This window comes from Quercus robur, chromosome 2 (assembly GCF_932294415.1).
Source record: "Quercus robur chromosome 2, dhQueRobu3.1, whole genome shotgun sequence".
Taxonomy (NCBI): Eukaryota; Viridiplantae; Streptophyta; class Magnoliopsida; order Fagales; family Fagaceae; genus Quercus; species Quercus robur.
This window is the reverse complement of record NC_065535.1, coordinates 15187308-15331486: the sequence shown is the minus strand read 5'-3', so window position 1 is coordinate 15331486 and position 144179 is coordinate 15187308. Positions and strand designations below refer to the sequence as shown.

At 33.6% G+C, this 144179-nt stretch overlaps 7 protein-coding genes and 2 long non-coding RNA genes across 15 annotated transcripts; 4 read left to right on the top strand and 5 right to left on the bottom strand.

Annotated features, from left to right (window-relative positions):
- Nucleotides 1-1630: 1630 nt before the first annotated feature.
- Nucleotides 1631-6925, top strand: LOC126712570 (pre-mRNA-splicing factor SLU7-A). The gene is made up of 10 exons (XM_050411946.1): nt 1631-1816; nt 2515-2678; nt 2815-2927; nt 3229-3660; nt 3827-3962; nt 4074-4373; nt 4964-5180; nt 5338-5441; nt 6183-6251; nt 6412-6925. Exons 1-10 carry the CDS (start codon nt 1801-1803, stop codon nt 6490-6492), a joined length of 1632 nt encoding a protein of 543 aa, XP_050267903.1. The 5' UTR covers nt 1631-1800; the 3' UTR covers nt 6493-6925.
- A 9630-nt stretch (nt 6926-16555) lies between these two features.
- LOC126712569 (probable serine/threonine-protein kinase PIX13) lies at nt 16556-20768 on the top strand. Of its 2 annotated transcripts, none has more exons than XM_050411944.1 (6): nt 16556-16848; nt 17229-17608; nt 18752-18887; nt 19091-19227; nt 19425-19548; nt 20058-20768. In XM_050411944.1, exons 1-6 carry the CDS (start codon nt 16779-16781, stop codon nt 20510-20512), a joined length of 1302 nt encoding a protein of 433 aa, XP_050267901.1. In that variant the 5' UTR covers nt 16556-16778; the 3' UTR covers nt 20513-20768. The 2 variants fall into 2 exon arrangements, with proteins under 2 accessions (XP_050267901.1, XP_050267902.1); XM_050411945.1 differs by having other exon boundaries at nt 16558-16848; nt 17232-17608.
- A 4623-nt stretch (nt 20769-25391) lies between these two features.
- Nucleotides 25392-34989, bottom strand: LOC126695345 (uncharacterized). The gene is made up of 5 exons (XM_050392055.1): nt 34796-34989; nt 29761-29842; nt 28782-29016; nt 28283-28379; nt 25392-27845 (listed from the first exon to the last, which is right to left on the bottom strand). Exons 1-5 carry the CDS (start codon nt 34987-34989, stop codon nt 25511-25513), a joined length of 2943 nt encoding a protein of 980 aa, XP_050248012.1. The 3' UTR covers nt 25392-25510.
- Nucleotides 34990-52969: 17980 nt separating this feature from the next.
- LOC126702009 (uncharacterized) lies at nt 52970-53234 on the top strand. Its single transcript, XR_007647607.1, has 2 exons — nt 52970-53063; nt 53204-53234. It is a non-coding gene; the product is annotated as an uncharacterized LOC126702009 (long non-coding RNA).
- A 989-nt stretch (nt 53235-54223) lies between these two features.
- On the top strand, nt 54224-79123 carry LOC126712568 (uncharacterized). 2 transcript variants are annotated; one of them, XM_050411942.1, is made up of 39 exons: nt 54224-54422; nt 54906-54982; nt 55405-55504; nt 55991-56098; nt 56681-56797; nt 57579-57729; nt 59349-59596; nt 59761-59949; nt 60782-60858; nt 60937-61054; nt 61922-62005; nt 62628-62723; nt 62986-63087; nt 63744-63812; nt 64881-64976; nt 65093-65200; nt 67740-67853; nt 68070-68153; nt 68322-68450; nt 68800-68998; nt 69119-69262; nt 69442-69485; nt 71700-71783; nt 71909-71977; nt 72067-72143; nt 72498-72567; nt 72793-72942; nt 73409-73474; nt 73623-73767; nt 73901-73965; nt 74056-74121; nt 74350-74443; nt 76497-76533; nt 76660-76717; nt 76846-76956; nt 77411-77478; nt 77778-77844; nt 77925-77993; nt 78717-79123. In XM_050411942.1, the coding sequence occupies exons 1-39, from the start codon at nt 54336-54338 to the stop codon at nt 78792-78794; spliced, it is 3915 nt and encodes a 1304-aa protein (XP_050267899.1). In that variant the 5' UTR covers nt 54224-54335; the 3' UTR covers nt 78795-79123. The 2 variants fall into 2 exon arrangements, with proteins under 2 accessions (XP_050267899.1, XP_050267900.1); XM_050411943.1 differs by lacking the exons at nt 54224-54422; nt 54906-54982; nt 55405-55504 and adding an exon at nt 55773-55900.
- A 13187-nt stretch (nt 79124-92310) lies between these two features.
- LOC126712567 (uncharacterized) lies at nt 92311-93847 on the bottom strand. Its single transcript, XR_007651130.1, has 2 exons — nt 93070-93847; nt 92311-92684 (listed from the first exon to the last, which is right to left on the bottom strand). It is a non-coding gene; the product is annotated as an uncharacterized LOC126712567 (long non-coding RNA).
- Nucleotides 93848-97962: 4115 nt separating this feature from the next.
- Nucleotides 97963-104392, bottom strand: LOC126712566 (protein NLP2-like). Of its 4 annotated transcripts, none has more exons than XM_050411940.1 (5): nt 104136-104392; nt 102000-102941; nt 100418-100465; nt 99502-100330; nt 97963-98984 (listed from the first exon to the last, which is right to left on the bottom strand). In XM_050411940.1, the coding sequence occupies exons 2-5, from the start codon at nt 102894-102896 to the stop codon at nt 98167-98169; spliced, it is 2592 nt and encodes an 863-aa protein (XP_050267897.1). In that variant the 5' UTR covers nt 102897-102941; nt 104136-104392; the 3' UTR covers nt 97963-98166. The 4 variants fall into 4 exon arrangements, with proteins under 4 accessions (XP_050267897.1, XP_050267898.1, XP_050267895.1 ...); XM_050411941.1 differs by having other exon boundaries at nt 102000-102877; nt 104136-104391; XM_050411938.1 differs by having other exon boundaries at nt 102000-102951; nt 104136-104285.
- Nucleotides 104393-113084: 8692 nt separating this feature from the next.
- LOC126712565 (catalase isozyme 1) lies at nt 113085-117935 on the bottom strand. Its single transcript, XM_050411937.1, has 8 exons — nt 117726-117935; nt 117364-117460; nt 115730-116007; nt 114403-115179; nt 114129-114218; nt 113671-113738; nt 113473-113566; nt 113085-113346 (listed from the first exon to the last, which is right to left on the bottom strand). The coding sequence occupies exons 1-8, from the start codon at nt 117738-117740 to the stop codon at nt 113287-113289; spliced, it is 1479 nt and encodes a 492-aa protein (XP_050267894.1). The 5' UTR covers nt 117741-117935; the 3' UTR covers nt 113085-113286.
- Nucleotides 117936-128362: 10427 nt separating this feature from the next.
- Nucleotides 128363-134527, bottom strand: LOC126712564 (catalase isozyme 3-like). 2 transcript variants are annotated; one of them, XM_050411936.1, is made up of 8 exons: nt 134364-134527; nt 134016-134112; nt 130441-130718; nt 129446-130222; nt 129177-129266; nt 128897-128964; nt 128694-128787; nt 128363-128600 (listed from the first exon to the last, which is right to left on the bottom strand). In XM_050411936.1, exons 1-8 carry the CDS (start codon nt 134376-134378, stop codon nt 128541-128543), a joined length of 1479 nt encoding a protein of 492 aa, XP_050267893.1. In that variant the 5' UTR covers nt 134379-134527; the 3' UTR covers nt 128363-128540. The 2 variants fall into 2 exon arrangements, with proteins under 2 accessions (XP_050267893.1, XP_050267892.1); XM_050411935.1 differs by lacking the exon at nt 134364-134527 and having other exon boundaries at nt 134016-134148.
- Nucleotides 134528-144179: the final 9652 nt, after the last annotated feature.

Genomic DNA, 144179 nt, shown 5'->3' with positions numbered 1-144179 from the left:
AAATTATGTTGATGAGAGTCCGAATCAAATACATTTTGGGCTAAGGCTCGCATTTTCTTGTAATTTATTTTATGGGAATAATTATTAGTTTCTTCCAATATTCAATAGTGGTTCTTGGTAAACATTTCTTTGCAAAGTCATCAATTTAATACTTATGTTTTTTAAACAAATTTAGCCTCAATTGAATTAATTTTTTTGTACTAATACTGTGATGATCATGCTAAAACCATGAAAGATCTTTCATGCAAAATATGACCACATTGCTATAAGGATTTTTCATATGCATAAAGTACTTTAAATATAAAATAAATTTTAAAAAACTTGTAAAATTTTTAAATGATGTTGTTTTGTCAAATACCTTAATTCAATTTCAAACATTGCACAAATTCATATTCCGCAATAATATGGTCCATTCTAGGACCAGCTCAATACATTTTGGAATTTAGTGCAAATTTCTCTTATTTTAAATATTAGTTGAATAATATTTATGTTATGATTTTTTTTTTCATTTAAAAATATATTTTTCTTGCTTTTTAAGATGCAAGATTACTATTAATTATGTTCTTATGTTCAACTTCCGCTAAGATTTCATTTTTAATTGGTAATATCACTAATTCTATCTTAAATAGAACTTTATCAAATTTAATTTTGGATAGCTTCTTTCTACACATGCAAATGGAATGTATTATTTGTTATTATTTTATAAGCAATACATGAATTAGAAAAGTAATCTAGCCTTTTTACATAACATAAAATTGTAATTGGACTATTTTCATCTATTTATATAACATATTTAAAAAATTTTAATTCTAAAAAAATAAATCTAAAAAATTAATATCATAATAAATATCATGCCTGAGATGATCATTATCTCCCTTGGCACTATTGGACTTTAGTTATTGAACAATGGAATAATGAATTTGTTTAGAAAACTATTAATTATAATTTTTATTTTAATAGAGAGATAAAGGAAGAGTAAATTTTTCAAAAGAGATTGAAAACTTTTACTCTCTTAAATTACCGTAAACATTATAAAACGTATTAATAGAATGCACAACATTTAAAATGAAAATAATATTTTAAAAAGGGTAAGTTTCATTCAAACCTCTGAGGTTTGGGTTAATACCAATCAGGTTCAAGACTTTTCAAAACTAATCAATTTGGTACCTACAACCAATTTAGTTCCTAAAACAGTTGAGAAAAAAATAACTAATTGATTAGAGATTAAATTGGATTTAGGGGCCAAATTGACTAGTTTTGTAAAGTTTTAGTCCTAGTTAGTAACCTAAACTCCAAGATATGTTAGTAGAATTTATCCTTTTAAAAAGCTAACATCAATTGATTACATTTTTTTTTTTGACCGGAATTGATTACATTTTTGAGCCTTAACTAAAAATTTTACATTATAAGACCAATAAATAAGACATTCAATTTGCCAATAAAAGAGGTCAAACTATTCTATTATCCATAGTGCCATACCATACTTATCCCTTGCAAACAATATTGTATAACACATTATCTGATCTGAGTTGGTGCATTTGAGACCGTTGATCTATTTGATAGAAATCAAATCCAAATCCCCCAAACCGACTTCACTAACTTTTTCCGTATAAATAGTAAAACTCAATCCCGGCCAATGGTTGAGCCACCTTGGCTATCGACGCATTAGATTTTTTACTCTTCCAATTCTGCAATACTCTCCTCTCTCTCTCTCTCTCTCTCTCTCTCCGAACCACCGCCGATCAGCCCATCCCGTATTCCTCCGCCGCAGCGCAGCCGCTCTCGCTCAACCGGCCAAACATGGCGACCGCTTCAGGTACTTGTTATTTTCAATTCCCCGCTTCTGTTTCTTTAGATTGTTCTGATTGATTCGTTTGATTCACCTTGTTGCCTGCTATTATTCCTTTGAATTTGATCGTTATGGGGCCCGAAATTACATCTTGTACGACTTTTTGGGGTTAGGGTTTGTTTTGGGGATTGGTTTTATTTCATTGAATTTGATCGTTTTGGAACCGAAATTACATCTTTTATGTCTTCCTTAGGGTTAGGGTTTTTTTTGGGATTGTTCCATTTTTATTTTAACAGTATTTGGGGGTAAAGCCAGCTTTTGTTTTGGCTTGCAAACGAGTGAGAAATTTTGCAGTATTGGTATGCCTATTGGTTGTGCATTGAAATAGATTGTGATAAATTGGATTTCTTTGCTACATTGTCAAATTTGTGGTATTTTGTTCAATTCATTGTTTTGTGAAAGTGTTGTATTTCGTTATTGGCAGCTGATGAGTGATGAACATTTTTAATCATTAAAAAAATGTTTGTATATATCCATAGCCGACCCTAAAACTTGGGACTAAGGTTTTCAATTCATTGTTTTGTGAAAGTGTTGTATTTCGTTATTGGCAGCTGATGAGTGATGAACATTTTTAATCATTGAAAAATATGTTTGTATATATCCATAGCCGACCCTAAAACTTGGGACTAAGGTTTTGTTGTTGTTGTTGTTTTATGGGGTTGCAGTTGCATTTAAATCGAGGGAGGACCATAGGAAGCAAATTGAATTAGAAGAAGCACGTAAAGCTGGGCTTGCACCAGCTGAGGTTGATGAGGATGGAAAGGAGATCAATCCTCATATTCCGCAGTATATGTCATCTGCACCTTGGTATCTCAATGCTGAGAGACCTGTAAGTACATCTATCGTTTTGATGACTGCCTTGCATAACTTCTTCGTCTTCCCTGATTTATTGTTTGGACTGGTGCATAACTTGTAAAAACAAAAACAAAAATTGTAATGCTCTGTATTTGTTATTTGAATTTCAGAGTTTAAAACATCAAAGGAAGTGGAAATCAGATCCTAATTATACAAAATCATGGTATGACAGAGGTGCCAAAATTTACCAGGCTGACAAATACAGGAAGGGTGCATGTGAAAAGTAAGTGAACTCTCTCTCTCTCTCTTTCCCACCCACCAGCCAATGTACTCCCACATTTAAGAATCAACATATTTCCTAAACTCAAGTCAGATAGCAATCAACAGCTAAAGGAGGAATAAGAAAAACTTAGACTAGCTATGCGTCCTGTAGAGGTCTATTGGTGGTGGTAATGCCACAAAATTGACTAGTTGGATCTTTTACCATCCCTTTTTTACCATAAAAAAGAAAGCCCATGTTATTCTTTTTTTTTTTTCTTTATTGCATATGTGGGGTAATAATATTTTTAATTGCTTCTCAACAGCTGTGGAGCTATGACTCACGATTCAAAGGCATGTATGGAAAGGCCCCGTAAAGTAGGGGCAAAGTGGACGAGCAAACACATTGCACCTGATGAAAAAATAGAGACCTTTGAGCTTGACTATGATGGCAAACGGGACCGATGGAATGGCTATGATGCATCTACCTATTCCCGTGTCATTGAGAGATACGAAGCAAGAGATGAAGCTCGAAGGAAATTCCTGAAGGACCAGCAGCTTAAGAAACTTGAGGAAAAAAACAATAACCAAAATGGTGAAGATGGTGAAGCTGGTGAAGCTGGAATCAGTGATGAGGATGATGATGAAGATGATCTAAGGGTAGATGAGGCCAAGGTTGATGAGAGCAAACAAATGGACTTTGCAAAGGTTGAAAAGCGTGTGCGTACAACAGGTGGTGGAAGCACAGGAACTGTCAGGTCAGAGCTCCCTTCTATTTCCACCAGTTTAATGCCATTCTAATGGAAGATGGAAATAAATGCTTTCTTTTTGTGCTTGCTGGTCTTGTATACTACTATGTAGAAATATATTCCCACCTGTGGGTTGGATGTTGTATGTTACTATTCTGAAGTATATATTTTTCAGGAACTTGCGTATTCGGGAGGACACCGCAAAATATCTGTTGAATCTTGATGTCAACTCTGCGCATTATGATCCCAAAACCCGGTCCATGCGTGAAGATCCTCTCCCAGATGCAGATCCAAATGAGAAGTTCTACGGGGTAGGTTTCTTTGAAGATTAGATATTGTATTATGAATTCTTTGGGTGCAGTTTTTGCAAGTTTGTAATATGTATTTATCTCACTTTGGTTTCTTTGACTCTTTTATTATAGGGAGATAATCAATATAGGAATAGTGGTGAAGCTTTGGAGTTTAAGCAGCTTAACATTCATTCATGGGAAGCATTTGATAAGGGACAAGACATGCACATGCAAGCAGCTCCATCCCAAGCTGAGTTGCTTTATAAAAATTATAAGGTCATTAAGGAGAAGCTGAAGTCCCAAACAAAAGATGACATCTTGGAGAAGTATGGAAACGCAGCTACTGAAGGAGAACTTCCAAGGGAGCTTCTACTAGGACAGACTGAAAGAGAAGTTGAATATGATCGTGCCGGCAGAATCATAAAGGGGCAGGTATGATGTGTATCAATGGTTTACTTAGTTTTATAACTTACTCTCTTAAGTTTTAAACTTGAACTTTTGATGAGCAAAAGATGATTGGAATGAAGAGCCATGGGTTTCTGAACAATGTTGATGTCTAGCATTTAGTTGTGAAATGCATGATTAAGGTCTGCAATATGTATAGCTTTTTTGGACATGAGTTTGTTCCACGCTTTTTGATCACCTTGTCAAGTCTCTGATAGGCGGCAATATGGAGTGTTTGCCTTGGGAATATTTTGCTCCAAATTGTTTTTGGGTTTAAATTCTTGGTAATTCAGTGGCTATGACATGGATCTAGATCTGGGATCATGATCTAATGTACAATGTTTTAGGATTTTTAGAATGAATTGCCTCTTTGAACTGTTCTATGGTTGTTTTCAGTGAGATTAATTATTTTATTTGGTGTTTGTATCTAAGGCAATGAATACTTTTCATTGGCATTGTTGGTCTTGAAATTCTGATTTTTTGTATTAGATAGTAAAATTCTCAATTACAAAAGAAAGTTGGTCTTTTATGTTATATTTTCTTGCATACTTACGTAGCATGCTTTATTGCTTTTGCAGGAGAAGGCACTTCCCAGAAGCAAGTATGAAGAAGATGTTTATATTAACAACCACACAAGTGTATGGGGTTCATGGTGGAAGGATCACCAATGGGGCTACAAGTGCTGCAAGCAGATAATCCGGAACAGCTATTGCACTGGTGCTGCTGGAATAGAGGCTGCTGAGGCTGCAACGGATCTTATGAAGGCTAATATTGCTCGGAAAGAAGCTACTGAAGGTGTGTATTAGATTTAGGCTTTTTCTGTGTCTTTTCCTTGTAATATTCTTTCTGAAATAGAAAGCAAATTTGTGTTGGTTTTCAATTTGTTCTATTGCTGCTTAAAAGGCCATGGTATATGATCTAACTTGACATTGTATCTTGAACCTGAAAACAGAGACGCCTACGCTACTGGAGGAGAAAAGGGTGGCTACTTGGGGAACAGAAATCCCAGATGACTTGGTTTTGGATGAGAAATTACTTGCAGAAGCACTTAAAAAGGTGACAGAGGGTCTAAGTTTTATTTTTGTTATCTTCCTCTTGTTCTTAATATTCTTTTGTACTTCTACTTCTTCTTTAATATAATTCTAATTAGGGATACCTGCCTGTTTGCGGGATGTTACCTCCCCAAGTCTTAGAGCTTGGGGTTCAGGGGGTGGGGGAATGTGTTTGAGTGGTAGTGTAGGATTTCTAACCATTATAAAACTCTTATTAGGGTCTTGGTATAGCTCAGGTGGTATGGAGGTAGGTGTTTGTAATTTCTCTATACCAAGACCCTAATAAGAGTTATATATATATATATATATACACACGCGCACACACACAATTGGCCCAGTTGGACTTCTGACTATAGCTGCAACCCATCTCATATTGGTGAGAAGGAATGGTCTTTTAGCTCTTGAATATTCAGGCAATCAAAATAAAGAGAAAAAAAAAAGTTGAAACGGTTATGAATTCCATTGAGTTTCCCTAATTTGATCGAACAGCCTATAACTCTTATTAGGGTCTTGGTATAGCTCAGGTGGTATGTAGGTAGGCGTTTGTAACAGATTAGGGGCAATCTATATCTAGTAAGGGCATGAATTGTTGGTATGAACAGCTTAAATTTTCTCTGCCATCCAATTTTTTGAGTTGAGCTTGGTAGACTTCAGAGTCGTACATTTAAATTTGTAGTTAGATTAGTTGATGAACATTGCTTCACTTGTACACTATTCAATTCTAAAATTTGTTTGGCTTTGACAGGAGGATCAAAGAAAGAGAGAAGAGAAAGATGAGAGAAAGCGCAAATATAATGTTACATGGAATGATGAGGTAAGATCTTTAAAATTCCATGGTTGAATGAAGTGCTAAATTTAGAATTATGAACAACTGCTAGATTATTTTTGAAAGGAAAGAAGAAGAAAAAAAGCAAGTGCTGGATTGTTTGTCTAGCTTCTTGTGGATTTTCTCACCATTGTATGATCAATTGCAGGTTACACCTGAGCAAATGGAGGCTTACAGGATGAAGAGATTCCAGCGTGATGATCCAATGAATAATTTCCCACAACACTAGGTTTAGATCTGCAATAAAATGGGTGATGGAGCTTCTATGTTACAAAGCCTTGAAGCTCTCTTTCTGCTGCAAGCAGAATTACATGCCAGCTGTGTTATAATGCAGTTTCACCAGCTGGCTTCCTGCACCTGTTGCACGGTTGTATTACATACTGAATAGAGCTATTCTCTCTGATTGGTCCGTCAAATCATGAGAGGTGTGGTGGAATGCTGACATGCATTTGTTTATTTGAATAGTGCTTATATGTTACTTCAATTCCATGTGGAGAATATTTGTAGCTAGAAAATGCCATCCTTTAGATGTGTTTACTATGCACCAGTGATGAATTTCTTTCCTTGTAATGTGCCAGTCTATAAAGTTTCCACCATCATAATGTGATTATCTTGTTGAAGTACCTCCACTAGAAACAAATAAATTTTTTGATTGTATAGTATGGATATTGGGTTCTAGATGCATGTCATTAGGTTGATCATGGGTTGGGTTGGTTTCGGTTTCCGTTTCATATGAATCTCACCTGAAATGAACAAGGATGCCTCCATTCAATGTTGGCCGAGGGGTACGGGTGATTGTACGCACACTGCTCTCAGGTGGGTGCGATATTTCTCAGGTTGGGGCACTTGGGATGGATTGCCCACTTTCTACTGGTTTTCAAGGGTGGCAATACATCTTTGCGTGTCGAGTTCGTATCGTGTTAACTCATGAATATTTGACTATATAGGTTTACTCTAACCTGACATGTTTATTAAACAAGTCAAAATTCTTTAACTTTAACACAACTTATTTATTAAACGAGTTAGTCGTGTCGACATGTTTATTTGATTTTATCAAAAAAAAAAAAAAAACTAATTTTATTGTCAACCAAATTAATATAAATTATGAAAAACAAAACAAATAAATATTTTCAATATAAAATTTAGAACTAACAAGTAACTGTATCCGAAATAATCATTCGAAACTAAAGTATATCTCAATATTACAAATAATCAATCATAATATGTCAAAGTAAATAAACCAAAACAATTAATAAGTTTATATATCTTGAGTTTGAAGGCTGTATTGGTAAAATGTTATTTTATTATACAGGTCAAACGAGTTCCATGTGATGGATATTAATTCAACCCGTTTATTAAACGGGTTAGTTGTGTCAACTCGAATATGACACGAACTCATTAAACCTCAACTCATAACTTACTAATTTCGTGTCGTGTCGGATTCGCCGGTCGTGTTCAATTTTGCCACCCCTATTGGTTTCCAGCTTTCCAAATTTCTTTTCCTATTTCTTAGCAACCGAATAATATAAACAAATTATTTTGAATGTTTATTCTACCTTTCTACGTACCAAAATTTTCACTTACAAATAAAAGAGGACAAAAAAGAAAAGGCCTCGAATTATTCATCTTCCACGAAGGAATGCAGCTTTCCATGGAGAGACTGTTTTGACAAAATATGCCTTATTCTACTTGCAAGAATTTCATGTGATTTTATACAGCATGTGTTACATAGTCTTATTGGCTGATATTGGTGGATTTTGTTGTCGCATTTGTGGAGTTGGCTTGGCATAAACACAATGATCATGTTATTTGATTTTTTTTAAGTAAGTACCATCCTCTTTCAAAGGATCCGTAGTCCACATTTCTTTCAAATTTAAATGGATTTGGTCTTCCACTATACATTGAAGAACGAGGGCATGATTTAAGCCAATGATTAGCCAGTGTTTGACTGTTGCTTTTGGAAATAATAGTATCCATTGTCAATTTACTATAGGCTCTACACAACCTCTCCCTATTGTTGGCACCACTTGAACTTTAATTAAGACCAGGTAAATGACGCATCCCTATTCCCTAATGAATAAATTTAAGTTGCTGCATTAAACCTCCAAACCCTCCATTAAGCATTAGCTGAGCTTTCAATTGGTTTCCCCAAACTTGACCACTTGATCAATAAAATGATTTTTCACCATTTTTTTAAGCTTATATTATTCCTCAAAAATACTAAAAATGCAACTCCAAACTTTTAAGAACCAATATTGGGTTTTCAATATTTAAACTAAAAGAGAGATTATACTTCTCATTTTTAACATAAGAAAAAGAAGAACCTGCAATATATATATATATATATATTTGTTGATGTTGTTAGATATATATCCATTAATATGTTGCTGATGTGCAACTCAAACCCCCTTTTCCTGAACTCCCAAACACTTCGTGCATGGGGAAGTACTATCTCACCTACAAAGGTGGGTGATTTATTGGTGTTACATGGTTGAGTGATCAAATCAACTATATCCTATTAAGCTATTAGAGCATTCTCATTGGGTTCAAAACCCACAACAATGCATTATAGATAATACTATTCACACAAAAAGCACAAAACTACACTACATCTAGGGCCAAAATGGGGATTTTCCCCTTTTGCCCAAAAGATGTAGCAAAATGCCCATGTTCTAAAACTATCTAGTAAAATGCCCCTGTTTTGAAACTCGATTTTTAGAAATTCGAGTTTCAATGTAAAACTCAATTTGATGAAAATCGAGTTATTTGGAAAAATTCACATGGAACTCGAGTTCCCTAATTTTATTTATTTATTTATTTTTAATTTTGATTGCCTATAACTCGATTTTCTAAAAATTGAGTTTCAAAATAGAGGTTTCTTTCTAGATAGTTTCAAAAAATATGGGTATTTTGCTACATCTTTTGCGTGAAAGGAGCAAAAGCTCATTTTTGCCCTACATTTAGTCATAAATTTTGCATCTAAATTTCTCTCTCTCTCTCTCTCTCTCTCTCTCTCTCTCTCTCTCTCTCTCTCTCATGTATAAAAAAGTACAAGCTGGTGGGTGTTAAAAAAACATTATTTTACTAAGATGTAATACAAAATAAAGAATATAATGTATGGTGTGTCGTAAAAGTTATGATATAAAATAAATAAATTTACTTTTTATAATGCAAAATGCATTTTTATATATTATATTTTAGTCTAAACATTTAATTAGGAAAAATAGTAGTTTATCATGTAATGAAAACATACTGTCGATGTTATTAAAATTTTACATGTTAGACCCACTAATATACACTAGAGGAAGTGGATTAAAATAATAAATACATTATCCCCCTCAAAAAAAAAAAAAAAATTATTAAATTAATCATTTTCTTTTAACTTACACTTTTGGAATAAATAATATTTTTTCCACAATTGTAATATGAAGCAGTCAAAAGACTGTAACTATTAATTCAAAAGTTGGTATGATTCTTGTGAGGATGAGGATTCAAGTCTGATTTAAACAGGCAACCAAGGTTATTTCTAAGGATACACCTCAGACCTCGGGGACGAGCACTAGTTGTGTGAGGCACATGAAGTTAAAACATCAAAAAAGAAAGAATGCAGACTTAGCATGGAACACGAGAAGGATGAATGAAGAAGGGTGTAGAAGCCATCCCCTTCGCATTAAATACAAGACAACCACTCCCCTAGCTGCATTAATGAGGAAATGACCGTGAATAGTGGTGGCACAGCTAAAATTGCAGAGTAAAAGCTTACTAGTATGTTTCGGATGAGACAGAAGTCCTAGGAATGTAATCTTAGCCCTTCAAGTGTAAGAATAAGATGATTTGTGTTTAGATATAAAAGGAAAAGGAAGATCCATATGTGGGAGATGACAAAGAAAAAAAAGAGGAAAAGAGAGAACTTTGTAACCAAGAACTGAAACATCTGTATAAGTGAGAAAGACATACATATATAAAAATAGACCTTCCTCGAGCTTGACCGAGGAGTATTTTTCCTTTTAAACTTGTTGCCCTAGTTATTTCATTTGCTTCCTATCTCATTGTGATTAACTTTTAATTAATTGAGCGTTCAATATATAACTCATTCTATAACAAATCTATTGTAGTGAGCTTATTGGGCCATTATCTGAGTCATTTTTGGGCCCTGGATCAAATTGTGCCCTTAGAGTTTTATTTCAAAATTTAGGGGTTAATTACTTAATAAATTTTCTTTCTTTTGTATTTTTGTTTTTGTTTTTGTTTGTTCGTTTGTTTTTTTTTTTTTTTTAAATTTGATCTCTGACCCAAATAATAATCTCCAAGTCCAAAGTCCAAACGTTTTGAGGCAAGGTGCCTGCGCCTGTCACTGTTGCAAGGGTAAACATTGCTCCATATTTGTTTTCTTTGATTTATACACATGGGAAATTAAGATTTGGCCGGCAGAGTAATATCTGGTTGGGAATTAGGATGTCATTTTATTTATTGTCTGAAACGTGAATTACAAGCTAAAGAAATTAATTAGGAACCATGAGCTGACTCTTTTCTGAGAATTTCTCTGCACTATTTGGTATATCTCACTATCACATATGCATGACAACTAATTAACAGTGCATAACAACCTTGGTCCATATAGATTATAGATATCTACATCGTTTACTGCTGTTTTGGTTGCTCTTAAACTTTTGTAGGTCAAATGAGATTATCCGATTCTTCTTATAGTGTGAACTTGAGTTCGAAACTTCCCTATCCTGCTTATTGTAAGAACAAATATATATGGGTCTAGTAAATGAGTGCTCTCAAAACATTTGTTTATGGATCATTTAAAAAAATATTTGATACCACTTTTATGAAAAATAGAAAAAAATGGTAAAAAAATCAGTTTTTTTCCCTTTTTTGCATAAAAATATTTCTAAGATGGTTCATCAACAGGTACTCTTAGAACATCCATTAACAAAATCCAATATATATTACAATGCAAATGACTCTATATAATTAGTTGCGCATGCATGTAGCTTGCCTTGCAATCTTACTCTAATTAATATTTAAGTATCCTGATAGACCAATAATGTATTGACCTCTTGTGATGAATTAATCAATTAATTTAGTCAAGTTAATTAATTAATCTAATTAATATACAATATGCGTGGTAGTATAAACAAATCACCAACTAAGTTAATATGCAGCGGAAAATAAAGTTGACACGATGATTTGTTTATGAATGGGGAAACCTTCAAGGCAAAAATCCCACTGGATGATTTTAAGGTCACCATTCTCGAGAATCCACTATTATCATAACAAGCGGTTATAAGTAAAAGAATCCTAGTACCTTATACCAACCTACAGTTGAACCTTTACCCCAATACCCAATTGGACTTGTTCTGTAGTGACAATCTCTCCTTTTAATGCACGGCTCCCAGTACGTGGCTAACCAATCGATGCACGGATCCAAGTATATGACTAGCCGCCAACTTGAGAAGGATGTTGATTGTAAAATTCTTCTGTTCATTAACACGATGAAAATCACGAAACTCCTTGGTTACAAAACCCTACGGTGTACAAACGCAACAACTTCTTGAAGAGGAAGATGAACTAGGGCATATGTCTCTGGTCACAATATCCTTCTGAAAAACTTTTGCATTCAGTTGCATTAGTTGTGACGGCCCTTAAAATAATCCTTATATATGTTTAGGATTGTGAGAAAAAAAGGCCTAAACAAATATACACGGATTGGAGTGAAATCAAAACTGAAAATTTGATTTTCGTAAATCTCGATAGATAGCTTATCTATCGAGCAGTTGTCGAGCATCGAGTTTACACGGCCTTTTAAACCTCGATAGATTCTAACGAGATTGACGAACTCCCCTTCCTGGACGACTTTACAAAATATACTCGTCCATCTTGGCACGACACGGACAAACACAAGCGAATCATTAATAAGTGCATTCAATGCCTTGGGCAGTTACCAATCAAGTGGCAAATCGTTGGAGCCTCATCAAAACTCGTATTCATGAGCCTTGAGGCGTTTCAAAAAAGGGCACTAAAGCTACAATTAAGGCCCCAACGGCTAGAAACCATAAAGCTGTATATATACATACTGACCAGAGACAAACCAGGTAGAGAGAGAGAGATTCATCCAAAAATACTCTTATAATCAGAACATTCTTATTATTCTCTAAAAACTCCCATATATACTAACTTTGGCATCGAAGACGTTGTGGCAAACACCACATCGGTGACCACCTTAAGAGAGCCATTGTTCTACATTTGTAGAGTTGGTGACACAGATTCAGCTCTGTCTGGACGAACCTACAAGACTGATAATTTGCACATCATCAGATTCTATCTGTCTAGCTAGCTGTTGAGCTTTAAAATCTAACACTTCTTCACTTGATTCTTGGACAGATTTGCATGGTTTTAATACTTGGACTTGAAACCTTGTTCCTTGAAGTATTAAATACATCATAGATCTACCCAATTACAAGTAAAGTGTGTTTTGTCAAAGGATCACCCAATTATAAATGACATATATTCCTAACATGATTCACATATGTTCTAACGTATCCCAAGCCCAACATGATGGGTCCGTTTGGATTGAACTTATTGTTGCTGAAACTGAAAACTGAAAACACTGTAGCAAAATAATTTTTAAAAGTGTGAAAAGTACCGCGGGACCCATTTTTAATATTTTTAATGCGTGAACAGTGCTACTACAGTACGTGAACAGTACTGCTACAGTATATGAACAGTAATTTTTGTCTCTACACAATAAATTTACTGTTCATGCGCTGAAAAAAAAAAAAAAAAAAAAAAAAAAAAAAGGACGGAAACGTGAACGTTGGTTTCAGCTAAAACCAAACGCTCACGATGGAGAGTTGGAGACCATTATTAATTGTAAGCAAACTAAAATTAGCAATCATCTTCTATACCTGTGAAGCTAAAAGAGAAGATTATCATTACCACACTGTATAACCTCATATAAGTGTCAATTAATTTTCGATTGAGGTCAATGGAGACATGATCATGTACTCATGTATATTACCTAGCTTTGCTACTTGCTAGCTTTAATCACGTTCAATGGCTCTTTTATCCAAGTAGTTTTTAAGGGAAACTAGATGAGACCCATTAAACATATCATAAACTATCTTATTTTTACAAGGTAACTTAGGTATTTAAGAACCTACATTTAATTGTCATAAAAAATAAGGAACTATCTTCCTTATTTATTAAGAGGAATGAGTGTTGATTAAGTCCTAGTTTTTGTTTTTTTAAGAAAGAAAAGAGTACTATATATGATTAAATGAGGATCTTACAGCTGTGAGCCTCAATATTCTTAAAGAGTTAAGAACATCAAGCAATGACTTTGAATTCCCTATTCCCTATTCCTTGGTTATAAGATTTCATTTTCATTTCTTTAATTTCTCGAGGCCACTTGAATCTCATTTTCTTGAACTTTAACACCGTTGCATTTCTGTGTATGAAAAGGTCACAAATGACATTGACTTCCTGTCCAATTAGGTATCTCTGTGTGTATGAATGTCACATGAAAAAGTCATGTTGACTTGCCTTTCAGACTTCGTCAATAACCTACAGATGCACAGAATGGGAGAGATGAAATGAAAGGGAAGTATTATCTCAAAATAAATAAAATAAATAAGTTCTGTCTGAGTATTTGGCCTAAGAGAAATTCAGAATGTTCTTGAATAGGGTTGCACTTATTCTATTTTATTTTTCTGATAATAGTCAAAACCCCATACTTCAATTTTATTGGTGAAGGTTTTTTTTTTTTTTTTCAAAGCTCTGTTAAGGTGAAGGTTCTTAAATACGAATGCACCTACTTCGCTTATATTTTATTGACCACAGTCAAAAGAATCAAAACCATATATTTAAAGGGTTATGCTAACGAGTACTCTAAGGGCACTCATTAATAATCTATTTTAGGAAAGTTTTGTTATCACTTTTATGGAAAATAAAAAAAGCTGTCAAAATATTAATTATTTTTTTTTCATTTCCTATAAAAACTTTTTTTAAATGGATTATTAATAAGTGCCCTAAGGGCATTTCTCATATTTAAATTATAGAAAGATCATTCATGTGCTTCAAATATTGATTAATTTTTGAATTTATGCTTCTTTTTCAGCTTAGATTTTTGAGAAACGTCGCTAACATTAGTAAAGATAATTTTTGTTGTTTCCTTTTCATTCTCACAAGCTACAATTACACGCTACGGATTAGAAATAATAATAATGATAATTACACAACGTATTAATTTGGTCAGTATATCCTATCAGAGGTTCTAAAATAGATTATTAATGAGTGTCTTATGGGTATTTCCCATATTTAAATTATAGAAAGATCATTAATGTGCTTCAAATATTGATTAATTTTTAAATTTATGCTTCTTTTTCAGCTTAGATTTTTGAGAAACGTCGCTAACATTAGGAAAGATAATTTTTGTTGTTTCCTTTTCATTCTGACAAGCCACAATTACACGCTACGGATTAGAAATAATAATAATGATACACACCGTATTAATCTGGTCAGTATAGGTAAAGTAATGCAACTAAAAAGGTTATTTCGTTTTCCACGCCCTGACATTGTACTAAATGCTGTTTCTTAGTCTTCTATCTAGTAAATACTAAGAAAGATTAGTTTCTTAGTCTTTGATTCACTTCCTTTAGCAAAAACATTTGACTGGAGTGCATCAAATATTGATTAATTTTTAAATTTATGCTTCTTTTTCAGCTTAGATTTTTGAGAAACGTCGCTAACATTAGGAAAGATAATTTTTGTTGTTTCCTTCTCATTCTCACTAGCCACAATTACACACTACGGATTAGAAATAATAATAATGATAATTACATCACGTATTAATCTGGTCAGTATATCCTATAGAGGTAAAGTAATGCAACTAACAAGGTTGTTTCGTTTTCCACGCCTTGACATTGTACTTTTTATTTTTATTTTTGAAAGGCCCTGACATTGTACTAATGTTGTTTCTTAGTCTTCTATCTAATAAATACTAAGAAAGAAAGATTTCTCTAAAAAAAAAAAAATACTTAGAAAGATTAGTTTCTTAGTCTTTGATTCACTTCATTTAGCAAAAACATTTGACTGGAGTGCATCAATTTCCAAGTCTAGGATAAGGTGTTTCATTTCATGTTTGCACAATTTAAAACCATTTTTCATCACTTTATAGATGTTTTCTTACATTGCCATAATTTTTTATTTTTTATTTTTATTTTTTAAGATCATTGTCATAAAAATAAGGCCCCATCTAGATGGACCCACACAGGCACAGCCAGTAGAAATTCGCTTAACTTTATTTCGTAAGAATTGACTCAAAGTTTTAAGATTCAATGATTCAAAGAGTACCTAAAAATAAAAAATAAAACTCCCAAAAAAGTAAAATTTTATTAAATCTATAAATGTGCACATTTTAAATATATTTTTTTAATCTTGCAAAGACTTTTTTTTTTTTTTTTTTTTTTTAATTTTTGATAAACGAGAGTCATAACTTTTTAAGTATTAGACTATTCTTTCAGATATATGCACTGTCCCACATACACCAAGTTATTACTTGGAGGAATTCTTTGTGAGTGGCCTCAAGAGGTTATATTGATACTTAACTTTAAATAAGGTGGAACTATATATTTTTATATTCTAAGAAATCTTTAACTTCTATCATAAAATAATTTTTTTTCATTTTTTAAAATAAAAATATATATAACGACAGAATTTTAAATTTATGATGTTCTTTCCATGAACATTGTTCTTTATTTGTATTAAGACACCAATAAGTGTCAGTTAAATTATAAAACTCATGATTGAGACTAAAATCCAGTATTCAATTATCAAAAATACTTGGTGGAGGCATAGTGAAGACCTTGACTTTCCTCCTCTTCCGTCATTCGTGGTTAGATGTGTTCACATCTGCTTCTCAAAAAAAAAAAAAAAATGTGTTCACATCTTGGCAAATGAGCAGAAAGGAAAATGCAGAACTGGATGTTTTTATTTTTGGGCCACAAAAAAAAAAAAAAAAATGCAGAACTGGATCAATAGTTATTTGAATGGGCCCAACAGCTCAGGAAATCTACGTGCGGTGATTGGTTTTCGTGACACGCCCTTGACTATTGGGAGTTTATTACATGGACCTCTCTCACCAAACCCGAGCTTTATTTCTACGTTTATGTTCTCTCTTCTCTCCCTTAATTACTTAGCACGTATTAGGGGCAAGAAAAAAAAAACAAAGTATTACAGTATTATAACTTTATCAGGATAATAATAGTAATTAGAGACAAATTCAAGAAAGAGAGAGAGAGAGAGAGTCCAAAAAAACTCCATAGTGAAAGTCTTTATACTTTTCTCCCTTGCTTAGCTATTTCTTGGTACTTTCTTTTCTCCTTCGTGGGACTTGGGTACTCTCGCGCATCATGGATAAGTACATAAATAACTAACAGCATCGAAGCTTTAGATGCCTTGAAACCCAGGAAAAAAAAATAGAGCGATTGATAGATTAAGATCATCATCATGGGAAATTGTTTCGGAGCTCGTGTAAACAACCATGGCAGCCCAAGTATCACCAAACATTCAAGCCCAGGTACCTACCTATTCCTATATATATATATATATATATCAAACCAATCAATTCCTTTTCTCCTCTTGGTTTTCTTGTTATTTCTAGTTGGTTAAATTTCCAAGAAAAATAAGATAAAATAAAGTTTATTTCAGTTATACGTTGTAGAACTATGTTTCTATGTCCCGAAATTTGTGGTCGATAATGATTATCTCAATCAACTACTAAAGTTGGGTTATTACATGTATTTCTTTTTTTGTCTGTCAGTCTGTTTTATTTTATCTGAAATCATATTCTTTGTTACTTTGGATAATATATAACTCTGATTCATATTATTGATAGTTATTTAGCTTTATTGTTTGAATGATTGACACGTAGTTTTGCTTTCATGTGTGAATAATAAGCAGAAACATCATCAGTCACTTATAGCAAACCAAGCTTGTGGTCTTCAAAAAACAGCAGCAGCAGCAATAATGCAACCACCCAAAACAGCAGCGCCGAGATCAACAACATCAACAGGGTGGAGGAAATGCCTCTTCCTCCTCCTCCTCTGATCACCGGCAAGGTCATAACACCGAACCTGAAAATGTTCACTTTGGCAGAGCTAAAGAGTGCCACAAGAAATTTCAGACCAGACACAGTGCTAGGTGAAGGTGGCTTTGGAAGAGTTTTCAAAGGCTGGATCGACGAGACCACCTATGCACCATCAAAAGTCGGTATCGGAATCGCTGTTGCAGTCAAGAAATCCAACCCTGATAGCCCTCAAGGTTTGCAAGAATGGCAGGTAATTAAAAATTATAATTGACTTTTTTGTTTTTTTTCTTTTGTTCATGTACAAGTTTAAATTGTTTAATACACAAACCGCACGTTGACTAGGAAATTGGAGGCACAATGCATAAAAGTACAATTGTGTTTCATTGATATTTTCTAGGAGTCTAGATTAATTAGTTAGGTACAATTCAATAGAACCGGCGCCGTTTCTCTCTTTGCTTATATGGTGAATTAACGTTTATATTACATGTGATAGGAGTTTTTACTTGTAGTTTATGGTGTTTTTAGTGGTGAGAAATGAGTTTTATTGATACCAGAAGTCCTTACAACTAATAATTGGGAAGACCCACTGCGACATGTTTTGCTGTTTATCCGTGCTACTTTTTGTAGAAATACTAGTGCTTTTTATTCAATTGAACAAGTTTTCTCTAATTGTACACAACCAAATGAGCATGGGAATCTTTCTAGGAGACATTGATAATCATCACTTTGAATTACAATTTCATTTATTTTTGAAGCTGTTTTTAAAACAGTTTTTGCGCCCTAAGTGCCTATTGGCAATGATTCTATAAATCTTAAAGATGTTGTATAAACACTTGTGGTTCTACTTTGAGAAATGAATATATAAATAACTATGCTATATCAGTACATTAATTGTACCAATTTCATTTTCACAAACATGTGACTGCTAAAAGAATAATCATAACAATATGCATATTACCTTTTAGGGAATGTTTGTTTTTGCTTTAAAATCCTTGCTTATTCTCGCCTCAAGTTTATGTATAGTTTTTTAAAGGACGCATTTTTTTTTTTAAAATATATATAATAGGTATACTATACTTTTATACAACTTGTCTTTAAAAATTTATAAAATAAAATAAAAAAATCACAAAACATACCTTTAAATATTCCTATAAAAAATTTCTATTTGTTACAATGAAATCACTTTAGACCTTGAAATTTTAGAAAGTACATATATATATTTTTTATTTTCCTCCCATGCAAATTTAATTATAAACAATACATTTATGAGACGAAGAGAGGACTTGTATATACCACAGAAACACAATGAAAACACAAGATTATTATAAGATAGAAGTGAATCAATTTATTGATAGTGTTGAAGTTGATTACATGTATTAATTTGTGGGTACAGTCGGAGGTAAAATTCTTGGGGAAATTCTCTCATCCCAACCTGGTTAGGCTCCTCGGCTATTGTTGGGAAGATAAAGAATACCTCCTTGTTTACGAATACATGCAAAAGGGAAGCCTGGAAAACCACCTCTTCAGAAGTAAGAAGCATATATATATATATATATATATATATATATCTACAACTACAAATATATATATATATATATATATAACTACGAATGATAGTAATAAAAACAAAGGATATATATGGATTTTTCTTTGCAATTTCATTTATACTAATAAAAATGGAGAAGATTATTTTATTTAGTTCATTTGATCTAATTCTATGATGAAATAATAGGAGGTGCAGAACCACTTGCATGGGATGTGAGGCTCAAAATAGCATTAGGAGCAGCTCGAGGCCTTAGTTTTTTGCACACATCAGAAAAATCGGTGATCTACCGTGATTTTAAGTCATCCAACATATTGCTGGATGGGGTAATTAAATTAAACTCTTTCTAACTTTTTATTTTTTTATTTTTTTTATATATAAATATTTTATAATAAAGTCTGGAACAAATTTTATAAATAAATTTATTTATTTATTTGAGAAGAGAACAGATTATATATCTTGTTGTGGGGTTTTGACTTTGATTGCTTGGTTTGGCTCTAAAATAAAATGTTTGTTATTCCAGAATTTCAACGCAAAGCTGTCAGACTTTGGACTCGCAAAATTGGGCCCAGTAAACGGGAACTCGCATGTGACAACCCGGGTCATGGGTACTTATGGCTACGCCGCTCCTGAATATGTTGCAACTGGTAATTACCCAATTTTCATTTACTTTATTTTTCAAGAAAATTTTAAATAATAAAAATATTAATCCTACTCAATAATATTGTTTTAATTTTTTTGATAATGATATTAGAAATTTAGAATCATAGTTATTAATTCTAGATCGGTTCAAATAGTTGGGCTGGTGATCTGGTGCCAAATTCAACCCGAATCTTTGAATAGAGATTGTTAAGCATATAACTTTAGTATTAAAAAAAAAAAATTGAAAAAGAAAAAGTCAAGCATATAACTCGGTCAGCTCCAATGTACTTTTGCATTATTAACAAAAATAAAATAAAAACAAGAGAAAATGACATTATTTTATTTTACAATTATTTTCATAACGTGTGAGACTAGTAGTCACTTTACTTTTCTTTTCTTTTTTTTTGGTTGAGAAACCTAGTAGTAGTCATTTCATTTTCCTCTTTTGGAGAGGATCGAAAGTAATCACTTTCACTATTCCACATCAAAAATGGCACTTTTGTTGAATCCACAGGTCACTTGTACGTAAGAAGTGACGTCTACGGATTCGGCGTCGTTTTGCTCGAAATGCTAACGGGCATACGGGCCCTCGACCCCAACCGGCCCAGCGGTGAACAAAACTTGGTGGAATGGGCCAAAACATCTCTTTCTGAAAAAAAGAAACTGAAGAAAATAATGGACCCAAGGCTATGTGAAAATTACCCAATTAAAGGTGCATTCTGTGCGGCCCAGCTAATACAGAAATGTCTAGAATCTGACCCAAAAAATCGTCCATCCATGAATGAAGTTTTGGAGGAATTGGAGAAGATCAATGCTATTAAGGAAAAAGTAGCTGAGCCGAAGCATAATCCTAAGCCCAATCCTAAGCCCAATAAACGCAAAGAAGATAGACACCAACATCACCATAACTATCATAAGTCTCCAATTCACCAAAAGCATGGTGTTAATCGAGCTGGAGCTAGAGCTTAAATAACTAGTTTGAAGCTAGATTTTGCTCTTACAAATGTCTCTGGTGAAGTGCATGTGACTACTATTTTATGTATAAGTTAGTATTTTTTATTAGTATGAAGCTTTAAGTTATAAGTTATAGCCGATAAGAGACCTGGTCTCATGCCAAAATCAGGGGCATAGGTATTTGTGTAAAAATAATAGAATTGTATCATGTTGGTTTAAGAACTGTGTAGGCTTTTATTTTTGGTAATTAAATTGGCCTTGTTGTTTTTCATTTGTATCAGTTCTTTTGCTTTTTTATTTTTTATTATTTGTCAACAAAAACTAACTAGACAGTAAAGTTGATACGGATTAATCTGTCACAATTTACTTTTATCTCAAAGGAATGCAACCTCAACTGCTAGCTAGCTGCTAGCCTAACTTCAAGTGTTTTAGCGTTGAAAGCAGACACTGCTTAGCCATTTTGGGCAGAAGTCTTCGAGCTTCTTCTACTATGGTTTATAGATAAAACCACCATGCTAGGCTGCTAGCTCTACCTTCTTTTCAAGTGGCATCCACATTAAGCTTTACCCAATCAATAGAATGACTTCCCCAGTTTCCGTCTCCATACTTTGTGGCACTTCCATTGCTAATATGATTTGCATCAACTCGTGCAAAAATTTATGTATATTTTTATATAAGAATCTACTTTTTCTATTATATCTAATCATTTTTCCAAAACATCAACATTAGATTATCTATTCCACATTTTATTTTATTTAAAATTTTACGTATTGAATATACAAAATTGTATACATTCTTCGAAAAATAGTGTATTTTAAATATACATAATTTTATTCATTCTTTGAAATTGTGTACATTTTTTGGAAATTTTCTACATTGAATATACTGAATTGTGTCAATTCTTTGTTTCATAAACATAAACAATTAAAATTATTGTATTAATCAATTGATTGAAAATGTCTCAACACCTAAAAATGCCAAATTTTCCTTGAACCTCAAAAGTACCTTTGGATTACCCAAAATGATTGAACTACCCCTAAGACCTCAAAAATACTACTGAAACCTCTAAAATGACCAAAAAAAAAAAAAAAAAAAACCATGCATCCTATAAAATGACCAAAATAATCCTGAAACATTTAAATTGATCTAAAATACCCTCAAAACTTCTAAAATGACCAAAAATATGTCAAAACCTTTGAAATGACTGGAATACTCCCAAAATTTCTTAAATGACCAATAATACCCTAAAATGGCTACAAGCACACTATAGCATAATGATTGAAAACCTTTGACAATTCTGCTTGAGATTGTGTTCAATAGAAATTACAATATGTTCATTTTGAACCATCTTTTTATTTTCTTTATAGAAGGAATAATCTAATTAATATATGGAAAAACTAAGCATTTTCATGTGCAGCCTATCATATGGTTTTGTGACCCCCAACCCTTTTTCTTGCTTTTTTTTTTTTTTTGGGTGAAAAAATGGTTATGTAACTTTTGTTTCTGTAAAGCGCGTCTTCCTCCACGTGAAACCTCAAATTCCCCCAAAAAATTATAATTAAGCCCAAACTTAATGATTAGCTCTAAGTGCCCATGCAAATATAATTAATTAAGTCCAATCTTAATAATTAAAATTTTGGTAAACGCAATTAGAAATATGATTCCACATGCTGCACGCCCCTCCTTCACTGCCCATGCTTTTAGTCGGAGTGCTGTTTCTCCATAATTATTAATTTCTACTAATTAAGTTTAAACCTTAAAAAAGGTCTCTGACATATATTCCACAATAGGCTGAGGCTTATGTGGACCCCTTTGTGCCTGAACAAATGGGCATGAATTTCAAGCGCCAGCCTTTGTTTAACTTTAATCATGATTATATAATGATTAGGTGATGGTCTTCATGAGGTTTTAGCATGGATATCCTTTTTTGGGTCTATGAAACTAGACTAGATGTATTCATGTATTGAATATAACTTAACTTCGGCTTGGTCAGTGGCTCAATCCTAAAGTGGGAAAATTGAAAATCTTATAAGAGATTCCCCCCACTGGGTCCAAACTTTTTGGGTGCGTGATCTAATTGTTCTCACTAGGTTTAGACTCTAGATAGTTTAATGAAAAAGAAAAAATGTTCTTGGTCTTGTTTGAACTTTTTTAGCATAGCTAGCTGGTTCTTCTTTTTAATTTTTAGATAAATTTCATTATCAAAAAACATTTGTACCACAAATAAATTCATAATTTTTGTCTCAATTCTTATATATGATTGACTATAAATGATAAATTCATGTAAAGTGACAAACAAATGATTACAATATATTATATAAAAGAGTTGTGACTAAATTTGTGGTACTATAAAACAGCCTTTTTATATAACAAATTGAATATTTTTCAGCCAATAATAATTCTCAATATCTATCCTAGTACTGGACTGTTCGAAGTTAGAACATTTTGTTGATTTTGTGATGATTGACATAGGCCTGTGACATTTCACTGACAGAGGGAGACTCTTCGAGGCTCAAGATATACATTTACACCCAAACCTATCTAAAATTTTTCAGAAGCACAGGATCCTAGTTCAGTGGTCCTTGGATCTCTAGCAACTGCATGGCTCAGAAATGCAGACTGCATATGCAAGGAACCACTGCCAATGCACCACCAAATAGAGAATATTAAATATAAATAAATATTTGGTCTGGACCATGCCATGCAATATACAAATATTATCAGATAAAAAAAAGGGTCATGATCTGGTCCTCTGGAATGGGGCCGACTCGAAATAGGATAATGCTAATATTGTTTTGATGAAAAAAAATTTCGCATCTTTTAGAGTTGGGTAGTATTAGAAAAAATGAGTTAAAAGAAAGAAAATTATTTTTTGAAAAATAAGTAATTTTATAGAAACATAAATTTTTAAGGAAAATTGATGTTCGATGGTCATTCCACACACTCATATCGCTTCTTTTTTTGTAATAATTTTTAGGATTTTAATTGAATTTGACTTTTATTGGTCTAATATTTTAAAGATCTTCTTGGAGGTCCTTAATGTCTTAAGCCTAGGCTGGCTTTGATCGCCCATATTTTTCCCCCCCTTCAAATAATTGAACTAAAACTACTTTTGCATTCTCGATACCTTGAATTGATTGATATCTATCTGTAAATTATTATTGAAAGCAATTAAGACAAAGTTAACTATTAAACATAGGGTACGGTTATACTTATTAATTGTTGTGCAGTTTTGCTTGGTTAACAATGCTCTGACGGTTAGTGAACAGTTATATCTTGGTGAGGCCTAGAATTCAACCACAATGGACCAAATCCTCTACCCAAAAAAAATAATGAAGCAGAACTGATTTGGGCCCAGGACAATAAACTAATAAAGTACCTAGGAAATAAAGGGGCAGTTGTCTTCATTTAGTTGATGTTAGTTGATAAGCCCGATGGAATCGTTCGTCTCGAAGCAACTAAGGATGAGGAACGAGCCATAAATGTCACCATTATTAGTAGAACCGTTACGGTTTGGACGAAACAAAGCTACAGTTTAGAGGCTCCTATATTCAAGTATTAGGTGTCAAGAGATTCCATCTCCCCTACATTGAATGCCAAGAACGTTACCTAAGAAGAGAATTAAACCACTATTAATGGTGGTTCCAACGGTTAGGAGAAGGAAAACCTATAAATACCACGCACCACCAAAGGTAAATGATACAAATACAGAGTTATTCTTACCGAGTCCAAATCTTCTGTACCACTCTCTCTGCTCCACTTTATGCTCCACAAATAAAAATTTGACACATGTCTACCTATTTAATTAGATGCTAATTTTTTGCCTTTTTTTTATTCCAAACTTTCAGTTCCCTAAAAAATTAGAACAAAAAACCAACACTTGTTCAACGGCCACCAGCATCGGTCCACCACCAACTTCGCCGGCTCCACTAAAAAGAGATCACCAACATTGTCATTGGCCATCCACTACTGCCGCCAGGTCCACACCTTAGCCGGCTAGCCAGTTACCCAAAAAAAAAAAAAAAAAACACCAACACATCTTCACCGGTCACCACCAACAAACAATCCATCAAAAATTTACCAGATACTTAACCCCAAATTGGTACAAGTCAGTGCGTAACCTTTTGTCCGTACTTTGATTACCACAATTAATCAATCAGCACACAGAAACTGAAAATTTTCAAGAATAGAAAACCACGAAGCACTGTGCCACACAACAAAATAAACACAACAAAACCATGTGTTGGTGTGGACCTGGCGGCTGAGATGTGGACCTAAGGTAGCCACTACGGTGGACCTAAGTTAGCCACTAAGGTAAATGCTCTAAGCAGCATACAAAACATGGCAGCCACTAAGGTAAGCTTGAAGCTTTTGATTGACAAAAAGAGACACCAAGTGCTCTTCGCTGAAGCAGGCAAGGAATTGATTGATTTCCTTATTACTATTCTCACTCTGCTGGTTGGACCGGTGATGGTGGTCGTTGAACATGTGTTGGTTTTTTGTTTTAAATTTTTTTTAGGAAACTGAAAATTTGGAATATAAAAAGGCAAAAAATTAGCATTTAATTAAATAGGTAGACATGTGTCAAATTTTTATTTGTGGAGTATAGAGTGGAATAGGGAGAGTGATACAGAAGATTTGAACTCATTCTTACCAGCTAAAAACATTCCAATTCTCTCTCTCATTCTAACTTTATCATCGGAGGCTTGCCGGCAGCACCACACTGGTGACCCATTTTGCTACCTTCTCTTGTGTTCTTGCAAGTTGCACCAGGGCTATCTGGACGACTTCAACGACTGACAATTTTAGTTTCATCATTAGTCATATTTGTCACACTAAATTGGTTTTGTTAGCAGGTATACTTAAGAAAATTTTTAATACCACCTTCCAGTGGCGACTCCAGGAAATATTTTCAGGGTGTTCCTCAATAAGCATAAATTACACAATCTAATAAAAAGAAAATTTTATATATTGACAACAACAACAATCAAAAAATACACAAATACATAGAATTTACAATTGCTTTCTACGAGTTTTCATATTTTGAAATCGTTGCATAATAGTCTCATTATCAATGCTACAAGCTACATCTTTTTCAATATACACAATCAAGCAATCATTCATCCATTGATCTCCCATTCGATTGCGCAGTTCATTCTTTACATATTTCATTGCTGAAAAACTTCTTTCTACTGTTGCAGTAGCAACTGGAAGGGTCAAAGCTAGCTTCACTAGCAAATAGACTAATGGATAAGTCTCGTGTTTTCTTGTGCTCACTAACTTTTCAGCAAGTTCACTAACTCCTTGAAGCTCTAAAAAGAAGTCATTGCTGCGCATATCAAAAATATAATTTTGCAGTTGAGAGTCAAGTGCCAAAATATCTGTCCCAAGAAAATCAGAGGGATAGAACTTAGCTAGACGTATCAACTTTTCCTTATCGAAAGCCACAAATGAATTACTTGGATTCAAGCAAGCCATACAAAGTAGCAAATCAGTATTCGCTTCAGAAAAACGGTTGTTAAGCTCTTGAAGTTGCATATCTATGACTGTGTAGAATAGCTCAACACGATAATGATGTAAATTTGTATTTTGTTGGGTGTTGCGTCGCGGCCTCCCACTAACTACAAATATCACTTCCATGTCCAAGATAGGAATATCATGTGAGGTACAAAATAAAGATACTTCAGCCAATAAAGATGCCCATCCATCATCTCTCATCACTTGCAACCGTTGCTTAGACACTTTAACAAGATCCATAGCATTTACTATATCTTGATTTTTTTTTTGTAATGCTATTGACAACTCATTTGTGATCCCTAAAATATTTTTCATCAAGTGTAGAGCAAAGACAAATTCAAAAGAAAGAATTGACCTCATAATAGATCGAGCTTCAACTTTTTGGTCGGAGAGGCCATCTTCTTCAATAATCTCTAGTACATCAACAACAGCAGAGAACATCAAAATCAAACTGAGAATGGTCCCATAATATGATCCCCAACGTGTATCACCAGGACGTTTAAGATTTGTCTCTTGATTCAAACCTTGCCCACTTCTACGTACACCATTCTCTAAATCTTCTTTAATCTTGGCAAATTGTGTATCTCGAAGAGCATCTCGTCTCTTACAAGAGCCTCCAACAACAGTTACTAAATTACTAACCACATAAAAAAATTCAGCAATGTTAATGTGATTTTTAGCAACAGCAACAAGTGTCAATTGAAGTTGATGAGCAAAACAATGGACATAAAATGCTGACTTGTTCTCTTTCAAAATTAAAGTTTTGAGACCATTGATATCACCTTGCATATTACTAGCCCCGTCATAACCTTGCCCACGTAGGTTCGATAAACTCAAATTATGTTCACAAAGTAAACATTCAATAGCATGCTTGAGTGACAAAGCGGTAGTACTTGCTACATGTACAATACCAAGGAATCGCTCTATAATAATTCCTTCTTTGTTCACATAACGAAGAACGAGGGCCATTTGTTCTTTCACTGAGATATCACGTGACTCATCAACTAATATTGAAAAGAACCCATTGTCGAGATCCTTGATGATGGCTTTGGATGTTTCACGTGCAATTGCATTCACAATATCTTTTTGAATGTCAGGGTGGGTAAGCTTGCAATTTTTCGAAGCTTTTTGCAACACTTCATTGATAGATTCATTGTGATCCCCCAAAAATTGTACAAGCTCAAGGAAATTTCCTTTATCACTTGAATCTTGAGATTCATCGTGACCACGAAAAGCTAATCCTCGGCATAAAAGGAATCTTATGCAATCAACTATTGCATTTAATTGAATCCGATAGTCAATTTTATCTTGATTTGATTGCTTAACAAAAACACTTTGAATGTGTTGCTTTTCATTCAACAAATCATTACCCTTTTTGACAGCTTGGTAATGAGCACTATTAACTCCCCCAACATGGGAATTTAACTTATCTTTCTGATTCCAAAGTTTGAATCCCTTCGTTACAAAAGTGTCACCTCCCCCTTGCTTACCAACGTCTTGTCCAAATAGGTAGCAATAAAAACAGAATACTGCATCTTTGTCTATACTATATTCCAACCAGCATCTATCTTTATACCATTTGGATAAAAATCGACGGGGCTTTCCAGAAAAAAAAGATATAGGGTAATCATCACTGTGTAAAACAGGTTGACAAGGGCCTTTTGTTAAATAATATCTTCTTATTTCATCATGATGATTAGGATGATAAGATGATATTTTTTCTCGTAGCCCAGGATCTGAAGGAAGATTCTCTAAGTTAAAGTCAACACGAACTCGCTTAGAAGATGAAGATGAATCTTGTGCAGGAGCTGAATCTTGGGTACGTGGTTTTCTTATCAAATATTTGTCCATAATTCTAGCAAAAGAATAAACAAAAAACTATAAGTTTATTTGAAATATTAATAAAATTATTAATTATTATTGTTTAGTTGTTTTATTAATTTATTTGTTTTTTATAAACTATAATTTGTTACATTATTGTTTCATTAATTATAAAATTATTAATTATTATTTAGCCTAACATAATTTAATTTATTTGTCTTTTATAATACATTGATTAATTATACTGTTTTAATTATTATTGTTTAGCGTAACAATAAACTATATTACTTTAATTTATTTGTTATTAATTATATTACTTTAATTTGTTATATTGTTTAGTTCTTTGTGCACATTACACTAAAAGAGCTAAACATTATACATATCATGTGCAGCATAATAAAAGCAGTGTAATGTGCAACACATTACACTGCTTTAATTATCATTTACTGTCCGGCCCCATGTGCCCACTGCCTATCAGCCCATTTATCCCTACCCCACTCAACCCCACTCAACAGACAAGCACAAATCATCCCCCAATCACAACCTGCCAATCAGAAAATTTCACAATCACAATACATATTACTAATCAGCAACACACTGAATCACTGCCCAACAGACAAAAGCAACGAATAAAGCTATAAGATAAAGCCAAAAAAACAGACAAAAAAACAAAATAAAGTTAAAAGTAAAGATTGGTTCCCAAAAAAAAAGAAAAAAAAAAAAAGAAAGAGTAAAGATTCGGCACACTGGCACAGCCAGCCAATCAGATTATTCCAGTTCAAATTTCAAAAGAGAGAGAGAGAGATAATGACTTAAAGACTAGAATAAATAGAGAGAGAGGCATCAGACTTTTGCATTTTATCATTTCACGGTTTGCATTTCAGTGTGAGAGAGAGAGAGAGAGAGAGAGAGAGCGAGAGTCAGAGAGAAAAAGGGGGAGAAATACCTTGAGGCCGACTGGCGACGGGCAAGCGACGACGGCGGAACAGCTGAGACGGTGAGACCGTTCTGATCTGCGACGACGGGCCAGCGACGAGCGACGACGGCGGGCGACGAGCGACGACGACTAGACGAGGAGCGGCGGAGGTCACGGAGCGAGCGAGCTGCGCCTGCGCCTGCGAGCTGCCACTAGGCGCCACCGTGGGTTTGGTTTGCTCTGGGTTTGGGGTTTCTTTTTTGCTCTGTATTTTGTTTCTCTTTTGCTCTGTATTTGGTTTCTTTTTTTTTTTGATAAACGCCTCTGTATGACTGTATTGCAGTGTTGGGTAATGGGGTTTGATTTGTTTTGGCTTTGTATAGAGTATAGGCTGTCTTGATCTCTGCCAACGACGTGACCGTGGTTTGATTTCTGATTTTCTCTGATTTTTTTTTTTTTTTTTTTTTTTTTTGGGTGAGAATCCATGGGTTTTGCTACCTCCGTATTATGTTGGGCTTTCCGGGTTTGCCGTGGGCTTGGCTTGCCGTGGGCAGTGGGCTTGGTTCTGTTAACAAATTTTTTTTTTTTTTTTTCAGATTTTAGTTCAAAATTTTTTTTTGGGTTTTTTTTTTTTTTTTTGGCTTGAAAGTAGGACAGATAAATTTTTTTTTTAATTATTTAATTTGAGGGTATTCCTAATTTTTTGATTCAGGGTGTTCCTAATTATGGGATGAGGGTGTTCCTAGCATAGATTAAATATAAATTTTTTTTTTTTTTTTTTAATTTTTTTCAGGTCAGGGTGTTCCTGGGAACACCCTGACCTGTACGTGGCGCCGCCACTGCCACCTTCATGAAAATTATAAAAAAGTCGTAAAAAAAATTTTATAACTTTTTTTTTTAATAAAATATTTTTATTTTTAAATAAATGTCTTTAAACTGTTTGTTAATTTTTCTCTATCACAAATAAAAGGAGAAATAATAGTGGACCTTTCGAAATTATTTGTCCTACATCATAGCCGTTAAGAATCCAGCAGTAGAATGGTGCCGCGGCCTTTGCTTTTGCGTGGTAACCATCAACAATCAATGTCTCCCTGTACAAAAATTAAATGCATTTCGTGAAAAACAATCCACCATGATTGCTATTTTTCAAGCTCTTCATCATATAAACACAGAATGCATGCCTATGCCTATGTCGCATTAGCACACACTCTTCCCCCCCCCTTCTTATCTAATAATTTTCAAAAGTACTTTAGTTATTTCTTTTATGGAAAATTACCATTTACCCTATTGTTGTTTGGCCTTCTCATAGTTTTTTTTATTTATTTTTAATAAAGAGAAATGTTATATTTACAACATTTTCACAACAAATTTTACGTGGTGGGTTGTTATTTGTTATTACTAACAAGGTAAGAAAATAATATTAGTTGTGGATTCAAATTATAAACCCGTAAAAACATGATAATTAAGATTTGTTGTAAAAATGTTGTAGATGTAGAACTTCTTTTATGAAAGACCTTGACATAGTTTTGTCTATTAACTTTTTCAATTGTTACATATGATCATTTAAGGGTTGGAGAACAATGCAAATTGTTAGGGTTCCATTCAAAACTAAATAGATTACATTTGAATCCAAACTTTAGGTTTAAGGTTAAAATTTAATAATTGAAAAAGTTTGTAAGACTAGATTGTTATTGGGTCAAACCACAATAGGTAAGTTGTATGTCCCATAAATATAAAATTTGTTAATTTGGAGTATTTTAATCCAAATAGGAAATCAAATATGACAATGGAAAAAATTTGTGAAGTAAATTGTGACTGGACCAAACAACAAGAGGATATATTGTAATTTACCCTTTTAGTTTTCGTTTAGCCTTTTCTTTTCTTGAGTTTCTTATTTGTTGTTTGAACTGATTGTTAAACATGTTAAAAGTTCCTTTCTTTAACAGGTTGATAATTTACCATTGTTATTTCAAGTTGCTTTCATAGTTGCATATATTAAAACACTACTCGAAAACATTCTAGATGTGAAGTACAAATTAATTTGGAAGAGAAATAACTGGGAATTTACAAAATTTACTGTAATTACAATTACAAAGTACAATAAAATTACAATAATTTTTAAAATGAAAAATATCTGGGATACAAGTACAAAGTACAAACTACTTTAATACGTGCCTACCAATAGTATTATTATTTTTAGTTACTAATCACAACTTGCTAGTTGAACATGTTGTGATAAGTGTAAGGGAAAATCTGTGTGCATAGTTTTACTGTCCATTTTCTTGAAGGAAAGGGAGTTTCGATAATAATCAAATAACTATAGATACCACTTAATTAATACAATTCGTTGAAGTGATAAGTCATAAGCGGTGGATAATGACTTTTAGGCTAAAATACCAGAACTATTTATGAGGTTTGGATTAATATTAGTTGCTACTAAAACCTTTTAGAATATTCAAATTACTCTCTCAATACAAACATCACTTAACATTATTTGAAAATTTGGAGTAAGGGAATTTCGATCTGTGCTAAGTGCCACTTGTACTTAAGGAGTAAATTATGTATTATCAAAAAAAAAAAATATATTGGTAGTACCTTTTTGGTATTAGCCCAAACTAAGGGTGATTTTTATATTTTACCTAAAATATTTACATGGATAGTTTATTTATTTATTATATTAATTATTACCCTTCACTCATATTGTGTTGTCTCAATATACGAATTGTTAAGAAAAAAAAAAAAAGAGGACTAAATTGCAATTCGTAACCTTAAGGGTAATTTTGATTTTGTCCTCTAGAGTTTTAAATTTGGATCCGTATCCATGACATTATATATCATTTGAAATTTAAGCCATGTTAGTTGCATATATTATTTTGACTAAACTACAATTTAGTTTGAGGTGATTTTGGTTGTCTCATAAAGTTTCAAATTTTAGATTCACAACATTATGTTGTTTTGAATCAAGATGATATTTTTCTACCAAAAAAAAATAAAAATCAAGGTAATATTTAACGTCATGATGCATGGACGAAAGAGATTAAATTCATACGATTTGTAATGTTAGGAGTACAGATCTAAAATTTGAAAATTTAAGAAGATAAAATCAATATTATCCCAAATTTGAAGGGTATAAATTATAATTTAATAAAAAATTGTTTAATTTCCTGTTGGCTTTTGTGTAAACTGTTTACATGTGGACTTTTTGAGTTCACATAATAGCTGTTCATGGCACATAGATCCGTCTTGAAGGGAAAAAGATAAATTAAGAGTACGTACAAAAAAAAAAAAAAAACCCATCTGGCATTTACATTTTTGACTTCACATTGTGAAACCTTTGTGAGAGAGAGAGAGAGAGAGAATCTGCTTTCTAAAGGGCCATGTGTGTAATTGGCGTGTGGCAAATTTTGCATGATCGAGGCGTGGCGCCGAGGGTGATGATAACATCAGATGAGTGATAATCATGACAATGAATGGGTCTCTTCTTTTAGTCTTACAAACTCAAACCCCCAAACCAAAGGAACCAAAAAGGCTTAACCCTGTGGCTGTGAAAATGTGTTGCTCTTCCATAACTGGTTCAGTACATATATATGAATGAGTGTCTTTTTGGTCTTCGGCCCCCACATCTAGAATCTCTTCCCCAATGACTCTTTCTAGCCCCCACTATCACACCTACCATCATTACTCCCACTTCCTTATCTTCCCAACTCCTATTTACCCTCATTTAATATGTCCCTTTAAATTCTCAATTTGCATCCAACTTTATCTATAAATATTATAATGCCCATCCTTTCAAATCATACTATAAGCTCCAAAATGATTGGTTTCTAGACTACTACTGTATTTGACCAAATTCTCCTTATTATTCAACCCCCAACTGGTTGATACTAGTACCTATCGATTTTAAAACATGGAGCGTGACTCAATAGTAGAGGTCCTTATTCCAGCACTCTCAAATGAGCGGTTCGAGTGATAATCTCAATAAGGTTCATGTGGTACACGTTGTATTCCTTGTTACTATCACGCAGCGTGGGGTTGATGAGACCACATTCAAAACACCCCCCCTTTTTTTTACTAAGAAAAAAAAAAAAAAAAAAGATACTTATCATTTTCGGCCTTTACTCAACTCATTTTTCAACTTCAAAAAAAAAGAAAAAAAAAAGGATAAGATCTTTCCATTTTTTTTTCTCTCTTTCATACCTTGAATATAAGGCAAAAGACACGTGAAAGAGGAATAAAATGCTAAAATCCAATAACTGATTGCACTAATACCTACTTATCTTTACCAAATAACTATAAGGAAGCTTTATTAATATGAAAGTTTTGACATCTAGTGCTTGTTTAGAGGAAAAATTGTTGTGTTGGACTTGGGGAAAAGTTGGTTGACCCTTTCTACACACTCCTTGGTAACTAATGATCTATTAGGGAAAGATAGCAATGAGATTGCTCTTTGGAAAAAAGACAACACAAACAATGATATATTTTCTCTTTGGAAAAAAGTGCAAACAAATAATAATCTGCCAGATATGGTCCATATGAAGTTAACTATGATGAATTTTTCGTTGCCGTGAGATAACTCTTATGATTTCAGTATCCAAGTTTGACTTTGCGTCATAAATATTTGAAATTGTGAAGAGTTTTTTTTTTTTTTTTCAACGTGTTTATCATGAACCCAATTCATGACCGTTTTGCTGATAAAAGCAAGGAGATATCTTTTTCTCATTGTATATCTCATTGTTTTCTGTTTTATTTTTCTTGTTTTGGTATAAGGGTGTGGAGTTATTAAATTAATACGTATTGTATACTACTACTTGCCAAAAGTCACCTGGCTCAATGGCATGTTAGGCTCCCTCTTACGTCCAAAGTCTTCCTCGAACAAAATCCATTTCTAAATCTGGCTCCATTAAATAAGAGGAAAAAAAGAGAGAGAGGTAAATGACAAGAAATAGAATAAGATGTGTCGTTTGTGAATGTGATAGCTAGGATGAGGTATATATGTATGGGCAAATAAGTTATGTGTGACAGAGTGTGTATAACAAAACTACACTACAAAAAAAAAATTTGCATAGAAGTTTATGTGGAAAAATTCTCATGCCTGAGTTATCTATTTTGCAGGATGGGCACCAGACCTGAATTATCTATTTTGTGTACCCAAGTCTCATATTTGACGATAAACATCGGTTGAGCTACTTAAAACAACTCATATTTTCATACACAAAAACTACTAACTGTTAATTTACTAGTTCTCCAAAAAAAACTTAAGACGTTGAGAAACAATAAATATAATTATTTAACCAATAATTCTAGCACTAGCATAGATGAACCAAAAATCGGTCCCACACAAGATGTGTCTCATGTATGATTACAATTACAAATGCCTTCATTCACACAGCCAAAATAAAGCGCCTTGATTTTATTTTATTTTAAGTAGCTAACAAATTTACATGACTTAAATAAATTGTGCCTGATAATTTACCTAGGTAAATTTGGAACTCAATTGTAACCCATACAGTATATATACACCCCTACGACGTGATGTGTTTAATCTATAATCTAATATATATAAAACTGAAGATGTTTAACTTTTTGTTGACATCTTAAATATTGCCACACAAACTTTTGCTGTCTTTTAATTTTACAAGTCATAATTCTCTTTTTATTTTAATTGAATTTAAATTTTATTCTATATTTAAACTTTTAATAAAGTCTTAGCATATCATATTTTCTATCAATGTTAAGAGATATAGTTCAACTTCAGACACTTTTCTCAAAAAAAAAAAAAAAAAAAAAAAAACTTCAGACACAATCCTAATATATGTCTAATATTTAAAAAAAAAAATATATATATATATATATATATGTCAATATACAAATATAGGCATAATAAATACTGTTATAATAATTATCAAATTTCATTTTAGATTATATATATATATATGTGTGTGTGTGTGTACGGACTCAATTTGATCCACAGCTCAAAAGATTCGGACAATGGCCCAATAGGCCCACAACTAGGATTGTCCAACCCAACCCGGAACCCGACTAACCCGAGCAACCCACACGAACCTAAACCGGAAATTGCCTGAACCGACCACTCCGACGGTCGATGGCGGGTCGCCGCCCACAGAACCCTACGTTTGCGGGTCAGTTGGCGGGTTTCCTCTCCTAAAACCCGAGCAACTTGACCCGAGCATATAACAAAAAACTTCCAGCGATATTTGGAGTTCTCCGGCGAAAACATACAAAAACTGGTGTTCTTCGGCGAAAATTTACTTAAAACCCATTAGATCGGATGAGATACGGTGAGATCTTGTCGAGATCTAGTCCAGATTCGACAAGATCTGGTGAGATCTCGTTGAGATTCGACGAGTTCTTGTCGTGATCTGGCCAGATCTCGACGAATCCGGCCAAAATGACGGCACCGACAATGAAACCCGAAACCGATCGGTACAACCCAAAGCCCGACGTGACCCGAACAGGCCGATTCGACTAGCATTCTGGGTCGGTTACGGGTTCCGTTTTCACCCACCCAATAGATTTGGGTCAAGTCCGAGTCAGGCACAAACCCGACCCGTGGACACCCCTACCCACAACAATAGATTTTTTAGAGAGTGGGTTTGTTACTAAACATTCAATGAGTTAGATATAAGCCACAATAGGTTAATTAGTGCTGGAAGGGCTAGAATGAACAAGTTGAAAAGAAAAAGACTCCTCGGTCATGCCCAAGGATGGTATGTTCTTATAGATATTTCTTAGACTTATACAAATATTCAAGTTCTTGGTTACACAGTGGTTTTTTTTTTTTTTTTTGGTTTCTAATGATCTCTTCTGTGATGGAATCTTTCCCCTGTTATACTCCTTTCCCTTCTTTCATCTTAGCCTTCCACATGTAGATCAGATTACTAATCTCCTTGATACTTGTCCCATCAACACCTTCCTAAAGTCTTTGTGAGTAGTTGTAAGGCTAGAAATCACTGTTTAGGTATCACTTCCACATTAATGTGGCCAGTTGATTAGGTGGTAGCAACTTTCTTTCTAGATATTTATCAATTTTCTATTAATTTACCTCTCTTTGAATCTTATCCTCCCAAGCACAGTTGCCCACTACCCAGTACTTGATGGGTGGTCGAACTTCAAGCTTCCACCCTGTTGGTTGAGGAAGGGTGGCTCCTCGGACAACTTCACCTGTTTATCATGTATGGCCTCTTCCTTGACTCAATAATCTACTTGCCTTCACTAGTACTTATCTGTCCTCGGGCTCTTTGACGTCCTCGGGTGCAGCCCACGACCCAATATCCTTACCTGGGCCTTTCATCCCTATAATAACCCCTTGAAATTATACTATTTCTTTCCTTAGGGAAAAGTAGAGTTTTGATTTTAGGTTACTGTACCTCCCACGCTTATGACATTTTCTTACATGTGGGCATCTTTTCACCTGCAATGAGCACGCTCCTGACGCTTGGCATCTGGGACGCTGCAGCATTTACTCTGCACGGCACCCTGTCTTCCACGTTCTACGATATGATGAAAATCTTACAGTGGAGATTTTCTATAGGGATTCAAGCGAGAACTTTCCCACTTATTTTCCCCTCCTATATAAATTGCTCGAAGAATCCATATGCCCCACTTTTTGAATCTTCAACTCTCAAGAACCAGTCCGAGGTGCTCTTTCCTATATTTCTGTAAGTAACCTTTAGCCCACCTACTTATTTTTAGGACCTTTTCTTCCTCGGCCTCCTAATTTTCACCTTATTCTTCTAACATCCTCCACTCACGTCTAAAATGGGTGGATTTGCTAGCTTGGTTGACACCCCAGAGGGCATAGAGAGCTTTAAGGCCTGCTATAACATACCAACTGGGGTTTCGATCCGGCATTGCCTTCAAGGAGAATGGCATGTCTTGAGATCAGAAGGAGAGTTGGTAATCCCTATGATTGCCTTTATAGAGGGAGGGATGAGGATCCCTATGGGGAGAGTGACTAGGGATTTTTTAATTGCTCATAAACTCTACCCGACCCAGTGTTCCCCAAATCTATTTAGGATACTAGGTAGTGTGGACGGCCTTAATGACAAGATGGGAGTAAATCTTACCCATCACGATGTCAATTGGGTGCATAATTGCCAACACCTAAAAGTCAGGCTTATCTCATGTCTCCCCGAATCTAATAAGGGCATGGACCAAGATTTTTTGATTATCTCGGGTGAGTGGCATGATGGTCTTCATTGTCTAACACGAAAGGGGAAGCCAGGTGGGATATTTTAGGCTTAGGCTCCCTATTTTAACACTGAACATTCTAATTTCATAGTTTCTTATTTGTTTTGTTTGTTTGTTTGTGTGTGCGTGTGTGTGTGTGTGTGTGTGTGTTTTTTTTTCTTAGGTTCAAAATTTTATTTCTTTTTGTTTATTGAACCCTTTCTCTAATTACACTTTTGTTTCTTGGATTTTTGCAGACAAAAATTTCACAACCCCTAATTTTAGCTTCATTAACGAGCTCGATTTTACCAGGATACTCCAATCCGAGATTTTCCTCCACTCGGATGGACAATTGCGAGCCGCCCACGTCATCCTCGGTACAAGCTAATATCAACAAACTTTCAGTCCCCGAAGTATGTAATTAAGGCGAAAGACCCCTGATTACAACAGATTAACATTGCAGTGCCTAGGTTCCTCGTTAGTCCTCCACCTAAAAGCACTCAAAAAATTGAGTTGCCCATTCAACGTGTAACTAGGGAAGAAGCAACTTCTTCACATCGCGCTTTGGAAGAAGAGACATTCAAACTAATTGAGGTCACAGAATCTGAAGAAGACTTCGAGGTTCTTGATCAATCGCCCCCTGCCAAGTCTCCACACGCTTCCTTTTCCCACCTACCCTCTGCTCAAGTAAGTAGCAACCAAGAGCCATTCAACGTTCCTGAAGCCATGGTGCTCCAAAGGAAGAAGAACACTAGCCTCCTCAAATTATTAGAGTCACATGCTAGAGGGTCTGCTCACGAGGTGGCTATCTAAACCCGTCCCCCCACCCCCCTTCCCACCCATGCCTTTCGTTCCCAGCCAGCAGACAAGAAGAGGAAGAGGGATAAACAAGGGAAGGATGTGTCCGAGGAAGGTGAGGTTGCTTATTCCAAAGAGATTGAACCTCAAAAAGGGGCAAAAATTGCCAAAGGGGCACAAAGGAAGACCTCGACTGAGGGTACAGACATGGAGAGAATGCTTGAGTGTCGCCTCAGGATTCCGACTTAGAACCCATCACTTGTACTGAACGGAACCCCACTCCCCTTGGACTCCTCCATTAGGGACTTCTAGAAGGGCAAGGCTGGTTATGTGGCCAAAGTACTGGAACAACCCCTACTTCTGCCTCAGGACATGGTTGACCTGAGAACTCTCAAGAAGCATGAGGTGTTCCTGACCTTAAAGACAGACTTAGCTATTGATTCCCTTCGTTTCACCTTTTATATTAAATATATACACCTTTCTTTCACCGTCATCGCTACATAAATAGATACTTTGTCTTATTTAAAGGATTCACTGTTTTGCTTTCTTCTAGGCCATCCAAGCAACAAACATCACTGAGGAATGGGTGGATGATGCCCACGCTCAGTTAAAGGATAAGAAGGCAAGGCGTATTGCTGCTATCCAAACTTTAGCTATAGTGGAGAAAAGAATAAAAGACCTTGTCACCAAGCTGACCGAGGCAGATAGGGAGAGGAAACGCACTGAAATTGTACGAGCTGGTGCTGAGAAGCAGGCTAAGGACCAATGCTTGCAATTGTGTAAAGCCGAGGAGCAGCTTACGATTGCTAAAGAGCAAATAAAAGCTCAGAAAAAAGAAATGGAGAAGGTAGAGGAAGCTACAGCTCTGGCCGAGCAAAATGGTTATGACATTGGGGTAAAAGAGACTGAAGACATCCTGAGGGCCCAGGTCATAAGAGTTTGCCGAGGTTACTGCCTTCAAGTATGGACCGAGGCATTGAACTTGGCCGAGGTGAGTGCTTCTTCAGAGTTAAGGAGAACATAGAATATCTTCTATCCCTCAGCCTTGTGTGTAGCAATTCAACCTAGCTCACAGGTGGTCATTGCTCCTAAAGCGCCTAAACCTGCCCAGCCTGCTTATGCTAGTACCCTTCCAACCACTTCAGAGACCTCTAAGGAGTCCAAAAGGGTAAGCTCAAAAGGCGAGGAGAAAGCAGCAGCCAAAGATACAGTGCCTGAAAAAACTAAGCCTCCACCAATGCCTAAAAAGGCTTCTCAGAAGAAAGAGGTAGCCCTAGGCAAAGCGCTTGAGCAAACTAAACCTCTATCAACAACCCAAAAGGCTTCCGAAGAGAAGGAGGCAACTCAAAGCAAAGCACTTGAACCCTCCTCCCAGTCAGGGGCTAAAGGAGACCCCCCCCCCCCCCAATCCACTGTTAACTAGGGCATTACCATTCTATCCTGTACCTGTTCAGTTGCTTTTTTTTTTTTTTTTTTTTAAATTTTTTTTAACATGTTGTTTCTAGAAAGGAAGTAATACCAAGTGTATTGTACCCTCTTTGTTTTTTCCTAAGGGAAGATTCTGTGATCCAATGAAAAGTCTCAGCTTTACTTAATGAAAAATTTTAATTACTTCAAGGCATATGCTACTATTCTAATCCCTTTTCTCTCTCTCTCTTTTTTTTTTTTTTTTTTTTTTCAAGTATAATACACATTGTTATCAACCTTATCTCAATCATGGCTACATCTAAATGTATAAAAATAACTTGTAAATTCCCAAAGATTATCAATTGGCCCCAAATTATTCCAGTACATTCATCAATACCCAAGCAACAAAGCAAAAGACATATTTAAGAGAGCACCTATGTACTTGAAATTGGATCAAGTGAGTGATGTCAATGCATTCAAAGTATGAAATTTGAGGAGCAATGCATAATGAAATTATGCTTATCACCAAAGAATATTTTATAGATATACTTTCAAATGTTTTAAGTGATGCTCATGGAGATTTCTTCAATTAGGGTGTTGCATTTAGAGTCTTTGTTATCCATTAATGGTAAAAAGCATTAATTCATCAAAGGTATGTGGTTCGAGGAATCAAGCATGACCAAGGTTTTGTTTAACACTTAGGAAAGTCAAAAACATTAATTTACCCAAGGTATGTGGTCCGAGGAACCAGGCATGATTGAGGTTCTGTTTAACACTTAGGAAAGTAAAAAACATTAATTTACCTAAGGTACGTGGTCCGAGGGACCAAACATAATTAAGGTTCTGTTTAACACTTAGATGAATAAGATTAAATCACATAATAGTCAAAACAAAAGATGGTGAGATTGCCTTTCATTAATAATAATACCTTCAAAGATTGTTTACATTCCACAGACGTGGTACAACATTTTCATCTAAATCTCCTAGAAAATAAGCTCCTATACCAGCCACTGAGGTGATGCGATATAGCCCATTCCAATCGGGACCTAGTTTTCCCCAAGATGGGTTCTTTGCAGTCCCCACTACTTTTCTTAACACCAAGTCACTCGGTGCCAATGGTCTAGCCCTCACACCTTTATCATATCCCTACTTAAGTTTTTGCTGATAATGTGCCAGTTGTACCATGGCTGCTTCTCTTCATTCATCGACCAAATCCAAAATCCTTTCTAGTAATTAATCATTATTGTCTGGGATGAACAAGCTTGTCCTTAGCGTCGGAAACCCAGTCTCTAAAGGGACCACAGCCTCGGACCCATATGTCATTGAAAAAGGTGTTTCCCCAGTTGATCGACAAGGAGTTGTCTGATATGTCTAAAGAACATGTGACAGTTCTTCAACCCATCTACCCTTTGCTTCATCCGACCTTTTCTTAAGTCCATTAACTATGACTTTATTGATTGCTTCAGCCTGTCTATTTCCTTGCAGATAGGCCGGGGTTGAATATCTGTTCCTAATGCCCAGCTCACAACGATATCGCCTGAAGGCTTTACTATTAAACTGAAGCCCGTTATCCGAGATGAGGGTATGAGGAATTCCAAATCGAGTTACAATATTCTTCCAAACAAACTTCTTTGCATCAATATCTCTAATGTTGGACAATGGCTTAGCTTCGACCCACTTTGTGAAGTAATTAGTTCCAACTAAAAGCCATCTTTGGTTTCCCACAGCCTTGGGGAATGGTCCCACAATATCCAGGCCCCATTGACCAAATGATCATGGGCTAGACAGAGGATTAAGTACTCCCCCAAGCTGGTGAATGTTTGGAGCAAATCTCTAGCATTGATCACACTTCTTAACATATTCTTACGCCTCTTTTTGCATGCTGGGCCACCAATACCCCTGGGTGAGAGCTCTGTGCGATAATGATCTGCCCCCTATATGACTTCCATATATCCCTTTATGTAACTCCTCAAAAAGTGGCTTCACTGCCTCGGGATGGACACAAAGCAAGTATGGCCCTAAGAAAGAGCGTTTGTATAACTTTTGCTCCTCAGACAACTAGAAACGAGAAGCCATTCTCCATATCTTTTTTGCTTCCCCACCCTTGAGAGGTAACACGCCCTCCTTCAAAAATAGAACTATGGGATCCATCCAACTAGATCCGACCTTGATCTGGTGTACCTAGACTTTCTCCATCTCCTCCTCGACAGGCCTATTTAAATCCTCAACAAGAATAACTTAAGGAAGATCTTGTCCATAAGAGGTTGCCAAAGTTGCCAAAGAATTGGCATGTGCATTTCTACTCCTTGGGATTTGTTGTGTGGAGAAAAACTCAAAACCTGATTGTAACCTCTGAGCCTGATTCAAATATTCCTACATTCTTAGATCCCTAGTTTCTAACTCTCCTTTTACTTGCCTGACAATGAGCCTTGAATCTGAAAAAACCTCTACATCTTTTCCTCCTAACTTCTTAACCATAGTTACCCCGACCAACAAAGTTTTGTATTTTGCCTCATTATTTGTAGCTGAGAAACCCAACCTCAAGGATTTCTCAATGGTGATTCCATCTGGAGACAATATCACCATTCCAACCCCAGACCCCTTTTTGATTTGCTGCACCATCAACATATAGCTTCCAAATTAAAGGCCTATGAAGAGAAACTATTGAAACTTGTTTGACCCCACACCTATGCTTTTTGGCCTCAACCTCTATTGGAGACTCAGTAAATTCTGCCACCAAATCTACAAGAACTTGCCCTTTAACTGCAGTACAAGGCATATACTTTACATCAAATGCTCCCAAGATTCTCCCCCATTTGGCAATCCTTCCCGTATAATCAGATTTTTGAAGCAACGACTGCAAAGGGAGTTGAGTTAGAATTACAACTGTATGTGCTAGGAAATAATGAGGGAGCTTCCGTGTAGCGTGCACTATGGCCAAAATAGCTTTCTCCAAGGGCAAGTAATGAACCTTAGCCTCTTGTAGTGACTTGCTCACATAATAGACTGGTTTTTGTACCCCATTTTCTACCATCAATAAAACCAAACTGACTGCATGAGAGGCCAAGGCAATGTAGGCGAAAAGGGCTTCTTCCTTTTTGGGTCTAGACAAGATGGGTGGCTGAGAAAAGTAATCCTTCAATTGCTGGAAGGTAAGGGCACACTCTTCATTCCATTAGAACCCTTTCCACTTATGCAAGAGCTGGAAAAATGGTCTACATTTGTCTGCTAATCGAGAGATAAACCTATTCAAGGTTGCAGTCATTCTAGTCAGTTTCTGCACCTCCTTGGGATTTCGAGGAGGTTGTAAATCATTGATCGCTTTAATCTGATTAGGATTAACTTCAATTCCACGATGGGTGACCATGTAGCCCAAAAACTTGCCTGAGTTAACACCAAAAGAGCACTTAAAAGCATTGAGACGTAACTTATGCCTCCTCAGCACCTCAAATACGCTTTTGAGGTCACTCAAATGCTCGGCCTCCACCTTGCTCTTTACGACCATATTATTAATATAGACTTCAATATTTTTGCCAAGTTAGGGTTTAAACATTCTAGCCATCATTCGCTGATAGGTAGACCCAACATTCTTCAACCCAAAAGGCATTACTCGATAATGATAATTCCCAGTGGGTGTCACAAAAGCTCATCCGAGGATGACCAACCGTCACGTCAACCAATTGATCTATTCGAGATACCGGGAAAGGATCCTTGGGGCAAGCTTTGTTTAAATCCGTGAAATCTACACACACTCGCCACTTCCCATTTTTCTTTTTAACCACAATTGTGTTGGCCAACCACTTGGGATAAAAAACTTCCTTAATCGCCCCTGTACGCTTAAGCTTCATCATCTCTTCCTTAACAGCCTCGACATGTTCCCTAGAAGAGCGTCGAGGTGGTTGTTTCTTCAGGATAATGGTGGGGTTGACATTCAAATAATGACAGATGAAATTCGAATCCACTCCAGGGGCTTCATAGGCACTCCAAGCAAAAACATCTATATTTTTTCGAAGGAAAGTTAACAATTCCTCTTTCTCCTGAGGTGGCAATTGGACCCCAATTTGGAAGTACTTTTCTTGATCAGTGTCTATTATGACCTTCTCTAACTCCTCGCATTTCACTCCTTCATTCTTGGTATCCTCCGAGGACATTTCCACTTCCATTAATTGCTACAAAGCCTCTTCAATGATTCCCAAGGATTTATCCTAGAACTGGTGTCTAATAGCAACAACCAAGCACTGCCTTCCCATGGCCTGGCTTTTGACCAGCTCTTTAACATAGTCCCTAGAGGGATACTTCACTTTTAAGTGTAAAGTTGAGGAAACAGCTTCCATAGTATAAAGCCATGGCCTTGCTAAGATGGCAGTATATGGTGAGTAAGCATCCACCACAATGAAGTTCACATCCACCACCTTTGACCCCGCTTGAATGGGTAGCTTGATCAATCCCTTTAGTATAACGGTCTTCCCATCAAACCCTACTAAAGGGGAGTCATAGCTAACTAAATCCTCAGGTTTCAAATTAAGTCCTTTGTACAAATCATGATACATAATCTCTGTGCGCCACTACCCTAATCCACCAAGATCCTCCTTGCATCATACCCTCATATACGAAGAGTAACCACAAAGGCATCATTATGTGGCTGAACTGTTCCCACATTATCGTCATTGGAAAAAATCAAGGCTGGTCGGGTTTCACTCTTCACATGCTTAAACTCAGGGACTGCCTCCTTAGCACATGGTTGGGCTATGGACATTACTCCATGTGAACATGCTCAGATCTGGCCCGGGACTGCTAGAATAACACTAATGGTTCCCAGTGGTTGTCTCGAGAAAGATTCCCTTCTGTATACTATCCCAGTCTGATTCCCCTGTCCTGGAGGTTGGTGCAAAAATTGTCCCAATTTCCCAACCTTAACCAGCTACTCAAGATAGTCACACAAAGTCCGTCAATCCTCTGTAATGTGTCCTCGGTCCTTGTGATATTGACAATAAAGACCTTGATTCCGCCTCATGGGGTCACCCCCCATTTTGTTTGGCCATTTGAAGTATGGCTCAACCTTTATCTTCTCAAGAATTTGGTGCACATGCTTTTTGAATATTGTGCTAACCACCTGAGCAGCAGGAAGGCCAACATGTCCAGAAAAGTCTCTCCGAGGTCGGTTGTTATTGTACCTCTCAAACCTAAAGTCTCTTCGATCAGGGGGGATCACTTTTGCCTTCCCCTTCCTCCGTTGTTGATCATCCTCAACCCGTTTGTGTTTATCAATCCAATCCATGAGTTGATGCATACTTTGCGTTGGTTTCTTTGTCAAGGACTTCCTTAATTCGTGCTCAGCAGGAAGGCCGACCTTAAAGGTCCTTATATCCACATCCTAAAAGTCTCCATCTATCTCATTAAATATTTCCCAATATTTATCAAAGTAAGTCTTTAAAGTCTTCCCCTCTCTCATTGTCATTGACAACAAGGAATCCAAAGGATGAGGAACTTTGCTGCATGTAACAAATCGAGCCCCAAAGGCCCTAGTAAGCTCTCAAAAGGAGTTGATGGAGCCCTCCTCCAGTCCATCAAACCATCTCATTGCCATAGGCCCCAAATTGGAAGGGAATACTTTGCAAATTAGGGCCTCATTCCTCGAATGAATAGCCATCCTCTGATTAAAATGGCTAACATGCTCTACTGGGTCTGACCTCCCATTGTATATGGTAAAAGCAGGTTGTGCGAATCGATGAGGAAGTTTGGCTTCTTCGATCTATTGTGTAAATGGTGACTTTGAAATTTGGCACAGAGTCTTGCTCATTGCATCATTTCTAAAGCCTCCATAGACTAGACTTCTACTCCTTTTTCTATGTCCTCCCTATAGGAAAAAGATTCACTAGGATGAGTTCTTGATTCTGGTCTATAACTATCATCATCACCAGACTCAAACCGTGAGCTTGAAGGAGACTTCTTTCTTTGCTCGCGACGTAACTTTCTACATAGATGATCAATCTCCAATTGCAAGTTTCTAGTCTCTTCCTTGTGCGAAACATGGCTCCTAGTTCTAGAGTGACTCCTACTAGTGTGAGTCATGTGCACTAACTTCACGATCCTTTCTTCATTCCAGATTAAGAAAATGGTCTTGGTGTTAAGACCCCACAGATTCTTCTCAATTTGGTCCTGAACCCACCATGACTGAACGAGCTCAAGAGTGTTCAACTTCCCACAGACGACGCTAATTGTACGGACTCAATTTGATCCACAGCCCAAAAGATTCGAACAATGGCCTAATAGGCCCACAATAATAGATTTGTTAGAGATTGGGTCTGTTACTGAACATTCAATGAGTTAGATATAAGCCACAGTAGGTTAATTAGTGCTGTAACGGCTAGAATGAACAAGTTGAAAAGAAAAAGACTCCTCGGTCATGCTCGAGGATGGTATGTTCTTATAGATTTTTCTCAGACTTATACAAATATTCAAGTTCTTGGTTATATAATTATTTTTCTTTTTGGTTTTTGATGATCTCTTTTGTAATGGAATCCTTCCCCTATTATACTCCTTTCCCTTCTTTCCTCTTAGCCTTCCACGTGTAGATCAGATTGCTAATCTCCTTGATGCTTGTCCCATCAGCACCTTTCTGAAGTCTTTGTGGGTAACTGTAAGGCTAGAAGTCATTGTTCAGGTATCACTTCCACATTAATGCAACCAGTTGATTAGGTGCAGAGCATTCAATGCGGTGGTAACAGCTTTCTTCCCAAATATGTATCAATTTCCTGTTGATTCACCTCTCTCTAAAGCTTATCCTCCCAAGCACAGTTGCCCACTACCTAGTACTTGATGGGTGGTCGGACTTCAGGCTTCCACCCTGTTGGCCGAGGAAGGGTGGCTCCTCGGACAACGTCACTTGTTTATCATGACCAGACCTTTTCCTTGGCTCAATAATCTACTTGCCTTCACTAGTACTTATCTGTTCTCGGGCTTTTTGACGTCCTTAGGTGTGGCCCACGGCCCAATATCCTTACTCGGGCCTTTCATCCCTACAATATATATATATATATATATATATATATCTTTTTCATGAATTGCACGATTTATTGACTAGTTTAAAAGAAAATATGAAGAAGAAGAAAGGAACAGGCTGATCTACATTGAACGGAGACGGCAGTGCTAACATGTTCTTCATGTTACATTCTGCTGGTTGAAGTATAAAAAGCTTTATATTTAAAAGTGATAATTGTTAGCTATCTTATCTATTGGTTGTTAGCTTAATTAGCTGGTGAAGAAAGTTGATAAGCTGGAGGAGCATCATCAAGGTCCATTTTTTTTCCTTGTTGGGTGAAATTATCTCGGGATACCTTGAGCTGGACATATATTATTGTTTATATTTTTTTTTAGAGAAAAGGACATATTATTCTTTCTTGCATGAAGTAAATGACTTTTTAGCTTATATGAATGGATCATATATGTCAAAATCTGATTGAGAAAATTGTAATGAGTAATGTTACATTCACAACAAATCTTAGTGGTAATCTTTTATTAGTTCTAATTTGGATCTATTATTAACAATCATTGTTTTACCTATAATAACAATTATCACCTAAGACTTGTTGTAAAATTGTTATGGACGTAGCATTACTCGAATGTCTGAATGGAATAAAAGATAATTATACTTTCCATTAAGTTTGTAAAATCAGTGGAATGGGTTAGGTGATTGATCCACATCTTAATTGGTGCCATGAAATCTCCTTGCAACAAGGGATCTCTATCTATACAGGTGTATGAATTGTGATCTATAATTCAATATTGTGGCCTTCTAGACTTGACAACTATCCTAGTCTTTTCTTGTGCACAATCATGACCATGTGAAGTGGCTTGCATATTGAAGCAACACCATTGTAGTGCTTCTTTTAAACGGCTAGAAAGGCCCCGCTTTGCCGAGTAATTATAATTTCCAAATACCTAAATCTTTTGCCCACCAAGTCACCAACGCTAGTCATTTTCAATATGATTTATTAGAGCTGATTTAAAAAGCACATTGCACATCTTATTTTCTTCTGAATTTTGGTTTTTGGAATTGAAGAGTAGAAGATAGAATCGCCTTTGGTGAACCTAAACATTGGACTGATGAGTCACCTTAAATGCGAAATTTTTATTATTTTTTCTAAACTAGAAAGTAGCATACGAACTACTAAAATAGTGAAACCCTTATAGGAGGAGCAAAGGTTTAGTTCTTAGTATTCATATTTTTGATCAACAGAACACGCCATCTTACAAAACTGCTAGCGGCAGTTGGAAGTACTTAATATTCATGAAGCAAGCAAAAAGGTCAAAAAAGTCAAAACCGTCACTGCCACAAACCCACCGTTTTGTTTTGTTTTGTTTTGTTTGTTTGTTTGTTTGTTTTGTTTTGTTTGTTTGTTTGTTTGTTTGTTTGTTTGTTTTATTTATTTATTTTTATGAACCAAACCCACTGTATTGTGTGAAGCTAGTCACTGCGTATTCACAATGTGTTGATTGTAGACTCATACATAAGCATGAATATACACTTTAAAGATACACAGTATAATAATCTTACATATATAATTTAAATATTATTGATAGTCATTCTTATATATATATTTTTTAATTCTTTAAAAAGTCTTGTAAGAATGTTATTAGGTAGAAAATATAAATTGTCCATTTTTTAAATATTTTTTTGTTCATTAATTTTAGACTTTTTAGTTTTTGTACACAATAACTCACTTGAATGGATATTTATGATATGGTCCCACATTTGATTCCAAAATTAAGAAATAAAACTCTCTCTAAAAATAAATAATTTAGGACACATGGTACAAAATTGAACTTCAATTGTAAAATCTAATTGGATTTTCTCTAAACTTTACCTATTCATATATATATATATATATATATGAGAGATGGATTCAAGTTACACTTAGTATAACTTTAAAGAGTTACACATTTTTTAAGCCATTGGATTTAAGGAGATTTAACGGTCAAAAAAAAATTATTAATACTAATATTCTAATTGATCTCATTTATTATCCTTTATTTAATACATTTCATACTTATTTTTGAACCCAAAAAAGGTTATACCTCTGACTTTTTCTCTCTCCACTGCACGTCTCTCTCTCTTTCTCTTTGCATGTTTCTCTCTCCATCTCCTCCATGGCTCTTCCACTTCCATGGCCAAGTTGTCGGCAGCCAAAAAAAAAACCCACAGCTGCCAAACTTTGTTGAATAACACAACTATTGTTTTTTGTTGAATAACACAACTATTGCTTTTATATATATTGATAATTATTCAACAACTAATTATCAATGTATAGTTCTCTATCTCCACGTTTCTAGAACAACTAAGAGTTACACCATGTGTAACTTAGACCCATCTCATATATATATATATATATATATATATATAATTTTTGTGCCAAATGAATTGTTTTTAGTTATAAAAAAAAAGGCTCATAAATATAAAATCATTCAAACTCTCTTTTCCTCTAATTTTATATATAGTGTTATATATATATGATTATGTTTTTTATGATTTATTTATATTTGACTTGTCATTTTCTACTCTAAATTAACTCATTTGGCACAAAAATTAAAAATTTACGATTAGATGGAACACGTGTCGTAAAATTAAACTCTAATTGAAATCCAATTTTTACACTGAACTAACTAACTTGTTTCAAAAATTTAAAAACTTTGATTAGATGAGACACGTGGCGCAAAATTAGACTCTAATTGAATTTCAATTTAAAATCTAATTAGATTTTCTCTTAGTTTTACTTATTGATATATATATATATATATATATAGATGACTTATAAACTTGAATTGTTTTTAGTTCTACAAAGAAAAAGGCTCATAAATATAAAATCATTCAAAATTTATGTTTTTTTATGGTTTACTTATATTGGACTCCTCGTTTTTTACACTAAATTAACTCATTTGGTACAAAAACTAAAAAACTTAGATTAGGTGGGACACATGCCGCAAAGTTAAACTCTAATTGAAATCCAATTTTTACATTGAATTAACTCACTTGATACAAAACTTTAAAAACTTAGATTAGATGGGACACATGATGCAAAATTAGACTCTAATTGAATTCCAATTTGAAATCTAATTGGATTTTCTCTCAGCTTTACCTATTATATATATATATATATATATATATAGATGGGACACATGTTGCAAAGTTTAACTCACTTGATACAAAAATTTAAAAACTTAGATTAGATGGGACACATGGAGCAAAATTAGACTCTAATTGAATTCCAATTTGAAATCTAATTGGATTTTCTCTCAGCTTTACCTATTATATATATATATATATATATATATAGATGGGACACATGTTGCAAAGTTTAACTCACTTGGTACAAAAATTTAAAAACTTAGATTAGATGGGACACATGGAGCAAAATTAGACTCTAATTAAATTCCAATTTGAAATTTAATTGGATTTTCTCTCAGTTTTACCTATTATTATATATATAGATTACAAGTTTGAACTTTGAACCCAATATTAAATGTTAAGAATTGTTTATATATTTTTCTATTAAAAAAAAAAAGGAATTGTTTGTATAATGTTATTTCGAGCAAGAGATGAATTCAATTTCATCTTAATTATATATTACATATTTAAGTTTGTAATTTCTTTAACAAACTCAAAATTATTTATGAATTGCTTTATTAACGTATTCCTTTTTCATATATATATCATGACTAAATGTGTGCTAATAACTAAATTATTATTTAAATCATAACATTTTAGTAAAACAGATAGAATAATTTTCATTTATGAACTTATTAAAAAAATAGATTTATCAATCTTGCATTGTTAAAAATAGATTACACTTAAGGTATTGTTTGATCGTGAGAGTGAACCGAAATTCTTTTGATAGATGATTTTAAATATTGAATACCACATTATTATTATTATTATTATTATTATTATTATTATTATTATTTTGATTTGAGGTAGAAATCATATTTTAACATAATTTAAATATATATGCGTGTGAAGCTCTTTTTAGAGAGTAGAGACTTGAATTCTAACCCCTGCTCCCCATCCCACAATAACTTGTACTTGTGGAGTGACCATCATACAAATGGTGCGCATTGAAATAAACTAATTGATGAACTCTTATATGTATATTACTAGTGTAGGGGGATGCTAATCCGAGCCCAACCCACTTAGAATGGGCTAAGACGGAAACCCAATACAATTAATTAGGAGAGATGGGAATGCAAACCGACACTTAGATTCCTTAAAAATGCGGCTTAATGATTAAAGAAGCAAGATAAATTTCAAGGATGGTTTAATACTGACAAAAATCGGACAAGTAAAAATGAAATCTTATTTATTTCTCTCATCGGGCTGGCCAAGGATCAAGTATACTTAAAGGGAATTACAATTTGTAGTACGGTTTTTCTTTCTTTCTCTCTCCTTCTCTCTCCCTCCTCTCAAGTAGGATCTTTCTTCCTTTTATAGCCATTCAAATCGCATCCCAACCTTCCACTTGGAGAGCTGCTAATCTTTCTTTGGATACTTGTCCCATCACTGCCTTGTTGGTGGTGGTAGAGTAAGATACAGGCTGTGAAAACACTGTTCAGGGGTCATTCTGTCATTAATGCAGTATGCTGAGTTGTTGCATAGCATTTAATGGGGAGGTGATGGATGTTTTATTTGGAAGTGTCCTCCCTCTTTTATCCGTACGACACCATGGTCCTCCTCGGCTTCCAACCTCATAGCTCTTGCAACCAACTTCTTGTCTCCCGAGGGGTGATTGTTCCTTGGCTTCCTCAGGTGGGTCGCAACCCTTGGTCTTTCTAATCCACCAAGTATGTAGATTGTCTTAATTGGGTTGGGCCTACTTACAATAATTTTTTTTTTAGAATACTAAATATTTTAAGACACACTCGGGGAGAGGGGAGAAAGTCTTAAAGAAACTTATAGTGGTGTATATCTAAAAGGGCCTAACTCTTGAATATACAGCACATGTTTTAAACCTCTTTAACTCACACTCATTTTCCAATATGAGATTAACCCATTGTTTTTTCTTTTGAGAATACTAAATATTTTAACACACACACACAGGGAGAGGGGAGAAAGTCTCAAAGAAAATTACAGTGATGTATATCCAAAATGGCCTAACTCTTGAATATACAGCACAGGTTTTAAACCTCTTTAACTCACACTCATTTTCCAATATGAGATTAACCCATTATTTTTTTCTTTTGAGAATACTAAATATTTTAACACACACACGGGGAGAGGGGAGAATGTTTTAAAGAAACTTACAGTAGTGTATATCCAAAAGGGCCTAACTCTTGAATATACAGCACAGACTTTAAATCTCTTTAACTCACACTCATTTTCCAATGTGGGATTAACTCACAGTTTTTTCTTTTGAGAATACTAAATATTTTAATACACACACATGGGGAGAGTGGAGAAGGTTTTAAATAAACTTACAGGGGTGTATAATTAAAAGAGTCTAACTCTTGAATATACAATATAGACTTTAAACTTCTTTAACTTACACTCATTTTCCAATGTGAGATTAACCCACTGTTTTTTCTTTTAAAAATACTAAATATTTTAACACACACACGGGGAGAGGGTAGAAGGTTTTAGAGAAACTTACAATGGTGTATATACAACACAAGTTTAAAACTGGGTCCCACAAGTTTTAAATCTCTTGTTAGTGAGTGTTTGAGTTGCACTGAAATTTCAGCATGTTTGCGTTTGGCGTTTTACCCAATAGGTCCTGTGCACTGTTCACGAGACCCGCAAATACGAAATTTAGCAAATTTTGTTTTAAAACTGGGTCCCAGGGTACTATTCACATATTTAAAAATTATTTTACTACGGTGTTTTCAGTAATAAATTTTCAAATTTTCAGTAATAAGTGGTATCCAAACAAACCCTTAGTTTACTAAAACTAAAAATTTCATAAATTACGTGTATCATCTCAAGAAAGTGATTTAGTCCATGTTATAATATTCATGTAAATAGTATAGTTGGTTAAGTAGTGAAGCCCCATATTGATTATTAATAAAAAGAAAAAATAGTTAATACAACATAATTGAACCTAAACTTTTTGGGTGAAGTGATGTCTCTACGCGTTATATATTAACCATTTATTTCTCATGTACGAGATAAGTTAAAATGAGTTAATAAATATCTCTCTCAATTTTAAGGTACAACATTAGTTTGGCGTGTAGCAGGTTTGGTGGCAAATCTATTTTATGAAATAAGTCAATAAGACAATAACATCTTCTTGTTTTGGAACAGATGTGATGTTTAGTTTGGATTCTAATTACTTTTTGTCGTGTAGTAGGTTTGCTGGTAGAGATTGCGCGTAGTTTTCTCTTTTTGGGTGTAATTTGCTAGTAAGGGGGACGTGGGGTCTATTTAGTTTTTTTACAGCGTTTTTTCCCTTCTAGTTCTGGTGTTTTGGACTCGTTTACAGTAGATTTTTGTTATTATTATTATTATTATTATTATTAATGAAAAAGAAGAAAAAAAAAATAAATAAAAATTATAACTCCTCAAAACCCTTGCAACCTTACCCCTCTCTCAAGTTAAGAAATATAAAGCCACAATTTTCCACGTCAGCATAATATTTAAAAAATAAAAAATAAATAAAAATTATAACTCCTCAAAACCCTAGCAACCTTATCCCTCTCTCAAGTTAAGAAATATAAAGCCACGGTTTCTACAAACTCTCTCTCTCCAGACGTAGAAAGCCCTAAAACATTCAAGATCTACAAAGTTCAGTTTTGTTTATATATTAATTAATACATAAACAGAACAATAAGTTTGCAAGCTCTTTATGCAAGGCCTGGATAAGAAGGGACGCCCCATTGTGGTTTGCTTTGGTGGCAGGCATAAGCAGAACAATCTAGAGGAGTTCAAGCGTATGTTATTTTGACTTCAATAACTATTATTATATATTTCTTGAGTTTTCTATTCTCTAGCAAATTGAATTTGTGCAATCTCCCTGCTGCAAAATCGGAGCTGGTGATTAGATAAATGGAGATGTCTTTACTTTTTGCAGGTTTTGTGGTCTACAGCTTAGACAAAATATGTTCTAGGTAACTTCCTCTCCCCGTCTCTATTATTTTATCATTGGAGAGGGAATACCATTGTCTTTGAAGAATCATTATATTTTTTATGTTTTTTTTTATTATTTTTTTAAATTTGTTTTATGTAAGGTTATTTTGTTTACATCAGTTCTTTATTTCAAAGATAAGGCTTTTATTTCTACCGCAAGAACTATTTAGGTATGTATTCCTTGCAAGCACACATGAACTTAAATTGTCTTTTAATATATGCATGCTTTATTATTTTCTAATAGTTTTCCCGTGCATCGCACGGGTTAGCGACTAGTTAAATTAATAATAGAACCTACCATTCATGCGAGAGATGAAAATTACTGGTGGAAAATTGAATAATTATCCTTCTTTAAATATAATTTAAGCTTTTAACGTTAACTGGTTAAATTTAGTTGAAATTACTCAATTATAACATTTAACTATACTTTCTTAAAAAAAAAAAAATTAACTGTATTTATCTTAATTAATATTAGTGTTTTTAATGGAGGCACTTATAGCTAATGTTTAATAAAGTTATAGTAACTTTACTGTAGTGTAGTGTGTACATGATCTGAATCAGACTTTAAGTCCTTATGGCATTGCGCCTGACTTTTCACATTACTACCTAGCGTAAAGTAGCAAGTCCTTTGATCTTAATAAGCCAAATTACTGAAACATCCTCACTCCCATAAACATACTCACTCCAATGACAAATGTTCGACCAAGGCAATCGAATTTATCGATTAAAAAGAAACAAAAAATGACCATATCTAGATTCCAGACAAATCGACCGAAAGCAAGGGTAATTTCGTAAAATTAAAGTCATACGTAGATTTTGAGATGAAAAAAAAAAAAAAAAAAAAAAAAAATATCTCTTTTCGAAAACAGTAAAGTTGGCAACATCAGTAGGACAGTCACAGTACTGAATTAAGTTCCATCTCACTATGTCAGTAAGTTACTATAAATACGGGATTTTGACTCTCTTCATTCCATAAAACTACACTTCTCTAACACCCTTCAACCGTTCAACGGCTCGCTTTTATTTTTTCCACTCGGAGCTTCGCTCTGTGAGAAAGAAACAGAGAGACAAAGCGCATGACTCGTTTTCAAACGGAAATCTGGAGCAGAAGAAGAACGATGGAGATTTTTCTAGGGTTTTTCTTCTCGGTTTCCTTGTTTCAGGCAAGAAGAAGAGATTTGATGCTTCTCTTCTCATCCTCCTCCTCCTCCTGTTCTTGCTCGATTCTTTGATTTTCTCTCTCTTTCTCTCAACTTTTCCCTGATTTCTCGGTTCCTTCTTTTTCTGTTTCCTTTTCAGGAAAATTACAGTAAAGAAAGTTAATGAATGATTATAAAAAATTCTTGTTTTACATCGTTTAAATATTTTCAAATAAATTTTTTAAAAAAGAAAAATCGAAGTGGAAACAGAGCAATTTCTTTCTTACTTTATTTTCTACTAGTGTTTTCTCAGTAACCAAACGGAGTTTTAAAATTAAATAGTATTAATAATTTGGAAAGTGAATTTTGGCGAGTTATCTTATACATGCATATTATGTGTGCTCTTCTTTTATATATATATGTGTGTGTGTGTGTGTGTGTGTGTGTAGCTTCATGGAGAATTTGTGTGTCTGATCTTGCTGAATTTGAAAATATATGTATGTGCAGATCTTATTTACACTATCTATAGTCACTGCAGAGAGGTCTGATACACGGCTTCTTTTGACTCCTTCTGTCACATCAGGGTGATTCTTCTTCTTCTTCTTCTTCTTCTTCTTCATTTTTTATTATTTTTAATTTTAATTAAAAAAAAATTTATATCTATTTTTTTAAATGCTAAACTACAAATCATAGTAATTATTGCAATTGGTGTATTAAATTAGTATATAAAATTGCTCAGTTTCTAAATGATGTGGTTGCTAATGCTGTTTTGTTTTCACTCTGAGTGTTGAATATACTGAAGAATAAGCTTGATTTTGTTTTTTGTTTTTTGTTTTTTTTTTTAATGATTGCAAAATTTATAATATTTAATTTACTTTGAGTCCTGATTGTTGAAATTCGCAAGATTCGAACGTCTTGTTCGTAGCAGTAGCTTTACTATATATGGCGAAAGAATTCGATTTTTGTTTCGTAAAATTGAGATATTTTAGTTGTTGATGTTGTTTAGGGAAAGGCATTCTGAAGAGTATTGTGCAATGTATGACATCTGTGGACAACGAGAGGATGGCAAATTATTGAACTGTCCATACGGTTCCCCTACCGTGAAGGTATTTGTTACAATTGTCTCTTTCTTTTTGGTAGAATTGTAAATTTCTATTTTAGATTTTAGCTCTTCAGCACCACAGAAGTTAACATCACTAATATTACAACTATTATTATTGTCGTTATTTTATCCTTGTATCTATGTGTGCGTCGGGGGTATGGGCATGGCTTCTTTTTTTAAATCTACATCTAGTGTATTTTTTTTTCCCCTCTGAACTTACGGCATGTTACACACAAAGTTGTGTGTAAATTTTTTTTAAAAAAATGAAATCATGACTTAAAAAAATGTTACACACAACTTTGTGTGCAATAGCTTGTGCGCACTAGTCATTTCCTTTGAACGTTTCTATCCAAGATATGGGGTTCTTTGGTTGCTGGTTAACCCCTGTTTCAGTAGCAGGGTGGGTAGCAGTCTATCTTACTTCTGGGTCCGTTAGTTTTAAGCTTTTTGCTGTTATTACCTGACGGTTTCATATTGTTATGCTTCCCAGCCAGATGAGTTGCTTTCATCAAAGATCCAAAGTTTATGTCCTACAATTACTGGAAATGTTTGTTGTACAGAAGCTCAGTTTAATACATTACGGGAACAAGTCCAGCAAGTAAGATTCTTCTTTTGTCTTGTTTGTTTGTTTGTATTTTTGGCTGAGATTGGCCACTTCTGAATTAGACCAGGCATTATATGATATTGAATGTGATAATTCATATTTTTTACTTGTTTGGGAAAGCCTAACAGTAATTTGTCTTCATAACAATGGCAGTCTTGGTTTTCTGTTTTCTTTGTCCAAAGTCTATAGTTTGCATGATTTTTGTTATAGTTTGAATAAAAAATATTAATTTCTCTAGATTTGTTTTTAAATTTGAAACCAGCAGGCTTATGTTTCACATAAATGGAATTAGAATTGGAAAATGTTCTGTTTTACTTAGATACATATGAACTGAGTTGATGAATATTTTTCACGTATACTGCACTGATGATTTTTTTTTCCCTAGTCTATTAATGTTGTTGGTACCTGTGCCAACAGTCCACATATTTACTGGTTTCATTAATTGTTTAGGACTTGAGTGTGCCTTGCTGAGCTCTTCATATATTGTTCTTCTTCTTGCACTTTCTTTACAAGATGTCCAGCATCCCTTTAATAATATCCATTATATATGTGTTTTACGTTTATCCTTTCTTGCAGGCGATCCCTTTTCTTGTAGGTTGTCCAGCGTGCTTGAGAAACTTCTTAAATCTATTCTGTGAGCTTACCTGCTCTCCAAATCAGAGTTTATTTATCAATGTGACTGCTATTTCCAAGGTCAGGATCCCACTTATCATTCCCTGCAAAAATTGAAGATAGCTTTTGATTTTATCATTCTGTTATGCCCCCGATGCAGAACAGGTTCAAAGGGATAGGAAAGGGGAGATAAAGGAATGTAGAATAAGAAAAGAGAAAGTCCTAGGAATCAGCACCAAGCAGGAAAACCTAGGCATCAGCAACTAGGTTGTTAGGAGTAGTCACCAGTAATTGGAAATAAGGAATAAATCAATAAGGAAAATAAATAAATAAACCATTTAAAACATAATTTCACATGATCCCCTATAAAATAAGTTTTTACATCATTGGAAATTTAAAGTAGCGCTAATTTTGGTGTCTGCACCAGCGCCTCATTGTGCTTCAACTGTATAATGAAATTCAAAACTATTTGCAACAAGTACATCTTATAAATTCATTTGGAATCTTGTTATTTATAAATGGTTTTTGGTTCTTAAATTGAGTAGTCAGAGCACATATTTTAACAGCATTGTGTAGCCCATATCTAATGATATTCTCCTAAGATACAAGCAGCAACATCAACTAGATATCTGGTCTTACTGTGTCCTCATAGGTTTCCTGTATATTCTATTGTTGTTCACTTCAATATCTTTTGTTGGATACAATTTTGGAATTGCTTCAGCAAATAAGTCTTTAAAGTATTTGTTCTCATTTGATGAGGTGATTGTGACATACATACATGTTTGTATGTCTTATTGGAGATAGATACATAATGGTGCACGTAAACATTTAACTTTATTTATGAAACTCATTCCTTTTTCAGGTTAATAACAATATGACTGTGGATGGGATTGATTTTTACGTAACTGACAGTTTTGGTGAAGGGTTATATGATTCTTGCAAGGATGTAAAGTTTGGTACCATGAATTCTCGGGCTATACAATTTATTGGTGCTGGTGCTCAAAATTTTAAAGGTAATCTGATCCTTCTAAAATTGCATCCTTAGGATATGTGTGCAATATTTTTATGCTAAAGTGGGGGATAGTTATTGAGACTTCTACTGTATGAATCATGTTTTTGAGTGTAAACTTTGTGATAAGTAAAAAATATTCATCAGGAGAGCAAAGGGCCACAATCCAAGTACATGGGAAGTATACAAGAGATGTAAAAGGTTTCCCATGTCCTTGCCTATGCGAGAATGGCTTAGCCATCATCTATAGACCCCTCTGTGTTTGGAACAAACTAATTTGCTGAAAATTTTCTAATTGATTAGAAATTTGTGCAACTTATGGACTATTTTAGACCTTTTGAATTTGGAAGCAGATGGTCAATTAGTCATGATTACCTGTACTCTTATTCCATCATATGTTCAGAGACATTAATAAAAGTATGTATTTTGAAATTTTCACTTTCCTAGATTATAGTGTAGTATTGTGCTTGACTGCTTTCCAATCAGTTTTGCCATGAGTAAAAAAGGCATTACTCTATGATTGGGATAGATGAAAGACCTAGTTGATAGCTCCACTGAATACATGGTCCCTAGCTGTTAGTCAACTTTAAAGAATATATGGTCTTATTAGTATTCCTTTTAGAATCATAACTGATTTTGGATGGCAGTGTTGCAGAATGAGATATTCTTTGGTTAGAGAGTTGCATCTAAATGAGCCCAATAATTGGTTGGTACAGATGACGTAAACGAAATTAGTTATTCTGGCCATATTATTGATCCAAATTGGGAGTACATGACTTTGGGAAAATAGTGGAATCAGAGTCTTATTTGAGCAATGAGTTTTGAGGTTTTTTACAATTGCTTAAATATAAAGAGGCACTTTTGATGGGTTATGGGGTTTTTTTTTGGGTGTTGTGTGGAGGTTGATGGGTGATGCCCAACTTTATGCACTTGATGCTTCAAGGTTGGAGATGGAAACCAATCTCCTTTAGACATAGAGCATGGAATTTAGTACCGTTATGTTTGATATGGATTTTGTGGAGGGAGAGGAATAGAAGAACTTTTAAGGGGCAGAGGAGTCGTCAACTGTGAGGTTCAAATCAATTGTTGTGAGCTCTTTATTTAATTGGTTATCAGTAAAGATGGATATACCAAATACTTTGTAGAAGTTATAGATCTTTGCATTTTTTTGAGAGTTCTTTGGGTATATAGCTGGGTACACACCTAGCACCTCACTGTCCTAAACAACATTTGTAATCTTGCATTTTGATTTTTAATACAAATTATTATTATTATTATTATTATTGTTGTTGTTGTTGTTGTTATTGTTATTATTATTTTTAAAAAGGAAATTATAATCATTAAGGACTTGAAGTGAGAAAGGAAGAGATGCATGAGTCCTAGGTCTATTAGGTGTCCATGACTAGAAAAAATTGTTGCTGATGGTTCTTTTTGTTTTTCTGTTTCCCCTGCTTAAAGTGATAACTCAAAAATAATTTGATAGAAAAAGCCACTTCTTTTTCTTATATAAAACGTCTGGGATTATAAAAAGAAACTGGAACATGTTTTAATTTCTTTCTTTATTACTCATTATTCAGGTTGTGTTCTAGTTTTAGTGCTTATATTGTGATTTTTGTTTTGCAGAATGGTTTGCCTTTATTGGTAGACAGGCTGAACTGCGCGCGCCTGGTTCACCATATGCCATTAAATTCCTTTCAAATGCTACTGAGTCATCTGGAATGAAACCTATGAATGTTTCTATTTACTCATGTGGTGATATTTCATTGGGCTGCTCCTGTGGTGATTGCCCCTCATCTCCAGTCTGCTCTAATACAGCTCCTCCTGCTCACCACAAAGCAGGTTCCTGTTCACTGAGAGTTGGGTCTCTAAAGGTGAGAGAAAATATGTACTTAGTTCCAAACCTGAGCGGTTGCTTTCATTTACTTGTTTATTCTAGATGCATAATTTTGTAGGGCATTCTTTCTTTTTGGATTTGTGTGAATTTCTATAACGTAGATGACTTTGCTAATGTGGTTTCCATGTTTGCCAACTGCAGGCCAAATGTATTGACTTTGCTTTAGCAATCCTGTATATCACATTGGTTTCTATGTTTTTAGGATGGGGTTTGTTTCATCGGACAAGAGAAAGGAACCCACGTTCTAGAACAAAACCATTTTTGAATGTCAACGATGGTGGTCAACTACATTCTGTTAACAGGCAAAAGGATGAAAACCTCCCTATGCAGGTGCATGCTGATTTACCACCCACTTCTAATGATTTAACTGACATCCTCGTTATAGTAATGAAAATTTATAATTTGACTTGAGTTTGAGGCTCTCACTCATTAGCTTTGGCTAAAAATTATTCACTGTCCATTGTCCAAAATTTGTGGGCATCTCCTGGAGGAGTTTGTGTAGAGACCCAGTAATTTAGAGTTATGGTAGCTCCTGCACGTCCTCTGACCCTTTGGGAGTTTTTACCATGGTTTCCATATTTTAGATAATGTTATTTATATGTGTACTAGATGTCCTAATCACTGGATCAGAAATAAGAGTAATATATATATAGTTGGAGCATGGGCTAGCTGACTCATTGTTGCCTTGTATTTGTTCAATCAATTCTTTCTTCCCTATTTTGCTGTTTTTTTATTGTCTCAAACTCTACCTGTTGACTCTTTAATGTCCCTTTTGCTGTGTCCTGTTTGCAAAATATGTGTTTTCTGCCACTGTGAAATGGTATTAATGTTCTTAATTGGGTTTCTAACTCTAATGCTTCTAGTATCCTTCATATTTTCAGTTGTGAATCTTGTGGATTATTTATGCTGTAGCTTAGTAAAAAAGAGAGAAGGTGGGAACCTGAAGTCACCTGCCACATTCATGCACATGCATCTTCTTTTTGCTTGAATCTTGTTTGTCTGAATATGAAGAATTAGTGTCAGCAACCAACATAAATTCTTGTATATTACCTATAAAAAAGAATTTATGCCCCCCCCCCCCCCCCCCACCCCGCTTTTTTGTATTACTATCTGTTTCTTCCATTTTTAGGCTTATATAATTACAAGTTTCTTTGATTGTCAGATGCTTGAAGATCATCCTCAAATTAGGAATGGGGTCCAACTTTCAGTAGTGCAAGGATACATGTCAAACTTCTATAGGTCATTGAAATGCCATTGATGCTCACATTGGTACGGTCAGAATGATCTTTGACATTGTGTATATGTTTTCGTGTTCAGGAGATATGGAACATGGGTTGCTAGAAATCCAACCTTAGTTTTGTGTTCATCATTGGCAATGGTTCTTGTGCTTTGTTTGGGTCTAGTCCGTTTCAAGGTGGAAACACGGCCTGAGAAGGTATGATTTGGCGCATAAAGATCTTTCTTTTTAATTCCTGGTGCCTTGTTTAAGGCCTTATTGTTGGTTTCCATTGTTGTCAAATCTGCTTGAGTTTTCCTCTTGGAATTAAGTCTTTGTGTTTTCTCATCACAGCACTTCTGCTGTAGTCAGAATCCAACTTTGCAGTTTGCATATATTCATGATAGGAAGATAATTTGTGTAATACCAAGAGCAATTATCTCACTCACACTGACATAGATTCTCTTGTACATGTTAAGCTCCTTGGACTGATGAATGCATGAAATGGTTTTTTGCCAATTGAAAGTTCCTATGGTCATTTTCATTGACACAATTATAGCATGCTTATATTTCTAGTTCCTCAGTTGGGAGTGGTTGTTTTGACTTTAAATGCAATATTTTTGTCTGTTTTTATGATTTTAGCTTTAAGAAACATGGGAATCTCGGATTTTCAAACCTTTAGTGGTCTTTTTATACTGAAATATTTCCTTGGCTACTTATGCAACTGTTAATGAGATTCATTTTAAAAGAATTTTAGACTCTTAAAAATAAAAGAATTTGGAAACTTTGATGAATTACTGGGAGAATGTTTATGGAGATGCTAATAGAAATTTGGGATTCAAGACAGCAAAAATTACAAAAGCATCATAAGAAACAGATAAAAAAAAAAGTTTGGGGGCGTTACTGTCATAGGGGAGAGTAGATTATATTTTATCAGAGCCACTATCAATGTGCAATATTACAGGTTTTGTTTAGTTGTTTCACAAGTCTTCTCAATTTCAATGCAATCATTCTTAGTGTGTTATTTTCACTAACATATATGTGTTGCCTATAAGCCTCTTAACTGTGATTTGTACACTGTTTCAGCTGTGGGTAGGGCCTGGGAGTAAAGCTGCAGAAGAGAAGCAATTTTTTGACAGCCACCTTGCACCTTTTTACAGAATCGAACAGGTTCTACATAATATGTCTGTGTGTGTATAGTTATTTATTTGTCAACTTAGCATGCTTTCATTAGGTTTAGAAGGTAAATAATTTCTTTAAGGCCTTACGGAGACCAAGATCCAGTCTTTGCTTGTGCTTTTAACAGATGTTGCCCGTCTTATCGTGTTTGAGTGCATAAATATATATGCCTCTATTATTATTATTACTAGTCTATATGCCCCTATTCTTTCCTTTCATGCATTGTCAGAGAATAATACCTGTATAATAATTTTTTCACCCTAATTTTGACTTCTTTTTCATTTGTGGGGGTGGGGGGTGGGGGAGTGTTGTTGTCTTTCAAAGAATAATATGCATAGGTTTTATGTGCCTTAATCAGCATCATTGTAATTTAGTGTATTTGTAAATTTTTATTTGTCTCAGTTTTTATCCAATACCGAGTCCATTGGTAAAATAGTACTTGTGATTTGATACAACATCAGGGAGTAGATAAGTTGAGACTAAATATTATGTGATTTGATACAACATCAGGGATTTGATAAGTTGAGACTAAATATTATAGCAGGAGGATTTGTAGTATTTATTTAATTTTGATGTAGCTAACCATGCCTTTTTATTTTTTAACTTTATCCAGCTTATATTAGCAACAACTCCAGATGCTGTGGATGGCAAATTACCAAGTATAGTGACGGAGGACAACATCAAGTTACTTTTTGAAATCCAAAAGAAGGTATCCATTCTGTTATAGCTTTTTAGTTGTAACTAGATTATTACTTATCAAAAACAAAGTTGTAACTAGATTATGTGACTTGTGGTGGACTATGATTTAATTTGTAATTATACTTTTCCTTCGTTTTTTTTTTTTTTTTGGGTAATCATGGTTAAAAATTTGTATGTAATTATATTTTGCCTTCGATTTTTATTTTTGGGCAAGTGTGGTTAACAATTTGTCTTTGTTTGTTTTTTTCTGTATTTTCTAAAAAAAACTTCAGGTTGATGGAATTCGTGCAAATTATTTAGGATCAATGATAAGTCTCAATGATATTTGTTTGAAGCCGCTAGACCAGGATTGTGCCACTCAAAGTGTTCTGCAGGTAAACTTGTTTTGGGTAATGCATATTATGAACTGTAGTGATGACTGATGAAGCTTTCAAAATCTTATTTTCTTATTTTCATGTGCAATTAATATTCCTCATTTAATTTTAATTGTGCTGTGCACAATTTTATGCACTTCAAAGGAAGTCTAATCCAAGTATTTTAAAGACATGCTATTTTCATACATACACTTCTTCTGTACTTGTGTTAAAGTCACTGAGACTAGTCTATTAGCCTTTTTTTTTCCTTTTTTTATTTGTTTATTACCTTTATGAAACATCAGCAATTTTTTTATTAAACATAAATTGACATTGCCAAGCTAATATTTCCTTTTCTTGTTTAATTTAAAATATAAAGTAGCTATTTTAATCTTTCATTGATGGGTAGCATCTGCCATTGACATTCTGTTTCTTTTTTTGTGGTGCAATAATACCATATCTCTAATTTACAACTTGTCATTGCATCTTGTTAACATCTTAAACTGTTTACAATCTCTTTTTATTGAAGTGATGCATGATATTAATTATTCATTATGGCTAGGGAACCTTGATATTTGATGGCATGAGATATATATATATATATATATATATTTTAACAAGTTAGAGTCATGTAATTAACATGCAGTTTCCTGTTTGTTTTTTCTTCTTGGTGACAGTATTTTAAGATGGATCCAGAAAATTACGATAATTATGGGGGAGTTGAACACCTTAAGTATTGTTTTGAGGTATGTTGTGGTAATTTCCATCTTCATGTTGTTGAAAGCCGGAGAGCTTGTTTCTGCTGATTTGTCTGTTCACATGCCTGGAATTTTGATAAAGTTTTCCTTCCCATTTCTTTAGGATTTTCATTTTCAAGATAAGTTGCCAGAGACAATGCAATCTTAATCAATTTAATAATATGATTCTATATTTGTTTGTATGGATATATAGGATTGGGATTGGTATACTCAAAGTGATAGTAGGCTTAAATGGTATAGGTACTTGTACATATGTTTCCAATCCAACTGCTTGATACTTACTTAATATCAGGTGGATAGGTGATGAATTTAGGTATCTGAAATTTATCTTCCCACAAAAGAAATTGTCTTTTGGACCAGGGCGGAGGATCGGGGAGGGGGCAGATTTTGAAAATCCCCCACTCCCTCTATTTTTTATATAAAAAAATAGAATTTATATATAAAATTTAACTAATGGCCCCCTAGATTTAAAAAATTGTACTACATCTATGCAAATGATTGGTGCAATATTTTTCCCGTTATTAATCCTATACCATATGTAGCTCATTAAGTTAAAGTGTATGCAAGGTTGTTTTTTTTTTTTTTTTTTTGAGAGAATTTCAACCTATGGCATCCGCTCCTAATGATATATTTTGCTTGCTCCCTTGAATATTTTTTTTGGCTTTGGCATTGTAATTTGAGCACTTGTTTTTATGCCAAAGTAAATAATATATATCTGAGCAGAAATGATGAATGTGATGTTGGGTAGTCTTATAATGTGAAATTGATCTGCCATTTTAAGAGTTATCAAATTTTAGATGCTTATCAAAATAAAATAAAAGAATTGCAGCAATGTTTTCATTCCTGAATTGGATGACCAGCCTCACATATTAGTGTGCCTAGTTTTGTCCATTCATATATTTGTATGCTTTCTTGGTCTATATCTTTCAAATTTATCCAATGGCTTTGAAGAGACGCTTTTGCCATAGCTATGAATAGATTTTTTAACCTCATGTCATGGCTTTATAGCCTCCTCTGCCCCTCTTAATTACTGACACTTTATTTCTATCCTTTTAGCATTATTCTTCTGCAGATAAATGTATGAGTGCATTTAAAGGTCCTCTAGATCCAAGCACTGCATTAGGAGGTTTCCCTGGGAACAATTATTCTGAGGTAATCTTTTCATCCCTTTGAAGTTGCAAACTTGATTGGATTTTAGATCACTGCATAGGAGGTTCCCCTGGGAACAATTATTCTTAGGTAACCTTACAGTGATATTTCCATGACAGGCTTCTGCATTCATAATAACTTACCCTGTAAACAATGCTATTGATAAAGAAGGGAACGAAACGCAAAAGGCAGTGGCTTGGGAGAAAGCTTTTATTCAGTTAGTGAAGGTTTGTTCACTGTACTAGTGTCATTCCAGTAGTTTTTTTCTTGCAATTGTTCTTTTCTATGCCCTACTCTCAAGTATTAGACACATCTACAAAAGTGTCATTATAAGAAAAATGCATTTTATGTGGAATTTACATAATAATATATCCGTGCAAGTCCTATTATACCATTTCGCATAGTCTGAGAATTTTGTTAGTGATTGTATTATTGAATATCTGGTTTTTGGAAGTGTTTAGGCAATTCTTGGTGTGGACACTAGATTTGACTTATTAATTTTGATTGATTTTTCTTAGAACTGATTGATCGTGATTGACGCTAATTGACACTGATTAATGCTATCAGAGGAGTTTGATTCTATTTGATATTTGTTTCCATATCTTTTGTAGTCTCATTACTAGTTTATTTTCTTTCAATGTATGATATATTTGAGTCCTATTTAAAAGGATAAAAAATGTCTATTTTAGATGTTTTGTTCATTGATTAATGGAATTTGGGTTGGGAGTTTTCTTCCAGTTCTTGGTGCGGATTCCAAGTAAGCCAGGTGTTGATTCTTGGGTAAATATCATGATCTCTTGGTTGGTGCTGATTCCACGAAACCCTAGGTGCTATAATATTTCTAGGTTCTGTCCATTTTGTTTTATTCTTTTTTTTGGTTTCCCAAACAAGTCTCCCTTTTTGGAGTTCATTGTCCTGCATCAATTTTACCGTATGCAATTTTTTCCTCATGACTTGGTAAATCATCCATCAATATAAAATTGTCCATTCCTGTTCGTTACAAAGCATAGCACATTTTTATAAGTCGTTATTCATTTATTATGATTTATGAAGTTCAAGTAAGTGCATTGAAGTCATCTACAAATTGAAGCTAGAATCTAGTTTAAAATTCATGTTTATTTGATTTAAATCATTCCAAATTATATGCAAGACAATTTAAATATGACATTTAGTGATCATAGCAACAAAATTTAGATCACCCAAGTCATGCTATTCTATGATTAGACTAAAGTTTTTGGGGCTGTATGGGATAAGCCTCTAGAAGACATTAAAAAGGGTTGGAAGGGCTTTAAGCAGTTTATCACTTTCAAGGTAGGGGATGCCTCTTCAATTAGGTTTTGGCAAGACTCATGGTGCAGGGGGCTTTCTCTAAGGGACAATTTCCCAGAACTATTTTATAATGCAGTGATAAGGATGCTTTTGTGGAGGGCTTTGTCTTTTTTAGGGGATAGTTATCACTGGGATGTCAGGTTTGTTTGCCCTGTCCAGGATCAGGACCTGGAATCAATTGCCAATTTTATGGATCTGATTTATACTGGGCAGATAAAAAGAGGCAGAATAAATACACTTGCTGCACTCCATCTTCACGGAATGTTTTTGAAATCAAACCATGTTATAAAGTGTTGCACTTGACCTCTCATCAGTCCTTTCCTTGGAAGAATTTATGTTGGCCTAAAGATATGACAAAGATCAGTTTTTTCCTCTGGACAGCAGCTTTGGGGAAGATCCTTACTACCAATGACCTCCAAAAGTGAAGATTAATTGTGATAGACTGGTGCTGCATGTGTAAGAGGGATGAGGAAACCGTAAATCATCTCCATTGCATGCTTGCTAGATTACTTTGGACCATGGTATTTTCTTGTGTTGGGGATTACTGGGTTATGACAAAAGGTGTTAATGGAGCTTTTAGCTAGTTGGAAGGGCAACCTCAACAGGTATGCTAATGCTGCAATTTGGAGTATGATTCCACATTGCCTCATGTGGGGTATTTGGTGGGAGCGGAATTCTAGGACATTTGAGGGTTGTGAGAGATCAGTACATGAATAGAAGCTTTCATTCCTCAAGACTTTGTTTGAGTGGATTAATGCTTTGGGTCTGTTTTCTTTTGCTGCTTTTCCTGACTTACTTGATTGATGTACTCTTAGTGTTTAATTTTCGTGTACCCTTTTTACACATCCAGTGATCTTACGTTGTGTTTTTTGAGCTTATTTAATGAAATTTTACTTATAAAACATACCAACTTATTCCTTGTAACAAGGGAAGGAATGAGGGTTTTGAGGAAAGGCATGGCAGCCTATGATAAAAACATATGTTCCTAACCCAAATTGTTGGATTTTAGCATTTCTGTCTTTAATACCATGCTTTAGGAACCAAGATAGCTGATCCTGAACTGTTGATATGATTTGATTATATGTATTTTCTCATCTGCATTCTAAATGTAAACATACCAACTCTTTCCTTGAAGCAAAGGAATAAATGAAGGATATGAGGAAAGACATGGCAGCCTATGATTAAAACATATGTCCCTATGTGTTGAAAAATGGTGGGAAAGGATTTATCTAGCTCACCCAAGTTGTTGGGATAGAGTATTTCTGCCTTTGATTCTGTGCTTTAGGAAGTAGGGTTTCTGATACTGAACTATTGATATGATTTGATTATATGCATTTTCACACATTAGCATTACTAGTTTGTTGGTTTTTAATGGTTTAGAGCTGCTTTTTATCCATTTTTCACAATCCCCTCTACATGTTTCCTTCTGTGTGATAGGATGAGTTGTTGCCGATGGTGCAATCAAAAAATGTAACAGTTTCTTTTTCATCGGAAAGCTCCATTGAGGAAGAATTAAAAAGAGAAAGTACTGCAGACGCTATTACTATTGTGGTAGGTTTTTCTTTCCCCATTTTTTTTTTAGTGTAAGAAAGTTTTGTTTTAGCTATACCTTTTGAAATATTTCCGAACTCATTTATAATGAAACTCTTGATTGCCCACAGTGGATGTGCTTCTTCTTTTTTCTTTTTCCCTTATATTATATTTAAATGCACTTTTACATGAAGATTTTAATTTCTTGTCTATATTTGCTCCCATTTTTGGTTGCAGATAAGCTACCTTGTGATGTTTGCTTACATTTCTCTTACTTTGGGTGATACACCTCGTTTATCTTCTTTCTATATTTCATCTAAGGTATGCTCTCATCCAAGGTTTCGATGTTTTTCTATATCATGATGGACCTTTATTCTCCTATGGAGCTATGCTCTATTGCTATTTAGTTTTAGAAATGTTAAATTTTCTACTAAGGAAATCTTATCTTATTTTTTGTATAATTGATATTATAAGATGACTGGATTCCAGGTATTGCTTGGTCTCTGTGGAGTTATGCTTGTCATGTTGTCCGTTCTCGCTTCTGTTGGATTTTTTAGCGCCATTGGAGTTAAATCTACACTAATCATTATGGAAGTTATTCCATTTCTCGTTCTAGCTGTAAGTTCTTACCCTTCCTGTATCTTCTAGATTTATGTGTTTGTCATACTTGTGATTACAATGTTCTTGACTGGAAGGAGACACACCAATCTTATTTTGTTGTGCTTAGTACTCTATATATCGAATGTCATATCTTAGTTGTGAAGATTTTTCTTCATTAATTTTTCACCCATATGCAGTTAACTGATTTCCCTTTTGTATCTATACAAGCGATTTTGGATGCATCCTTGTTGTAGTTGTATGAAGATCAGTTAATGATTTGTCTATTGTTAGTGATGAATTCCACCATTTCTGCCCATTGTACTGTTTTACATTGTATCTTAATATTTATGGTCTTTTGCCATATCAGGTTGGGGTGGATAATATGTGTATTCTGGTGCATGCTGTTAAGCGGCAACCTTTAGAGTTGCCTTTAGAAGGACGGATAAGCAATGCACTTGTGGAAGTTGGACCATCCATAACACTAGCCAGTCTTTCAGAGGTTTTAGCCTTTGCAGTTGGGAGTTTTATTCCCATGCCAGCTTGCCGTGTGTTCTCCATGTTTGCAGGTTAAAAATGTTCATGCATTCCAAATTTTGCATGGGAAATAGTTTTTTATATTTCTATTATTGTCATGATGTTTTATTTCTGGTCAATTGTTTAAATTCCATTTGCACATTCTTTTGCAGCATTGGCTGTTCTCCTGGACTTCCTTCTGCAAGTTACTGCTTTTGTTGCTTTGATTGTTTTTGACTTTCTCCGAGCTGAGGATAAGAGAGTTGATTGCTTTCCTTGTGTAAGAGTTTCTTCATCTTATGCTGACTCTGATAAAGGTATATTTGGTTATTTTATAATTTACAATTAATTGATCCATGCCTCTGATATAGTTTTTTTGATGCATGAATTCCTTGCATGATATATATATATATGTTTTATTTTCATTTTTAAGCTGTTCATCTCTTCTTGTACACTGTACTTAAATCTAATTTAAGACTAACTACTGAAATTACAGGCATTGATCACAGAAAACCTGGAATCCTGGTTCGATATATGAAGGTTATTATTTTCTTTCTTTCTTTTTGTTTGTCGAAATTTTCATGTTAGTCTTATCTTTTAAAGGTTAGACCAATGATCCGATTTTATACTCAATGGATTCAATGGAAAGTACCCTCAATGTCCTCTATAATTGAGAATTCACATGTATGGTTATGTGATCATTGTAACTCTTTGTGACATTACACCACTGACATGGGACAATTTGGAGGAGGGTTTAGGATAATTTTTGGATTTTGGGTTTAGAACCTTTAGAAGGAGGGTTAGGGTTTAAGAATGACTTTGGGTTAGAAAAGGGGAAAGATTTGATTTAGGGTTGATAAAAGGGGAAAAAAAGAAATGGAAATAGAATTTCTTCCCAATTTGTGTTTTTCCTCAATATGCAAAACATTCAATTTTTATTGATCAACTCTAACTTGTTGGAGTACAATATCACACTTACATAGGCCCTAAATCTTAACTTCTCATACTAGAACTAGAACTCCTTTGACTAGTAAATCAAATCCTGATGGAATTGAACCAAAGCCCACACTTAAATACTACACTAAATAAGACTTACTAGTTAATAAAAGAAAATCCAAGGTCCACAACTATGGCCCATACCCAACAATAGTAAAATTACAAAAGTAACCTTGACTTTAGAATAACCAAATAAAGCATTAAAAAAAAATCAAATGGTAATTAACTCCATCAACCACTCCATAACCACACTATGGTTACGCCATCAACCTATCAAAACTTTTTATTAGATTAATATTTTGAGAATTGAATAGTTTGATCACATATTCTCCTTGTTCATAACATCCATGCCAAATACCATATTAATTGGATGTTATTTACCATTTGATTAATAAACTCATGTTTTGCATATAATTTTTAAGTTAAAAATACATTAAATTTAAACTCGTTGTGATGAGATAGTTTTTGATATCTGATTAGCTTGATATTTTGCAGGCATGTAAATTAGAACAAGACAATGTAATCCAACGGTTAATTTGTCAATATACTCATTCAATACAAAATTATGGAGCAGTGTAACATTGTCAGTCTTAGGGAGCCGATTAGGCCATATGAGGCCGCTTAGCTATGTTTCACTCGGTCATCGGGTGTCTTGTTGGTCTGAGTTTTCCAACAAAATCTGCAGTTGGGGGTGGTGATTGGGTTCATTATTGGTGCAGATCAGGAGAAAGTACTGGGTTTATGGGTATGATTTTGGTTATTGGGATTAGATAGTGTGTTTAAGGTGGCCGTTGGAAGTGATTCATGTAGGAGTTGATGGCGAACCACCTGCAATGGCGGGGAAGGTGACTTTTCCCCATATGGTTCTTATACCATGTTCTCAGGAAGTGTGTTTAGGTTTTATTAATTTATCTTAACACATGTATATTTTTTATATGTGGGTAATTACATTGATATCACAATTTTACCTGTCTCATACATACTCATAATAATATAAATATGTACACAGAGTGTGGAGATTGGTTACTTTTCTTTAGTTTGGAAGGCCTGTTATACTCCCTGACCTTCAGCAAAATTTTATGCATGCCTGGGTTATCATTCAGCGTGCACGCCATGCATATGATATATTTCTGACATATTTCAATGTGCCAATATTATGCATTTCAAAGCAATTTATTTGTATCTTAAAGATAAAGTAACTTTACGAAAGTTAAACCTCCACCATTGTTTGTGGAGGTTGTTGCTCACATGCCTCACTAAGATATGTAATTGTTAAGGGTGAATCATTTGATTTTGTAAAACACCTTAACTGAACATGTACGATTTTTGAACATTACTTTTAGGCATGTTTATATTAGTACTGCTGTCTTAGTCAGTATTGATAGCAGTGATGTTGAACCAACCTGCACTCCGAAGGTTTACAACTTTTCCATGTTGTACTGATAACAGTTTTGTTGAGACTAGAGGTTTTGTGAAACTTTACTGTAAAATGCATGATGATATCTACCTTTAGTATTTGGGCCATGGCATGATGCTTTGTTGAGCATAGTATGCATGTCATTGTAGTTGTAATCATTAATGATAAACATTGTTTTTGTCCATTCTCGAGGAGTTATTCATGCTAAATATTTATTTTTCAAAAAATAGGGTCATTTTAGTGTGGTGATTTGAATTTCTTTTTTCTTGTAATTTTTTTTTTCTTTATATGGTTGTCTTTCCATAATGTCTAATCCAGTTGAGCTTTGATTTGCATTTCAGGAAGTCCATGCACCTATTCTCAGTCTTTGGGGAGTGAAAATAATTGTCATTTCTCTCTTTCTTGGATGTGCATTGGCTAGCATTGTGAGTTTTTGTGGATATTTGAAAAAAAAAAATCATTATCTTTTGACATTCTGTGAGATTCTCCTTTTATCCGTTTGTGCCTCCTATGCATCTTAATTAATTTTTCATTTCTTTACATCTCATAGGCATTATGCACTAGGATTGAACCTGGTTTGGAACAAAAAATTGTTCTTCCCCGAGACTCCTATCTTCAGGTTTAACTACTTTACACCTCATTATCTATATATTATGAAAAGAACTATTTGTTTTGTGTATGCTAAGACTAAAATTCTGTTTTCTACAGGGGTATTTTAATAATGTTTCAGAGTATCTCAGAATTGGACCACCACTCTATTTTGTTGTGAAGAACTATAATTATAGGTATCATAGTGTCATTACATTCCCTTTTTGCTCCAATTTGATCACCTTTGTAGCTATGTTGTTATTCTTCTTATCATACTTGTGGTTCTCTACCTTTATAAAAAGAGAGAAAGGACCAAGTGCCAGCTGCCAAGGCGCATGCCTCCTGTGTATTTTATACAATTTAATCTGCAGAAATTTAATTACTGGTGTTTGATGAAGCCTTTTTTGTTACTGTTGATTTTTCAACCTGAATTTTTACCACCATGTGTCTGTGAAAGAAGAGGAAGAGGAGGGTTGAAGGGTGAACCTTGATTTATTTCCATGTATGTCACTTTGTTAAGACTACAATACTGATATTGATCTATTCCTCAGCTCAGAATCAAGACATACAAACCAGTTATGCTCCATTAGCCAATGTGAGTCAGACTCCCTTTTAAATGAGGTAAAACCTTTTTCCTTTGACATAAAAATTCTGATGTGTTGTTCAATGTTTTTCTTATAACACACTTTTGATTTGGTAAATCACTTTCATATAAATGTGAATCTTTTGTAAAGGGTGACATAATGACTGGTTTGGTTTGTTGTCTTTTGTTGTGATTTTTATATCTTTGGTTGTCCCCTTAGTTTGTTCTATTTGATATGAATTATGTCTCTTTTTCTTCTGTAGATTGCAAGAGCGTCCTTAACACCAGAATCAAGTTACATTGCTATGCCAGCTGCATCATGGCTTGATGATTTTCTTGTGTGGATGTCACCAGAAGCATTTGGGTGCTGTCGGAAGTTCACAAATGGGAGTTACTGCCCCCCTGATGATCAGGTCATGACCCAATAAGTCCATTGGCATAATAATAATGTTTTTTTCCCCTATAATGGCCTATCTTTTCTGTCACATTTTCTGTTTCTGGTTGCATGATTTTTGGGCTTAATGACTGCTGTAAATTAGGTTAGCATTAGAATTTCATTTGCAGTATTGGAATTTGTAATAATACTAAAAAGGTTTGAAATTATATAAAGGCTAGGTCAAAATGAGCTCTCAAAATGGAACTGGAATTGCTCTTTTCCAACTTTAAGGGTAGTGAGACTCAAAGTAATAAGTTGTCTTTTTTAGGGGATATCATGATTAAATATGCATGACTTTCTCATAGTAAGAATATAACAATGATCGTGCTATAAACAATCATGCTTCCCTGTCAGTTTTGGGGGAACTGACTCAGCTATTAATACTGATCTTGTTCAGTACCAAGCACATCCCATTGAATTTACTGAAGTTTGTTCTCTTCCAGCCTCCTTGCTGTTCTTCAAATGATGTTGCTTGTGGCATGAATGGAGTATGCAAAGACTGTACCACGGTAATTTTCGCACAGTAGATTGGGGAAAAAAAAAATTTTGGATGAATCTTCTGTCTAATTGTTTTGTAGTATAATTCAATTTTTGTTTGTCTATTTAACATATTTAAATTGAGAAGTCTTAATTACTAACAATTGTGGAGATTGTCAGTGCTTCCGTCACTCAGATTTGCAGAATGATCGTCCATCTACAGTGCAATTTAAGGAGAAGCTTCCATGGTTCCTGGATGCTCTACCCTCTGCTGATTGTGCTAAAGGTGGCCATGGGGCTTACACTACTAGTGTGGAACTAGAAGGTTGGTAGGATTTAATATTTGTCCTTCCATTATTTACTCTCAGGAAATTAACGTATAATGATTTATTGATTGAACCTATAGTATCTGTTTCAAAATTAAATTTGGTATTAGCTAATTAATCACACTTCATCAGGATATGACAATGGTAATATTCAAGCATCATCATTCCGTACGTATCATACCCCCCTAAACAAGCAGGTATGAAAGTTCCTTTCATCATGAGTTAGAATGCTGTTTGTTTTCTTTCTTATCTTGTGTTAAAAAGAGCTCCACTTTCTTTTATTTTAGGTTGACTATGTTAATTCAATGAGGGCTGCTCGAGAGTTCAGTTCAAAGGTTTCTGATTCTTTGAAGGTAATATTTCAGTGCTTCTCAATTCTTTACAAATATTTCTTGCCCCAGTTTTGGGTAGAAGATCTTACTATATTATTGATGGTAGAACAGTAAGAATAGTGAATCTTCTATCCATTCAATGAATAAGAATTATCTCCCTTTCTCTTAAAATAGGTGCAACATTTTGCAGAATGGGCTTTGTGCTAATCATGCTACATTTGTTGAAGTGAAATTACTTTTTTGGTGCAGATTGAGATCTTCCCATATTCAGTGTTTTATATGTTTTTTGAGCAATACCTTGATATATGGAGGACAGCACTGATCAACCTTGCCATAGCAATTGGTTAGTGAATTTGAGAACTCCTATCATTTGAATAACTGGAGTGTTTATTTTTTCAGTACAGCATTGATTTTAGAAACTTAAATGGGATCTATGTCCTGTGCTAATAAATTTAGCATTTAAGTGGTCTTCATTTTTATTGCACAAAATACTTGGTTGCACAGCCTGAAGCGTATATGATTTTGCCTGCTACTTGTATATTGAAATAATAACCTCTTGCAATATATATATGTATGTCTGTGCGTGTGAACAACAGTATTGATATTACGCTTAACTGGGACCTATGTTGTAACGACCCAAATCCATAAAACACAAAATTATGTACATGACTAACTAATTGGTCTAGCAAATGTCAGTTAAAGTTACTAAACTGTGAAATAAATCTCTTACAAAACATAAAAATCCATCACTAAAAAAGAACCTCAAATTTCTTATAATCTGAAACAAAATAGAAATAATTAATATCCTGTAGATAAAGCCAATCACAATCGAATTTGTCTAAGTTCTACGAAGCTCTATCTGCATACTTTATTGAGTGTTCCAAAGCTACAGCTCTCAGTTAAACTTTAATATGAAAGTTATCAATGAAGGAATGAACTACATAGCCCGGTAAGCAATTATATACATGACACATAGCAGAACAGATTCATACTACAATAAGCAATTATACATGACACATAGTGGAATAGAGTCATGCCACACATGAATATTTTGAATAACCATATCATGATATCAACTTAAAAGTATTAAATTTAGTTCAAAATTAAATCACTTAAAATATATGCATTTAAATTCTTAAAATCATTCAACAACACAAAAAATTGACCAGTATACTCCTCCTACACACGTATCACACGTTCTCACATACTGCCTTGTGAGTGGACACCACCATCTAACCCCTGATGGAGAGAGATGTTGGTTACAAGATATAGACCTCCAATTATACATACTTACAGGCATAAAAGTAAAAAGAAGACGGTCCAACCTGTGGCCTGATGGATGGAGCCTGCTAATAATGGGCTTGAAGACCTACCAAGCTCAGTCATTTAATAATTAAGGATTCTTTATGCATTTTATTATTCTCTATTTAAGCACATTTTTTCAGCTTTGTAAGACAGTTTTGAGATTGATAATAAACGTTTGTTTAGTTTTACAACTGGTGCCTACGCCAGTCATGCTTGGTGTTGACTCCAAGCAACCCTAAGTGCTCCCCACCCTGTGAGGGAGCTTACACATATATCCAATCAACTTTCAAGACACTTTATGGTTCAGATAATCATATTTCATAACATAAGTGAAGTTTATGCAGATTACAAATATTTACTAAGTAATAAGAGTCTTTGACATATGCAAGAGCACAATATTGAATTGAATATAAAAAATAGGATGATTTGCTCTCCTATGAAGCACATAAGGATTGGAGAGCTTATAAAAATATTTTATAATTCTTGAGAAAGTATAAAAACACAATTTAATAAAAGACGAAGTGACAAACATTCTAAGTACTATTTGGAACCAAGGAATACAAATTTAAAATCACTTAGATTTAAAAAGTTCAAAGAACAAATTTTTGGAAAACTTAGTTTAAAATGCAATTAGTTTCTAAAAATAACTTAGCTTAGAAAACATCTTTAATATAAGAGCTAGAGGGTCAACTTAGAAATCATAAACTTTAAAACATTGACTTTTAAGAACTTGGTGAACAAAAATTATGTATGTGATGCCCAATTAGTTACAATTCACAAAACCTCCACAAAACAACTCTGATCACTCTTGAATGTAGCCTCACTTTGGAATTTAAGACTATTCCTTATAGAGTTTAAGGCATTCAACTTCAACTCCTACATTGAAACATCAAACAACTAAGGATATGATTGTGCCTGCTACTTCTGTATTTCAATAATATCCTCCTCTGTCGGTGTGTGTTGTGCTATTTGATTATTATTTGTCTAAATAATTTTATTTTATCAATTTAAATTTTAAATTTTATAGTGACTTGTGTAATAATCTATTACATTTTAGAAGCATTAATTGTATTTCTTTGATGATGAAACAGGTGCAGTGTTTATTGTTTGTTTAATTATCACAAGCAGGTCAGTATCAATATATTTATCTATTGGTTTAGATAATAGCCCTTTGTATTTTTGCACCTTGACAGTGAGTTTTAATCTTTCTGGAATGACTGATCTCATTTCTTATTCTTTGCTTATTAATTGTAGTTTTTGGAGTTCAGCAATTATTTTACTGGTGTTAGCAATGATTGTCGTGGATCTCATGGTAATTTTCTTCCTTGATAATTATTGAACTTTTCATTTGCAATGGTGATGTTAATTTTGCTTTAATTAATTTAGAATTGACCATATGTTGTTTTCCTGTTACATTGCTTACAAGATGACTATGTACAGGGTGTGATGGCAATTCTGGAGATCCAATTGAATGCAGTCTCTGTTGTTAACCTTGTTATGTCAGTGGGCATTGCTGTTGAATTTTGTGTGCATGTGACACATGCTTTCTCGGTTAGTACCCTTGGCTTCTTGATGGACTCTTGCAAACTTAGTTTGTTTCCTCCGTCTTACATTATGTTTTTGTTTCAATTATGAAAATATTCTTCTAAAAAAGGTATGAAATATAAAATATATTTTGTTGCAAGCTATTCAATTTCCCACATTTGATTAAAGTTATTTTCAATATTTTTACGCAAACCTCTAAAAAGAAAAAAAATATCAAATATCATATTTGATATGATTACAATATTCTTTGAACAGTGAAATGGAAGTGTTATGCAAAGAAGTATACTAATAGAGCTTTCAACCTTTGAATGCTTTTCTTCATTGTGAAAACTTAATTTATTTTGAAAGTCATGACTGGTGAGATGAGATGCCGATAGCTCCTCTTCCAAATATTGGGATATTTTATTTTCTTGGCTTTACTGTTTTTGTTAGTGCCATAATAGAGGAATTTCTTGTACAGGTAAGCAGTGGAGATAAAGACCAACGCACAAAGGAGGCTCTGGGTACAATGGGGGCATCTGTCTTCAGGTAAAATATTCTTTTCAGTCAACAGAGCTAATGTCCAGATTCCAAAGAAATTTGCATTAATTTTGACATAAACAGACTATCGTGCTATATTGACATAGCTGTAGTTGTAGTCATGAATTCAGCTTCTAATTGCATGGTCTAAATTCCCTCCTATTTTGTGGATAACCATTAAACCATGATTTCCTCCTGACCCTGTTGCAAAATATTTGGCCCTAGCTGTCAAAATTCCAATGTAAGCTTGATTTCAGTTTAAAGTGATCTCAATAACAAATATACAAATCTTTAACATAATTTTGCAGTGGAATCACATTGACAAAGCTAGTTGGAGTGATTGTTCTTTGTTTCTCAAGGACAGAAGTTTTTGTGGTAATAATTGCTCCCTCTGAATTTTGAATAAGCCAATATTTTCCATTGTCATTAATATCTTCCCTGCTTGTGTTTTGCAGGTTTATTACTTTAAAATGTACCTGGCACTGGTGCTTCTTGGTTTCTTGCATGGACTTGTATTCTTACCCGTAAGTCCAAGATACTTTGTCACTACTTTCTTGTAGAATATCTTTGTCTTTGTGGTATCCATGTAGGTAATGGAATCGTGAACAATCTTGGTGATTTGTGGTATCCATGGAGGATACTGGAATCATAAAAAATCTTGACATCAATAAGCTCTCTTTAGCAACAGAAAGACCAAAAAATTATGTTAAAATAAAGTATGCAACAAAAAAGTTCACCATTTTGGCCAGTATGTCAACATACCAAATTATGATAACTGGATGTTTTGACTTGCTGTTGCCTGGCACGTGAAAGTCAGTAAATACCTCTAGTTTTGCTTCTATGCATGATCTTATTTGTTCCATGTATCAGTTATTAAAAAAAACATGTTTATTCTGAATTTTCGTGATATCCACTGGTGTTAGCACCTATTGAGAGGCTCATGGTTATGACCCATTCCCCCCCCCCACCCCCACTCTCTCTCTCCCCCTCCCCCCCCCCCCCCCCCCCCCCCCCCAAAAAAAAAAAAAGAGGAAAGAAAAGGAATAATTCTAGACAGTTGAAGTAAAATTGATTTTCATTGATACTCCTACAACAATAACAACCAAGCTTTATTTCCAAAAGTTTGGGGTCAGCTATGGATCTTCAATAGAAAAATCAATGTCAGCCAAATGTAGTCCATTGATACACCTATGAGAGAAATTAATAATATAAGGAGAAGTCATTTTTTGTAGCTTTTATGTTTGCAGGTATTTTTGAGCATGTTTGGTCCTCCTTCTAGATGCGTGCTTGTCGAGCAGGGTGAAGATCATCCATCTGCTTCATAACAGTTATAGGAAACCATTTTTTGTTAATGTCCTCTTTTATACTGAGATTGCATGTATCATCAGTGCTAGAAGATATTTGAATAGCTTCCAAAATGTAGTATATAATTTTCTAGTGATGAGGAAAAAGAAAAGGGAAAAAAAGGTAAGCAAAATTTACCCTCCTTTACGTCTCACTTTAGTAATTTGACACATAGAATGAGAATGTCAATAACTTTGGTTTGGCTTCTGGTCCATCAAGGCTGATAGTATCTCCTCTGATGTACAATTAAGATGAAAGGAAGAAATTTTATTAGTAACATTGATGAAAGAATGAGTTAAAGTTGTTTGAATTGGTTTCCTTTTTTCTTGTTTCATTTGCAAATATCCCTTGTGAGTTGTGCAATGGACTTATAGTAACAGGTTATTATTGTTTTCTTAATTATCGCATTATTTCCTAATGTCCTGTTAAGTGGATCACAACATCTGATTTAGATCGACATTTGTTTCTAACTTAGTATTATGATTAGGCAATACTGCAATTGCAAATAAATGGTTTTAATCAATAATGCCCTTTCAATTAGTTTAAATAAGTAGGATTCCAATTTCTGGACCATTTAATTGTCTTTGGAGATGGTAAAATTCACTAGTTTTAAGTTCCTTTGGGTACATCAGATTAACTCAGTAGTTGAAATGAAACAGCAAATTGGCATGTACCACCGTCTCCAAAGATTCACTTGAATGATCTATTTAAGCATGAGAGAAGATGAAATCATAGAAGGTTATAAGTTCCACCCCTGCAAAAGAGAAATTATTCACTCTTACGAAAGGAGCCCTGCCTCCTCTCACTGGATGTGTGGGCAGCCAGAGTCCTCCCTCCCTCCTCTCTCGTAGATAGGGTTGTCCATCAACCTATCAGACCCAACCCACCCACCCATCCAACCCGATCTAACCTGAGGACCCATGGGCGGATTCGAATGTCCAGATGGGTCGAGTGCAGGTCTGTTACTTTTAAAAATCGGTTTTGCCAGTTAGTTTCGGGTCCTTTGAATTCTAACCCATATAAACCGACCCGACCACCCAAAATTTTAAAAAGGAAAATCTTTGACTTGGGTTTCTTCTCATTTACGCTGAAGTCTAAACACAAATCACACACCTCCTCATCCCCATGCTCAAAAACAAAAACAAGCCTCAAGGCCCTCAATCCTTATTAGTTTCAGAAAAATTTCTCTCTCTCTCTCTCTCTCTCTCTCTCTCTCTCTCTCTCTCTCAAATCTCTAACCCTAACCTTATTACTACCGTTGTCGTTCGTCGTCGAGTTGGGGTCTACTGCCGCCCCTAACCCTAGCCTCCTCATTGCTGTTGTCCCCGAGTTTGGTCTATTGCCGCCATCGCTAACTCAAAGTTCAACTAGAAACTCCACATATTGATGAATCCCTCCTCTGATGTACTTGAAATCCCCTCTACTCTTGTGTAGCCTGTGGGTTAGTAGAAACAATGTTTTGTTTTGTCTTGTTTTTTTAATTATACTAATCTTGTGGATGTGGTGCTGGTGGGGGAAGAAATGGTGGTGGTGATGTGGGTTTAATCTTTATCTCCCTCTTTGTCATTTCAATCTATGGATCTGGTGTTTTTGTTATTTGGGTTTTGATTTCTTTGTTGTTTGGGTTTTGATTTCTATCTTGTGGGGATTTAGACCCAAAATCACCTGTCGGTTTTCGACCCACTCAACCGATGACTTATGCCATCGGGTTCGACCTGAACATTTGGTCGACTGCAGGTCTCTTTTCCATTCACCCGATTCGATTGGGTTGGTTGCATGTCAACCACAAACCCAATCCGACTTGACCCATGGATAGCCCTACCCATAGAAGTGAATAATATATATATATATATATATATATATATAAGTTGAAGCATAACATTTATTATTGCTAGACTTCTGTTGAGTGGCCACATCATCCATCTATTTTCAACGTTCTTTTTTTTAATTCTTTTTTTATTAATTTCTAAACTTATTATTATACTTTCTCTAACTTTTCTTATCCCTTTTACCTTTTCATCTCCCCATTATTATCTACAAAATTAAAGCGTAGCATTTATTATTGCTAGGCTCCTGTTGAGTGGCCACATCATCCATCCATTTTCAACATTTTTTTTTAATTCTTTTTTTTTTCTTATTAATTTCCCAACTTATTGTTATACTTTCTCTAACTTTTCTTATTCCTTTTACCTTTTCATCTCCCCATTACTATCTACCTTAATATCATTTTTCCTCTATCCCTTTATCTTCCTTTATTTTTTACTTTTCTTAGTCTCCTCCTCTTATTATAAATCTACAATTCTCTTTTCCATTCTATTCATAGTTTTTTCACACACAAAAGGTTATTTCTCTCTCTCATTTTTTTTTTTTTCATTTTTGGTGGATTTTTTAAAATATTTTTCTTGCATCTCTATTTTACATTGATGAATTTTTGTATTATTAGGAACTCTACTTTGAGTTGATGTAATTAAGTTTTTTATTTTTAAGTTGTTATTTTTATTTTTTTTATTCTCGTTGATTTCATATATGTTATCATATTGTATTATAAAGATAGTATATTAGAATATAATGTTATTTTATTACATAACATTACTTGGATAATTTGTGTTTATTACTATTTTTTTATATACTTTTTTTTTCTTCTTATATTGTTTTCTATAAATTTTTTATTATTCTCTCTCACATTCTCTCTTGGAAAGTAGTTATTTTATTTCTTTTATATTTTTTTATTCTTTCTTGCAACTCTACTTTATATTGATGAATCGTTGTGATTTTTAAAACTCTATTTTGAGTTCATATGGTTTGGTGTTGTATTTTTTAGTTCCCAATCCCAAGTAGTTTCTCTCTCTCTACAACAAAATTTAGAGAATAAATTATACATATTCAGTATAAGTTTGATATGAGTTTTGATTATCATGATAATCTGTATATATTAAGAGGATTCAGAAAGTTAGTTATTGCTTTCTTTACTGTAAAAAATACTCATAATTTAATTAATCTAAACCAATCAAAATGGGGTTAAAATAGTAAATTCACTCCTAAATAAATTCCTACCCGCATTGAAACACTAATTCTACTTCTTTGTTGAAAAACCTTCCCACCCGAAAAATACTCAATAGCTTAAAAAACTCTCCACATATTTACCTTCCCACCCACAACTATAAACAAAAAATACTCAAAAGCTTAAATAACTTCCCACGTTTTTTGAATAGAACTTCTTGCAAACAAAAACACTTCTCATTACTCTGTCATCTCTGTTATCATTACGTGTACAATAAAAGTTATCATTACTCTATTACGTGTACAATAAAAGTTCTCAATAGAACTTCTCACAAATAAAAAAAAATTACTATCCTACGTTCTTTTTGTTCCTTATTGAAATTAAAAAAGGTATGTAACTTTTCTTCTTATTCCTAATTGAAATTCAATTAAAAAAAAAAAAAAAAACTTATCCCATGTTCTTTATTAAAAAAAAAAAAAAAAAAAAAAAATCCCTACTCCGGCCACCCATTATTTTGTTTCAAATTCAAAGTATAAAAACTGTAGAAATTTGTGGAACACAGCACGTTTAAAAATTCAAGTAAAACACGCTCTATCAATTATTTACTCACGTTCCTATTGAAAAAAAAAGTTCTATCCAAAAAAAAAAAGCACTCCCAGTACAAACAAAAAACACTCCCCACGTTGAAATAACACTTTCCACCCATTACAAACAAAAACTTCTCAGTAGCTGAACTTCTCACAAACACAAACTCTTCCCAGTAGTTTATAAAAAAATAAAAAAAAAACTCTTCCCTGCATATAGAAGAACTATTATTTCTATTTCTAATTGAAATAAAATTTTTGTCAGCACTCTTAATTGTTTGTTACATCTATTTCTATTCCTAATTGATAACAAAATTTTGTCAAGTGGCTACTTCTTTGTTTAAAAGCAACGTGCGTGTGGTTTAATTGAATAGAAAAGAGAAACACGCCAAAATTAAAAGAAAAAAACATGTTATTTGAGTGCTACATCTGTTGAAGTGTGCTACAGTTGAAGTGAAAAAAAATTGTTCTACAAACCTTGCTTTATTTCATTAAAAGGTATGTAGCTTTTCTTCAAGGTATTGCTATTTTTTTTTTTTTGAAGAATTTGTTTGTGATTGCTTTTTTTTTCTTTTTCTTTTTTTGAACCATTTGTTTGTGATTGCTAAATCCACTAATCACTACAAATTTACACATGCTATAATTAAGAATGGGTGCATCATTTTTACTTTTAATATTTTTATATATTGTGTTATTTTGGTGTTTGAACTATTTTTTTCCTCACATCTCTCTACATTGTATTTTTTTCCTTTTAATTATAGACTTTTCTCTGCACTAATTTCTAACGTGGTCAAAAAATAAAAATATAAATAAAAAAACATAACAACAATGTATTTGTTTCAATGTCCAAAAACATAAAACAAATTTAACTCATAATTTTTTTAATGCAAGACGACTTTTTTAGTGGATTGCATAAAGGCCAAAGCATCACAATTGGGTGTTAGTTGAGTTTATTAGGGGAGAGAAGTTAAAACTTGCATGCAATCATGCACAACTCCTTAATAATTCCTTGTTTTGTAAAATAAATAATTGCTTTATCTCATTAAAATTAGTATTTGCTATTTATTTAAAGTCCATCTATTGCTTTTTTCTTTTCTTTTTTTAATTATTATTATTGTAAATCCGTATAATATTTTGTTATTGTCTACCATCAGATTTTAATAAACTACTACAAAATATGTCACTTTTGTTGTCTCTTAATTCACTAATAGGAAGTATTGATTTAAATTTTTAATCAAATTTGTATTACCTAGATATGTGTTCTGGAAATACACATACCTAGGATTAAATATTTCATTTGGAAAGTAACATTATGTAAGGATATCTGCTTATAATATTTTTCATTCATACAAACCTCAACCAAAAAAGTGACATTTCATTCATGATTAAGAAGTCAAATTTAGCCAAAACTCAAGTGGGTTTGACTTGTTTTATATAAAGTACCTTAAAATATTAGGAAAAAAACAAAAACAAAAACACCTTAAAATAAATAAAACCAACTCAAGTGAACTTGGCTGTGATTTTGATAAACATTCACTAAAGTTTTTTTTTTTTTTTTTTTTTTTTTTTTTTTTTTGTGGATAAAAATGAAACTATGTTAATGAATCTTAATATATATATATATATACTAGCCTTTGAGCATGCGTTCACGCGCGTGCTCAGAGGCTCTTCTATTTTTTGGGTAAGAGTTAATTTAGAGCATTTATTATAATTTGGGATTACTATATTTTTCAATCACAAAAAAAACCTAGGAGTGTGATGAGTGTCATGTGTGGAGAAATAATTTTCCAATCACAATAATTTTTCATCACAAAAAAATCTAGGGGTGTGATTGGAAAATTATTTCTCCACACATGACACTCATCACACCCCTAGGTTTTTTTTTGTGATTGGAAAATGTAGTAATCCCAAATTATAATAAATGTTCTAAATTAACCCTTACCAAAAAAATAGAAGAGCCTCTGCGCGCGTGCTTAGAGGCTAGTCTCTTTTAAGAGAATGAATAATTTATTTAAATAAAAATTATACATACATACATATATGTATATACTATTATTTAAGGGGCTGCCCCTATTTGGAATGAATTTTTTTTTTGTTCTAAAATACCCCTACATCCCTATGTTTAAGTAGAGACAAAATCAAAGGACTATCCGGTAAAAATACAACGCTAACTCCCACTAAAACATTGCCTAAAAAATAGGGTCACTTTCCTATTAATTTTCAAATTTCTTTATCCACTTATAAATTAGATTCTAAAAATAAAAATTATATATATAAAATAAAAAATCACAGATTTCTTTTTTTTGCTCCGACCACTAAAAAACGAAGAAAGAAAGCTTCATCTCACGCGCGAAGCATGTGTGATGAGACTCGTTGTATTATAAAGATAGTATATTAGAATATAATATTATTTTACTATATAACATTACTTGGATAATTTGTGTTTATTACTATTTTTTTTATATACTTTTTTTCTTCTTATATTGTTTTCTATAAATTTTTTATTATTCTCTCTCACATTCTCTCTTGGAAAGTGGTTATTTTATTTCTTTTATATTTTTTATTTTTTCTTGCAACTCTACTTTTTTTTTTTTTTTTTTTTTTTGAGAATCAACTCTACTTTATATTGATGAATCATTGTGATTTTTAAAACTCTATTTTGAGTTCATATGGTTTGGTGTTGTATTTTTTAGTTCCCAATCACAAGTAGTTTCTCTCTCTCTACAACAAAATTTAGAGAATAAATTATACATATTTAGTATAAGTTTGATATGAGTTTTGATTATTATGATAATCTCTTTTAAGAAAATGAATAATTTATTTAAATAAAAATTATACATACATACATATATGTATATATTTATTTATTTTGCTTAAATGTATAATTAACCTCATAAAATTTATTTAAATGTAATGACGTTAAAACAAAAAAAAAAAAAAAATTGCCCTAAAGATTACAATTGTATATCTATAGCATTTATATTTAAAAAGACTTTCACTTAAATTTAGTCGTACCAAAGTAGACTAAAATACTAAATTAATGCGGTTTAACAAATGCGTAGCAATAATAAATGTTATGCTTAATATGCTCAGGTGCTTTCAACCCAAACATGTCTTTTCCCATTGTATAAGTGCTAGATCAAAGTGGACCAAAATGAACTGAAGTGATTCGAATGGACTGAATTGGACCAAATAGAGAGAATATGACCAAAATGGACAGACTGGACTGAATAGGACCATAGTGGACCGAAGTGGACTGAATGGGACCAATGTAGACTGAATAGGACTGAAGTGGACAGAATGGACTGAATAGAACCAGTGGACAAAATAGACTGAATATGGCCAAAGTTGATCGAATGGACTGAAGTGGATCAAAGTGGATGGAATGAACCAAATAGGACCAAATAGAGCCAAAATGGATTGAATGGGACTGAAGTGTATAGAATAAGACCAATGTGGACTGAATAGAGCCAACGTAGATTGCATGGACCGAATAGAACTTTAGTGTTCTCTCAAAAAAAAAAAAAAGAATAGAACTTTAGTGCACAGAATGGACTAGATAGGATCGAATAGAGTCAAATTGGACCAAAGAAGACAAAATAGACCGATTAGAACCAATGTGGACCAAATAACACTTTTGAATATTTATTATTTTTATTACATTTTTACGGTTCTTATTTCTAATTTCTAATTTCTAATGCTTTTTTTATTTTAACTCGAAACTAAAAAGTTCAGTCAAAATACAATAAAATTTCATACTTTTTAACCCAAAAAAAAATTAATAAAAAAAATAAAATTTGATCTAAACTTGAAAAGAAAACCTACAAAAAAGAATCAATGCGAAAATATTATTCTGGTTTTTATATTTTAGAGTTATGGTGAATTTGGCCTTTACATTTTGATAGTAGTTAATTTAGTCTCTGTTATTTTTAACTTACAATTAATTCGATTTCTACCATTAACTTTTTAACGAAAAATACCAACGTCGCAAATGATCTGCACAATTAACAAACCTCACACCTAAGTGTCTTATAAAATAAGAAAAATTTTATGTTCATAACATTTTTATAATATATATAATATATTTATAACAAATCATAGTTGGTTAGTTGTTATTAATTCAAATTTGAACCTATCAATAAAATTACTTTTTTGCCCCAATAATAATAACCAATAACAACCTGCCACTTATGATTTGTTGTAAAAATGTTGTAAAAATATTGTAGACATAGCATTTCTCATAAAATAATAATAATTTTTTTTTAATTAACATAAAAAATTGCCACATCAACATAATTAAAAAAAAAAAACCAAAAAAACAAACAAAAATAGAATTTATTCCTTTTTTTTTTTTAAATCACTTTCTTGGCAATCAATCTCTAATTCATTTTTTTTCCTTTTCTTTCTTCCACTTTCTGGGTAAACAAACACAACATCCTCCTTGAAAACTCCACAAACAACCCAGAAAATCACGTCCAGACCTGTGAATTGAAATTCAAAACAAAACCCATCTGTAAAAACTAGAGAATCTAAATAGAATTGAGAGCATTTCATTGATGGAGAAGAAAATTACAAGAAATGGAATGAATGAATAATACATCACTATACTCTGTTTTTATATACACAGTAAACATAACCGCCCTACAATTGGCGCCAAATTCAGTTACTTGAAATCTTCTAGAATCTGTACACGTGGCAATCCAGGAGCAAAGGACTCCTGGATTTGCGGAACTAATTGCTTTAATGCTATTAGATGAAGAAATCGTGATCTGGCATAGCTTCAAGCATTTCCAATACTTCTGTGCTCATCAAACCATTTGATGCAATCCTTGTGCTCTGAGAGATGCACTCCTTATCAGCAACAGCTGCCTTCGTGGCTTGAACAACACACTTGTCATTAGCAACTGCTGCACTGCCTGCTACCCTTGTAGCTTGGCTGATGCATCTCACATCAGTAGCTGCTACATGCTGTGGGATTTTACTTGGACTCTTATCAGTAGCTGCTACATGCTGTGGACTCTTATTAGTAGCTGCTACATGCTGTGGGATTTTACTTGGACTCTTAATACTCCCCCTCAAGAGCACAGCTCTTGCCTTTTGCTCTTCCAAACCTGTATGAGGATAAGTCACTGTAGAAGCAAAAATATTGATCACACCTAGCCTTCTGATCAGTTTGGAAAAACTTTCCACTCATAATGCTTTGGTGAACACATCTGCCAACTGATCCTTTGTTGAGACATAGAAAGTTTTAAGCGCACCTTCAAGAATCTTGTTCCTCACAACATGACAATCTGCCTCTATATGCTTTGACCTCTCATGGAATACTGGATTAGCAGCTATATGAAGTGCTGCCTGGTTATCACAGTACATTAATGCAGGCTGATCATGTTTGACGTGTAAATCCTGTAGTAAATGCAAAATCCAAGTTAATTCACAGGTAGTAGTGGCCATAGACCTATACTCTGCCTCTGCACTGAACCTAGACACTATGCTTTGCTTCTTAGACCTCCAAGATACTAGTGCATCACCAAGAAACACACAATAGCCTGTTAAGGACTTCCTTGTGTCAGGGCAGCCTACCCAATCTGCATCACAGTATGCTTTGAGGTGCAGATCAGAATTAGTGGGGAAGAAAACACCTTGACCAGGTGTTCCTTTAATGTATTGAAGAATCCTAGTGGCTGCTTTCATATGTGGTGCTCTAGGTTGTGCCAAGAACTGGCTAAGTCTATGCACTGCATATGTGATGTCTGGCCTACTTAGAGTCAAGTACATAAGTTTCCCAATGAGTCTTCTATATTGTCTTGAGTTGGTAAGTAAGTCTCCACTGTCTTTAGACAACTTGAGTTGTTGTTCCATTGGAGTTTGGACTGGTTTACAGCCTGTCATACCCGTTTCCTCAAGAACTTCCAAAGCATACTTCCTTTGAGATAAGCTGATTCCACTCTTGTTTCTTGCAATTTCTAAACCCAAGAAATACTTGAGTGATCCCAAATCCTTAATACCAAACTTCTGATCTAAAACAGACTTGAGAGAAGCAACACAAGCATGATCATTGCCAGTGATTACCATATCATCAACATAAACCAGTAGAGCAGTGAACAAAGACCCTTTGCTGTGCACAAATAAGGAGTGATCAGCCTGAGATTGAGCAAAACCAAGCTCCTTTATAGTTGCTGACAGCTTGGTGTACCACTGCCTTGAGGCTTGTCTTAAACCATAAATGGACTTAACCAATTTACACACCCTAGGAGTAGTGGAAGAGGCTGAACCACACTCCCCCTTACTGTGAAAACCAGGGGGCAAGGACATATAGACCTCTTCATCTAAATCTCCATGCAAAAATGCATTGTTGATGTCCAATTGGTGCAAAGGCCACTGCCTGACAGCAGCAAGAGCAAGCAAGACCCTCACTGAAACAGTTTTAGCAACAGGAGAGAAGGATTCAAGAAAATCAAGGCCTTCCCTTTGGGTATAACCCTTGGCAACCAGTCTGGCTTTAAGCCTCTCAACACTACCATCAGGATTAAGCTTCACTTTGTAGACCCATTTGCATCCAATGGGAGACTTACCAGGAGGTAAAGGAGTCATATCCCATGTATGATTCAACTCAAGGGCTTGGATTTCTTTGTCCATGGCAGCCCTCCAAAGTGGGTCCTGAACTGCTTGGGAAAAGCTGTGAGGTTCTTTGGGGCTAGAACTGACTGCCAGCAAGTACGAGTGATAGCAAGGTTCCAAATGGGAATAAGTAAGGCACTGAGCAAGATCATAAGGAGCACCAGCTACAACAGCAGTACAAGCATAGTCCTGCAGGTAGGCAGGAGGTCTGATGTCTCTAGATGACTTCCTAAGAGGTACAGGAGGAACCAAAGCAACTGGTGTAGAGGAATGTGGCACCTGCGCAGAATTAGGCAGCTAAAAAGGACTAGAAGAAGTAGCATTAGAAGGTAAAACACTAGAGAGAGGCTGAACAATAGTAGAAGGAGGTGAGACAACATCAAAATCTAAGGAAGCAAGATCAGGTATGCTAATGGGAGTAACAAAACCATCAACATCAGCAGGGCAGGAACCTTCAACAGCAGCAGGAACAAAAGGATCTGCAATATTAGTTGAAGTAGAGGCAAAAGGAAAGGAATGTTCATGAAAAACCACATCTCTAGAGAGGAACACCCGATTAGTGGCTAAATCAAGGACTTTATAACCTTTAACCCCAAAAGGATATCCCAAGAAAACACATCTAACAGCCCTAAGAGCAAACTTGGATCTGTGAGAAGAAAGTGTAGAGGCAAAGCATAAGCAACCAAACACCTCTAAATGTGCATAACTAGGTGGATGACCAAATAACACTTCAAAAGGAATTTTGTTTGATAAAGCAGATGAGGGGATTCTGTTGATCAAATAAACAGCTGCAAGAATAGCATGGCCCCACAAATGCAAAGGTAAATGGGATTGAAACATGAGAGCTCTTGCCACATTCAAGATGTGTTGATGTTTCCTCTCAACAATGGCATTTTGTTGTGGGGTTTCAACACAGCTCAAATGATGCAAAATGCCCTTCTTTGCAAAGAAATCTTTCATGAAAAATTCAGTACCATTATCAGATCTTAAGGTTTTAACTTTCGTAGAGAATTGAGTTTCCACCATTATGCAAAACTGTTCTAAAACAGATTGTGTTTGAGATTTATGCTTTAATAAATACACCCAAGTGCACCTACAGTAATCATCAACAATGGTTAAAAAATACTTGCAATGATCAACAGTAGGAATTGAGAAAGGTCCCCACAAATCACAATGGATCAATTCAAAGCAAGAATTAGAAAAATGAGAACTTTTATTGAAAGGTAAACGTTTTTGTTTAGCAAGGGGACAAATGTCACAAGTGAAATTCTCAATAGAAGTGAAACAAGGTACATCATTTGGTTTAATTGATGCCAATTTGGCATTGGACAGATGACCCAATCTGGAGTGCCAGATATGAAGCTGTGAACTAGGTACAGAAGCTGAAATAGAAGCTGCAATGGAAGGTGTGGAGATGCTGCCTTTGTCCAACAAGTAAAGTCCATTGCATTCTCTACCCAGACCAAATGTGCTCCAATGAGCAAGGTCCTGGATAAAGCATAGGTTTCCAAAGAAAATAAGACAACAAACAGTGGACTTGGCAAGCTGACTGACAGAAATAAGATTGAAGCTAAAGGATGGAACACATAGAACATTATGAAGGGTAAGATGTTCTGAGATTTTCACAATGCCAATATGAGTGACTGAAGCTACTTCTCCATTGGGCAAATTAACAAAAGTGTTTAAAGTAGCAGTGATAGTAGTAAAACATGTAATGGAATGCACCATGTGATCAGTAGCCCCTGTGTCTATGACCCAATTAGTGGCATGAAAGATCTCTCTATCAACTACTTTGGCAGAAAAAATAGAATGTTTAAAAGAAGGGGTGAAAGGGAACAATGAATTTTGACCTGTCATGGTGTCAACAAAGGAGGAATCTGCACTGTCTGAAGGTGAAATGGATGAAGGATGTACACCAGTTGCAGCAGGTACACCAGAAGCTCTAGGAATCATGTTAGAGACAGCAGCACTTGTACTCACAGTTGCAACATGGTGATTAGTACCTTGATCAGTACCCGTATTGAAAAAGGCAAGCAATTGCTCACATTGTGCCTTAGAAATAGGACATTGAGCAGATGCATTGGAAGAAACTTCAACACCTTGGCCTTGAGGATATGAAACTTGATTAGCATTGGAATTTAGCTTCCCTTTGTGTTTGTAACCCGGTGGGTACCCATGCAGCTTGTAACACTTGTCCACAATGTGTCCAAGCATGTTGCAATGGGTGCACAAAGGCCTCTCCTTCTTAGGACCAGCTTTACTTCCATAATTCCCTCTGGTGTTGGCATACATTGCCACTGAATCAGGTTTAGGTGTGAAGGTAGAACCATGACCAATGCCTTTGTGAGATTCTTCTTGAAGAACCAAAGCATACACCTTGCTCATTGATGGAAATGGCTCAAGCATGAGAATGTGACTCCTCACAGTCTCAAAGTTCTCATTGAGCCCCATTAAAAATCTCATTACATAGGATTTCTCATGAGTAATGCTTAGAATCTTCATTGCACCACAAGTACAAGCTGGTAATGGCTCATAATGAATCAGTTGATCCCAAAGCTTCTTGAATTTAGAGTAATACTCAGTCACTGATAATTGACTCTGAGTTATCTGTGAGATTTCCTGTTGAATATTATAAATCTTTGGTCCATTTCCCTGTGAAAACACACATTGCAGCTCAAGCCACATCTCCCTTGCAGTCTCACAATACATGATACCACTTGACACATCAACATGCATAGAGTTGATCAACCAAGAAAGCACCATTGTATTACAGCTTTCCCAATCTTCGTACAGAGGAGAATCATCTTCAGGTTTTGCAATTTTGCCATTCACGAATCCTATCTTTTTCTTGGCGGTTAATGCTAGAACCATAGCCCTAGACCAAGATTGATAGTTCCTCATTCCCAAAAGTGGTTGAGTGACTAAGATATTTCCTAGATTCTCACTAGCACTAAGGAAAAATTGATTGGGAGAATTGGTCTCTGTGTTGGACTGAGGGATTTGCTGCGTAGATTGATTGTGCGCAGGAACAGAGTCACTTCCTTCTCCAGAAGCCATTGATGCTATTCACGAGCTTGAATGAAACTTCTAATGAAATTTGAAAGGAAAACAAAAGATTCTTTAAGATACAGTACCAACACAGATTAATCAAATCTCTGTGAATCAAAATTCAAGAATTTTCTCGAAGAGATTTCTGTTTGGTAAACAAGAATCTTTTGTAATCAAAGAATCAAGACTAGGAAATCAGTATTAACTATGCTAGTCGCTCTGATACCATGTAAAAACTAGAGAATCTAAATAGAATTGAGAGCATTTCATTGATGGAGAAGAAAATTACAAGAAATGGAATGAATGAATAATACATCACTATACTCTGTTTTTATATACACAGTAAACATAACCGCCCTACAATTGGCGCCAAATTCTGTTACTTGAAATCTTCTAGAATCTGTACACGTGGCAATCCAGGAGCAAAGGACTCCTGGATTTGCGGAACTAACTGCTTTAATGCTATTAGATGAAGAAATCGTGATCTGGCATAGCTTCAAGCATTTCCAATACTTCTGTGCTCATCAAACCATTTGATGCAATCCTTGTGCTCTGAGAGATGCACTCCTTATCAGCAACAGCTGCCTTCGTGACTTGAACAACACACTTGTCATTAGCAACTGCTGCACTCAGAGGCGGAGCCAGGGGGGGTTGAGGGGGGGCCACTGCCCCCCCTAGCCCACCCAAAAAAAAAAAAAAAAATTTTTTTTTTTTGATACTATCATTTTTATTTTCAGTTTTGAAGGTGAGAACAGTTGTTGGTTTTTTTTTTTTTTTTTTAATTGACTCGTTTTGGTTGCTGATGAAGTTGTGAAAAATGAAATATATGTATATATATTTTATACTTGTTTTCCTAATCATTAATGGAACAATATCACCTTAGCTACTTAACATATTTGTTGTTTCTATTTTTTTTCTTTTTAAATACATAAGATATATGTGCATAAAATGCATATATCTTATACAAGTTTTGCCCCCCCTCAACTCAAATTCTAGCTCCGCCACTGGCTGCACTGCCTGCTACCCTTGTAGCTTGGCTGATGCATCTCACATCAGTAGCTGCTACATGCTGTGGACTCTTATCAGTAGCTGCTACATGCTGTGGGATTTTACTTAGACTCTTAATACCATCACTAATAGTAGCCACAACCCATCTCCAACCCAAAATGAAACTCATCACCAGACACCAGTAGCAGCTACAACTCATCATTAAAAGAAACCCATCACTTCTGCCTTCACCAATCCTAACAGTAGCAGTGGCAATGGACTCCAACCCAATGGTGCATCTCCGACGACCTGAAGAAAATCCTCAATGGCGACTACTTCTGCAGTCCTTGTTGGGTGGTTGAGTCATGCGACGACTGATCGGCGCTACAGAGGTTTGGTCTCGTCGGTGGTTAGATTGCGGCGGTGGCAAGGTAGAGAGAGTGGAACAGGTGGTTCAAGCTCTCCCCATCGTTTGGTTTCCGAGAAATCGTGAGAAAATGAAAAAGAAAAAAGAAAAAAGATTGGCCCCAACTAACCCAAATCGCTGGTCACGATGGGAATTGCTGTTTATTATTATTATTATTTTTTTGGCCATTTCTAATCTGGATTTTTTTTTTTGGATAAAATCTGGATATTTACTTGATTTGTGGTCAATGTGATTTAGCTTTTGGGAGCTGTTTCTGGGTTATATTCCTTTCAGTTTGGCTTTCTGTATTTCCAAGAGAGAGGACTTTGGGTTTTAATAAAAATCAAACCCAGCAATTTCAATTGAAAAACAAACCCACCGAACAATGTTTTTTTTTTTTTTAATTTTTTTTTAAATGTTTGTATTGTGTTTGGTTGCCTAGAAAAGCAAAGAAAAGAAAGTGTGATTCTTATTATTTTTTCCTTTAAAAAATTATAATTTCTTATAAATGCTAATGTGAAATTTTTTTATGTTTGATTAAATTTGTTTAATATTATTTTATAAGTCATGTAGGCGTGAAGTATGCCAACAATGCACACGATATGACACGTAGGCATTTTTCATAAGTGAATTAATTGCATGGATAAAATTAATTGTAAGTTGAAAATAATATGGAATAAATTGACTGCTATCAAAATGTAGGAACTAAATTAATTGTAACCCTAAAATATAAGTACCAAAATAGTATTTTCGCCAAGAATCAATTTAAAACCCAATTAGTTTAAAATGGATTAAAGGAGGACTGAAATTAACCAAGTGGACCAAATTGGATCGAATAGAAATTGTTTTTAGGGAGAACAAATTATTTTCAAAAAAAAATTAGACAAATAATTATACATCATATTACAATACAAAATAATTATTTATTCCCACGCATCGACATAAGGTGTGTGTGGGGCCCTTACTCTTCAGCAAGTGGGGAGCATAATTCTATGTTCTTTGTAAGATCTAAGGTTTCTTTTTGAGAAGATTTGTAAGATCTAAGATAGCATTAGTGCTTTGCTTTAAGAATTGCCATTAGGCACCCTTGTAAACCACTCAATAAGCGACCAATAATTACCTGGTCCAGCATGATGGCTCTCAAAAAAAAAAGAAAAATATTTATCAAGCATGCCAGAATTAGAATATTAATTTCATTTTGGTTTTAGTTTTTTTTTTTCTTTCCATTTTTTAGTGTAATCATACTTGGAAAATTGACACCGTGACCAACCTCGTAATAGTTGAGCACTCACATCAGTTAATGTATAATAAAATAAGGGGTAAAATTTGCACATTCAACTTTAAAAATCACCCACGTTAGCAGGGTGGTGGTTGCACATTAATTTCAGGGGGTTCAAATGAACCCCCTGACTTGAAGAATATATATATATATATATATATATATATATATATATAATATTGCTTTACTAATATAATACTTTTAAAAATACTTTTGCACGCTTTGTTTTAAATCTTACACACTTTGGTCATATATCAGCTTATCTCACAATCAAACAACTTATTGTATTATTTATGGATGAATGAGTGTGGTTGTGTGAGTTAATAATTATAAAGTGCAAGTGGAGTTGAGTGTTTTCATTTAGTTTAAAATATTTTTATAAAAAATGACAAATATATAACCACAATTGCATAAAAACAAAAATATTATACAAACTTAACAAAATAAAATGGTCATACTTATATTGACAATAGATAATGAAAACCGATAATAAACTATCATGAGATAATTTCAAAATATGAAAACTTGTAGAAGGAAATTGTAAAATTTCATGTATTTGTGTGTTTTCAATAACTCAATATATTAAGGTTTTTTTTTTTTTTTTTATAAATTAAATTTTTGTTTAATTTAAGTTTCTTAATGACCCCCTAGAAAAAATTCCTAGAGTCACCACTGCACATTAATCTATGTAAACTTGTATAAAATAAGATGTAAGCTACAATAAGAGTGTAATATACACATTACTATTCACATGCAAATATATTATTTAGAGAGTAATAAAAAATTAAAAGGAAATAATATTTTAATAAAATATAGTGTAAAATAGATAATATGATGTAGGTGTTTTTTAAAAGTGATTATCAATAATAGAAAAATATGTTCTTACCTTAAAATAGACAATTTTTTTTTTTTTTTTGAATAAACTGATGTGAGTGCTAATATATACCGACCAACCAGTAGGAAATTGCTTGTATCGAAACAAAACCCAGAAACTAAAGGCGGTGAAGTCAGCATAAGCAGAATAGTATATCAAAATGGGGGCAAACCTGCCTCCATTATACTGCAAAATTGACAGGATTGACGTAAGAGTGAACAAATATTTATAAATTCAAGTTACTTCCACACCAGAGCCACTACCCACCACCAATAATTCAGTACCATAAGAAATCTAAAACTCAAAAACGTATGCCATGGATTGGAGACTTCAAATACAAGTAGAGGACAAGAATAAAAAATAATAATGTCCACTTGCATGTCAGGAGGGAAAAAAAAACAGAGAAATTTCACTTTCATTTCAATTTTCGTCTAGGAGATTCCAAAATTAAAATATACAGCAAGTAACCAACTAGCAAGCAGGGGAAGTATAACTTCCTTTTTTTTTTTTTTTTAATGTGGTACCTTTTTGTTCTCTTGAGACATGGAAGATGTTTGACTTTACAAGATACAGTATCCTGGATTTCGAATGAAGTACAGTCATTTGCTTGAACTTAATTAGACAACCCCCATTACAATACTATCTTGAATAAATTATACTCAGATTCCTGTTTCAGACCTCTTATCCCATCCACTTTTTTGCCGACTACAGCCATGCAATTGTGAATCCCTTCCAAATTCCACCAACTAAGGTGCACTCTCCAATTTCTAGAAACTTTTTTTTTTTGTCCAAAATGTCAGATATTATATGAATAATTTTATATGCACATAATTTCACAACTTGCTGACTTATGCAACTGTGATCTAGAACATAATTTACAATTTAATTTATATTTACTTTTTAAATGTAATTTTCGGAATTTTAGATTTACAGTTATTATTTTTAGATTCAGTTTAATAAAATTTCGGAATTTTGTCTCTCTATTTCCTAGTGGATTACGGTAATTCTCCTTGTGGATTCGAAAAACCCTTATAAATTTACGGATTATATTTTTGAAGTATACCAGCATTGCTTCTTGCAACTTTCGGACTGCGTCCATTGGTATTAGAGTCGTATCCTTATCTTGGTATGTGGCTAATAAGTGACACACTAGCATGGCTTAGGATAAAAAAGATACTTGCCATTAATTTTATCATTTGGATTATAATGAAATATTGTCATATACAAAGCAAGATTATTGGTCAAAAAGTTCATACTTGATGAATTATTTTGAAGAATGCTATATTCCACCATATCGGGAGAAATTGCATGTTAAATAAAATATCTTTCTTGAAGATTATGCAAAAATCAAAGAAAAAACTACATAAAATTTGTTAGGAAATTAATGGAGATCTCATTATAGAAAAAGATCCTAAATCTAGAATATGGAGAAAAATATCGATGTTTTAAAGACAATTGATGAAGATTCTAGTAAATCAAAAGATTGTGAGGCTGAAATTGCAAAGAAAATTATCAAAGATCTCGATGAAATCAACTCAGATGATTGCAAATCTCAAGATCCTACTATTTTAGTGAAGGAAATACATCAAATTTTATAGATTTTATTAGGATTGAAAGATTTGATTCAACCATCAACTCTTCTTTGGTGAATCTTGACGATTGCATGAAGACTAAGGAAAAATAATTTCAAATTGATTTGTTTACTCCATTGATGAGTGAAAGTATGGAAAGAAGATCAAGGGGCCAAAGTATTCAAAAATATTTGTTTGCTTGACATATAGAATTTCAAATCACAATTATTAACTTGAGGATGGGTTTTTTCCAAGTGGAGAGGTCTGATATAGGGCAAAATCTACAATAAAATTTTTTTTTTATATTAATTTTGGTATTTTTTATGTAATATTCGAAATTTTAGGTTTAGGGTTATTATTTACTTGATTTTAGGCGTCTATAATGATTTTTCTAGTCAAATTAGAGTCTTATTATAGTAGGATATCTATTAGGATCTGCTTTAAAATATTTTTTTTTTGTTGGTCAAATTTTATGAAGCCTTTAAATTGGCCTTTAAGCTTAAACAAAGTTGAAGAACTTCAATTTCATAAAATTTTAGAGATTTGTTTCTCTATTTTCTGGTGGATTCTAGTAACTCTCTTTGTGGATTCAAGGTTAACTTTCTTGAAACAAATATATTTTGCTTCTTGTGACTTTCTGATTGCGTCGGTAAGGTTGCTTCTTGCAAATTTCCAATTGCATCGGTAAGGTTAATTGCTTCTTGCACCTTTCCAATTGCAACCCACCACTTCTTGTTGCCCATTCACAATCGCACTAATTAGCAAAGTTGTGAAATTGAAAGAAGCCAAAGAGGCTATGATGGCCTGCTAATTTCATGCTTATATCAAATCAAGCATCTTACAAAAATGAGCTTTACAACAGATTTGAACCCAAGGGTCCTAATATATCTAACAAACACAAACCAAGAAGTAATGGCAGGATTGCAACCATTTTGAACTTGAACTTCTAAAGACCTTATTGATTTGCTTTAAGACCATCTTTCAATCAAGAAGTGTCATTGCTTCCTAGAGACCTTCCAACATGATGACGAGAAACTTGGAGGGCGAGTTTGATAGTGTCGCTCTGTGATGATCGACATGTATCAATACACTCCTCCAAATCATCATCACATGTTAATAAGACCCACTCAGATTCATCATCCAAGTACTTGACATCAAACCTAATTATGTCATCTATATTAAATCGACTGGCAATTTCTAGCAGTAAATCTTTGTATCCCCAATTGTTTTTCATTCGTAAACGGATTTTCTCATCCCCATATGTGACTTTTAATTTCTGTAAAGGTGGAAAATTCTCGGCACTAGGGTGCTCATTAAAAGATACAAGACTCTCAAGTTTTGGCTGCAGCAGTGGTGCCTGACTTGAGGCATGCAGTTCTGCTTCACTTGTGATCCTCTGTAGTGCACTATCACTAAAGTTTTCTCCAACTATAGGATCTTCGCAACCAACAACGTTCCTAGTGGTAGCTTGACTTGAACTTGAACTCTGACTGCATGAAGAGTAGGGTGATTTTGATGCAGCAGTTTGAGGACTGAAAATGCCTCCTTCAGGCTGCAAAATGGGCCGTGGATGATCGCTGAGCTTTGAAGCTGAAAATGGGTTGGTTCCTGATAAATTTGGAGAGGCTAGCTTTGGGAACTTTGTATAGAAGGAATCTATTTGTAAAGCACCAGATGCACCCTCAACTGAGTCGATTACAAGCTGGAGTTTCTTTAAGGAGTGACCAACCTTCTTAATTTTCCTAGAAGGCCAACGATTAATCCCATGCTGTCGGCATATTCTTTTCAAAGTCGTTGGGCAAACTGAAAGTAAATGATGTTTAAAAATGTTAAATTCAAGAGCTTGATAGTGGAAATTATCACGTAATCAACCTGAAAGGAAAAGTAATAATAAAAAATAAATAACCCAGATGCAGACATTCTGAAGCACTTAAAGGCATTGAGTGATGAAGCAGTCAACAAAACTGATGCTGATTACAATTGTGGGACAATTTACTTTGGAGCAGTTGTTAACAGATACAACTTATATAGACAGGCCTATAACCACATTGTAAAACAGTGAAGAAAAAAAATTCAATAATTTTCAAAACTTCCATACACAATCCAGTAAATCGTAGCACCCCGGGATGAGTGCAGATCAGACCCATTGTCATGCCTTCTGTTTCTTTTTTATTCCATTTTTTTTTTTCCTTTTTTGAGGAGAATTTTTTTTCTTATTTTGTGTGTGTGTGTGGGGGTTTTTTGGGGGGGGGGGGGGTTGGTGTGGCGCAGGAGGACTCTAAAGCATCAAAATATAGCTTCAATTGCAATGACAATTTACCTCCAATACTCTTTGAGGCATCTTTTAGACTGCCAGCAAAATATTGCTGAAGGACTTCCAAAGGGATCAATTTCTCTGCCTTGGTGCGTCTTTTCTCTCCTGTTTTAGCCTTACCCACACTTGGAAAGTTACCCTCACCATGCATAGAACACTCTTCACCACAATCAACATTTACTTTTAAGTTGGAATCTTGATGAGATTGGCAAAACTCAGAGCACTTCTCTTTGAATATCTCTTCTCTACTAAGTTTCTCAGTCCCATTAACTGGCAAATTAGTATCCTCCTCTAGCTCCTTGTCTGTTACTACTCGTAAGCTCCGGCAAACCTGCTGTATGATACGGGACAATGAATTAAGCATGTTCTTTTGTTCTTCAAGATCCCTGCAATCTGTGGGCAAGAAGAACTCTAGGACAAAGTCATCTGTACCAGTGTGGATGCTTCGCAGGTGTATTGCAACAGCAGCATGCAACCCAAACAACCTTGCATGGTGAGACAAAGGGTACTCTGTCTTGCTTAGGGATGTTATGTCACTTGAGAAGCGTGGTTGATTGGTCTTAAATGCTTCCCCAACAATGCCTTCACCTTTTAACAAGTGATGCTCAGAGCAAGCCTCGTGAAACTCCTGCATATTGGGATCAGCTACAATGCAAGCATGATCCACAGTGGAAACACAATAAATGTAGTTCTCATTGGAGTGCCGGCACCCCACTTTACCTTGTTGAATGCATGGAACCCAAGTTTGAGCTAAGGGCAGTTTATGTGTCTTGCAGGCGAATCTCAAAACCTCTTGAATCTCAGGTAATGCAGCTTGGTAGGGCTTGGGGCATGCCTGCGAAAAAGAATCATAAACATGAGATTTAAAAGAAAATTGGATCATTTAATTAATTAAATCCTTCTACAACAATTGTCCAGTTACCTTTAGATTCTCGGTGCTCAAAGCAACAGAACTCCTAAGATCAACAGCCTACATATTAACAAGTTGGCTCCAGTTAGAGAAACAGGATATATATGAATTCTGCATTTTATGTTCACATTTGGCCTATAAATAGGTTAATTATACAAGAGAAGCTACAATCTCTTCACGGTTCTCGAATCAAACCTATACTTTTTTTTCTTTTTCTTTTTTTCAAATCTGAAAATGGAACTCAGAAAGAAAAATGGTATTTATATGTTTAGAGAGGAGAGGGTGGGGGGAGGGAGGGAGGAACTAATTGAAACTTAGAATAGGATAAATTCCATACTTCAGAGAGGAAAACAATTAGTAGCAGTGCAACTTTCTCCTGAAAATGACCAATTCAAGACAATTTCCCAATAATGATTGTTGATCTTGCTATACTACACATACAAACTCATTCCAATGTTTTACTCATCCAACACCTCAAACTTTTGAAGATCAAGCTTTAAATTTAAGTTCCCAAAATGCCTGAACTCCTCAGAGTTTTACGCCAAGATGGGAAGTTATAATCAACCTAGCAGAATCAACAAGTCCTTAATGAGCATAGCTCAACAAGGGATCTCATTTGACACCACACCTCACACCTATGAAGAGTAGGTATGCATCATATTATGTTGTTTTTCATATTCGAAGACATCAAGCAACTGAAAATCACTACTCAGGCTGTATCTTCATATTTTCTTCAATAAAAAATTGACCCTCACAATTGCAAATGTAAGCTTGCAAATATATAATATTACAAAATATTTAGATTTTCTAAGGGATTTCATTCTAGTTTCACAAAAAGGTAGATTATTAGACATAACCAATGGAGATTACAACAAAATGTGATTCTGGCTGCAAATTTTAAGATATTATCTACTTTTATCTTCTAGATACTATGAGCGCATGTATGGATACAATATTATTGCAAAGGAACTAGTAATGTGCAAAATTCAGCATAAACATTAGTTATTGAGTGATGCACCCTTTAAAAAAAATAGCTTTGACAAGAGCAGACAAACAAACTATAAGTTCTGTTGAGTTAACCAAGCAGAATAGTTGAGCTTATCTGCAAAAGACACCATATGAAAATTTCTTCTCTATTAATATATATAAATAAACCTCAGAAAGTAGACAAGATACATCTGTCCTCTGTTCCCATTTTCCTATCCAATAGACTTCAAATGAACCGACTGTTATGTTCTTTAGGGTGAAGTTCCTGTCCTTGATATGAAATGCTCAATCAAGAGCATTGCCACATGATTTGTGGCAGTTCAAGTATGAACCACAATGGCCGATCTCTCATGCTAGGGCCACCAAAGCATGGGAAATAAACAAATATAACATATCCATTAGATATGAGCATAAAGGTGAACCAAGCAATAAGAATAAGTTTGATAGTGATGAGAAAACCACATCATAGTGTCATTTGGCAATGCCCATAAAAGTATTGGAAGTAATTCTAAATTCCATGCAGTCTTCAGCTGCAAGGAAAGAGAGAAACCGACACACCCAAGAAAAAAATAGGAAAAATTCTGAGAAACAAGCAAAGAAAACATACCTCAAGTGCCTTGCAAACACTTTCAAGCTCAGGGCCATACTTGGTCTGCTGGGCAGTCATCACAACCTCAATAACACCCACGCAATTACTGCTACCATGTTCAAAGATTGGAAGGGCAAGAGTTCCACGGATATCATACAGTTGAGCATGAACAACTCTTAAGTACTCATTCTTTGTAAAGAATCGAACGTCAGGCGTCCACTCAGGAACCTTACCCAAGAAAACACGACTGAGCAATCCCACCACCTCCTTCGAATCCTCCTCAGCTGCAAAATGAAAATCCGCAGAGATATCCCGGTAACTTGCAAGGCTTGGATTACTGGAACCAAATGCGAAAGGTTGATTACTAGTTGTTAGAACACGTCTACCGTCTCTATTCACAGGCACCCATACCTGTATAAGAACATCTTTACCTCTTGTGAATTCTCTAACGTATTCAATTGCCTTCATTAGTCTCTCTTCTACACAATATGTGAGACCTTGATTCATGTTGGGTGCAATCCACAGCCTTCTACCTAGTTTAGGACCTTTAATCACAATATTTTCTGATTCACTAAAACACCCAGCAACAACATCAACCGTATTCTGTCCAAGAGATACAGCATTGACTAGACTTCTTTCCTGACTTTCATCAGGCAATGGTCTTTGTGCCTCATCTAGATTGCCCGTTTGAGATGGGTTCAGGCTCAAATTGTCACGAGCCTCAAAAGCAGGCCATACAAATGAAGGGCCTAAGACTGAACCAGAACTGGAGGGACTTTGAAGAAGGAATTCAAGTCCCTCAGTTGCTTCCAACCAGCATCTATCTTGAAAAAGTTCATCGAAGAGGTCCAGTTCCATAGCTGAATTAGGCAGAGCACCCAAAATGGTACCTGGTGCTGAAAAACCATTTTCCATTATGACCTCTAAATCCCCCAGCAACTATATGGATCCAAAGCTGATCTAAAACGAGCTAGAAAAAAAAAATAAAAAAAGAGTCCAATTAATGAAATTCTAGGATTACTTCCAATCTTCACTCTTCAGAGTTCATACGTAATGAGCCAGGGCCTCTTTATTATAGTTGTTTAAACAACAATTTTCAATGTTTAAATAATATTACACGTATTTTCACAACCTTTTTCCTTCACACATATTTTCAAAAAATACAAACAACGTTACTAGAAATCTCTTACCAAATGAGCCCTAAATCATCAACATGGAAAACTACAATTACAGGAGAAATAACCAACAAGCTTTCTCAAAGAATAATGGCCTGGAAACTTCACTAATCAAAAGCTCAACACAAAAAGAAAGAAGATTTCAATTCAATATTTTATGAAAGAGTGGGTATCTCTTTTTCACTCAATAAATCAAAAATATTTCAAACAAAAGCACTACTCAAGTCAAATCCCATTGAGAAAGCCATCATTTGCAACAAAGTTGCGTTACAATCAATTTTAAAAAAGGAATAAACAAAGAGAACAAAAATGAAAACCAAGTTGCATATATAGATTCCTGCAAGATGGTCAGCCAACAATAACTTTCACAACTTAAAGTCATATTCAAGATTCAAGTTTCAACAAAATGAAACACCCATTTCCATCAGTAGAATTCAAACAAAAAAATAAAAAACAAAGAAATCACATTCAATGATAGCAGAATTGAAGCTCTTTTTATTACCTGAAACACAGAAAATAAATGAAGACAGAAAAAAGAGACCCAACAAAGAATAAGAATTAGTTAATACCAACTAACCAAATAACCATATTAAAGATTCTTAGAGTCAGAGATACCCAAGTAGGCTTTTTATTTTATTTTATTTTTATAAAAATTTCATTTTATACTTTATACTTGCTAAGGGGAGCTCTTAGAGTATTGATTAATAATTTAATTAAAAAAAAAATTTATGAAAAAAAAAGTTTTTATGAAAAGAAAAAAAAAAGTTTTTACAGCTTTTTTTTCATCTTCCATAAAAGTAATGTCAAAATTTTTCTAAAATAAATCGTTAACCAATGATTAAGTGTACTCGTTTACATTTCCCTTCCTAGAATACCCTCAAGAAAAAACTGTCTGAAAAATAGGAACATGAACGCACCAAAAAAAAAAAAAAAAAAGCTTGCTTTTCATTCCGGAGTCAAAGCCTCAAGAGTCTCGTACCTTGTCTACTCCACCAAACAAAGACAAAGCGGCCTGCTCTGCTATTACATGCATCCAAAGATACAACCTCGAAGCCGAATGAACTATGCTTATTTATAATACAAAATTTTAGCCTTAAGTGTACACACTGTATGATAATTATTACTCTATCTAATACAACGGCTTCACACACTGTTTAGAAATATGATATTAGTGGGGCTATGGTGTTTCCAAGAGGGTGACCCCACACACACACACACCAGCGTACGCAGGCACGTACGCAATGGCTAACTGGAACCTCCTGCTGTGAAAAGTCAACTTAAGGTGAGAGAGAATGAGAGATGATTTTATTTTCTGGCTGATGCAATGATGTTGCTGTTTTGAATATTATAGCTGTTGTATACTTGAATTAGTATTATTATTATTATGATAAGAGTGGTCCTTACTTTTTAAAAAAAAATTATTTCCATAGATGGAATCCCTCCCAATTTCTCTATTATGTTTGGACTTTGGATGGAGGGGATGAGAGAGGAGAAGAGGGAAAGTAATGGGAGAGGGTTGAATAAATCTTATTTAGATTTTTTATTAAAGAGTGAGAGGGAAGGATTTGAGATGGGTAAAAAAAACCTTGTATGAATGTTTAATAAGGAATGAGGAGGAAGGGTTTGAGGAAAATTATCCTAAATTAGGAGGGGAGATGAGAGGCTCGTAGCCTTAGAGGGATTATATTATTAATATATATACACACTACTCTAATGTTAATTTATATCTTAAAAAAAAAAAATTCTTTTTATAATTAGCAAAATAGAGTTGTTAATTTATATCATGGTTGTTAGAATTTTGATCTTCGATCTTAGAATCCTAAGATTCTACTAAAAAAATGATCTAGATCTATGTAGAATTAATGATGGTATCTATATGTCAGCGTTATCCGGAATGGGTAGGTAGAGATTACCTACGAGCGCAAGACTACCCTCTCTAAGGAACTCTGCAGAATAGCCTTGTAACTTTGGGAGAAGGGGTACCTCCTCACTGTCTACTTGAAACTGTCCCTTGGCCCGTAGGTCCTGACTCAAGGTTAGAATTCTAACTCTTTGAGAGTGGTTTCTCATTGATGGCTTGGGCCCCCTAGAAGGGGGAATTTTTTATGGGATAGGATTTGCATAGGGGCCCCCTAGAAGGGGGAATTTTTTATGGGATAGGATTTGCATAGGATCGCAATCCTAGATAATGAAATGTAAGATCTTACGATCTTACTTCATAAAATTATTATGATCATACTCCATAGAATCAATTTGAATCGATGTAGATTGTTCATATATCATCCAAACAACAAAATTGTTATCCATTTTATTATTATAATTATTTGTAATTATGTCTCTCTATGGTGAGATTAGGACTGTCTAGTCCTATTGATTAAGTTGTAATGGGTTTTGAAGGGTTTGAAATTTCTCATTATGTTAATACAATTGAAATATTTGCGAAGTTTTTGAAACTTTGGAATTGGAATGATTTTCTTTTTGTAGCCAATGACAGATTTGTTAATTTGGAACTTTATGCATATTTTAGGTGTTGGAACTTGAAACTTGTAAGTTTGAAATTTGTCATTTATTCACATATTGGTAATTTGGTACTAAGTAGTTGGTACCTTTCGAGAGTAATTTGTGTTGCAATTACTATTTTTCTTATGATTCTTTAACATATATTATCATTACTAATGATTTTTCATTTTTATTAATGGAAAGTAGAATCTTCCGATTTGTGATTCAATCCACAAAACCTTCTCACTGATCCTATGTAAAATCCTGATCTTGACTATCTTGATTTATATGGCAATTTCACTCTATTCTCCTCCTCTAATTTATTTTTAAAATATCTAAAAACATCCAAAAAATAGGAAGGATACCCCTTCCCTTTCCTCCTCTTTCCTCTCTTTTCACCCTTTTAGGTCCATTTGGTAGGAGAGATTTTAGGGGGATGGAAAAAGGGGGAAAGAACAGTGTAAGAAAATGGTGTTTGTGAGAGTTTGGTTGGAAAGAAGAAAGAAGGGAAAATTGATAGGATTTGAATGTTTTCTCCCCGATCCCACCAAAATATTTTATTAGAGATAAATAGACGGAAAAAATTGGATTAAAAAACCCATGTGCACATGGGTTTGTCGTTTTCTTATTTGGCCTCTTTTTTCTTCATACTTTTTTTCCCCTTTGGTTTTTGTCTTTTTCTATTATACCCATCTATTAGTTGAAGTATTGTTCATACACAATACTTTTTGTTTTATTTAATGGGGACGTAATTGTAAATTTATACCAATTTCAGTTTTCATCCTCTCATTTTTCTTCTCAACCAAATAAATAAGTTTTCTATCTCTTTACTTTTCTATCTTTTCAACCAAACACATATAAAATAAAACTAAATAATTTATATCCTCCCACTTTTCACTGCTCTAACTATAAGTAATAGTCGACTCAATCAGCGATGAATTTTCCTTTATCCATATTACAAAACAAAATTATTACTATTGACTATATCTTTGGCATGCTTTGCCAATATATGTGCTGACCTATTGCCAAATATATATATATATATATATATATATATTATTAAAAAGAATGTAGTTGAATTTAATTGAACAACTTAAAATATAAACTAAATGAATTGTAACTATATTTCTTACTTTTAAAAAGTAAATAAAAAAATGGCATTAGGTAGAATGTCAATTGTAAGATGATTTTATATAGTTATGCTATTAAATATGGTATTACTATTGGCGATAGCTATCGGAATTAGTGAGGATCACTCAACCAGAATTGTCTTTTTGCGAAATTTAGAAATTTAAAAGAAAGAAAAAAAGTGAGTTGTTTTCAATGGATTCATTGTTTGTGCTTGTCCACACAGTTTCGATTTTTTTCTTAAATAACAACGTCAGCACCACGGTTTCGAGTTGCTCTGCTTTGATCAACACAAGTGAATATAATAATCGCCGTATCAAGATCGTGATCGATTTTTTTTAATACCAAGTGGAAATCATTGTAATGTTTACTTTAGGTTCCAGTTTGCGCATACATCATCATCTTATAGTATAATCAAGATTCCTGGTTGAATTTTTTTTTAAAAGCCCAGTGGAAGTCACTGTAAGATTTTTGAGATTCCAAGGATAATTCTAAGACCCCCCACTTTCATACTCTTTTTGTTACAACTAATTTTTTTTGTTACAACTCATTTATGTGACACAAATTGTGATTGATTATTTGTTATTTTCATATAAATTCATCAGTTTTTCTTCACCGCTCACGTTTAATCACATAAGATGGTTGTGAATCTTGTGACAAATGATGTGTAAAAGTGTTCTGAGCTAGAATTGTTTGAGATTTCAAAAATAAATAATTTTTGTACCACGCACTTTCATACTCTCTTTGCCACAACTGTCTTCTGTAATAGACTGTGATTGTTTATTTGTCATTGTCATATAAACACAAAATTTTTTCTTCACTACTCACAATTAGTTACATAAGACAGTTATAACAAAAAATGTCCAAAAGTATGTGGTCCTAGAATTAAGATTAGATTTCCTTTTTTCTTTTTTGCTGAATAAATTAAGATTGGAATTGGCATATAAGAAGACTATTCTGCGAATAAATGGTTATTAAAAGACTTCCTAGTTCACTTTAAATAACACTACCTGAGCTCAATTATTTGAGCTCTGTGTGACGCCACTCCTTACCACTTGTGAAAATCACTTTAACTAAAACTAAATAGAATAAAAAAATAAAAGTATTCGCCATACTATATATGAAGCTAGACCACTTTATATAGAAAGTTACAAATACTAAAGAAACCCATTAATAGCAGACCACACAAGCTTCTTTTTTGCTGAATCAACAATCAAATTTTATTTGTTTATTTATTTACTTTTGGCTAAAATGGCTGCTGAGGTTCTTAGCATATACAACAGGCTTTTCTATCTACCCTTCCCACTTTATGTTTAAGACGTCACTTAAAATCATTGATCTAACACTTCATAAATTTTTATATTGTTATAGTGACTGTTCACACCCAGAAAGTCATTGCAGCTCTCTGAACTCTTGTTTATCCATTTTTGCGAAACAACAACCTAGAAAATTGATCCCAAAATTGTTGATAACCATAATTCAATCTAGAATCCACTACATCCAATGACACATACACAATTGATCTATGGAAACCACATAATCCATTGCTAATTATGACCCAAATTTGATTTTTTTTTTTTAAATGGAGATGCACAATTGATCTAGGCCGCATGACCTTGGAGATGTCGCTCTCTCTCTCTCTCTCTCTCATTTAAGTAAGGTGGAGAATAAAGGATTTAATAAATAAAAATAAAAAGATTTTGGTAGAGAAAAATTAATTAAGAAAAAGAATAAAAACATTATTTTAATGAAATAGAGAAAAAAAAAATAGAAAGGCTATCGGAGAGAAAAAATTAGAAAAGAAGGGGGTTTTTTTGGGAGGGGGGAGGGTAAAATTTAGGTGAAATTATAAAGAGGATTTAGCATTTTCAACATGATAGTTAAACCCCTTTTCTCTCCAAATTTTGGATTACTATTCCATAAAATAAACTCCAACAAATTATTATCAAACATTAGATTTCCTAATCAATCATCAATTATCTATATATATATATATATATATTTATATTTATATAACCAGAGACCTTATGCAAGAGAGTATGAAATTCTACCATATGGCGCATTCTATGAAAAGAATTGAAATAATCTTAAGCCACATTAGAGATAAGAACAAATTTAAAAATAGGGACTCTTTATTCCTTTGGTTCAATTTTTCAATACTATTTTTTGTTACATTTTTTATTCAATGTCTTAAGACTACTATTTGTTTCATTTGGTTCAATATTTAAGACTTTCATCTCTCTCACACACACAAAACTCTTTGCATTTTCATTCACCATTTTCAGTTCTACTCCTTTATATACATATGCCCACAGCCCTTCATACCATCCAATCTCAAATACACTTAGACAAAAAACTATGTCATTTACCTTCAACCTTTCAACAATATCTACGTAACTCCAATATTGTGATACCATTTGATCCTAACCCATATGAGTAGGCTATGATCAAGGAAAGGGGCATGCATTTTTTACTCAGTGACGGTAACTTACAGTTTTGATATTGAAATCGAACATTGTGGATTTTGTGAAGGTTGTGATTCACTTTGAGTCTTTGGGTTTTTGGGAAAGTCATAAATGTATTTTGTTTTAGATCTAAAGAAAAAAAAATTCTAATTGATTATTTATGAAGTTAGCTTTTTTATTTTATTTTGTGTTAGAACTCATAATTTGTAGGTTTCTTTGTATATTTTTTTTCTTTTACTACTAATTTGTGCGATATGAACCGTAGTGATAAAAAATAAAAATCAATGATGATTTTTCATTTTTTTTAAAGGATACGAAAGCCCAACTAAAAACAATTAAATTTTGATAAATTGATGTGTTTTTAGCCAACTTCTCTTTGTTTAATCACGTTCTCTTTATATTGATACTTACAAATGATTTCCTTAATTTCATTGAGATAATGAATTGAATGTTTGTGATTGAGGTCTCCATATTTGGTTGTGAGAATAAAGTGGTTGAGAAAGCGTTTGAGAGGTTGCTTAAATTTATGTAATTTTAGGATATAAAAGTATTTTATTCTTTAAATTATTATTTATAGATTTCATAATCATTTAATCAATTTAAAAAATAAAATCTACATTTAACGGTAAATATTATAATATGTTAGTCTTATAGTGTTATACAATTTTTTTTAATAAGGTTGTACCATGTGGCGCATTCCTTGATGTTCTCTTCATTTAGTCTTAGACTTCAACAAAGTTTGTATTAATATCAAAGTATTAATTCATTGAATTAGTCAATAGAGTATATGCATATATTAATTATCTATAGTTGTGCACTAATTATTTATATTAAATGAATTTATATGAATATTTTTATAAACTCTATATAAGAAATAATTTTTAGTTGGAATAATAATAATAATAATAGATTTAGAATATGACGTTCTTTCTCATGTTTAGTTGCTCTAACAATAATTGACACAAAAACCATTTTAAAAAAATTTGTGAATTCATTAAAATTAATCTTAACCCTTTAAATTTCCTAACTCCTTTCAATGACATGTAATATGTGTGTGTGTGTGTGTGTAACTAAAATTGTAGTATTTATTCTATGTAATTAGAAAGATAACAAATAGAATAAATATGTTTATTTATATGAAAAAAAAATTGATTTTAAATTTTATTTTATGTGGAGAACAACTGATTTGAAATATGATATTCTTACTTAAATTTAGTTGTTTTCGCAATAATTGAAACAATGTCCAACAAAAAGGAAAAATAAATAAATTTAGTAACACGAAATCAAGATAGTAGAAAAAATAATTGAAGGATATTTGTATTTTTTTACTAGGCATGAAACATAACTATCTATATGAGCCACTATATCATGCAATTTTCAATTGGTAAACACACATGCACATATACTATACACACATATATAGTATGATTAAATCCCTATACAATTCTTAGTGTCTTTTATTTTGTCTATAAAATATCTAAAGTTAACGGTTTTTTACAATGAAATTTATTTAATTTTTTTTATAAATTGATAGTTGAAGGTGGAGATCTGAATCCCAAATGTCCCAATTGGAAATTGAGGTATCAACCAGTTAAGCTAAATCTTATTAAAATATTGGAAAAAACTAATAGTAAGTTGCACCGTACATCGTGCGGAAACTTCGTGGCAGCCACAGCAAGAGAGCTACTTTAGATGAGCCATATGTTTTTGCAAATAAAATTAATCCATCTCCCCTCTCTTCTCACTTTCCAAAAAAAAAAAAAATTAATAATAATTAATGAATATTTAATAGAATAGAGAAGAATGAAGAGTTTGTTAGTTTTATTTGAAAAAATAATTAGCTAAAATAGAAAAAGCGATTTTTTAGTTAAAATTTGGATGAAAATTTTCCTGATTGGAAATGCGGTTTATTAGCAATGCACTAGTCCAATCCAGTTAAAATATTACTACCCAACCCAAAAAAATGATCAAACAATCTAGCCCAAACAACTTCTACAATTAGAGAAAGAAAGTCTATACAACAAAATCTCAGAATAATAAACTTAATATAGGATGAATGACTAATTTCCATGTACTCTTAAAGGCATAAGCAACTGCATTCCGAATGCCTTTCTTACTCTGGTCTCATTTCCTTTACACCAGATACTACTAAAAGCATCCATGCAATTTGTATAAAAAAAATTCCAATTTCAGGTTGTTGTAGACGGTTCAACAAGTTATCTACTGCAGTCAAAAACAATATTACGGACAACTAAAGCACAGCAAATCAAAAGAGCATGGGTGAACGTTTCAGCCTTAGCTCCGCAACATTCACAAGTCGTAGCTCCGCAACATTCACAAGTCGAGTATCAAAGTATTTTCCGTCTGACCAAATTATATCAACATGTTCATCACTTGAGAATTTTCAGTTTGTTATTAACCCGCACACCCCACAGTTTCCTTCAAAATTGCTCACCTTCCCTATGATTTAATGATTAACCCTGTTGTGTATTAACTTGCTGGGAACGAAGCACATTATACGCAGTCCTCACGGTATAAATCTCATATATTGTGAGAGAGGTCTCACGAGACTCTCTTAACTCATCAGATACCATTTTTTTTTCTCCTATTAGACAGCTCCTCAACAATGGCACTCTCATTTTGAGCTTTGATCCCTAGGCAGGCACCCTCCTCCCTTGATCCCACCATTCCAGTAACACTCTATGGCCTTGGCCACTGGCCAAAATCCAATAACGACAATAATAAAGGATGAACGACCAACTCCATCACCCAAGTCTTGAATTTGTGTTGCTCTAAAAGCAAGGTTCTAATGACTCGACCAAATACCATAGAAATGAGTAATGGCAGTTATCCTTCAAGGCTCGTGTGACAGTTCTTCTAGATTGGGATACAGCAATCGGTAGTCTGTTCCACAACAAATTTCTATGGTCTTTGGACGAGCCACTTGATTGAAAGTTGAAACATAATCTCTGAAACTAGCCGTAATCTTTTGCTGAATCCCTTCCACCCCTCTATAAAAATGACACTATTCCTCAGAACTCCAAATGCAATCCATCATAATTGTTGCTTCAAGACTAGACACTCCCAAGTTAACAAGATCATCTGATGGTCAGACAATAAATATAATGAACTCAAAAATATTTCCAACCTTAATTACCTCAAAAGCGAAAGCCCCATTGACAACCAAACCATGGAACAAACCGGACAAACCTTTTAAAATGAATTGTAAGATACAGCTTTGGCAGATAAATAGAGGGCTCGAGTGACCACAGTTGTCCTTCGAGATTGAAAGGTCGGTTTGTTAAGAGATGGACTAACCTGAATCTTGCTTGTTCTCACAAAACAGTTTACTGTGGGAACATGCATTCGTATCCGATTTCTTCAAAAAATTATATTTTACCATCTCAAAACCTAATTTATCAATTATACCATACTATTTTACAACACACCCAACATCCTTACTTTTTTTTTTTTCCTATACAACACATTATAATAATACATCTACACAATAAGATATGAACCCAAAAAGTAGGAAAGAGAAATTTTGTTGGAATTATTAATAAAAAGTAGGAAAGAGACAATTCAAAAATGATTTTTAGGAATACCTTTGTGCTACAGTAGCATCTTATTTATAAGATGCTACTGTAGCACAATTGTAAATTTTTTTACAATTACAATACTGGATAATGCACACCTTTGCACACTTACATGGTTTTGATGCTAAAATCCACAAACATATACCATTTGCAAGACCCAATGTGAATGCATCAGATATTACTTAGCCCAACCGCACAGTATACAAGCAAATGAAAGGACAATTCAACTCCAAGTAATCATAGATAAAATATGCACATACAACCGGCATTTATTAGATTGAATATCAGGTTAAATAGTCGAACATGCAAGTTTTAGTATATGATAATATTACACAAATTGCAGGATCAACACTGATTTATCCTTCCAAATGACCAGAATCCTCTCACATGTATTCTTTCTTACTCTACTTTCTCCAATTAAAAACATTGCTTGCAACACCCTTCACATGGTTGGCCTCACATTAAGACGAGATGCTATCTTCTGACCCAGAGACTTGTCAGCCTGTAGACAATGCCAGCAGAGAATATCAAATCAGTGCAATATCAAAATTAATCCAACGTTACCATTCAAATTTTGACATTTCAATAATCACATCTATAAATTTTGAAGCAATAGAGAGAGACTAACCTGAGACCAGTATGAGATCCAGATGCTGCGGATCTCATGAGTGACACGTGGCTCAGCTAACGCATCAACCCATCGACAGATAAATCGCTCTTGCCTAGAAAAATATCACAAGAGATGCAAAAGAAAAAATATATATTAAATTGACATTCATACATGGTATCCAAGTATTATATTAAAAAAATGGAGGAACACAGTTACCTGTCTGGTGCCCAGGATCTGTATCTCTCTCCTGGTTGCTTAAAGTTGTTCTCCTTCTCAATGATGCACTGCATTAACGAACAAATTCATTGTGAACTCCAATTCAGTTTTTGACCATATTTTCATGTTTGTTTGTCAAACTTGAACTATTTACTTACGCCATAAAATCCAGGAAAGAAGATAATTTCAAATTTTCAACATTCCTATTAGTTGAGGACACGGAGAAGGAAAAAGAAACACAACTTTATTTTCATTTTCACGTTTCTTATTATGCAATCAAGAAGATCAAGCACATGCTATACTGCTTGAAGATGATCTCAGCAAGGTAACAGCTTTGCCAAACCAACAAATGTGTAAGGCTTATACAATTGTGAGTAACATGGGTGAACGCATTCAACAACCACCCCCTAGTCTAAATTATACTGTGACAAACAAAGATGCAATAGGTGGAAACTGACCTTCTCACGCTTTCCAGTGTAGACAACAGGAGGAACTGGAAACTGCTCAGCATGACGAACAGGATCAAACCTCGAAGGGAAGTAATTGACCTAAAAATTGTGATCAAAATAACTTTTCAGAGTAAATCTACATGAATGAAACAAGCATAAAATTGCAATACCACCTTAGCATCTTACACCATTTGTGGGCCTAAGGCACCAAGGTGGCATACAAGTCTGACTGACTAAAAGATGCAGTAGCTAGACTAAAAGATGCAGTAGCTAGCTTAAGTACCTCCTCATCCCTGTGCATGAAATTCATGAAACCCTCATGGTGATTGTTGTGATGAGCAGACTTGGGAGCATTAACTGGGAGTTGCAGATAGTTTGGTCCAAGACGGTGCCTCTGAGTATCAGAATAGGAAAAGATACGAGTCTGGAGCAGCTTATCATCTGAGTAGTAGACCCCAGGAACCACAATGGCTGGGCAAAATGCAAGTTGTTCATTTTCTGCAAAGAAGTTATCAATGTTCTTATTCAAGACCAAGCGCCCAACTGGCTGCAGGGGCAAAATGTCTTCCGGCCAGATTTTGGTTACATCAAGCGGGTCAAAGTCAAATCTGTCCTCATGATCTGGATCAATTGTCTGAATGTAAAGTTTCCATTCAGGATAGTTTCCAGCTGCAATTGAGTCGTAGAGATCCTGTGTGGCATGGCTGTGATTAGCTCCTCCAACCTTAATAGCCTCTTCATCCATCAAGCACTTGATCCCACAAGTGGGTTTCCAGTGAAATTTGACATAGTGCGCCTTCCCAGCCTTGTTGATCAATGTATAGGTGTTAACACCTGCACCTTCCATGTGCCTGTAATCTTGTGGAACACCCAAATCATCAAATAGGAAGGTGAACATGTGAAGACTTTCTGGATGGTGGGAGAAGAAGTCTACAATCCTCCAATTCTCCTGAATGTGAGACTTAGGGTTGGGTTTGAGAGCATGGACCATGTCAGGAAATTTCATACCATCACGGACAAAAAAGACAGGGAAATTGTTCCCAACTAGATCAAAATTACCCTGAGTGCACAAGCAGTAAAGGTCAAGATATGAACAAAACAGGGAACTTGAATGCTTATAAACAGTATTAGAAGGTAAAGTGAAATAAATTCAGTCGTATGTATATAAAATTTATAATTTTATTTAAAAAGTGACAACTAATTCCAGGATTATTTTACACCTGGATAAATCTTCGAACATTATTTTCTTAAAAAAATATTTACATGCTGTAAAAACCATTCCCCCCCCCCCCCCCCTCTTATTGTTTCCCCAAAAAAAAAAAGGTATAAAAATGTCAATATGAAAACTAACAATTATTGAAGTAAAATATGTATAATTTTGCAAGCACTGTAATTCAGTGGCAATTCGTATTGTCGCTAGAGCCCCCTTGAGGAGCTGCTACATACACTGCTAAAAAATATTCATCAAATCTACATGATACAACACACACACACACACACACACACACACACACACACAAAAGGCTACCACTATCATCAATAGGGTCAAACACACATAATGTAATCCAATATAGAGTATTAATAACATCCACTATTAAATGAACCCTAACCTCTCTGGTGTAAAACTTCACTGCAAATCCTCGAGGATCCCTCAGGGTTTCAGGGCTACCACGCTCGTGGATAACAGTGGAGAAACGGACAATGACAGGTGTCTGAACTCCAGGGGCTCGCAGGAAATCAGCACATGTAAGGTTAGATATATCATGGGTGACCTCAAAGAACCCCTTTGCACTGGCTCCCCTAGCATGGACAACACGTTCTGGGATCCGCTCCCTATCAAATTGCGCAAGTTTTTCCACCAGATGATAGTCTTCAAGGAGAATTGGACCTGTAAACCAGAAACAGAGTTCAAATCTTAAATGCAGCTTCTCAACCCTATTTGTTTATGGGGAAATGAAAAATACACCTGAAGGAGACCAACAAAATTCAACATTTTCCAATATGATGTAGCTAAATATATCCTTCCCTTATTGAAACATAGTTTAGCAATGTTATAAGCTACTCAATCCATTATGCCTTTTTAGAACAAATGTACACAGAAATGAATTCCCAACAAGAAACAACAAAAAAATAATAATAAATCTTTAACCATTTGGGCCAATGACTTAGAGTGTATACTTCCATTATGCTCTATCCAGGGAAATTTTCCTGTTAACTTATACAGAAAGAAGGCTTTTCTATCATTACACAACCCATCCCTTTTGTCTTACAGCATCTGTGCAAATCCCTAAATTTGAACCTAATACTGTTCGGTGCACTTTGCCAAACCATTCTCTTTTCATGAAAAGTAACAAAACATACAAGTATGAATTACCAAAAAGTGTGCCGGTTTGGTAACGCATTTTCAAATTATAAAGTGAATAGTTAAGAAATAGATAACTGTCAACAACAATAAAAACAAAAAATCCCAGTTAAGAAAGGTCGAAAATTTCAAAACAGAGGCCGTTCTCAATCTCATAATTGGGCCAATCTCAGTCAGATAGTCCTTAAAAAAGTTTTGGATTTGAACATTAAATTAGCATCTTATCCCACAAAAGTTGAGCACATCCATCATGAAAAATCCAACACCTAGTATTAATAAAAGTGATGATATTAAACTAGGAATAATCATAGCAAGAGTAACAACAAGCACAATAACAATAACAATAACAACAATAGTGATGGTAAGGTGCCACACAGAAACTAAAATGGTTTGAGTAATCATTCTATTTCACAACAACATCATCCAAGCCCTCAACAGTCAAGGTTATATTCTTTTTGGTCATACTTTCTATTCTATTCTATCAAAAAATAGAACTTTATCAAAAATTTCTATTCAAATTTGAAACCCCAGATGAAAAAGGATTCAACAATTTCAATCTAGCATAAAAATCCATCACAGATACACATCCTACTCAACAGTAAAGGTTATATTCTTTTTGGTCATTCTTTCTATTCTATTCTATCAAAAAAATAGAACTTTATCAAAAATTTCTATTCATATTTGAAACCCCAGATGAAAAAGGATTCAACAAATTCAATCCAACATAAAAATCCATCACAAATACACATCCCACTCAATCATAAGAAAAATTTCCCAACTTTAAAACACATATATATGATTTAAAAATTAAAACATTCACTAGCTCATAATTCAAAACAACAACAACGACAACAGAAAAAAATAGTGAGACAAAATTTATACCTCTGGATCCAACGGTCAACGAGGAGTTGTTGTTCCAAACAGGAGCACCAGAGTTTGTAGTCCAGAAGGGTGAATTGTAAGCACTTGAGGGACGGTACTGCATCATATAAACACAACAACTTTAACGTTCCTATTGCTTACAAATCATATCACATAGAAAAAGAAAAAAAACCCACAAACCAAAATTAAATCCAATTCATCCCCATAATTGTTTCTGGGTCTTTCATTTTATTTATTTAGATACACTTTTCTAATATTATTAATCCAAAAAAAAAAAAAAAAGTGAAACCCAAAATCAAACCTCCAAAGAATCATACAGAAATTACATAATTGAAATTGAAATCAAACCCATGATAGAGTACCTTGTAGGGATCCATGTTATGCAATTGAGGAAGAGAGAAAGCAAAAATATTGAGTGAGACTTGGGTTTGTGTTTGTGTTGGGTTGGTTTAGCTGCCTCTCCTATATATGAGAGTCAAATTCGTGTGGCAAAGGCAAGCACCAACTGTTGTTTTTGGGAATTTATAATCAAAACCAGGTTCTGGATTTTTCACTTTTATTTTTATTTTTGGGAAATAAATAAATTTATATTTATAGATGTACTTCAATTCAATTCATTCTAATCTTCAAAAACCTTATCGTTTTTTTCTGGCACAGACAACTAAAATATGCTGCCCGAGAATACTGCAATCTATCGTCTCGCTACGTCACGAATTTTTTATGTGTTTACTATTTTTATTTTTTAGTCATAATAATCTTCTTCTTTTTTTGACAAGATATTTAGTCATATAATAATCTAGTGCTAGTAATAATTTGAAAGGATTGATGACAACATACAATTCATTGGTTCTAGGAAAAAAAATGAGGTTTTATAATAAAAAAAATTTATATGGTATTTTATGATACTCGATGCTTTTCAGATTCATCAATTAAAAAATAAAATTAGTTTTATCAAAGTTAAAAACTTTCTCCACTAATTATAAAATTATAAGAAATAAAAATAGGAAAAAGTTAATGGATGCGCTAAAAATTTTGGTTTAAAGAATATTTTTAGACATTTTTTTTATAGGAAAATAAAAAAAATTAATTGATTTTTTTGTTACAAATTTTTACATTTTTTTATAAAAATAATATCAAAACTTTCTTAAAATAATCTATTAATAAATGCTTTAAATGATGTCGTTAACCAACTCATAAAAATATAATAAGATTCAACAAAGGAAACCAAATGAATAGGGAGGAGGGCAGGATTTACTCTTAGGAAACCAAATCATGAATTTTTTTTTTTATTTTTTTTTTTATCATTTAAGAATAAGAATGTACTAAAAATCAAAACTAGATTAATATATGAAAATTAAAATTAACCTTATTTTATTTTATATAATTCAATAATTAGTGGAGGAAGATTTGAATCCAAACACCTTTGTTGGAAACACCATAAGAGGAAGGTGTGGTTGAGTTATAAGACTCTTATCATTAGCATCTATTCAATATTAACAAAATATAAGTAAAAGTATATATAAAATTATTGTTTCTTGATACATTTTCACTTAATCATTTGTGATATATCAAAATAAACTCAATGTTATTTTAAATAACAAAAATCATCAATAATTAATTATAAGTTAGCAAAATTCTTCTTTCAAAGTACAAAATCAAAGAATTATAAGAAAATTATCTTTTATTTTGCTGCGAAGCCTAATTTTGACAATAATTAATTGTTATTGAAAATGTTTGTGTTGCAATTATAGTAGAAACTAAAAAAAAACAAATAAAAGTACAACCATTCTATATAAAAAAAAAAAAAAAATAGTGCGAACTACCAAAATTGAAAGTCCTATGCATTATCATCGAATGGCCAATATTCTTCTTACTAAAAAAAACCAATTAGTGTTGCCAACCTAAATAAAGTGCAATCACATCTAACCCAAAAAAAGAAAAAGAAAAATTAACTAAGATATAATTAAAACTCTTCAAAATCATTTATGTAATTCAAATTTATCTAATAAGGAATTAATATAAAAATACATACATTCTTGCACAACACATGAATCATCCTGTCCCAGTCCCACAAATAATCTAGAGTATCACAATTTTTCTTGTTCAAATCTTTCAATCTTTTCTTAAAAATCTTAGAGAACAAAAAAAATAATAATAATAATAATAATAAATCTATTTGGCATTATGAAAATCTCGGAATATAACATTTTTCGTGAAGGTTGGTGATTGGTGATATATTGCAAAACCTCGCCAATTGAGAGAGTGGGGCCCACACATTAAGAACCTACCATTATTTTATTTATTTATTTATTTATTTAAGGATAATAAAAAATAAAAAGATAATGACATTATAAGTAAGAATGAGGTGGAAAAAAAAGGGTTAAAATAAATGAGAAGGTGAGGCATTCATGGTTCCTTATCCTGGTTTTGGTGTTTTGTTACGACTTATTCGCAACCATGAATGCCAGGAGTGTGACATGGACCACTGTCGAACTGCCACGTTTTCATAAAAAGGGCCTTCAGACGTGTGCTCCAATTCCAAAGCTAAAAAGTATCTATTGGATATGCTTCATTCGTGAAAACAGAGTGTTGTGTTTTTTGTGTGTGTGAACGCTGCTAATTGCGTAATATGCCGATAAGGTTAGAATGGGCCGTGTTGCGGTGAGCTTAGCCACAAGACTGTCTTATATGGGCCCAACATTTTTTATTTTTATTCACACTCAATAAATTAAGACAATTAAAGAAATTTTGTTTTTGCTTCTGCTTAGGGCAGCTAGTTTGGGTAGTTGTACCTTGGTTGTTTATTTTCAATGATAGTTTGCAATTCAGCAAACTAAAAAAAAAAAGTTCAGCAAAGATTTATAAATAAGACAAAAAGTAAAGCTCAGGCACAAATTATATTGGGACTTGGGTAAGTAATACTAATATACTACCCTATACTCCATAATCTTTAATTTCGGGATATAATAATATTAGTACCACACATTTTCATAGACACTTTACTATAACTATCCTATATGATAATAGACTGTGAGTAATTGAGAAAAGATAATAAATTCATGTGATAATGACAAACAACTAATTATAATTTACTTTGCATGTGATGGAGGATGAAGAGAGAATTGCTTCCCCATATGCTAGCACACTTTTTTTTGTAGAAACATATAAGGCATTTGATATTAATTTCTTTAATTTTATTGACAGCCAATTAGCCATAAAGCGCAATAATGTTCAATATTGATAAACTATGTGGTTGTTTGGTTTGTTTGCTTTTTCTTTTTTTAAAGTTTATTTATTTATGTAAAATCTTTTATAAAATCAAATTTTCTTTGTACATTTGTATTTCTAAAGTTCTTAGAAAAAACAAAACTAATAAAAATAAGCTATACCAAATTAGAACTTTATAAGTTTATATATATATCTATATATTTAAATTATTAATTTCAATTTTGTTATAAATTAATTTACATTCAATGCATTAGTACATAAAAAAATAATATTCCAACTAGATCACTCTTGACGGTAAGTATTACCTCTCTATGTGTGTGTTTGCATATTGTGTTCTTGGAAAAATTTAAGTTGTGTTTAAGTTCAAGTTATATTATGCTTGAACTTAATTTTGATATTAAACTCAATCTTAACTTGATAAATGAATGCCAAGATCAAACTTTTTAAATTTTGACAAATTCAAGTTCAAACATTGTTTATAAGCTTAACCCAAGTTGAGGTCGAACATTCACTACTCAACTCAGATTAACCTCATGACAACCCTGACAGTGTTGAATGTTTCTATTTGAATATAGTTGTTGAAACTTGCTTATTAGACTTGTGTGAACTTGACATTTCCGGATGTACCTTAGAACTAATATTTGCAATAACCAACTGGCAACAAATGGTGAAACCGTAAAACGGAACTAATATTTGCAATAACCAACTGGCAACAAATGGTGAAACCGTAAAACGGAACAACTTCTTCTACGCTGAACCTGGGTAAATCCAAACTTTTGTCACACAAGTCGCAGGTTGGCTCTACATATTTTGTGGCCTAAGGTGACAATTTAAAGTGTGACATTTTATGAAAAATTATTAGTTTCTTCCAATATCCCAATAGTGGTACTTGTTGAACACTTCTTTGTAAAGCCATTAATTTGATATTTGTTTTTTTTAACAACTTTAGCATCAATTTAATTGATTTCTTTACATTAATAGCATTATAATCATACCAAAATCATGGAATATTAACTATGATATTGGCATGTTAAATGGCATTCATGCAAAACATGGTTACATTGCTATGAAGATTTTTCATATATGTAGAGCATTTCAAATATAAGCTTAAAAGTTTTAAAAATTTGTAAATTATAAATGGTGTCATTTCTATTATATATCTCAATTCAGTTTCAAACAGATCAATTTCAATCTTAACTCAAATTCACGGTTCACAGACATAGAGTTTAGTTTATGCAGACTCAACTCATTTTGGAGCCAAATGCAAATGTAAAATATATTATTATTTAATATTCATGAATTAGGAAAAAAAATCCAATATTTTTATATAATTAAATACATTAATTGGGAATATTTTTACATATTTATAAAAAGTATTAAAACTTTTAATTCTAAAAACATCAAAGTAGTCATTATCTATATATATATATATATATATACATATAACCAAAGCCTCTGAAGCTGTCACAAATTTCCACATCGTCACTATTTTCTTTTTCTTTTTCTTTTTTGTTCCAACCTTCTCTTTTTATTTTTGTTCCCCCACTACATAGAGTTTTGGTCGTAGTGATGTCCTTACTCCAAGGACACTTTGGAGTTAGTTTAAACATAGTATAATTCTAATTATTAGGCCATTGCGTAGCCAAAAAAAAAAACTTTCCCACAAATTTCCACATTATCACTATTTTCATTTTTTTTTTGTTCCAACCTTTTCTTTTTTTGTTCCCCCACTACATAGAGTTTTGGTCGTGGTGATGTCCTTACTCCAAGGACACTTTGGAGGTAGTTTAAACATAGTATAATTCTAATTATTAGGCCATTGCACAGCCAAAAAAAAAAAAAACTTTGTTATTCGTTCCCCCACTATATATAGTTTTGGTCGTGGTGATGTCCTTACTCCAAGAACACTTTGGAGGTAGTTTAAACATAGTATAATTCTAATTATTAGGCTGCAGCCCAAAAAAAAAAAAAAAAAAAAAAAAACCTTTGCTATATGTGTTTCAATCCATAAACATAACAATTTGTCTGCCTACGTGTTTCAATCCATAAACATAACAATTTGTCTGCTTATTTTTTTTGATAGGTCGTCTGCCTCAATTTGTATCTACATTAGCTAATATTTTGTTTGGAGGGGCCGTTTTTGGTTATGATTTTTTTATTACACATCTCTGTAGATTTGAATTTTGATTTAAATTATGAAATATGTTATTAATAACTCCTCTTTTCATTTGTTTGATGGTTCTTCATGTTTTTCTGTTTTTGTTTTCCATTTGATTTTGCAGGTTTCCTAGGAACACAACTTAGCAGGTAAGAGAATCAGTAATGTTTTTATCTAATTTTTCTTTTAGGTACAATGATATTTTATAATATTCCTCACTTTATGTCACATATAATCTGGTATACAGAGAGTAGATAATTGAAGGTGCTCTACAACCATCAAAATCTAAACCTTCCAAAGGTGGTGTTTTACAAATATTAGAATCTAAATCTATAGCTACAAAGAACTTGGTATGTGTTTTTTTTTTTTTTTTTTTTCATATGAGTTTGTCTAATTCTATGTTTTTTAATTCTTTAGTTTGATTTCAAAAATATGTGCATGTTTATGATTCCTTTTTGTGGTAATAAGTTTCTATAGTTTAAAGGGTAGGTTTTTGTTTGCTTTTTATGTTAGAACATCCTCCTTGCTCCGTTTTGAATTTAAAAAAAAAAAAAATCTTTTAAACTAAAATTTTTACTTATCAATTTTTATGTTAGAATATATTCATGAACTTTGAGGTTTGTAAGATTTATAGTTGGAGTTTGTGCAAGTATTTGGTTAGGAATATAATTATGTGCTCTCTACTGCGTGGGCTAATTATAATTTTGTTAGAGAAGCTTAAAATGTAATATCAACTTTCTCATTATTTTTATTTTTTTATGAGTAAGCTACAAACAGAGAAGTTCTATTCTATTCAAAATTTACAATCAACTTTCTTCTTCTTTTCTTTCAATTTATAAACGTTTCACACAACTTTCATTTGCCAACTTCGTATTAGCTAAAATCATATTACATATTTAATGTCTATTTTAGTGCAAGAGATTTGTATGTAATATTTCTTATTGGCAGATTTATGAACAATGAGAACACGCTTTATTAGTTTGAACTCATGCCTATAACAAAAACTACTCAAAGAAGAGATAAACCCGTGCATCGCACAAGTTAGTGACTAGTTAAAATAAATATCATGAAAATCTCGAAAAAGAAAAAGAAAAAGAAAAAAAAAAAAAAGGAAAAGAAAAAAGAGTGTGTTGTACTGTTGTGTGTGAAAGCTGCTAATTGCGTAATATGCCGATTAGATTAGAATGGGACGTGATGAGGTGAGCTTAGCCACAAGAGTCAAGGCTGTCTTTTATGGGCCTAACTTTTTTTATCTTTATTTAGTCTGAGAATAAATTAAGACAAATAAAGAGATCTCAGCAAAATTAAATAAGACAAAAAATAAAGTTGAAGCACAAATCACAAAAAATTTAGGGACACTCTCTTGTACACACTTTACCACAACTAATACTTATGTTCAGTTTTATCAAAAAAAAAAAAATATATATATATATATATGTTTAGCAGTGATGAGATTAATTTCACAACAATGGTGGTCTTCATGTGTATGTGATGTAATCCTAAGTGTGTAAGTTGTGTCAAAATGTGTATCAAGAAAAAATTGCAAAAATCATATTCGACCACTTATGCCATAATATATCTAATCATCTACATTATCATATGAGAGAGAGAGAAGCTTGGTCTGGTTAGGTGGCTCCTTAGTATAGAGGAGTATAATGCATCTATCCAAAAATATCAACCCATAAGCTAAACCTTGAGAGCTACTAGAGTTTTTTTTTTTTAATAAAGAAAAAATATCTAGAGTTTTTGATTCCTTCAATATCAAATATCTACCTATAATTTCAAAATCATTACAATTTAAACAAATGGTAAATTTTTTTATTAAATAAAAGTAATATGAAGTTAGAATTTGACTTGCATCCAGTATTCCAGTATATTTGACATGACATAACATGATGCATAAAAGTGTTTAAAATTTGTCAATAGTCCTCATTGTGTCTCATCTAATAGACTGGAGCACTAAACAATATCTTTGCTGAACTATAAGCCACTACTTTTACAAAAAAATATTACTACTTTGAGATTTTTTTTTTTTTTTTTTTTTTTAATTCCAAAGTATCACCTACCATTCTTTAAAAAGGTTTATTCTACTTAGATAAATTTTAAGTAAAACTTATATAGACTTTTGTTGTTATTAAATAATGATAAAGACTTTTTCCCTTCCAATGATAAATACTTTTTTTTTGGAGAAGATCAATCATAAAGACTTAATAAAGGTATATATTGCAACAATTCTAAAATTATAAGGTTAACATTGACAAAAATTAAATTTTAGTGTTTAATTTAAAAATTAAAGTCAAACTCCAAGATTTTATTATATCATTATCCATTTTATTTTTGTATGGATTAGCCACCCCCACCCCCCCCCCACCCAAAAAAAAAAAAAAAAAAAAAACAAACAAACAAACAAACAAAGCATATCTTTTCTTTTGAATCCCCATCTTTTGTTTGAAGATTAAAGGCAAAAGACCACTTAAGCCTCTGAGTCTCTGACATCCACAATATTTATAGTTTAAATCTATAGAATAACTTAAACTAACAAAATGTTTGAATACATGTTTTTTTAAATAGAATCGAGTTCATGTTAGTTCATTATTAACCTCTCTAAATTTAGCTCAAATTATATCTCTTCAAGGCCTATATGACTCTATGAGGTGCCTTTTGCATATGATTTTCTAATCTATTTTAGTGTTGTTCTGGTGGTAATTATTATCATTTGCATTCAGATCTTATAGAGGCAAAAATTGCAGGATTAGCATCCTCTTAACTGCATAACTCAACTGTTCTCTAATCTTTGCTTTCAGTTGGAATTCTTTTATGCGGTCACCCTAAATTATCTACTTCAATCTTTTGGCTGTACTGTAATTCATATTGAAATTTTGTGGTCTACAGTAGGAATTGATATTGGCAATAAGCCAATAAGATTACCTGATTTTTTGGTTTAGCTTTTTTCTAGAACTTATTTAGTGTTGTTTTTTTTTGGTTCCTAAATAGCAGGTTTCCCATAACATTTGGCAGAGCTAACAAAAGGAAGATTCATTAAGGCTAAACATAAAAATGAGGCAGTTTCATTTACCTGGTCATCAGCAAACTTCACGCATTCATATCCAATTGCTTTTCACTTTTTGGACTGAACCATTCAAGATATATTAGAACCTTCATCCTTTCAATCTCTTTCCCTGCAATGGAGGAATACAATGAATTTGCTAAAAGGTGTACAAAATGGAGACAGGTGACAGAATTAGAATATGTATTTTTGCTCAATGCAACTCAACAACTTCATATTGTGTTATGCTGTTCTAATTTTAGTGACTAGTTACAGCCAACTGTTATAGTAATCTTTCATGAAATATTAAATTAAAAAAAAAAAAAAAAAACAACAACAACAACAACAGCAACGGATCAATGAGAAAGGCTTAGACACCAAAAAATGGCAGCTGGAGTTTATCTTTTCTATGATCATAACCATTTTTTCCTTTCAATGTTGTTAGTGAAACAGTAACCTGAAGCAAACATTCATGGTTATGATTTCTCAAATGCAACAGGTTTAACAATGAATATATCTTGTAATTTATAAAATCTATCAGCATTGAGCAACATGGCACAATATCTCACTTGTAACTACAAGATTTCCTCCACAATTTGGCCCAGAAATTAAAAAGAAACCGCATTGAAGAAAGTTAAATTATGTTAAAACAACAAAGAACAACTATTAGAAATTTAGAATGAAAGTGATGATAGGGAGATATTACAAATTTTATTACAAAAATATTTTATAATTGATGCGTAAGTGTTACCAATCACAAAAAGTAATTCAAATACTTATTTATTATCCTATTTAATTGGTACAATCACATTCAATGGAATTCTTTCTCAAAAAAAAAAAAAAAAAAAAAAAAACATTCAATGAAATTCTAACGCTTATCCATAAACCAATACGACTGGACGGATTCTCTGAAGGGCCTAGAATTTACTTTGAAAGCCCAGCTTGCTAAGTTGTGGGCCGCAATGTTAGTTATTCTTGGGATTTTTTGGGCTACTTATTCTTTGAAAGGCCTTGAATTGGGCTATTCCATCTCTGAAACCCCACCCTATGGCTAGGATTGAGGATGAATTTGATCCAATCTTTCATACTTAGATGTGATAGGCTTTGGGTGTTAAGGCCTTAAGGGGCCATGTAGGAGTTTTCCACGGTACTTGGGCCAAGATATTTTGTAAAAAGATGACATAGATGGGTGTCTTGTTTGCTCGTCAGTATCAAAGAGGCTTAAAGTTACCAAAAAGTACTTAGATGAGGAGAATTTTTTCTGGGTTTAGTTTTAATTGTCTAGCTAGTTTTTTTTTTTTTTTTTTTTTTTTTTTTTTTTGCTGAATAATCTAGCTAGTTTGGTATCCAGGGGTCATTCCAAATGATAGATGGACTGGCTTGATGGTTTTTTTTTTTTGCCCAACCATAGCCAGGAGGCTTTGCTTATTAGAGCTTGTTTGCAACAAAGATCTAGCTACCTTAAAAAATTGTCCGGATTACTGTTTTGACCCAAAGGTGGTTTTCGTTTACGGGTTTACCTACTTGCAAGTCTATTATTACTATATACACGTTCAGGTAGGGAAACTCCTTACCCTTTTTTATTATCCAAAAAAAAAAAAAAAAACCTTCCATTTAGCTTGATAGCCCAGCCAAGCTTGGTTACGAGGGCTCTAGTATTGATATCATAATTCTCTCTAGTGGCCCACTTCCTTGGAAACACCTGTGGAGTCCCATGCTTTGCACCTCTAGAGCTTACTTAGCCCAACCCTACGGTAGGCTTTGTTTCTGGACCTTACTTAGCCCAACCTTACATTATGTCGTAGAGTTATCTTAAAAAGCCTAAGTGTATGTATCATTTGAGATCCCAAGTACTTGTATATCATCCGAGGTATTAGACTATTAGGCATCAAAAATACACTTGTCCAACAGTCCAAGTGAAGTGAGAGCTAAATTCTTATTTAAAGTTACTATATGTTGTTTCTCAAAAAAAAAAAAAAAAAAAGTTACTATATGTAATGAGCTTAAATCATACTATCTAATGCATTATAATGTTATAATAAAAATAAATAAATAGAGAGAAGGAAAATAATGAAAAAGAAAAGAATCATACCTCTTGTAGATTGCAGATATAGCCTTGAAAGAATAGAGGGAAGAAGAAAGACAACCTTTTGCTTGGCATTTGCGGTGTCGACTAAAAAATCCCCTTTTGTTCTGTTTCATAAGCCTACGGTTTCTGTTTTTAATTTTTATTTCCCCTTGAATTTTATTAAGACTCTTGCCTCTAAAGATGTTGCATAATGCTAAGGAATACAACATTTTTCACAAAAATTTTCACAACTACTGACATGGCCTGTTGTGATTGTTGTAGTAACATCACTTTTATCTAAATTCACCACTGACACCATTTTTATTATACACCAATCACAACAGGCCATGTCAGCAATTGTGAAAATTTTTGTGAAAAATGTTGTAACCCTTAACTTATTGAAAGGTGCCTAAGCACCTTTGATTACATCACAGCATACAAGTAAATTGACAGAGCAATTCAACTCAATAAATCATAAATAGAACTTACAAGTTAAAAATATACAAAACGGGGTTTATTGGATTGAAGCATGAAGTTTAAGAGCCATATAATACCAAAGTATAAGTATATGATATTACACAGCGATTATTGGAATAACACTGATTTCTCATTTCCATATCTCACATATACTCTCTTCAACTCAGAGATCCAGCTTGCATCACCCTTCACATTTACATTCACATGGTTGGCCTCACATTAACACGAGATGCTACCTTCTGACCTAGAGATCTGTCCGCCTGTAGTGAATTCCAACACAGATCATTAAATCAGCACACTATCACAATTTCAATGTTACCATTCAAATTGAAGCAATTGAGAAAGAGGCTCACCTGAGACAAGTATGAGATCCAGATGCTGCGAATCTCATAGGTGACACGAGGATCAGATAAAGCCTCAGCCCATCGGCGAATGAATCTTTCTTGCCTGGGAAAATATCACAAGAGAAATGCAAAAGAAACAATACATTAAAAATGACATACATGATACATATATGTCATCCATATATTTTATAACAATGGAGCAATACAAGTACCTGTCTGGTGCCCAGGATCTGTATCTCTCTCCTGGTTCCTTAAAGTTGTTTTCCTTCTCAATAACGCGCTGCATAAACCAACAAATTATGTTTGAGTTCCAATTCATTTTTATGCATCTTTGTCATGTTTTTTTGTCAAACCATCTACTTAACTTATGTCACAAAATTCATGAAATTTGATAATAAGGTATATGGCTCACACATATGTTGATCCATTCCACAACCCCATGGTAAAATTTACATTGTGACAAAAAAGAAGATTCAATTGGTGGAGACTTACCCTGTCACGCCTTCCAGTGATGATAGCAGAATTAATGGGGAACCTTTCAGCAGGACGAGCAGAATCAAACCTCGAAGGGAAGTAATTGACCTAAAAATTATGATCATAATTACTAATCAGAATTATTTTACATAAATCAAAAAAGAATAAAATTGCAATACCACCTTAGCATGCATCTTAATCACAACATTTCATTTATGGGGTACAACCGTACAAGGCAATGCAAGTCTGAATAAAAGATGCAGTAAGTAGCTTATAATAATTAGTACCTCCTCATCCCTGTGCATGATATTCATGAAACCCTCGTGGTGATTGTTGTGGTGAGCACATTTGGGAGCATTAACTGGGATCTGCATGTAGTTTGGTCCAAGACGGTGCCTTTGGGTATCACCATAGGCAAAGATACGACCCTGAAGCACCTTATCATTGGAGTAGTAGATACCAGGAACCACATAGGCAGGGTTAAAAGCAAGTTGTTCATTCTCTGCAAAGAAGTTATCAATGTTCTTGTTCAACACCATGCGACCAACTGGCTGCAAGGGCAAAAGGTCCTCAGGCCAGGTCTTGGTTCCATCAAGTGGGTCAAAGTCATATCTATCCTCATGATCAGGATCCATTGTCTGGACATAAAGTTTCCATTCAGGAAAGTTTCCAGCTGCAATTGAATCAACGAGATCCTTGGTGGCATGGCTGTGATTAGTTCCTCCAATCCTAATAGCTTCTTCCTCCGTCAAACACTTGACTCCACAAGTTGGTCTCCAGTGAAATTTCACATATAGCACCTTCCCAGCCTTGTTGATCAAAGTATAGGTGTTGACACTGGAGCCATCCATGTGCCTGTAGTCTTGTGGAATACCCACATCATCAAAAAAGAAGGTGAATGTGTTCAAACTTTCTGGGAGGTGAGAGCAGTAGTCAAGAATCCTCCACATCTCTTGGATGTTAGTCTTTGGGTTGGGCTTGAATGCATGGACCACATCTGGAAATTGCATTGCATCACGCATAAAAAAGACTGGGAAATTGTTCCCCACAAGATCAAAATTACCCTGATCATTGAGTTCACAAGGAAAAAGGCAACCACCATATCAGGATAGATATTATGAACAAGAGTAATATTTCTGTTATTACAAATTTTACTACATAAATCTTATAAACTAACATCTCTGCCTTTTATTTATTATGTTATTGGCGGTAGTTCTACTATTAATCACGTTAATTGTCACATAAATATATATATATATATATTATGAAATCATGAATTCACCTCTCTAGTGTAGAACTTGGTTGCAAAACCACGAGGATCCCTCAGGGTTTCAGGGCTACCACGCTCATGGATAACAGTAGAGAAACGAACAATGACAGGTGTTTGAACCCCGGGGGATCGGAGGAAATCAGCACAGGTGAGGTGAGTAACATCATGGGTGACCTCAAAGAAACCCTTTGCACTAGCTCCCCTAGCATGGACAACACGTTCTGGGATCCTTTCCCTCTCAAAGTTGGCAAGTTTCTCAACCAAATGATAGTCCTCAAGGAGAATTGGACCTGTCAAATACAAAACAGAAACACAATTCCAAATTAATGCATGCAATACTAGCTTCTCTGAACTGATCTATATATTTTACAACATCCTAAGATATTCAATTTGTTATGCCTTTTAAGAACAAAAAGAAAGTACATTGAAATGAATCCCCAATAAGAAACGAAAAAAAGTAATGTCAATTATCAACTCCAAAACTAAAAATCTCTATCCTAACCATTTGGGTCCATTGTGTTCTATCCAGGGCCATTTTCCTGTTAAATTATACAACATGGCTTTGACTTTCCATCATTACTAAACTCATCCTTTTGTCTAACCTCATCTTCGCAAATCCTTTTATTTTTTTTTCAAGAGATGGGAATCAGAGGAAATTGAACTTTATTATCCCTCCAATTTTTCAACCTCCCATTTTTCAATTCCTTCGAATTGGGAAATTTGGAGGAATAGAAATTTTATTTTAATTAATCTTTTTTTATTTTTCCTTTTACCCAACAACTAACAACTAAACCTTAATTTAAAATTTTAAAATCCGTTATGAATTGCCCAACAAAATAATCATGGTTATCGGTCGGTGAATGTTATCATATTTTTTTGATAAATAGATAGTTGGGGATGGGGAGGTGAGGTTGAAATCAATAACATAATACACTATAGAAAATGTTATCATTGTTGGACTATCACTTAAATTACAATTTTACTGTATAACTTATTTTGATGAGATAAAAATAATATGGGTATGATTAAACTGTAACTTAAAAAGATGTAAAACCTTAAAAATTGTCCCATAGTTTTTGTAAATTAATTTATAAACCATAACAAATGAAGACTATTTTTTGGAGTGTGTGGAGTCCCCATCCCAAACATGTCAAATAATTACATGAATGAATCCCTGACAATGGTCCCAACGTGTGTGTTCAACTTTTTAAAATCTTGCTTTTCTAAGCACAATTATATTTATAACTAACTTCAACAAATAACTAAATAAATAAATCAGCAATAGAAAGTTGAATCTGCGCCCAAATAGACACATGTTCTTATTAACTAATCTAGGCTAGATTTGGATTGAACTAGCTAGGCCAGAAGAAAGAATTTATTAAGATTGAACTTCGGCTTGACCCAAGATGCTTGGGCTGCTGCCCATAACAAATGACGTGTTTCGCTTTAACGGAAAAGTCCAAAAACGTTTCCTTTTAGTTCAACAACTTTAATCTTGTTATTTCACTAAATAATGAGTATGGAACTATGGATCAAGTAATTCTAATGTTAAATCTAATGTTATGTCACTTAATTACGTTGTGTTGAATTAATATTTTAAAAATAATACTATTAGATTATATATTCTTTTTGTTCATACTACGTATACCAAAATTTATATAAATACATATATTATTTATTATCTAATTTATAAATTCATTTCTTTTGAATAAATATTAAAAAAATTGAAACTTAAACATATGTAAATGAAATAGTTATTTTATATTTGATCATCTTAATATTTTGCAAGCATGAATAGTGTAAAAAAACAAAATAAACAAAATAATTCGATTATGGGTTTGGAAAATTGATAATCTCCATATATAACTACAATAGGAATTTTGGTGCACAATTTTTCAACATGTCTAAACTGCCCTTACTATTTAGTTCAAATTGATTTTCTCAAAATATATATATATATATATATATATATATATTAAGGAGAATTTTTTGACAAATGGTTAAACAACAAATTGAAATTAAATTTAAAAAGTAAGGGGTAAGATAGTCAAACTGAAAAAATCCCTTACATATATTCAACTTAATACCACATATTTTATCTAAAGTTGTAAGTGTTATTACTATTAGTCAATTTCATCCCAACCCATAAGTAACAATATTTCTTTATATATATATATATATGCTTAAATTTAACACCATAAAAAAGTATAATTGTCTTATATAATCTATATATATAATTCTCTCCCTCTAAATTTCTCATTTATTCTCCCTTCAAACTTACTAGAGATGAATGTTTGCGAGATTTATTTGCTTAAAGGTGAGATAAAAATTGATTTTCACTTTTTATCTCACTTTTAAGTTTTAAGTAATGATAACTTTTAACGGAGATTTTCAAAAAATATATTATTGTTGAGGTGATAAATTTTTAATAGTAAATATAAAATAATGTTAGTAGTGGATCTAAATGATAACGATTAAAAACTTATCAACTCAATTAGTGTGAAAAATTTTGTCTTTAACATTACTTAGAATGAAGATTTCCGATCTTGATGTCTCCATAAAGATCAAAAAGATGTGATGTTACAAATTATAACTAAAGTGAATATTTAAGTTTAGAAAATCCATAATTGTCAATATGATAGAGAAAAAACTGATAATAGTAAATAAAAATAATGGTCTAGGGTAATTATTAATAAACTATTTAAAAAATTTTGATGCTATTTTCATGAAAAATATAAAGAGTCATCAAATTTTTTTTTCTTTCCATATAAAAAATTTTCTAAAAATATTTCATAAATTAATACATTTATAATCTCAGTTATCTTTTCTCTAAAAAAAAAAAAAAAAAAGAAAACCAAAAACATACCCAGTTATTTTAGATCAACAACTTTATCTTTATCAAAAAGGAAGAAAAAAAGTCTTCCCAAAAAAAAAAAATCAAAATAACTTGTAATCTCACATTTGATCTAACTTCGGTCTGAATTCCTATGAATGTCACAAATTTTAAGTTTGATCGGTCCATCAAAGTGACAAAAAGGCTCTGAATAATAATCAGTCTATTTCACGGTCCAAAAAGAAAGGTGCATGTATTTTGCAAAACAATACTAAATCACTTATATTTTTTTTATTAGTTTGGAATAATATCACGTGAATCATATATAGATTATCTAATAACATAAGAGAAAAAAATTGGGAAGAAAAACAAAAAGGCGTTGGGAGTTAACCGTAGCCGTTGGTTTTTAAGTTGGCCTTATTATTGATGTGATGGTTTTTTAATTGTTTGAATTAGATCACGTTGTTGAGTTTGAGTTTAGCTTTTTTTTTTTTTTTTTTAAATTTAAATGATGTGATCCAATCCTTTTTTAATTGCTTCAATTACACGAGACGACGTTGTATGGATTCATTTGTACATTAATAAATACAATGACCTTCTCGCCTGTTTTTTTGTACACCCTAATTCTGTCGGAGGCTGCTTACCAGTTACCACTTCATCGATCTCTCGCAATTTATGCTTTACAAGTACAACACAGTTGCACATAAATACTGAGACAGACAAACATTATTAATATACAGAGTCTCTAAAATACCTCTGGATCCAACGGTCAAAGCCGAGGTGTTGTTTGAAACTGGAAGACCCGAGTTTGTTGTCCAGTACGGTGTATCGTAAGCACTTGATGGACGATACTGCATCATCATCATCGCCATGAAAAAGTAAACACCATATTTAGCAAACTGTTAGCTTAAAATTCTTACCATTATAATGATCATAATTGCACACTTTTCTACTTAAAAATACATGAGAGATCGATATTCAAAGATCCTGAAAACACTTTATAAATTATCCTATATATATATATATAAGGTTATATTTTTTTTTCATGGATCTTATTGGGAACCAAAGATCACAGAGAAACTATAAGAATATGAATGAGTACCTTGTAGGGATCCATGGGGATATGAAAGAGAAATAGAGAGAGAAAAAGAGAATAGAGAAGTGAGGATACTTTTGAGAGTTGAAGGGAGTGTGTGATCACTGCTGGTTCTTGATTTGGAATTTATAATCAAACCCGTGGGGTTGAACTTTCTTTTACTATTTTTTTTTTCCTCTATTTTTTTTTATAAAAATAAATCTTTCATTTATCCTTTCTAGCGCCGACAAACGAAAAATCCAGATCGATAAATCAATGTCTCGCTGCGTCACGAGTTTTTGAATGTCACGATCTGCTCTCTCTCTCTCTCTCTCTCTCTCTCTCTCCAACGTGCATTCTAGTTCGTTTGTCAATTATTTTATTTTTTTTGGCATATCTCAAAATATTCTCCGCCCTTAAAAAAATTTATTATTATTTTTGTTTCTACACCCACCTTTCCTCAGATCAATATAAATAATTCACCCTTAAAATATAAACTATTTGCACTAACCTTCTTTGAATAATTGAAAAAATACATAAAATTTTTAAAAGAAATAAAAAAATGATGTAAAATTCCAAATTAATTATAGTTGTTAAAGTGATGTGTAAAATACAAAATTAAATATTTTTTTAAAATCTTATTTTAGTTAGAGGAGATCAATGTAAATAGTTTGCATTTTAAGAGATGCAAGTATCTTATTTCAAATTACGAAAGTGTGGGTGTAAATGTGTAATAACATAAAAACAAAAACTTAAGAAAATAATCAGTTAGTCATAATACTCCAAGTTAGAAGCATAGATATTTTGTGTAACACACAACAGCAGCAGCTCAATCAATTGATAAATACAATTATTAGTATAATGTTACTTTATTATGATTTTTCATTCTAACTTCTATATCCTTCTTCATTTTTCTATTTAGGTGTGTTTGGTTAGAAAGATTTTTATTTTTCACTTTTTGGTGTGTTTGGTTAGAAGGATTTTAGGAATGATGAAAAATAGAGGAGAGAAATCAGAGAAGTAGAGAAAAAAAGGTGAATTTTGGTTGTTTGGTTGAAGGGAGAAAAGTGGAAGGATTTTGGTGGGGTTCGGGTGTTTTCTTCCTAGACCCACAAAAAATCAATGTCTCCAAATCGAGCAGAAAACACAAGAGAAAACTCACTGAAAAAACACAACTACATATTTCCCTCTTCTACCCTTCTCTAACATCTCAATATAAAAATTCACTACCCTACCATTCACAACATTACAACAAAGATAAACCCATAATTTTATCATCTTTATATATTAAAAGGATTCAGAAAGTTAGTTATGATTTCAGAAAATGTCAAAATTACCCATAATCTAATTAGATAATTCTTATTCTTAAAAAATAAAAAATGAGGTCAAAATTGTAATTCAACAAAATTCAAAAACTAGCACACACTAAACCCAGTATTTCTTTTTAAGTATATCTCACGCACGTTTGATACATTTTTTTCTCTAAAAACTAGCACACACTAAACCCAACTTTTTGTACCATTTCAAATCTTAAATTTTAGTTTCTTAAAAATTTATTCTTGTGTATCCTTGCTAACAATAGATAAATTCAAATTGAAAAATTATATTAAACACAAAATAATAAAAAAATAGCCTCATCACATGTGTGATAAGGCTAGTCTGTGTTAACATTTTAATAGTAAAACCAAAGAAAACCGAGAGAGAGAGAGGTACACGCATGTATAACACTTGGCAACACGCATGTATAACACTTGGCAACAAAATAAATGGCTATTCTTGTAGATTTTGTTTTTGATGGAACTGATTTTGATTTTGATTTTTTTTTTTTTTTTAAGTTAAAAGATAGAAAGTTAGAAAAAAAAAAATAGTGTGCGGGTTTTTTTATGAAAAATAATTTGTGTAATTAAAAAAAATGGTAAATTGATTTGCTTAATGGATTTAATATATTTGTCAATAAGACAATAACATAATACAAAATAAATAAATAAATTATAATGTTTTATATAATAGGAACATGAGAGTAAATTTATATGAACTACTTTTTCTATCCTTTCATTTTTCTCTTCAACTAAACAAATGAATTTTTCATCTCTCCAATTTTTCATTCTCCCAATCAAACATACACGAGGGAAAATAAAATATCTTTTATCTTCCCACTTTTCTATCACTTTCTAATTTTCTATCCTTCTACTTTTCCACCTCTCCAACCTTTGGATAAGGTAGGGAAGCTTTTTCTTTTCTTTTTTTTTGGGGGGGAAAGCATTTTGGTTTTCGAAATGCCGACATTTGGTTCTTCTCTCATCATTTTCCAAAATAACTTCAAATATACTATATAATGATAATTAAAAAAATTATCTAAACAATATTTTGCCCCCCCAAAAAAAAAAAACTCAACTTTTCAAATGTCTCATTTATTTACTTAGAAAATTAGAAAAAAAAATGTCTTTTTCTTTTATTTTTTCATGATTTTAATAAATAAGGAGTCAAGTATTTCAGGAATAATCGTTAAGGAGGGAGTTGGATGTTAGTTTTAGAAGTGCATAAGCTACATTGGGAGTTATAGTATTCTTTTTGGGATGGGCTTGATGATTACATAAGGCCATCATCTACTCCTCCCATTCTCCTTAATTAAAAAATAAGAAAAAATCAACCACCACACACCCATATTAAAGTCACATTAATATTGATCTACAATATGCATATAAATTACCTTTGCTAACTTAAGCATTTGAGAGTCCTTTGATGATCCTCAATAGCTCACTCTGTATAGTGTTTCATCTCCAATACGGATGTTTGAGAGTTCAAGGTCAATTCGTTTGATTAACTAATCAGCACTAGATATGCAAAAAACTTTACAAAATTTTATAATTTATTAAGGTGTTTTATTGTAATTGGCACAATATTATTTTCACTTGAAAAAAAGTTGTGAAAATCTTTTTTTTCATTGTGAAAATTGGATGGAAGTAATAACATTGTCCAAGCTGTAAAGGGAATATTCCAAAAAAAGGTTATGGAATATTAACCAAATATTGCATTGGCCTCATTTGGAAATTAAAGGCACGAAATTGGAGTGCTTGTGAAGGATGGAATTTTTTTTCTTCATTTTTCATCATTTGTAAGTAAAAATTTTAAAATTTGAAGAGCCTCTTTGGCTTAGGTTATAAGTTTTTTTATTTACAGGTTTTAAAATCTCATTTTTCTTAGTTATAACTTATTTTTACTTTATTTATTTTTTAAAATAAAATAAGTAAATGAAAATAAACCCATTTAACATGATAGTGAAAGATAGATTGAAAGTATCTTTGCCATTTCGAAAACAAAACAATTGTATTAGTTATTAAGTTCAAGGCTAAGAAAATATGTAGCACTGATGGCATTCTATGTGATTTTTCTATATAGAATTAGGATGTAACTTGTGTTTATGTACAAAAATATTCAATAATAGTGATAATGAATTGGTCAAACCTAAGCGAGTAAGATGATTATTTTAACTTTCGCATTGAGTATTATGAATGAATCAATTAATATCCAAATTAAGAAAATTAAATTGGACATGTGGCGCAAAATTAGACAACAAGTATATACTAATTTGTACTATTTTGTTTAATTCTTATTGTGCATTGATTTTAATATATATAATTAGATCATTCAAAGAGTGATATATATCACTCTTTGAATGATCTAATTATATGCATGGAAGCCTCAGTTGGTTTACACTCACAATTTTTTTTTTTTTTTAATATAGGTAGATGTAAGAACTCAATTTGTAACGACCCCAAAATGATGTTGGGTTCGCACGTTAAGGGCCCAAATAATATAATTTGTAGAGCGTGGGCTTAAAAGGCTAGGCATTGGCCATCGGACGATAGTTAGTCATGGTGTTCATACAGAACTAAACCATGTTCGCTCGAGAAGTTTTTCTTCTCGATACGGCCTGGGAGGCTCTGGTTCTTGGCCTTTTTTTCCAGCCCTTTTTTCTGGACTGCTTACTTCTCCTTTTATATTAGCCTTTACCCCTCTTCCAACGTCCACGTGTAGGTTCAACTTTCCAGGGCTGATACTTGTCCCATCAGCCTATACCTAAAGTGGTTGGGGGTGGTTGTAAAAGCTGAAAAACATTGCTCTGTCTGGCGCAGAGTGTTTAATTGCAGTAATGGCAGCCTTTCCTTTGTCCTTTATCGTCATATTGTCCAGGGCTCTTTTATCTATCAACGCGGATGTGTTCGATTCTTCCCAAAATTGTTCTTATACCGTTCTAGCCCTTTCTTTTAGGAGTGCCTTGGGGATGCCGAGGATAGAGTCATCCTCGGCCATGTCTCAAGGCTATTTGGACTTTTACTGTAGATCCTCGGCTATATTCCTTCTCGGCTCGGGCCTTGGACCCCAATATAAAGTGGGCCAGGGTCACAAATCCTCTGGCCCCACAATAGATAATGTGGGAGCTCGGATTCTAATAAAAGAAATGAGTCATCACAAATGATATCATTACCATTAGGCTATCAGTTGAACCACTATTAGTTCACAGTCACATGAAAATGACTAAGGGGAGATTTTAAATTTTAGGCTTTAGTTTAAGTTACTTGAATTGGGCTGAATGGATGAAAAATTTATCAATGAAATTTAAGAACAAAATTAAAATTCGTTAAAATGATAAGATTTGAGATGTTATTTAAATCCATAACATCACAAGTATTTTTATTTGAACAAAAACCTTAGGTAGAATTTGGATATGATGATTTAAAATTAAGGATTTTTTTTTAAGAATAAAAAATAAGGTATTTGAAGAACAAATTTGAATTACTTTATATAAATTTAACACATAATGGATTCGAGTGTTGAGGATTTACTAAAAAAAATAAAACACCAATAATGTTATGGATTTTAAAAATAACATTTAACTGTTAACACTTAAATCATTTCAAATTTATGAATTAATGTCTTAAATTCATCTATAATGTAGAAAATTGTGAGTTTATACTTTAGATATTTATTTAAAGTAAACTGATCACAAAACCTGAATTCGTCTTTCAAAATACTTAAAATGAACTTAATATTATAACTCAAACCATATATGCATCACTACAATTTATGAGCAATCAGCATAGTCTTTGTCGTTGCAAGTTGCAACCTAGCTCTTAAAAGTCTAAAATCTTCACTAATTTGTTCTTCTGTCATTTCCTTTTCCTTCACAAGTTAGCGACAAGTGCAGACACTTGACACCCCAGACAAATGCCCTAGAGACCTGGTCATCAAGATCAGCCACACACCCGTGAAGATTTTTATTATATTTGTTTTTGTTTTTGTTTTATTGTTGATTTTTTCTTTCTTTCTTAAATATTACTTGATTGCAAAGGGACAGGTCACATGTCAACAAACGTTATCTCACCTGGACCGGCTGCAATTTCTTTGCCCAGCTTTGCCCCTTTCTTTGCTTTATTTACACCCAGAAATACAGACCCATGCGCTTATGTAAACGAAGTAGCGCGTAGAATTAGGGACAGTAAAATTTGACATGATCTGTGAATTTGATATGATTAATTCATTTATAAATTGTGAGTTTCATTTAGTTTAATTGGTAAAATTTCTAATAGTTGAATAAGAGATCTAGAATTCAATCTCCCCCTACACCAAAAACCGATTAGTTTCTTGATCTGATGATAAAGAACTATTATTAGGAGTGGACGTCATAATTGGTAAAATTTCTAATAGTTGAATAAGAGATCTAGAATTCAATCTCCCCCTACATCAAAAATCGATTGGTGTCTTGATCTGATGATAAAGAACTATTATTAGGAGTGGACGTCATATGTTGAAATGCTCTAAAAAAAAAACTAGTTTATAAACATGTCATGGGTTGAGCCTAAACAGGTTCAGGTCATATTCGGGTTGACACAGCTAATCCGTTTAATAAACGAGTCATGTTTGTGTTCAACATACGAACCCGTCTGACCCGTTTAACTTATAAAGTTACTAGTTATTTTGATATTTATCACTTAATTTATGGTTGTTTTTATATGTTTATTACTATATTTAGGGCTGTCCACGGGTCGAGTTTGTGCCCAACCAGGAACCGACCCGATCACTTCGGGTTTCTCATGCACAGACCCGCCGCCGACCGGTGAACGGAGTCGGTTCGAGTGGTCGGATTTTCATCGGGTGCAGATCGGTCCTCGGTCGGTTTCGGGTTGTGAGAAAAACTGCCGGATTTTGCCAAAAGCCGCCGGATCTGGCGAGACCTGACCGGATCTTGGCGAGATTTCGGCGGATCTCGAAGAGATCAAGCTGATCTCGGCTAGATCTGGCCGGATCTCGATGAGATCTCGGCATATCTCGAAGAGATCAGGCCGAATCTCAACGAGATCTCGCCTGAACTCGAACGGATCTCCTCAGATCGGACAAAAAATCAGCGCTTTCCAGTCAGTATACGGTCGGGTCGGTTGAAAATCGGTTTCTCAGCCTCAACCCGCCAACCGACCCGCCATTTTCGGGTTCAGAGGGCAAATATCCGCCGCCGACCCGTCACCGGCGTCGGGTCGGCCGGTTCTCGGGCCGGATCGGACGGTTTGGCCGGGTGGGTCGGTTCCCGGTTTTGTTTGGACACCCCTAACTATATTTATGGTTGTAATTGTATTTTAATTTTAGATATATGAGAATTGATAAAAAATTATATAGGTTAGATATGACCTATTAATCTAATAGATTATTAAATGTGTCATTTGTATTAACTTTTACATGACTTGTTAATTATATGTGTTAAACATGTGGGGTTGGGTTGACCTGTTTAATAAACAAGTCATGTTTGGGTTGAGAATTCGTGATACGTTTACTAAACAAGTCGAGTTCGGGTCAACCCATATAGCTAAATACTCATGACTCAACATGACACGAATGCGACCCGCGAACACGATTTGCCATCCCTACGTGGAATATTATTTTTTCTTTTTGAGGTTAGGGCTCTGGACCATTCAGATGATTACTCATGTCAAACACCTTTCCTTGCTCTATTTATACCCTAAAAAGGCAAACCCATGTGTTTATGTAAACGAAGTAGCGCGTGGAATAATAGTTTTTCTTTCACCTCATCATCCGAATGGTCCAGTGCAACTGAACTCTAAATCCAACCCTCACCCTTTTTTCTTTTTTTTTTTGAACATTAAATCCAACCCTCACCCTTTTTTTTTTTTTTTGGATAAACTGCATATTCATTCAAAGAAACTAAGGTGAAAAACAAACAGGAGTATCCCCCTTACAAGCTGCCTCAATGGCGGGGGAGAATACCGTCAAAAAAACAAAACGAAGCATGGAGTTTAAAGCAAATCTAGCAGCTTCATGGGCTGCAGAATTGCTGCTCCTCCGAACCCAGCAGAAATTACAAGAAGAAAAACTAGAAGATAAACTACAGATAAGGCCCACTTCTATAATTTGCTCGTCTACAAAATGAATAGCCGTATATTTAGGTGGGTAGATTTTTTTTAGTTTTTTGTTTAAATTCACTAGTTAGGTTCCTTTATAATTTTATAATTCACAACGTGTCATCTCTACAGTTTTACAATATTTTGTCAAATATATTGTTTTTTCTGACACATCCTGAATGGTAGATATTTTGTTAAATGCACTTGGATATGAGTAACACTTTAGGAGCAAATACCTCTAAATTACCTAATAACTCATTGCGGCAGACAAGGTCAATTGTATGTAAGTTTGAAGGATTAGTGACAAATCAATAGAACTATTCTTTTTCTTAAAAAAATTCCTTATCAACCTGTAGTAATTGGTTTAGTGGCTTTTAAGATCTTAAAATATTCATGAAATCCTAAATTCGAAACCTCTTACAAGTATTTTAAAGCCACTTCCAAAGAATTCATTCTCCTAATAATGGTTGGTGTGTAAGAGAAGGCGAGACTATATATACCTAAGAAAATAGTCAGATACTTGAAAATGTCTGAATATCTTTGTTTGTCAATTTTTTTTTCTATAGTCTATATAGTCTAGAGTAATTTGCTACAAAATCTTACCGATGATGTGGATCATTAAATCAAATCCAATATGGTTAAAGGTCTCCTTTCATTTCATGTGCTGCTGGACCCAGATTTTTTGTCTTTAAGCCCCTGAATGCAATAAAAAAAGATTAAGATATGGTGCAATAGTCCTACAATCCCCACACAAAACTTCAACTTTTTTAAATATTTTAACTTTTATTAACTCTTAACTTTTTAAACTTCTAGTCCAATAGCTTATATTAAAAACTATTTTTTTTTCTTATAAAAAAATAACTTTTTTTTAATTTTTAATCTGAACCGTTTAAAAGTATTATTATATGGTGATCTCAATTAAAAAAAATAAAATAAAAATAAAAATAAAAATCTGAATGAGGTTGATTATTTCTTGAAATGAATTTACGCCAAGAGGCGCGTGTTGATGTTGGAGTGCAGTGCCACACGCCGTGTCGTGTCGCCACCTTACCTAGGAGAATCGAGATAGGTGTGACTCGCTAGTACACCATAGGCTTGGGTTATTAGTTACTGCGTTGGACCCCGCCGCAACTATTGCCTAGACTATAGGGGCCTGTTCCACAACTGAGTGAAAGCCATCATCAGTGGGCCCATCCGTGTTTGAATTGAGCCCACAATTTCAACTTCAACTTTTCTCTTGTCTTCACCCTTTTCAATTTGTTATTTGACCTTTTTCCCATCACAAATTTTGCTCTACCTTCAAAAGCTGGGATATTTTTGTATACGCCGGTCTCATGAGACTGTCTCACTAATAAGATATGTGGATCCCAGGTATCAGTGAAGCAATTCTCTTATAAGACCGACCTATCAAAAAAAAATGTCTTATAAGACCGACGTAGTATATATTGTTCCAGGCTAAAAACGTCTATTTCAGCAAAGCTCTTACATGCTCATTTTGCAGAGGAAGTACACCTTGTGATGGGTGTATGCTTCCTCTACACTCTAACAGGATGTACTTCCTTTATTTTGCATAACAACTTGTCATATTGCCTTTTTATTTTTTTTTGTGCAGTGACATTTTTTTTTCATTATTATAATTAATATTAATTTTACTATAATTTTTTTTTAAAATAAATAAGATAATTGGTGTCATATCAATAAAATATTTGTTGAAAATATTTGGTATATTTTGCACTTATCGTCTTACATTATAAGTTCCATATGCGGAAGAAAGATGGAAGTAGATATTGTGAATATGAAACTAGTTATATTTTCATTTTATGCCAAATTGTAATATGGATTCATCTCCAAAAATTTCGGACAGTTGATAATTATTTAAAAGGAGAAAAAAAATGAAAATTAGTAATCTTTATCAAACTTAAGACTACCATCACTAGCTACTAATTAAATTATAAAAACATTTGAAGGAATATGATTAAAAAAAAGGGAGACCATTTGTGTCATTGATATTTTGAAGTTTGAGTTAAGCTTCGATCCACTGCTAAGTGCAACATTTAGGAGTCGATGTCTATCAACCAAGTCAAAAAAATAGAAAATAAAGTTTGGCAAATTTATGACTTGCACGCAATGTAATTAACTCGGAAAACAATGTAAGAAGATAAGTTCCATATCTTCTTAACTTGATTTAGAAATAAAATATATTTAATTTGGATAAAGGAAAAAAAAAGTCTCATCCTTTTTTTTTTTTGGCATTATTTTACATTATGAATATCTCGCAATTGACTTGGAAAACAATGTCAGAAGATAAGTTCCATATCTTCTTAACTTGATTTAGAAATAAAATATATATAATTTGGATAAAGAAAAAAAAAGATGGTCTTATTTATTTTTTATTTTTTTTGCATTATGAATATCTCGCGATATCCTTCCG

Coding starts and splice junctions, on each gene's coding strand:
- LOC126712570 (XM_050411946.1), top strand. Junction 2,928..3,228: donor AGGAAGGGTGCATGTGAAAA/GTAAGTGAACTC, acceptor GCTTCTCAACAG/CTGTGGAGCTATGACTCACG. Junction 3,963..4,073: donor CAAATGAGAAGTTCTACGGG/GTAGGTTTCTTT, acceptor CTTTTATTATAG/GGAGATAATCAATATAGGAA.
- LOC126712569 (XM_050411944.1), top strand. CDS start 16,779: ATGGGAAATTGTTTCGGAGCTCGTGTAAACAACCATGGCAGCCCAAGT. Junction 18,888..19,090: donor GGAAAACCACCTCTTCAGAA/GTAAGAAGCATA, acceptor ATGAAATAATAG/GAGGTGCAGAACCACTTGCA. Junction 19,549..20,057: donor TCCTGAATATGTTGCAACTG/GTAATTACCCAA, acceptor TTGAATCCACAG/GTCACTTGTACGTAAGAAGT.
- LOC126695345 (XM_050392055.1), bottom strand. CDS start 34,989: ATGTTTTCGCCGGAGAACTCCAAATATCGCTGGAAGTTTTTTGTTATA. Junction 29,843..34,795: donor GGTTCGTGTGGGTTGCTCGG/GTTAGTCGGGTT, acceptor ATTTTTGTACAG/GGAGACATTGATTGTTGATG. Junction 29,017..29,760: donor GGATTCTTAACGGCTATGAT/GTAGGACAAATA, acceptor AACAAAATACAG/AGCAAAAAAGAAACCCCAAA.
- LOC126712568 (XM_050411942.1), top strand. CDS start 54,336: ATGACTCGTTTTCAAACGGAAATCTGGAGCAGAAGAAGAACGATGGAG. Junction 55,505..55,990: donor ACGGTTCCCCTACCGTGAAG/GTATTTGTTACA, acceptor TATGCTTCCCAG/CCAGATGAGTTGCTTTCATC. Junction 76,534..76,659: donor TGTTTAATTATCACAAGCAG/GTCAGTATCAAT, acceptor TATTAATTGTAG/TTTTTGGAGTTCAGCAATTA.
- LOC126712566 (XM_050411940.1), bottom strand. CDS start 102,896: ATGGAAAATGGTTTTTCAGCACCAGGTACCATTTTGGGTGCTCTGCCT. Junction 100,466..101,999: donor GTGTTTGCAAGGCACTTGAG/GTATGTTTTCTT, acceptor GTTAATATGTAG/GCTGTTGATCTTAGGAGTTC. Junction 98,985..99,501: donor TGCCTCAAAGAGTATTGGAG/GTAAATTGTCAT, acceptor ATTTACTTTCAG/TTTGCCCAACGACTTTGAAA.
- LOC126712565 (XM_050411937.1), bottom strand. Junction 114,219..114,402: donor TCATGCACAGGGATGAGGAG/GTACTTAAGCTA, acceptor CACAATTTTTAG/GTCAATTACTTCCCTTCGAG. Junction 113,739..114,128: donor ACACTGGAAAGCGTGAGAAG/GTCAGTTTCCAC, acceptor TCGTTAATGCAG/TGCATCATTGAGAAGGAGAA.
- LOC126712564 (XM_050411935.1), bottom strand. CDS start 134,133: ATGGCGATGATGATGATGCAGTATCGTCCATCAAGTGCTTACGATACA. Junction 129,267..129,445: donor TCATGCACAGGGATGAGGAG/GTACTAATTATT, acceptor CATAATTTTTAG/GTCAATTACTTCCCTTCGAG. Junction 128,788..128,896: donor AGATCCTGGGCACCAGACAG/GTACTTGTATTG, acceptor ATATTTTCCCAG/GCAAGAAAGATTCATTCGCC.